Source organism: Molossus molossus, unplaced genomic scaffold, assembly GCF_014108415.1.
Source record: "Molossus molossus isolate mMolMol1 unplaced genomic scaffold, mMolMol1.p scaffold_m16_p_1, whole genome shotgun sequence".
In the NCBI taxonomy this organism is placed as follows: domain Eukaryota; kingdom Metazoa; phylum Chordata; class Mammalia; order Chiroptera; family Molossidae; genus Molossus; species Molossus molossus.
In genome coordinates this window covers 90,050,098-90,194,276 of record NW_023425344.1, presented here as the reverse complement: position 1 = coordinate 90,194,276, position 144,179 = coordinate 90,050,098, and the positions used below count along the sequence as shown (strand labels likewise).

The following is a 144,179-nucleotide window of genomic DNA, read 5'->3' as shown; positions in this document are numbered from 1 at the left end:
AAGACTCTGTTAGTTTCACATTTCTTAAAATTCTTGCCTGTTTCTGAATTCGCACTATCACGTCTGGGCTGACTGCTCTACTTCCACCTGTGGCCCTTTCGTCCTGATCTGTCTGAGGAGCCCCAGAGGTACCTGGAGGACTATGCAGATTTGTAAACAAAGAGCGAAGTTTATGAGTATTTGGAGCTGGTGTGCGAGTCCTCTTCAGGTGTGTGGCTCTGTCGCATCTGCTCTCTCCATTTCTCCTTATTCCAGTCTCGAAGCGTAGTCTCATCTTCAGTCTTGAGGGTCGCCTTCCATTGATCCTTCGGATCAGCAGAGGCAGAGATAAAACTATAAATAGACCAAAATAAAAAAGATAAAATAAGAGTTCAGTGTACTAATGAGGTAAGTGTTTCTGGATCCTGAATGAGTCAGTTGTTTACGTTTCAGTTCTGTGTTCTTTCTGTCTAGGCTAACTTCATCTCTCTTGAGGAAATTGACAAAAATCAGCCATAGCTCGCAGATGTTAAGTATGAAGAAGGAACAGAGGCTTAATCACAAGGTAGGCAACCTGCTCTGGTTGCACTGCAAACTGGGCACACTTGTGTCCTGGGTACAGGGGAATGTGCTAACTGGAGTACTTGGCAGAGGAAAGACAGAAGGTTGTCCCAAAGGAGCTAACTTTGGGGACTTTTTTAAAAACTTATTTGTTATTATTATTATTTTAATCCTCACCCGAGCATATTTTTCTGTTTATCTTCAGATAAACTGGTTGCCTCCCGCATGACCCCAACCAGGGTCGGGGATGAACTGCAACCAAGGTATGTGCCCTTCATTGGAATCGGACCCACGACTCATTGGTCCGCACGCCGACACGCTAACTGCTGAACCAAACCAGCTAGGGCTAACTTTGGGAACTTCAAATAGCGGCGTTGTTGTCTAAGGCTGCAAGAACCCTAGAAACAAATACCACGTATTTTCTTCAAGAAGTTCCCACTGACAACAGAAACAGAAAAGCATCTTCTCAGTGTGAATATGCTGAAACGCTGCAGTTTACTATAATGCTATAATTAATTGAAATGGCACTGCAGGAAGGGCAACCTAGAGTAGCTGTCACAAAAATCCAAGTAGCAATATTTTCAGCATTTGGTAAGTCACTATTCTCCAGAAATAAACACAGCCCAGGGCAGAAGACTGCTCGGTCGTTTCACTCAGAGTGGTTTCTGTGGTGCTGAATGCAATCTCCGATAAATAATAGAGACCTACATTATTCTATGAATCTTTCTACTTCTGAAGTTGACTCAGGGGGTCCACAGTTACAAATAAGTCATTGTCCCAAAGCTAATTCATGTATGACATTTAGAATAGTGTCCCCCATGGTATTTCAGTTCCCAGGAGACTCACTAAATACAACTGAGGGTGAATCCTATGTCTTTTCAAAGTATCTCTGTATGCAAAAATCACACCAAGCACCTAACATATAGAGATAATGAAGTAGGACTGGTGAATTTGATAATAATAGTGGCTTTGGGGGTGAATAAGCAAGAACTCCTATTTACTAAGTGACCTAATTCTGAGTAGTCCCATGATGTCATGATCCCCATGTCACAGATCAGTAAACTGAGGTTTGGAAAGGGTAAGCAACTCAGTCATGTTCACAGTGGAGGTAAGTAGCCAAGGCAGGACAGTGTGACTGCCAAGACAGGCCCTCCCCAGCCATCCTTGCCACTCGGCTGTACGTGATATTCCGTGAAGAGTCCCAGCCTGGCATCGGGGTCCTGTGGACAGGGCTGTACAGCTCCAGAAAGTGAAGGGGCCATGGCAGAGAATATCCTGCCCCAATCTGAGCAGAGCTGAGCTTGGTCACAGGGTCTGACCCTGCCCCTCGTCCTGTGCACATCTTTCATGGGACACATCGTGGCCACTGTGCCAAACCCCTTCCACACTGGTTGCACTTGTCCCCACCCCAGAGTGCTCCGTTTCCCTCTCAACAACCATTTCCTTCTCCCAGTAGGAGTGGTTTGAAACTTCCTAGAAGTGTGGCTGCGGGTTAACCAGGTCTCCGGACCTTTACAATTGCTGGCAGTGCACCCAGGTGAAACGGAGCAGGTGCCGGGGAGGAAGAGTTACTTTGAATTATTTTGCTTGTGTTTTCTCAGAAACTGCACGTCCTTTAAACCTTCCACACTGGTCCATGGTGGCCGGATCTGAGGCAGTACAGGCACCATTCTTTAAGTTGGCTCGCAAGCCAGGGGCTGCCCATCAATGATCATAGAAGATACTGGATCCTGCCTTGTCCAGAAGCTGGACCAACAGGCCCCCCTTGGAGGAGGCGGATTCCTTTCAGAGTCGAGTGAGATGTTTTAAATGGAGACTCCAGAATTTCTGGTTTTGTTTTTTTTTTTTTTTTGGTATGTGCCCCTAGCGGGAACCAAACCCGGGATTCTCTGGTCCACAGGCCAATGCTCCAACCGCTGAGCCAAGCCCGCCAGGGCGACACTCCAGAATTTCTAAACCAAGCTGTGAGCATCCTAATTCAAGGCAAATGGCTTTAATTCCTACTTAGAGGGTCTCAGCTCCACTTGGTGCTGGTTGTTCTTTATTATCACCTAACCTCATCTCTTTAGATGCCATTCATCTCTTAGTGGGTACATTGTGCTGTGATAGGACAACATGCTTTCATCACCATGCAAAGCTGTATTTTTTAGGCATAAGTCAGAACTTGAGGTTTAAAGCTAGGATATTCAGACCAACAAAGTAAAACTACACGTTCGCATGGGATGTTTGGGTACATAATAATTCAGAATGAATATCTGTGTGTCTCGGTACATGGCAGTTTAAACACACTGTGCTCCAGATTCTGCTGAGCGCCATATGTACACAGACGGCGTCAACGGCCGCAGCAGCAGCAGAGCCCGCGTGTTGACTCAGAAACTTTCCACCAACCCTGCCAACTCCACCTCAGCCTCGTCCACATTCCACCAGTGCCACGTATTCTCCAGGCTATTGGAGTGGGTGTCCCTGGTTATTCTGATAATAAACAAATGTCAGCATTTCTAAGATTAGAAATTTGGTGAAGATCATAGCACAGCTTTTAAAAAGGACGATGATATTTTAAAATAAAAATGAAGGTTACATTCTAATGTAGTAAATATCAGTTTTTGTCAACTTTGAAGATTTCAAAGCGTGAAGAGTTTTTCTGCTTAGGACCACTTCATAAAGGAACATCTAGTGGACATTAGTGAAACCCAGAGCTTTACCCTGCGTCTCCAGTGCTCTTTTCTCATGTCCCTAAATAATCACATCGGTTATAAAGGTTCCAAGACTCATATATTGAAAACTCCAACAGTGTTCCATTAGTCCTCACGTTTCCTTTGGCCTTCAGACAACTGACATGACATCTGCACTTGAATGTCTTGTGCTTATCTCCAACCAAACGTGTCCAAAATGGAAATCTTGGTTTCCTCCATCCCCACAGTGTCCTAGTTTCCCCCATCTGAGTAAAACCCTCTCAACACGGTTGCTCAGAAACCTGAGACTCCTGCTTGATTTCTGCCTCCGGTCCCCATACTCGCAACCGGTCAGCAAGTCCTGCTTTCCATCTTTGTGATCTGTTTGAAGCCGTCTACCACTCTGGCTCTGTGGCCGCCAGCTTGGTTCAAGTCTACCTGGCCAGCTGCCACCCTCACTAGGGTTCTCAGCAGCAGCACTGTTGACCTTTGGGGCTGGATGACACTTTGTCGTGGGGGCGGGGTGTGGGGAATGCCATCTTATGCACTGTAGGGTGTTGAGCAGCATTCCTGGCCTCCACCCATTCACAGCCTGCAGCTGCCCCTCCACCAAGGGTGGTGTCTGAAACATCCCAAGGCATTGCCAAATATGCCCTGGGGTCAAATCTTCACAAGTTGAGAACTAATGCTCTCTTCCAATCCATTTTGTGCCCAGAAGAAATATGAAACAGTGATGTTCCTAAATCCTAATTAGATAATTTCATTGTCTTGATTTAAAATCTCAGTGATTCCCTATTGCAATAAACTCAAAAATCATTACCATGAATGTTGAACTTCTTGTATGTCCACACACCTCCTACAGACCCAACCTATTCCTTCACTCACACCTTCACCTAGTGCCATGGGATGAATGTCTGTGTCCCCAAAATTGATGTGCTGAATCCTAATCCCCCAGGTGATAGTATTAGAAGGTGGGTTTTGGGGAGGTAACTAGGTCATGAGGCTAGAGCCCTCATGATAAGATTAAGATCCTTATAAAAGACTCCAGAGAGTTCCCTTGCCCCACCTGCCATGTGAGGACACAGTGAGAAGATGCCATCTGTTAACCAGGAAGTGGGTTCTCACCAGACACAAAATCTGCTATTGCCTTGACCCTGGACTTCTAGCCTCCAGACTGAGAAATGAATCTCTTGTCTAAGCCCCTCGACTGTGTATTCTGTTGGGCAGCCCAGGCTGACTGAGACCACTAGGATAGTCTTCTTTCACTCTTGGGACCCTCCGCAGCCCTTTCTTACGCAGGGCCTTTGAGGGAGGCAGGGGCAGTTCAGACTCTGCTGTGCACTAAGACTCCAAAAGCGGTGCCAGAACCAATCACTTGCCCGAACCGGACCCAGGGGCCCATGTTCCCCTGCTTCAGTGTGGAACATAAAACCCGTCTCCCTGAACTAAAATCAAAATATGACAAATAAGTGGGATTTTAAGTGTTATTTGGACAAGGCAATGACTAAAGCTCCTCATTGGCTCTGCTGTTGCCGAGTGGGGCCCCTTTGGGGTGTGGATCAAGGGAGGCCACAGTCCAAGCCCTAAGGCGGGATTCATATTGTGGCTCCATGGAAGGGCCTTTGGTCTACCTGTGTAGCCCTAAATGACAAAAATTCATGGGCATCTTTCTAGGGAAAGTGTCCACTGCTTCCCTAAGATTCTGAAAGAGGTCTGAACCCCCAGAGACATGCTGAGATCCACCAAGGCAGGCACATCCCTTAGCATGAAGTACATTACCTGCCATCTAAATGTTGATCACATGACAGGAGCATGTGGTTCCTCTGTGTGAAAGTGTATTCTTCAGGCTCACGCTCACTGACACTACAACCCAACAGAGCAAAGGAACTGCCGGTAGCATCCACGTGCCCTCCAAAGCAGTAGACCATGGAGGTTACGGTCATGGAGCCCGAGCCTCCGTGTCACAGGCTCTGGAATAACTGCGGAGTTCACACCCTGTAGTTTCTGACCGTCTGTGTGTGGACTCACCAGAAGAAACAAATCTGAGTATTTTCTTTGAAGGTAAGAAAAGAAGTTAGAGAATATGCAATTGAAGATTATCCTGGATTTTGGGCAATAGTATAGGAAGAGAGATTTTTCGAGTCAAGAAGCATAAGCAATTTTAAGAAGGGACTGACAGCCTTGGCCGGTTTGGCTCAGCAGTTAGAGTGTCGGCCAATGGACCAATGAGTCATGGGTTCAATTCCGGTCAAGGGCATGTACCTCGGTTGTGGTTCATCCCCAGCCCGGGTTGGGGTCATGTGAGAGGCAGCCAGTCGATGTGTCCCTCTTGCATCGATGTTTCTCTCTCTCTCCTTCCCTCCCACTCTATCTGAAGATAAATAGAAAAATGTCCTCGGGCCCTGACTGGTCCGGCTCAGTGGTAGAGTGTTGGCTTGCAGACCAATGAGTCCCAGGTTTGATTCCAGCCATGGGCATGTACCTCAGTTGCGATCTGTCCCTGGCCCTGGTCTGGGTCATGAGGGAGGCAACCAGTTGATGTGTCCCTCTCACTTCGATGTTTCTCTCTTTCTCTCTCCCTCTCCCTCTCTCTCTACCTGCAGATAAACAGAAAAATATCCTCGGTTGAGGAATAAAAAAAAAAAAGTTTATTGCCCCTGGTATCCAGAATAGCTAGAACACTGATGCAATCTAGTATAACAAGGGAAAAAGCTTTACTCTGGACTCCTGCAAAAAACACACACTAATAAAAACCCTGGAAATTATTCAGGCCATGTACTTGCTGTCAGATTTCCCAGTGATTTTCTAAGGAAAAACATTCTTCTTAAACTTTCCAAAATGTGGAAAGAATGATGGCACCAGCCCATTCACCTATATTGCTGGAACAATTTGACTCCCAGGAAGGAATCTTGTAATAAACAGTGGTCTTCCTAATTGAATATTCTGTTTTTATTTCTTTTCCGATCACCTTTAGAAGAGTTTGTGAAAACACTGACCACATACCAAACTTCTGACTTAAAAAGCTGGCTTCTCTTTGCAAAACTACAAGTGGAAGTTTGCCATCTTCCAAGCCAATGTGAGGAGAGGATGTCCCCTTTGCCCAAAGGAACAAAAAGAGTCCAAGATGAAATGCTACTTGTCATAAATCCTTTTCCTTCCTTACTTCAGTTTCCTTACCTATCTATATCCTTCATGTTGCTATCCAGAGAAGCAGTCCTTGAGCTATGCTCACCCGCAGCTCAAAGGCCTTCCTGAAATGACCCCTGGTCCCTCATCTCCATACACTCCGTTACCTATCCTAATACTCAACTTTCCCTAGCTGACCCTCTCTCTGCTCCACCAGTCATTGCCTGGTCCCCACCACGCACACCTGTATTTACTTGTGGGTAGATGTGTGCATTCCTCTGTCTGTAGGAGACACCTCTCTCCTTGTGCTTTTGCTCAGAGCCTCCCATCTTCCTCCTCCTCATTAGGACCATCCCTGACTTTAAGTTCAGATCACCACAATGCTGCCAAATCTTTCTAAATCTACTCTACCACAATTACTCCCTTCTTTCCTCATACCAGGAAATTCATTCAATAACTTTAGGAAATATATGAGCACTTTTTCATATGGAGACACTATGGGTGATATAAAGCATGTAAGAAATTGTTTATGCCATTTAGAGATTAAAATTTGGTAAGGAAAATCAGATATTTTTAGATAACAGCAATTCAAGGAGATAGAGCATGAGCCATATTAATGATGTTTATAGCCACTTAGAGGAATGAGGCAACTTTCACCCATCACAATCTGTATTTAGACCACAGGGGTTGCCCTGGCCAGTTTTGCTCAGTGGTTAGAGTGTTGGCCCAAGGACTGAAGGGTGTTGGGTTCAATTCCTGGTCAAGGGCATGTACCTGGTTTGGGGTTCAATCCCCAGCCCTGGTTGGGGTTGTGTGGGAGGCAACCAATTGATGTGTCTCTCTCATCTTTCTCTTTCTCTCTTTCTCTCTCCCTCCCTTCCTCCCTTCCACTCTGTCTAAATATCAATGGAAAAATATCCTTGGGTGAGGGTTAACAACAACAACAACAAAAGACCATAGGGTCATGGGCTTTGGGAAGGGAGGAGGGGGAGGAAACCAGGGTTTGAGGAGGAGGGTGCTGACCCAGAGGATTGGGCTGGCCCCACAGTCCAGTGCGCAGTAATCAGAGTTGGCCTGGGCAGAAATGCACTTCCTGGAAGAATGCAACAAGAAGATGGATCATGGAAACAAAAATAAACAGTGGACGATACTCAGAGTTGCAGGGAGGCACCATAATAGTTCCAGGAACAGAAAGAAAGAAGAGGAAGGACTAGGCGGAGAGTGAGGAAGATTGGCAAGGGGTGTCAAGAGTTTAGCCAAACAGGCTAGGTTTCTGGGAAGGACTGATTTCAGCAGGAAGCTAAGAGAGAAGCCAGCCCAAAGGCAAGCCAGCATGCATGGATAGAAGGTTGTACCCCAGAAGCTCTCACCTAGCCACCCAAAGCTGCCAGGCCTGAGCCCAGACCCTCGACATAGTGGCTTTTTCTACAACTACTTTTATTTGTGCTACTTTACTAATTGAAAAAGAATTGTAAGTTAAAGTAAGTACAAACTATTCAAAATTACATATAATTAAAACAGTTGAACATGAGTGGTGGATATATGCATGTCATTGATATGATTCTTTCAATATTTCAGTTTGTTTGAAATGTTCATATGAAGTGGTGGGGAGGCAATAATCCCCCCCCCCCTTTCTAAGCACAACTGTTCCTGCTCCCTCATTAAAATAACCCAGGGACAAAGCTGACAGAACTGAGGAGAAGGAGGTTCTAGACAGAGGGAAGAGCCAGGTTAGGAAGGTATGGGTAAAGCACTAGGTATGCCCAGGGTGTGGCAAGTAGACCAGCTGACCTAATGGTGGCCTGTGCACCTCCTACATCCATTACACTGGGTTGGGCAGTGAATAAACTCAGACAGAACTGGATCCCAGGAACCAAGAACTTATCTATTCAGAGAGTGAACATGCATGCAACACTGCAAAGAAGTGTGTAAAAAACACAGCAAGGAAGTGTGAAAAAATGCTAATGTGTACAAGGCTTCGAAAAGAGATGATATGTGAGCAATGCTATGAAAGATGTGTAAGATTTGCATAATTTGAAAGGAGAAAGTAGAGCTTTCTTTTTTATCCTCACCCGAGGACATTTTTGCATCCATCTTCAGATAGAGCGGGAGGGAAAGAGGGAGGAAGAGAGAGAGAGAGAAACATCGATGTGAGAGAGACACATTGAGTGGTTGCCACCCACACAACCTCAACTGGGCTGGGGACAAACTGCAACCAAGGTACGTGCCCTCTGCAGGAACTGAACCCTGGTCTCTCTGGTCCACGGGCTGATGCTCTAACTGCTGAGCCAAACTGGCCAGGGTGAAAGTAGAGCTTTCTGAGTGTGTATGTGAGGTCATTTTGTGAAGCATAAATAGAACTACTGGCTATTTGCCATTCTTCTTATTTATTTTTAAATAATTTTTCTTTATTGAGAGAGGACGTTGATTGGCCACCTCCTGCATGTCCCCAACTGGGGACATGCACCCTGACTGGGAATCGAACTGGCGACCTCTTGGTGCATGGGTTGATGCTCAACCACTGAGCCACAACAGCTGGGCTGCCTTTCTTCTTCTTTTTTTGTTTTTATCCTCACCCGAGGACATTTTTCCATTTTTTGTTCAGATAGAATGGGAGGGAGGGAGAGAAACATTGACGTGAAAGGGACACATTGAGTGGCTGCCACCCACACAACCCAACAGGGCCGGGGACAAACTGCAACCGAGGCACGTGCCCTTAGCAGGAACCGAACCCGGGTCTCCCTGGACCACAGGCCGACGCTCTAACTGCTGAGCCAAACCGGCCAGGGCTGCCTTTCTTCTTAATTATCTCATTATCTCTGAGCATTGGCAAGTGAGGCAGATGTCAGAGTGAAGAGAAGCTGTCTGAGGAGGAACAAATGGAAAACTTGCTGCTCTGTCCTCTTACTTCCTGCCCACCTCCAACTGCCCTCTCTGCTTATGAGACATGGTAGGATGCCATGGTTACAGGTAGAGTTAACCAAATGAAATACATCTTGGGGAGTAGACTCATGTGAACCTTTTGTCTCAAAAAAGGTGATGTGTGAACAAAACTATAAAGACCATGGTACAAACCAGTGTCTTTTAAAAAATTTTTATCCTTACCTGAGGACATTTTTACATTTATCTTCATTTAGAGAGGGAGGGAGAGAGAAAGGAAGAGAGAGAGAGAAACGTCAATGTGAGAGAGACATTGACTGGTTGCCACCCTCACAACCCCAACCGGAGCTGGGGACAAACCACAACTGAGGTACGTGCCCTTAGCAGGAACTGAACCCGGGACTCTCTGGTCCGTGGGCTGAGGTTCTAACTGCTGAGCCAAACCAGCCAGGGCCAGACAGTATCTTTAAGAGTATCTCTGTACCCTGGCTGCTTAGCTCAGTTAGTTAGAGCACTGTCCCAATATGCCACAGTTGCGGGTTAGATCCATTCAGGGCTCATACAAGAGTCAACCAATGAGTGAATAAATAAATGGAACAACAAAAAGTCAAGGTTTCTCTCTCTCGCTCGCTCTCCCTTCCTCTTTCTCTGTAAAATCAAATTTTTTTTTTATCCTCACCTGAGGACATTTTTCCATTTTTTGTTCAGATAGAATGGGAGGGAGAGAGTGGGGAAGAGAGAGAGAAGAGAGAAACATTGACGCGAAAGGGACACATTGAGTGGCTGCCACCTGCACGACCAACCAGGGCCAGGGACAAACTGCAATAGAGGCACACGCCCTCAGCGGGAACCGAACCCGGGTCTCTCTGGACCGCAGGATGATGCTCTAACTGCTGAGCCAAACTGGCCAGGGCTCTAAAATCAATTTTTTTTTTTAATCCTCACTCGAGGACATTTTTCCATTTTTTGTTCAGATAGAGTGGGAGGCAAAGAGAAAGAGAGAGAGAGAGAAAAAAACATCAATGTGAAAGTGACACATCGAGTGGCTGCCACCCTCACAGCCAACCAGGGACGGGGACAAACTGCAACTGAGGTACATTCCCTTAGCGGGAACTGAACCTGGGTCTCTCTGGACCGCAGACCGACGCTCTAACCACTGAGCCAAACTGACCAGGGCTAAAATCAATTTTTTTAAAAAAGAGTATCTCTGCTACTGAGCTTCAAAACATCCTCCAGAACTCCTTTCACAATATATATTTTAAAAAATGTTTGTTGAAGCATTGAATGACTTGAGAACACATGCTTCTGGGAAGTCACAACTAGGGAACAATTAGTTTTCACACCCACATTTTCTTATGTTCACCTGCCTCTTCTAGGATAGCTTTAAAAATTTTTTTTAACCTCTAAGCTAATATCATCTCACATTTCCCATCATGGAAAAAAAGTGAATCAGAAAATCTGAGTGACAAGCTTGTATTTTTGCTCCTTCATAGCTTATTAAGTGAATTTGGCTGAGTCATTCAACCTTTGAGCTTGTTTCTCTAACTGAAATAAAATTGAAAGATGAGACTAGTCCTGCCCCATTGATTTCACAACATTGATATGATGACCAAAGGAAATATGTATGCATAAAACCCAGCTCACTGTATGAAATACAAAAGTTAATTCAAATTTCAGTAAGTTAATATGTAACAACTTATACAATTCATTTTCTTTGACATACCATCTTTCACTGACATACCATCAAACCATATGTAGAAAGCAAGCACTTTGTACAAAATATTAAAATCTCCAGGACCAGCCCTGGCCAGTTTGGCTCAGCGGTTAGAGCACTGACCTGTGGTCCAGAGAGACCCAGGTTCGGTTCCCGCTAAGGGCACGGGCCTCAGCTGCAGTTTGTCCCCGGCCCTGGTTGGGCTGTGCGGGTGGCAGCCACTCGATGTGTCCCTTTCACGTCGATGTTTCTCTCTTCCTCTCTCTCCCTCCCACTCTATCTGAACAAAAATGGAAAAATGTCCTTGGGTGAGTATAAAAAAAAAATCTCCAGACCCAGCCCCGTTGGTGTGGCTCAATGGATTGAGCATTGTCCCATGGACTAAGAGGTCCTGGTTTGATTCCCAGTCAGGGCACATTCCTGGGTTTCCAGCTCGATCCCCAGTGGGGGGTGTACAGGAGGTAGCTGATCGATGTTTCTCTCTCACATCAATGTTTTTATCTCTTTCTCCCTTTCTTTCTGTCTAAAAGTATTAATAAAAACATATTTTAGAAATCCCCAGGCCCAGATAATTTCACTGCAGCATGCTACTAAACGTTTAAAGAATTAATTCCAATTCTCCATAATCTCTTCCAGGAAACAGAAGAGGAGAGAATAATTCTTAATTTATTTCCAAAGCTAGCATGACTCTAATACCAAAACCAGACAAAGACAGCATCAAAAAAGAAACCTATAGCCCAACATCCTTATCAATATAGATACAAAACTTTATAACAAAATAGCAAATAGAATTCAGAATATATGAAAAGAATTCTATACCATGACCAAGTTTATTCTAGGGATGGAAGTCTGGCTAAATTTTCAACCGTCAATCAGTGTAATCTACATTAACAGGTTAAAGAAGAAAAAGCACATCAATTAATGCAGAAAAAGCATTTAATTAAATCGACACACATTTATGATAAAAATAAAAAAGAATTCCCAGAAAAATAGGAATAAAGTGGATCTTCCTCAACTTAAGTAAACACATGAACCTGCAGCTAACAGTACACTTATTGGAAAAGACAGTGCTTTCCCACTTAGACCAGGATTAAGGCAGAGTTCTACTTTCACCATTCTTTTCAACATGGTGCTGGAAGTCCTAGCTAGTGCAATAAGCAAAGAAAAGGAATTAAAAGGCTTATCTATAAGAAGGAAAGAAAGAAAACTGTCATTTGCAAATGACATGATTCTCTACATAGGAAATCCTAAGGAAAGAACCTACCTCACCCCGCCTCCCCAGAATGAATTCAGTAGGATCACAGGATACGCAGTAAACATACAGAATTAACTGTATTTATATATACTAGCAATGAATAGACACCAAAATTAAAAATACGATGTAAGCCCTGGCCAGTGTGGCTCAGCGGTAAGAGCGTTGGCCTGCGGTCCAGAGAGACTGCGGTTCGGTTCCTGCTAAGGGCACATACCTCGGTTGCAGTTTGTCCCCAGCCCTGGTTGGGTTGTGCAGGTGGCAACTGCTTGATGTGTCCCTTTCACATCGATGTTTCTCTCTCTACCTTTCTCTCCCTCCCACTCTATCTGAACAAAAAATAGAAAAATGTCCTCAGGTGAGGATAAAAAAATAAATAAAAATACAACGTAATTTATAATCACTGAAAACAATGAAATACTTAGGTGTGAATCTAACAAAGCATGTATAGAATTTGTACGCTGAAAATTACAAAATTCAATGACAGAAATCAAAAGGACCTAATAAATGGAGCAACGTAGTGAGTTCATGGTTTGGAAGACTAAACATAGTAAAGATCCCAATTCTCCCCACATAGATATAATACAGATATACAGATTTAGTGTGATTCTTGTCAAAATGCCAGCAAGATATTTTGTAGATATAGACAATTTTAGAATATACAGAAAAACAAAGGAACAAAAATTCTAAACCAATTTTGAAAAAGAACAATAAAGTGATAGAATCAGTCTACCCCATTTCAAGATGGATCATAGACTTCAATGTAAAATACAAAACTATAAAACTTTTATTTATTTAAAACCTTTTTTTTTTCTTTATTGACTTTTAGAGAGAGGAAGGGAGAGGGAGAGAGAAATAGAAACATCAATGAGAGAGAACGCTGATTGGCCACCTCCTGCGTGCCCCGCACTAGGGATTGGGCCCACAACCTGGACATGTGTCCTGACTGGGAATCTAATCAGTGACCTCTTGGTGCATGGGTTGACGCTCAACCACTTAACGCTCAACCACTTAGCCACACAAGCCAGGCTAAAACTGTAAAACTTTTAGAAAAAAAAGGAAATGTTTAAGATCTATGGCTAAAAATGATTTCTTAGATTTTACACCATTAACATGATACATAAAAGAAAAAACTGATAAATTAGTTTCTGTCAAAAATAAAACTTTTTTCATGGTTTTACAAAAGACCATGTTGGGGAGACGGAAAGACAAACTACAGACTGGAAGAAAATGTTCACAGCACATTCCCAACAAAGGACTAGTATCTAACTATATAAAGAACTTTCAGAATTTCTCAACAGTAAAAAACAATCTAAGTAAAAAATGGAAAAAAAGATATAAAAAGACATTTCACTAAAGAGAATAAACAGATGGCAAATAAGTACATGAAAAGATGTTCAACATAATGATACTCAACATAATAAGCCATCAGGGAAATGCAAATTAAAAACTCTGTGAGAGAACTTATATACATGTATGCATAACCATGGGCACAGACAACAGTGCTGGGGGTGGGGGCAGGATCAGGAGGAGGGTGTCAATGGAGGAAAAAGGAGAAACATCTGTAACAAAAATAAACTAATAAAAAAAAGACATTAAAAAATAACCACTGTGAGATATTACTATACACCTATTAGTATAGCTTAAAACACACACACACACACACACACACACACACACACACACGACAACTCCCAGAGCTGGTGAGTGTAGGGAGAAACCCTATCACTGCTGGTGGGGATATAAATGGTGCAGTCATTCTGGAAAGCAGTTTGGCAGTTTTTTTAAACAAATTAAACATGCAATCCTCATATAACTCAGTAACTACAATTATTCAAAGACTTATGCTCACTCAAAAACCTGTACACCAGTACTCATAGCAGCTTTATTTGTAACAGCTCAAACTGGAAACAACCCAGATGTTTTCCACCAGTGAGTGGTTAAGCTGTGGTCCATACACACCATGGAACAACACTCTGCAATAAAAAGGAACAAATTATCGATACACATGCACAACCTGAGTGACTCTCCAGAGAATCATGCTGAAGGAAAAAATCCAAAGCCAAAAGGTTACATACTCTATGATTTATTTATAGAACGTTCATGAAATGACAAACAGAAATGGTGAATAGATTAGTGGCTGCCAGGATTAAGGCAGAAGTGGGTGCTCTGTATCTTGAGTGTGTCAGTGTCCTGGTTATGATGCTGCACTATCACTGTGCACAATGCCACCACTGTGGGAAAATGAGGAGAGGGAGCCTATGACCCTCTGTGTTATTTCTCACAAATGCATATGAGGCTATAATTATCTCAAAATTAAAAGTTTAATAAAAAATCAAGGCAGCCCTGGCCAGGTGACTCAGTTGGTTGGAGCATTGTCCCGTACACCAAAAGGTTGTGGGTTCCTTTCCCGGTCAGGGCACATACCTAGGTTGTACAAAGGGGAGGCAACCAATTGATGTTTCTCTCTCATATAGATATTCATCTCTCTCTCTAAAATCAATTTCTTAAGAAGTGGTTTGCGCCCTGGCCGGTTTGGCGCAGCGATTAGAGCGTCGGCCTGCGGTACTGAGAGACCCGGGTTCAGTTCCCGTTAAGGGCACGTACCTCGGTTGCAGTTTGACCCCGGCCCTGGTTGGTCGTGCGGGTGGCAGCCACTCGATGTGTCCCTTTCACGTCGATGTTTCTCTCTCTCTCTCTTCCTCTCTCTCCCTCCCGCTCTACCTGAACAAAAAATGGAAAAATGTCCTCGGGTGAGGATAAAAAAAAAAAAAAAAAAAGAAGTGGTTTGCCTTCGGCATTTAGAGGCGTGTTTTCCATGCTGTGTTATTGTGCACAGTATGTGTAGAGGAGAGAACTGCCTGTTAAAACCATGTGCTGGATGGCCCTTGCCCTCATGATGTCTTCTTGCCCTACTTAAGTCCACGATTATACTGCTGAAAGTTTAACCATGTCAAGTTTTAAACCACTTGGTTTGGTTTATACATTTTTTTTTAATCCTCACTGGAGGATATGTTTTTCACCAATTCCAGAGAGAGAAGAAGGGAGAGGCAGAAAGAGAAAGAGATATTAATGAGAGAAGAACAACAATGTGAGAGCAAAACATTGATTAGTTGCACCCCAAACGTGCCCCGCCCCAACCAGGAATCGAACCCACAACTTGGGTATGTGCCCTGACCAGGAATCAAACCTATGATCCTTTAGACAGTGCACAGGACGATGCTCTAACCAACTGAGACATATGGCCAGGACTGGTTTTTAATTTTTTTTTTTTAATCCTCACCTGAGGACATTTTTGCATTTATCTTCAGATAGAGCGGGAGGGTGAGAGGGAGGAAGAGAGAGAGAGAGAAACATTGATGTGAGAGAGACACATCAAGTGGCTGCCACCTACACAACCCCAACCAGGGCTGAGGATAAACTGCAACTGAGGTACGTGCCCTTAGCAGGAACTGAACCCGGTCTCTCTGGTCCACAGGCTGACACTCTAACCACTGAGAAAACCATCCAGGGCTGGTTTATTAATTTAATTTAATTTTTTTTAATCCTCACCCGAGGATATTGTTTTGCATTTATTTTCAGATAGAGAGGGAGGGAGAGAGGGAGGAAGAAAGAGAAACATCGATGTGAGAGAGACACATTGAGTGGTTGCCACCCACAGGACCCCAACTGGGGCCGGGGACAAACTGCAACCGAGGTACGTGCCCTTAGGGGGAACTGAACCTGGGTCTCTCTGGTCCGCGGGCTGACACTCTAACCGTTGAGTCAAACCGGCCAGGGCATTACTTTAAAAATCATGTAATTAACTTAATGATCTGGGGAGCAATTAAAATTTAAAGGAAAAAACAGCTATTTGTCAGTCAATCAAGAAAATCAGATTTTTTTTTTTGCTTTTTTTTAAATCCTCACCTGAGGATATTTTTCTATTTATCCTCAGATAGAGTGGGAGGGAGAGAAAGAGAGAGAGAGAGAGAAACATCGATGTGAGAGGGACACATTGACTGGTTGACTCCCACAAGGCCCTACTCTGACCAGGGCCAGAGACAAACCGCAACTGAACCACAACTGAGGTACATGCCCTTAACCCGATGAAACCCACAACTCATTGGTCCGTGGGCTGATACTCTACCGCTGAGTCAAACTGGGCATGGCAAGAAAATCAGACTTCTTAACCTCCCCTTCCAGGGCCACAGAGTATCTTCTTCTTGAGTCAAAACTTCCTTCCCTTGTTCCACTGTCACACTGTGCTCCACTGTGCTCTGACTGTGGCAGAGGGCAGAAATCCTCTCAGCTGGAATGTGTGGCTCACTTCCTGCCCAGAAAATCCACAGCACCTCTGCCATTTGTACTGCTGGACAGAACTGAGTCATATTTTTTCTATGCCTGAAAGAAGCAGAACAAGACGTTTTTTTCATTTGTTTGTTTGTCGGCAAGGTCTACCGGTTTTGTGATGAGATGCTGGCTCTTGCTTCCTTTTCACTCTGGAGTAAGTTTACTTCTGGAGCTCAATAGATAAATGAATTTGAAGACACAGCAGTAGAAACTATCAAAAATGGGGGGGGGGGGAAGACCAAAAAAGTATGAACAGTATTGCCCTGGCTGGGTTGGCTCAGCAGTTAGAGTGTTGGTCTTCGGACTGAAGGGTCTTGGGTTTGATTCCCAGTTGAGGGCACATGCCTAGGTTACAGATTCAATCCCTGGTCCTGGTCAGGGTTGTGCAGGAGGCAACCAACTGATGTCTCTCTCACATCAATGTTTCTCTCTCTCTCCCTTTCTCCTTTCCACTATCTCTCTCTCTAAAAGAAAAAAGAAAAAAAATGTCAATGGAAAAATGTCCTCGGTTAAGGATGAAAAAAAAAGTATGAACAGTATTTTGATTATTTTTGTATTTAAAAGTTCAGTGAACTTTATGACAAGGCAAAAGAAAGTATACATACTCGAGGACAAAAGCTAATAAAAGCTTTTATTAAGAAGCAAAAAAAACAAATTGAAGAAATGAGGCCCAAAGAACTTGAATAACTTGCTAAACGTTAGAGATAGACATGGGGTTCTCAGGTCCTGGACTCTTACAGTGCCTCCCATCAGCTACCACACCGAATTAGAGGGCAAATGTTAAAGAAAACGCTTATTTTCCTAACCTTTTAAGAGTGTTTTAATAACTGAAGAAAGTACCATACTAATTACCCTTAAAATGATCAGAAAAGTAACTTGCTCACCTTAGTACATCCTTTTGGACAAATGTGTATTTATTTATAAAAATAATAATTATAGTTTGGCCGGTGTGGCTCAGTGGTTGAGCGTTGACCCATGCACAGGTTGTGGGCCCGACCCCCAGTGTGGGGCATGCAGGAGGCGGCCAGTCAATGTTCTCTCTCATCAATGTCTCTATCTCTCTCTCCCTCTCTCTGCCTCTCTTTCTAAAATCAATAAAGGAAAAAAATTAAAATAACAATTGTAAAGACAGCCACACTGGGCATTAGGACTTCAATATATGAATTCAGGGTGGATACAAACATCCACTCCATTACAGATAGTATTGCTAAAATGTCTTTAAATTATATTAAAATATAATAATATAAAATAAATTATAACCATAACATATGCTTATTTGTATTTTATAATACACGAAAAATTGAAAACATTTAAAAATCCATAAGCATAAGAATCAAAATATATTTATTGAATTTTAAATTTTGTTCAATATTATCAACAATTTGCTATCCACTAATCATGCATACAACTTGGATGATTATGCACTCCCTAAGGCTTAGCGCATCAGAGAACCAACCTTCAGACACTAGCTTTTAACAAACCATTTATGGACTGATTTAATAAGGGGTCAAAGATGAGCACCAGAAACAGAAACTAGAATCGAACAAAGCACTTCAAGATGAGACACAGGAACTCAGAGTCAGGTGCAGGGTCAGCCATGCCCAGCAGGCTGACTACATGGGTCGGGCAGGGCTCAGCACTAATCCAAAGCAACAGTACTGGTAGGAAGGGAAACTCATTTTCCTCTGAATACAAATGATAGGCACTTGTGCATCAAACTGGGAGGGGGCCAGTGTGGAAGTTGGGATTAGAATCCAAATCAGTCTAAGACCCACACCCCCTCCTCACATTTTCTAAGGGTCGTAATCTCAGGATGATGATGCTGAACAAGATTTCCATGTTCTCTTTGTTGTGAAAACTAACCAACTGCCTACCAAAGGAAGTGTAATGGTTCAAACTGATATAATTGTATTAATTAGACTATTTAGATTTCCCCACTTACAATGAGGCAACTGCTGATTACTACATATGCTCATCTTTAAGTAAATTCGGAAGTTTTAATCTTTAGTGACATAGTATTAAGTGTGTAAATAATTAGGGCTTCTAATGTGCAAAAGCTCACTGAGCATTCTAAAGAAAGGCAACTGTGTTGGAGAAGTCAGACTTCAGAATTCTTGTCCTTTTGGTTCATCATTTTCTAATTTACATCCATTATATACCAGTAAGACTGATTTTTGGTCATGCTGTTAGTATTCTTCCTTGTTATCTGAGGCCTTGGAGTCAGTTGTGTGTTATGTCCTCACTCTCATCCCATATTTCCTCTCTCCTCTCTGCACCCCCCTCTCCTACTCAGGATGCTCTCCTACTTCAGCATGAATGTTGAAGAACCAACTTTTCCTAGGACCCCAGCCACACACGTCCCTCAGGGTGTGTCACACAACACCATGATACTGGGTGCCAGGCATTTGCAGATGCTAGGGATAACAGTGTCCCTGTTATCATGGGACTTACAGGCAGGCAAAAAGATCAGAAACAACTATAATTACTACTCAAATGGTGTTGCTCTCCCATTGCTTTCCTGACTTCGCAGCATCTTATGTATCAATTCTCAATGTCCATCACCTTCACTGCCCACTTCACCTGCACAATTTTGTTAGTGAAAGAAAAAAGAGACCTTATATTATAATGTCAATCTTAGCTCAACCAATCAACTCTCATTAAAAAGAAAACCTGACAGAAATCAATCCCATTCAGAATTAAGGCTAAAAATTGGCTTCTGATTCACTCTCATGTATGTTAAAATGCTCTCTTGGGAAAAGGCACCAAGGTGCGTCTCAGTTAGATGAGAGTTACAAGAGGACAGAGGATGCTGAGCCCGACTCTCAGAACGGTATATAACAAGTAAAGGTCCAGTTTAACATTTCAAAAAGGAGTCAGGAACTTGGAATGGCTCAGCTGGTTAGTTCTCACGCAGGAAATCACACAAGACTCAGAAGAAAAGCAGCTTGGGTTTTGTATGATCTCATCTGAATGCAGGGCTGGAGCTAGAGGACCCAGTTCCCAGGGGGCCTCCATGGTCTTTGGCAGGAGCCTCAGTTCCTCCCCGCAGGGACCCCTCTAGTGCTGCTGGAGTATCCTTATGACATGTCAGCTGGCTCCCTCAATGTGATAATACAAGAGAGGGGACCATGGTTCCAAAAATGTCATTAGATCATGAAATTAAAAGAACTTCCCATATTTATGATGATCTGTAGGGGTTCCCCATTCATTCAAAGCTGAATATTAATTAGTAATACTTCCACTATCAGATATGGTAATCCATTACCTTCTATACTTTGCAGAGTCTGTTCCATCTGAAAGAGAACCAACTTCCAGAACAAAGTCTCTTTTGATCTCTGGTTTGAGTGTGTGCAAATATGATGTTTGGGAAAGATCTTATTAAAATAAATTAGTTGTGAGGAATTGGGACCTAGGGAAATGTATCTGGTTCAGAGAGAAAAAAAGGGGGTAGGGTGGTACATATGGAATCTGGTCCTGGAAAAATGAGGGGGTCAGGCTCCTGGGAGGGTCTAGGAGTTTGATCTGAGAAGTCTCCTCCCCTTTATCTCCCTACTTCCTCTACTATACCCTCCTATTTTCCCATGTCCCATTCCATTTCTAAGCTGTCTCCATCAGATAATTCTCATAGTAAATCTGGATCTAAACTAGCCAAGGGAAAATAGATACGACTAAGAAACATATGTGAATGTCCTCAAACACACTAGTTAACATAAGAAATATAAATTAAGGCAAAAATAGATATCATGCAATTCTGGATTACTATAACACCAACTGGAACTGCAATCCCTTAAAAGGAATAACAAGGTCATGGGAAATTGGAACTCTCCATGTCCATCCATTTTCAGATAGGGGCAGGAGAAGGACTTTATTCAATAAGATAAGTGACAATCATAGGAGAGAAAAGCAGGCTGAGTCCCTAAAATCTGTAAAAGTGACTTAGTAGTAAAGAGGACATTTCCAACATTCATTTTCTCCCAAGCACATTCCTCACAACCACTTTTACAGATCTTGTCACTTCTCCAACCTGCTAGTCAACCTCATTTGCAGCAAATGACCTGACCCAAAAGTCTGTGGTCTGAGTTCCCTTCACCTTAAAGGAACAGGATTCTGCTTCTCAGTTACTTCTCAGCCACCACTAACCTCACCAAGTGAGCCAATGATTTTGTCCACTCAAGATCTTAAGGCCCAACTTTCTATCCAACATTCAGTACTTTCTCTGTAGTATTTAGATTGACCTCTAATTGTCACTTAAACTGAACAACTTCTAAGTGAAACTTTGAAGCTTTATCTTTTCAAAGTCTTCCAATTGCCTTCAGGATGCAGTCAAAACTCCTTGGTTTGGTGCTGACAGTCACAACCTGGGACTAGCCTGCATTTCTCATTTCTCATATTGCCTCTTCCTCTCACTGCCTCCCCATCATGCATTCTCAATAAGAGCCACATCCAGTTTTCTCACTGTTCTCCATGCTGTCTTTCCGGTCTGGAAACCATCAGTCCTTGAAGTACCAACACTGCAAGCTAAGTCCTCTCCCTACCCCTGGTGTCCATAACACTTAGTTTTTAGAATAACACACTTTGTCTTTTGATTTAGTATTTTGTTATACACTGCCTTGTTCATAAATGTCTCATATCCCCCCAAATATTGTAATATCTTTGAGAACACAACCTACATCATATGTAGCATTTCTTTTGTATACTTACAAAAAATAACATTTTGTTGTCTACTCTTTAACAAATAACATCATGCTCAAGATCAAAACAGGGGATACATAGGTGTTCAGTGTTTTTAAGGGGGCAGGGGAGCAGATCAATAAGAGCCACATCCACCTGCATTTCAGCAAACACACTAGGATATGGTGATAGGATTAAGACCTCAAGACTGAAAGAATTCTAATTTCAAGTAGACTTAAAATAACTCATATCTTCATTCACAAATGTTATGTTACCAGAGTTGGACCTGTACAACATGCTAATGTCTTCTGGGAGAATTGAAGCTATTCTTTTCTGAGCACAGATGTCACAGTCTGACTGGATTTTTCAGGGAGCAATAGATTAAGTCTGGCTAAGTCTTTATATAGAAAGCTATCTGTCTTCTACTTTGCTTTGTTAAGCAAGGTGTAGCAAAAAAAAAAAAAAAAAAATTCCACTGAATAAAATGTGAAGTTTCCACAAAGAGACTTCCATTCTGCTGACAGAACATGGAAAACATTATGGTATAGTAGAAAACACACTCAATCTGGAGTTTTAGTTTGGCTTTCTATTCACTAGCAAGGAAATCTTGGGCAGACTGTTTTATGTCTCTGAGGTTCATTTTCCTTATCTGTAAAATGGAAATGGTGATAAGTTATACTCCAGTGTCATTTACCCTTTTATTTATATTTCTTAGTATGAACTCATACACTCTTTTTTTTTTCTCAATATGTTCTAATGTATTACTGTCATTATCCATTTTGATACTTCCACCTAATTTGACTAAGCCAGTTCCTTATTGTATTTCTATTTGGGTGGCTTTTGGGGACCAGAGATCCTCCAGAGCTTAAAACTGTCTACAAGTCCTCTCTTGCCTCATCAAAAATCTTAACTGTCAAATTCAAACATTTTTTTTTTTTAATCCTCACCCGAGGACATCTTTGCATTTATTTTTAGATAGAGCGGGAGAGAGAGAGGGAGGAAGAGAGAGAGAGAAACATCGACGTAAGAGAGACACATTGAGTGGCCGCCATCCATACGACCACAACCAGGGCCGAGGACAAACTGTAACCGAAGTATGTGCCCTTAGTGGAAACTGAACCCGGGACTCTCTGGTCTGTAGGCCGACACTCTAACTGCTGAGCCAAACCGGCCAGGGCAAATTCAAACATTTAAAAAAAACTTTAAAATTTTATTTTTGATATGTTTTTATTGATTTTTTTTTTTAAGAGAGAGAGGAAGAGAGAGATATAGAAACATTGATGTGAGAGAGAAACATCAATCAGCTGCCTCCTCATGCCCCCCACTGGGGATCAGCCCACAACCCAGGCATGTGCCCTGACCAGGAATCAAACCAGGACCTCTCAGTCCATGGGATGATGCTCAATCCACTGAGCCACACTGGCAGGCAAATTCAAACATTTTAAGTGGCTTACAAGACCCTTGGGATTCTTGCCTTGCTTACCCCTCTGGGCTCCTGTGCCTACCCCCTCCTCATCAACTTGGCTTTATGCTTTGCCATATTCAAACACTTTTGTTCTCTGAGCAAAACTGGCCTCTCCTTCCCTGCTGGGAGGTTTGCTGGCAGCCCCTCCATTCCTGTCTCTCTGGCCTTGGCTTAGTTATTACTTTCTCTGATTCCTTCCCAAGCTGGCTTCAGGTCCTGCCATGTGCGTGCTACCCATGCACTCTGTGCACATTTCATAGTTATCCTTATTCCTGTTTTTGTTGTTGTTAATCCTCACTCGAGGATATTTTTCCATTGATTTTTAGAGAGAGTGGAAGGGAGGAGAGGAGGGAGGAAGGGAGAGAGAAACATCCATGTGAGAGAGACACATCGATTGGTTGCTTCCCACATGGGGCCTGGGATTGAACGTGCAACCCCTTGGTCTGAGGACTTATGCTCTAATTGCTGAGCCAAACTGTCCAGGGCCATCCTTATTCCTCTTTATCCCTCACTGTTCACCTGCCTTCTGGTCTGTGCTGTTGTGAGTCTCTCCAGCACTTAGCACCTCCCCACCCTGAGCCAGAGTAGGTACTTGCTGAATATTTAATTCATGGGTAAGTGGATAGTTCTAAATTATTAGAAATATAAGTTTGAGCACAACAAATGAGTTTGCTAACATACAGGTAAGGTAATTTCCAATAATGATGCACACCATGGAGATAAAAAAAAAAGACTATTGCCATATATCAGCTGAAATGTAGGCCTTTACTAAGAGAATAATGTCTTGCTTTTTTCAGTGGTTAATTCAATAGACATTTAAAAAAAAAATTTCGCCCTGGCCAGTTTGGCTCAGCTGTTAGAGCGTCGGCCTGCGGTCCAGAGAGACCCGGGTTTGGTTCCTGCTAAGGGCACATACCTCGGTTGCAGTTTGTCCCCAGCCCTGGTCGGTCAAGCGGGTGGCAGCCACTCGAGTGTTCCTTTCACATCGATGTTTCTCTCTCTCTCTCTCTGTTCCTTTCTCTCCCTCCCACTCTAGCTGAACAAAAAATGGAAAAATGTCCTTGGGTGAGGATAAAAAAAAACAAGAAAAAAAAATTTCTTCTTGCCTTGGCCAGTTTGGCCCAGCGGTTAGAGTATCGGCCCACAGACCAGAGAGAACTGGGTTCGGTTCCCGCTAAGGGCATGTACCTCGGTTGCAGTTTGTCCCTGGCCCTGGTTGGGTTGTGTGGATGGCAACCAGTCGATGTGTCTATGTGTCTCTCTTACATCGATGTTTCTCTGTCTCTCTTCCTCCCTCTCACCCTCCCACTCTATCTGAACATAAATGCAAAAATGTCCTCAGGTGAGGATAAAAATAAATAAATAAAATATATTTTTTCTTTATTCATTTTAGAGAGGAAAGGAGAGACAGATAGAAACATCAATGAGAGAGGACACCAATTGGCTGCCTCCTGCATGCCCCCCAGTGGGGATGTGCCCTGACCAGGAAATGAACCCTTGACCTCTTGGTGCATGGGTCGACGCTCAACCACTAAGCTACATTGGTTGGGCTCAACAAACATTTTTTTTATCCTCACCTGAGGACATTTTTCCATCTTCTGTTCAGATAGAGTGGGAGGAAGAGAGAGAGAGAGAGAGAGAGAGAGAGAGAGAGAGAGAGAGACATCGACGTGAAGGGACACATCGAGTGGCCGGCCGCCACCCGCACGACCAACCAGGGCCAGGGACAAACTGCAACTGAGGTACGCACCCTTACGGGAACCGAACCCGGGTCTCTCGGGACTACAGACCGACACTCTAATTGCTGAGCCAAACCAGCCAGGGCTCAACGAGCATTTTTAAGGAGGTCCTATGCTTCCACTCTCCACCCTCTACATGGTGTTAGATATCATTCTTATGTGCCTCCTCCCTTGTTTGGCAGACAGTCATGTAAATGTCATTATAACGGCTTTAACAGAGCTATGAAAAGACTGCTAGGAGGACCCAGAAGGGAAACAAACTATCTAAAAGGAAAGCCTTATGGTTGACATCAGAGCTATAATTTGAGAAATTAGCCAGATTTTAGCAGAAGTGAAAGCAGGGGAAGGACACTTCCAGCAGAGGGAAAAGCACAGATGAAAGGACAGTAAAGTACCACAGTGCTCAGGAAAGAAAAGATGCCCCACACTCATCTTCAGAAGCAGCAAACATCTGGGAACCCGTGCATGATTCTGTTTTGTTCTGGTCTGTAACAGGACTCCCGCCACACTACAGTGTTGTCAGTTGATTTGCCTCTCAGTAACCAGTAAGGTCCTATAGTGTAAATCTTGTGTATTATTCCCATCTGCACCCAGCAACTACTGCAGTGACTTGGAAATACTTGTTTCCTGAGTGTGATCGAAAGGTTAGGGTGTCTGACCTAGGGCTGGAAAGCTGACAGATGGGACAGACTGAGGCAGGTGAGGGCCTTCCAGTCCATGGAACACAATGTGGACTTTACCTTTTGCGGGAGACAACAGGTCTTGACTCAGGTGGATAGTGAGGAGGCTTTTTAAGGAAATGTCTGTTAGCATGATGAATGATGGGGTAAGGACACCTGGAAGCAGAGACTGGCCTCTATGCTACGAAAACAACTAGGAAAGGAACAAAACCATCCTTAGAGGGAGAAGGAAAGAGTTTTTAGGTAGCACAGGTAGGACTTGTAACTGCTTGATATGGCTTGAGAAATTAGTGTTAAAATGGTTTTTTAAAGTTGATCTTACTTTTTAAAGTAGAAATGCCATAATCATGTGTTTTATGTTATAACCTCATATCCCAAGGTGAAAAAGGATGTTTAATTTGAAACACAGGTTTAAAAAAAATCATAGGGGAACAAAAAGCCTAGTGTGGATTGTTCAGGAAGGATCACATGACATGAACAGAAAGTAAGAGATGCCATTTAAATATAACGTATTCTCCTATCATTTATGTTTTTGGTCTTCTTCTAATTGAGGAACTTGTCTGTATAGCAATAAGACAAAAGTCTAATTTACCAACTTTGGAGAATTCCTGATCTTTCACAGGTGGACCACATCACTGGGCCCAGGAATGATGTCACTGGCCAAGGGTAGAGGCCTTGGTTTCAAAGGTTACAAATGGACATAAGCATAAATGGGGCAACTGAGAAGGGTTCTCTGCAATAAATCCAACAGGTAGGTTCTCTTGGAAAGTGAGATTTCAACACTGTTTTTTTTTTTTTCTTCTTCTAAAATATATACATGATTTCAGCGTTAGGGAAAAAAAAGCTCAGTATCACGTGATTATTCTCCCTAAAGACAGTATTATGAACATCACCATTTAACTTACAAGTGTCTTAGAGATAGGATGTGAAAACATCACAAAGCAGGAAGCACCCCACACTGATGGCAATACTGTGACCTTCCCAATAGATACATGTAAGTCCGGAATGCAGAATACATCAGGAAGAACAAATAAGCACGGTGCTTCCTAAGTCTGGACAAAGTGATCCAGAAAGTCTTTATAACAGGGTTAAATCCTACAGTTTGGTCTAATTCATGTATATGTTTATACCATCAATAATCCATTAGAGCAGGTACACAGGAAATCGGGTAGCAAGTTTTAAAAAGGTGTACATGCTTTTCTTTTGTTTCTTTCTCCCCATAAAATGGGTCAGAGGTGCGTGACATATTGCAGTGTTGGGGAAGATACCCGATTCTTCAGCACTCCCCCTGAAATCTTTGAGAAATAGCTGACAGGCCGAGGAGCAAGGAGCGACTGAAGGCACCTGCGATCCGACCGCCTTTTCCTCAGCATGCTCAAGGGGCTCCGGGACCTCCACCAGGGATGCCGACCGCCGAAGGAGACGCCCGGTGACGCGGACCGAGGGCGAGGGGCCGGGGGCTGTTGTCTAAGTGACCGCACCACCTCCTCAGGTCGCGGTGGGGCGCTTGGAAGAGTGCACGGGGCGGGGCTGTGTGCGCGGGGCGGGGCCTGGCTGCGTGCGCGTCCGCACCAATCACAGGCGCCGAGGAAAAGGGGGCGCGCGCGCATAGAGGCCGGAGAAGGGGATGGGCTGGACGCCGCGCGCGGCCAATTGGGCCGCCGCGCCTTCATGACGTAAAGCTCTCCCGGGCTCCGAATGCCAGTCCGCGGGCCCGGCGGCTGAGTGCGCGGGCGCGCGGGAGAGCGGGGTGGGACTTCCGCTGAGTCCCGGAAGCGGGAGCTGTGTGTTCTCATGCGAACGGGAAGGAGCGTTGGGGCCCCGGAGTCGCGAGGTTGAGACATTTTCGGGCCCGAAACGGGAAGGAGCTGCTGCTCCCCGCCGTCAGCCCGCGCCGCGCCGTTCCCCGCCGCTCGCCCGGGCCGGCCGCGCCCCTGCTCCCGCCCCTCCCTCACGGCCCGTCCGCGTGTGGCGCGGGCACCGGGGCTGCGGCGGTCGGCGGCCGGGCGGCGGCGGCGGCGCTGACAGGTGAGCGCGGCGGGCGGGCAGGTTCCCGGCCCCCTCTTCCTCTCTCCGCTCTCCCCCCCGCGACCGGCCGCCTCCTCGGACCCTTGCCGCGCCCGCCTGTCATGGGCCGCCATCTTCCCGGCGGACGAGGCCGGCTGGGCGGCGGGCAGGACCGGGCCGGACCGAGTCAGGCGGCAGTCAGGGCGGCGGCGACTTGCAGGGCAGGGTCCAGGCTAGGGTCGGGGGTCTTCGCAGGGTCCTGGCAGGATGGGGGTCTGGGTAGGGCCAGGATCTGGGTAGGATAGGGTCGGGGTCCGGCAGGGCCTGGGGTCGGTCAGGGGCAGGGCCTGGGTCGCTGCTCGGGGTCCGGGCAGGGTCGGGGTCGCAGCCCGGGGTGAGGGCAGGGCTGGGATCCCAGCAGGAGCGTGGTCTGGAGTCTGGAGTCTGGGGAGGACGGGGCAGGGTCTGAGCCCCGCCGCTGGTCCGGCCCGCACTGCGACGGCCTCGCCCTGCCCTCCGCCCCGGAGCCCGGGGCCGCCGGCTGGCAGGGCCGGGAGGGGGCAGGGTCATTAGGACCAGGAAGTGGGGATCTTGTTGCTGTGTGTGTGTTTGGGAACCTCCTGTTCTCTCGATAGGTTTGAGCAGAGGCAGGTTCTGAAGGAATTAGAAAAAAAATCAAGTCTGAATATGCCCTGTGTTCGAAATAGGCCTAGGAGACACAGTCGAGGAAGGGATAGATCAGGAATCTCTTACCCACCTGCTTCTAGCTTCTAGGTCTTGTCCAATCACAACGTAGACTTAAGAGTTAAGACTTGAGTGTAACTTTGTATTGCAATTCTTTGTGTAGTTAATATTACTTTTGCCTTTCTTGTTTGGGGGAAGATGGTCTTTAATTTTGGTTAACATGAAACTTGAAATCATCTGTAGGGTATACCTCATGCTTTCGGGAGCCCCTATTAGCTGCAGTGTAACTTGCCCTAATCTTAAATGGAAGTTTGAAGTTTTGGATAACTGAAGGAATGGAAGGATTTTCCTGGACTGTGCAGGGAAATTCGTTTTTTAGGAGTGAGGGTTTAAAAAAAAGATAATGCCAACTTGAGGACGAATATTGTTAAGTAAGCCTGCGAATTATTTTCTCCTTTGAACTTTTCTTTCTCTTTTTATATTTACCTGGTCTCTTATTTAAAGTTGTATTAAACATTTAAAACGCACTTGAAATAGGTGCTAAGTTGTAGTTTGCAAAGATGAAGGGAGGGGGAGGTCAGGAAAGAGTGAAATTCACTTCTCTGGTGGTCAGGTAGTATGTGCAATGTGCCAATTTCAATGCTTTCCCACCTGCCCGGCTCCCTCTAATTTACAGTCCCAGTAATTTACAGAAGTTGAAATGGTTGTGGCTTTTTGACTTTTCTCTTTGTTTAATATACTGAAAGACAGTTTTATTATCAAGCTATAAGTTGCTTAACGTGAAATAATTTCTGAAAGGCATCAGTTTAGAAAGTTTATTGTTATTCAACCATAAATTTGACTTGTGTACTTCCCTTTGAAATTTGTGTTTGGTTAGAAATACTTTTCATCCTGTATTTTGAAAACTTAATATAAAATGATGTACTTATATGAAATAATGGCATGGCTTCTTACTGATTAGGAATTACTCTCTTGGTTTCACTTTTTTCATCTCTAAAAGGGGAATGGATAATAACATCAACCTTATATGCCTGTAGTAACACATTGATGTTGGCTGTTTTTACAATTTTAAAAGAACTATTGAGATTCTGATGAAAAATTTTGAAAATGTTGCTTACCATATTATTTCAGTGTTCTTTTCGTGATTGTCAATTTTAATTTATTAGCAGAGAGGTTTTTTTTGTTACTGTTTTTTGCTTGATCACATGTATCTGGGCAGAGAAATCAGGTTCTGAGGAAAGAATGTATATTGGGAGAAAGGAGTCATACTATATTTAAGTAGGAGCCAGAAAGAAAATAGATGATAATATGGGTCCAAAAGTTTCTAGCATTCATTTTAACGTGTTTTGTAGAAGAGTAGCTAAAATTAAATGACAGCACATTCTGGGAGAAATTAGATTTTATGATTTTATTTAATGTTCCTAGGGATTAAGTTTTTTTAAAAATTGAGATTTGGCGATTTTGTTGAATTTAATATGATTTCAACAAATTAGCACAGATTTTGACAAATACATAGTTAAACTCTGTGGAAACAAGTATTTTACTTAGTCATTTTTTTTTGAAGCAGTTTTCATATATCATAAAACATATTTCTAAAATATTTAAGGACAAGTTGGGAATGTTAAGTTGTTAATTGTAATAAAAAATAAACAGTGCCAGCAAGTATCCCCACTACTCTACATGGATTTGCAACAATCTACAAGATTTTGTAGTGGTAGACCTGTGGTTGCTGTTGCTAACCAAGAAGTGTGAGAAACTCCTTTCACTTATTTCAATGTCATGCTGGGGTTCATACTTTTCATATGCTAAGTAGGATTATAATCTAGGTTTAATTTTAGTAACGTGTTATCTTAAGGATGTTCCCTTGAGATTGCAAAAAGTTGTATAGGTATGTTAGTTTAAATCCATTTGCTATTGTCCTAATGTTAAAGGTACAGTTTTAAATATGCTTTCATTAACACATGCTTGTACTCTTGCAGAGTTCTCATGTTTAAGGACTTTATTTTCTGATTGGTAAATGGAAGAAAATCTCAGTATATTCTTGTAATTCTTCCTGTAAGACTATTGACTCAACCTTTTGCTACTGGAGAAAAGAAAACAAACAGTGTTGTTGTGTTTATGGAAAATACATTGTTAAAAAACAGTCACTACTACAGGGGTTTTGTGGTTTATGCTCTTTTGTAAAACTTTATTCCTGTAAAGAGTTCTTCTTTTTCTGTAAAAGCTAATTTTAGAGTATACAGTATATGAGGCACTCCCTTCTGAGAGGGTTAAACTCAACAGACCTTATGTTAGTTTAGTTTAGTTCATTTTAAACTTTTTGCTTTTAATTGTTGCACTGACTGATGTCTTTGGAACTGTTTTACTTCTGGAGTTATCATGGTTAGAAAATGAATTTCTTTATTGGCATATGGAATTGTAAGGTAGAAAGCCGTTAGGTTCTCTTATTTAGAAAAGGACCATAATTCCAACATGGACATGTGTTTTTTCCTAGTGTTTTAATGCTTTATTTTTTCTGAGTGTAAATGTCTTCCTTAGGAACTGAGAAAACTAAGTTTGTGTTTCCTTTCCTCCTCTCCCCTTCAATCCCTCATACCTTTAATCCCTTCAATGCCTTTATAAACACTGTCTTTTTACCGTTTTTGTGGAGAAGCTGTCATGGCTCCTGTTTAATCATGAAGGGTTACAGGTGAATGATGCTGCCACTTTTGTGCCTCTGTCAGGTTCCTTTAGTGTCAGCTCTTCTTCCCTGCTAGTGAGACCTGGGCCACGGAGTGCGTTGTGTAACATGGAGGACATTTGATATTTACTGGAATTTGAAAGCATGCTACTTAAGTTTTAGGGGGCGTTTGATAGTCATTAAGACAGCCTTCACTGAAAATGTTCTTGATGAAATCTGAATTATGACGGCATTTATTTGCATGATAAAGATAAAATGCTCTCTTTTATTTATACACACCCTATTAGTCACACTAGAGCCAGAGATTGCTTTAAAAGGTATATCCTGATTGTTAAACTCATTAAAAACTCATTAGTGACTGTCTCCTGCCTGAATAAGAAGTGCCCAGGCTCCTGAGCACAGCAGGCCTGGCCTCATGGGATCTTTCTTTTCTGCCTCCTTCTTGCTGGCCAAGCCATCTTTGGTCAGCCTGCATTGACCACTGCCTCCTCGATCCCAAACCCCTAAAACCATGGTGTTGCTTTTGCTCTTTATAGTTTCTTTGCTTGAAATTGAATGTCGTCCTTTAACCTATCCTTATAAAGGTATTTCAGGAGTCCTTCAGGAATCCTTGCCTTCATTTCTAAGATGGTGCTAAGTGCTTTCCTCATTTCCATAGTACCCTAGGCATGGCCCCTAATTAATTAATAGAAGCTTTTTGTGGGCCAGATCTTTTTATGTTTGTAATCTCTTTGCTTAGCCCAGGGCCAGGTACACTATAGATGTTTAGTAAACTTTGTTCAACTAGAGGGAAAAAGGCATACGTAAAAGACACCTCCCACCTCTGTTTTAGAGAAATAAACAAACATGAAGATCTTCACTAGAAAAGGGTGTAATAGTGCATAAAAATTATATTTATAAAATGTTAACTGACTTGATAGCTGTATCTAGTGCATACAGTACTGTTTCAGGTGGAGTAATTTATGTGATTTAGATGACACTTTTTTCAGTCTTTAAAAACATGCCCCTTTCTGCCCAGCCGATGTGGCCCAGTGGTTGAGCATTGACCCATGAACCAAGAGGTCGCCGGTTCAATTCCCGGTCAGAGCACATGCCCAGGTTGTGGGCCAGTGGGGGGCTTGCAGGAGGCAGCCAGTTGATGTTCTCTCTCATCAATGTTTCCGTCTCTCTTTCCGTCTCCCTTCTTCTCTCTCTAAAATCAATAAAGGAAAAAAAGTAAATAAGCATGCCCCTTTTAATAACAATAAATATTTCTTACCTTTATTTTGCTTTAAGATTAAAACACATTTTATTAACCCAAACAAAGCAATTACAATAGTGAAAATGTATTTTTAAACTTCAGTGGATCCCCACTTTGAGTATCATTGCTCCAGGGCCTGCTAGGAGGAGGGCCACTAAGAGAAAAGAAAAAGGATTCATTTCTTACTTGAGCAGATTGTTTTGATCAACCAGACACTAGCAACACAGCAATGAATGGTACCAGAACTTTTTTCTAAGGCTGTGGTCTAGAAGAAATTAGGAAAGTGAATTGTTTTATTTAAAGGAAGGTAGACTTGCATAGACTTGCATTTGAACTCTGAAAGCTTCAGTACATGAAATTTTTTGATCATTCTCAATTCCACACTTCCTTGAGTACCCCTATTATGATAGGTGCATTTATTATAGCATTTCTTGTGGCAGCCCCCCCATCTCCCTTTCCTGCTTTATTTTTCTTTGTAGCACTTGTTACATTATAACATGCCATGTAATTTCCATATTTTATGTATGATCTGACTTCTCATACTTGAATGTAAACTTTATGAGTTTCTGTCTATTTTGTTTATTGATATTTGAACCCAGATCTTGGAATGGTATACAGTATGAGCTAGATAATTTATGAATAAATTCCAGGGTTATAATAATGAACAAAAGGGGTTTATTTTCTCACCTTTTCGGAGCTTTCTGTCCACTGAGGCAGGTAGATAGTCAATCAGATGTGAGGATAGGCTGTGCTGAGATCATCCAGTAGGCCTTAAGGGTCAAGAGGTTTCCTTTCCTAAAGAAGGGGTAGGGTGGGGGAGAGAGGGCCTTCTAGGCATAGAGGGTAAGTTTGCAAACACTCTGAACTGAAGAGTAGCGGACGGATTTGGTGGAACTAATTTGAATGAGACTGAGTCAGGGTGAAAAACTGGGAGAGGTGGCAGCTACATCCTACTGGGCCTGGGAGGTCCCAGCATAGCTGAGAAATTTGATCTATATTCCAAGAACAGTTGGAGAGTTTTAAGCCAGAATTGCCTTTTTACACTGATTGTCCTGCTTTATGGAGAATGGCATGGAGGGAGAGGAACGGGCACACACAGACAGGTATTACTTGCCTCAAGGTGTAGAGCCCTCTCATTTCACCTGTGTTTATCACAGTGGAAAAGACCAAGGCCTGCTCTAATAGAAGAATAACTTGCTTAGAACGCCTTTCATTTGTATTACATATAATAATGTATGTTTAAAAAGTGCTTTTAGCCCTGGCTGGTGTGGCTCAGTGGTTGAGCAACAACCCATGCAGCAAAAAGTCGCCGGTTGAATTCCTGGTCAGGGCACATGCTCAGGTTATGGGCCAAATCCCCAGCGGGGGACATGCTGGAGGCGGCCAGTTCATGCTCTCTCTCATCGATGTTTCTATCTCTCTCATCCTCTCCCTTTCTCTCTCTCTCAAATCAGTAACTGAAAAAATTTTTTAAAAATTGCTTTTAAATTATGCCTTATATTTGCTAGTGTTTTGTTTGTCAATTTTTAATTTTAATTTTAAATTTAATTTTTAATATTTTATTTATTGATTTAGAGAGGAAGAGAGAGACAGAGACATCGATAGGTTGCCTCCTGCATGACCCTGACCAGACAGAACTGGGGATCGAACCTGCAACCCAGGTACGTGCCCTTGACTGGGAATCAAACTCTCAACTCTTTGGTCCATGGACTGATGCTTTGACCAATGAGGTAAACCGTCCAGGGCTGTTTGTCAGTTTTTTTTTTTTATCCTCACCCGAGGATATTTTTCCATTTTTTTTTTGTACAGATAGAGTGGGAGGGAGAGAGAGGAAGAGAGAGAGAGAGAGAGAGAAACATTGACGTGAAGGGACACATCGAGTGGCTGCCACCCGCACGACCAACCAGGGCCGGGGACAAACTGCAACCGAAGTACATGCCCTTAGCGGGAACCGAACCCGGATCTCTCTGTACTGCAGGCCGACGCTCTAACCGCTGAGCCAAACTGGCCAGGGCTGTTTGTCAGTTTTTAAAGTATATTTGTTGTTTAAGCTTTTATTAAGGCAGACTAATTAACAAGATTCCTTTTTTAGAAACATTTATGAAAAAGGAGAACATTCTGTTTTCAGGATTCAGAAAGCTTTGTTTTATTGCAAAGCTCAAGATTCAGGGATAAAAACACAGTGACCAATTTGATACAGATTTACAAGTAACGTCTTTCTCCCAACATGTTCAACATTCCCTCTTCAAATATTTTTTTTCTGAAAATATCAAGTCCTTTAAAATCTGTTCTTTAAAGACTATGCTTTCTAACATGATTTTTCTCTCTTTGTTGATTACATTATAGTATCTCTGTATTTTATTGTTGAGATTTTACAATCTGTATAATTTCTGTATTGCCATATACATGTGATCTTCACACAAACTGTATATAGGACTGTAATCTATTACTGTCTGGTTTATCACAACTTTGTCTAGTCAGAGAGTGCCAGGAACCTTTAAAAGTAGACTTAAAGTCCCTGTGGAAAGTTACCTTTTAAAAATCTAAACATTTGAAAGACAAAAAGCATTTTGTCTTTACTTGTGTTCTTAGCAGGTAAATAAAAACATTTGAACAATAGATAGTATATGCTGGTTGTCATTTATTTATTTATTTATTTTTTATCCTCACCCGAGGACATTTTTCCATTTTTTGTACAGATAGAGTGGAAGGGAGAGAGAGGGAAGAGAGAGAGGGAAACATCGATGTGAAAGAGACACATCGAGTGGCTGCCACCTGCACGACCAACCAGGGCCGGGGACAAACTGCAACCGAGGTACATGCCCTTAGTGGGAACCGAACCTGGGTCTCTGCGGACCGCAGGCTGACGCTCCAACCACTGAGCCAAACCGGCCAGGGCTATGCTGGTTGTCATTTAATGCGAAAGTTTAATTTGAAAACCTTTTGGATGAAAATTTCCCTGGCATTATAGTAAGGTCCATGTTCCTTTTTGATTAATATCTGAGTCTTTAGTGATACTTGTTATCAGACTAGAATGTGTTTCTGGTTTCCCTTCAGTGGGTCACTTGGAGTACAGGCCATTGTACAAATAAGTAGCTGATGAATCAGCAATATTTATTTCTTCACACCTTCGCTATCTAGGGAAGGGAAAGGCAATCTGTGAAGACCACAGGAGGCAGTGAATAAGGCAGTTGACAGAAGTTGCTCTCTGTACCTGTGTTTTTCATGGCTCCTCCCATTTCTTTTATGCTTTAGAAAGAGAAAATAACAGTCTCCAAGTAAAACTGCGGAGCATTCAGGCACATAGCATTTAAGTCTCTAGACTGGCGGAACTCCAGTCACAGAGTGAAATGCTTTCTGGCAGAGAGTACTTTGAGATCCTAAATGACCATGAGTTTTAGTATTGAAGCCAAGCCCAGAACACTCTGAGCGTACTATTTCTTTCAAGTTCAGAATATTGAGAGTGCGTTTGATTGTCATTTTTAATCTGTAACTCAGTGTAAGTTTTTATGAAATCATGATATTATAGCTCAAGATAAAAAACAGATTAGATGTTTTCCCAAAATCATTATATTGCCACAAAGTATAATACTAGATAATTTTATGAGTGGTCAAATAAAAGCTGGATTATTAACTTCCAGTTTACAATTTGTTGTGTGGAGGTGAGATTAGGGAAATTTATTGATAATCTGTAAACAATATATTTACCAAATGTCTAATAGTATAACAATACATTTAATCAGCCTTAATTCAATAGCATGGAATATATATACATACATACATATATGTACACACACACACACTTTTTTTTAATCAGTGCCATTGTCATCTGTCTGGAATTATAGGGCTGAGAGGGAAACCATTCATTCTTTTTGATTATTCATGTAGTGTTTTGTGTGAATGAAGCAACACTCTGAAGTAGGACAGTCACTTTCTGAGACTTTGAGTTTTGGCATATGTTGTTTTATTTTATTTTTTAAATTATGTTTTTGTTGATTTTTAGAGAGAGGAAGGGAGAGGGAAAGAGAGGTAGAGACAATGAGAGAAGAGAACATCTATTGGCGGCCTCCTTCATGCCCCCTATTGGGAATCCAGCCTGCAACCTGGGCATGTGTCCTTACTGGGAATCAAACCAGTGACCTCTTGGTCTAGATGCTCAACAACTGAGCGACACTGGCCGGGCGATCTCTATTATTTTATAACTGAGATTTGATAACTAGTTTCCGAAAATAATGGCCAGAAAATGGTGTAATATTGCAGTTGCAGTCTTAGGATTTTAGAGCTCTAAAGACTCAGCAACAAAGCCCACAGAGGTAAAATTAATTAGAAATACAACTAGTTATTTGGTGGCAGAGTGAAGACTATAATGTTGTTGTCTTCTCTAAGTTCAGTTTTCCATTGCACTGTAATTATGGAACTCACAAAAGATAATTGTCCAGCCCTGGCCAGTTTGGCTCAGTGGTGGAGTATCGGCCCTTACACCAATGAGTTGCAGGTTCGATTGTGTACCTCAGTTGCAGTTCTTCCCCAGCCCTGGTTGGGATCATGTGGGAGGCAACTAGACCTCTCATGTTGATGTTTCTTTCTCTCCCTCCCACTTTATCTGAAGATAAATAGAAAAAAAATATCCTCGGGTGAGGATAAAAAAAAAAAAAGATAACATTTAATTTTAAAAAAAGATAACTATCCAAGTATAGTCTTTTTTTATTCCTTATCTGATGATATTTTTCCACATATTATCAGATAGAGTGGGAGGAAGGGAGAGAGAGAGACAGAAACATTGATGTGATTGCCACATCGACTGGTTGCCTCCTGCATGACCCGACCAGGGCCGGGGTCAAACCGCAACTGAGGTGCGTGCCCTTGACCGGAATCGAATCTGTGACTCATTGGTCCAAGGGCCGACACTCTAACCGCTGAGCAAAACTGGTCAGGGCCCAAGTATAGTCTTTAAATTTTTTTTTTTTTTTTTTTTTTGGTCCTCACTGAGGATATGTTTTTACTAATTTTGGAGACAGTGGAAGGGAGAGGGAGGAAGGGAAAGAGGGAGAAAAAGAAACATCATGGCTGCTTTCCATATACATCCCAACCTGCAACCTACGTATATGTGCCCTGGCTGGGAATAGAACTGGCAACTTTTTGATGCATGGGAAGATGATCCAATCAGTTGAGCCACACCAGCTAGGGCTAGGTATAGTCTTAGCAATGCTATTTCAAAAGAAAAATTTAAATTGGTGAAAACGTTAATTTTATATGTGCTGTAGATTTTAGGTTGGCATTTTTTTTAAAAGCAAATTCTCTTTCAAATCATCATCCAAGGATATTTTTCTATTTTTTTTTTTTTTAAGATAGAGTGGGAAGGAGGAAGGGGGGGAGAGAGAGAGAGAAACATTGATATGAGAGAGACATCGATTGGTTGCCTCCCACACTTCCTTGACTGATTGAACCTGCAACCGAGGTACGTGCCTTTGACTGGGAATCAAACCCAAGACTCTTCAGTTTGCAGGCTGATGCTGTAACTGCTGAGCCAAACCTGCCAGGGCTAAAGCAAATTTTTAAAGTAGCTATTAAACTGTGCTTTTTGAAACATTGAGATAAAGAATTTATTCCAGGAAAATTAAGGGTTTTCGTTGCCATTTTATATAATTTAATCTAATTGAGGGGTTTCTTTGTCATTTTAGATAATTTTATCTATTAGCTTTTAATCTATTTAGGAAAGTGTTTAATAGGTCTTCCAGTTTGTCTTATATATTTGTACTGCAGTTTAAATGTTTTCTTTGAGACATAGTCTCAGAAATTCATATAAATTCAGTGGTTTCCTTCCCGAAGCATTCAGATAGTTGTATCCCTTCATGTCTGCGCTGCTGGCTCAGGGCTCCCTGTTCAGGCCTTGGCATTGTTAGCACCTATGTCCATATCATACCTGTCACCTTTCTGTAAAGAGAGAAGTGACTTGCTGTGAGCACTGTGCCACCTCTCTTGTTTTTAGTTTACCGTCCTCAACAAGTGTTGTTACTCAGTGCCTGCTAATTTCAAATTTAACAGCTTGCAGCTCTCCTACAGAATTGAGGAATTAATGCAGATTGCTATAGTTCCCACCTAAACAGTGTATTTGGCATATAATTCAGAGGACCAAAAGCCCTTGCTCTTTTGTTGTTCTTCAGAACACCTGTTTTGCTGTTTGGGAAACAGAGACCTGGAGATAGTTCACAAAAAGAGGGAAGAGCAGAAAATGGGATCTGTCCAGCTTTTTGCTTCCAAGTCTACTGCAGATTGCTCCATTGGAAAAGCTTAAATGTCCTGTGTAGGACCCACCTTAGGTCCAAGTAACTTGATAGATAGAGGTGAGGACTGGCCACACAGCATAGCTAAGCATCAGATATGCTTTCTTTGACTAGAAAGTTTTAATAGTTTTTTTTTTTTATCCTCACCTGAGGACATTTTTTTTGTTTTTTGTTCAGATAGAATGGGAGGGAGGGAGTGAAGGAGAGAGAGAGAGAAACATCGATGTGAAAGGGACACATCAAGTGGCTGCCACCCACACGACCCAACCAGGGCCAGGGACAAACTGCAACCGAGGTACATGCCCTTAGCGGGAACCCAACCTGGGTCTCTCTGGACCGCAGGCTGACGCTCTAACCGCTGAACCAAACCGGCCTGGGCAATAACAGTTTTTTTTTTTTAATCCTCACCCAAGGATATTTTTACATTTATCTTCAGACAGAGTGGGATGGGGAGAGAGAGAGAAAGAGAAACAAACATCGATGTGAGAGAGGTACATCGATTGGTTGCCACTCGCATGACTCCAACTGGGGCCAGGGATGAACTGCAACCAAGGTACATGCCCTTGGCTGGAAGTGAACCCGGGACTCTTTGGTCTGCAGGCCGATGCTCTAAACCAGCCAGAGCTTAATAATGGTTTTTATAGTGATGATCGTTGAGGTCGGGTATCTCACACCAAAAGGCCAAACAGTAGTTCAGCATTATTGGAGCTGATTGTGTGATGGTTTGCTTGGAACTTTTATGGTGATGTTATTAGGTCCACTGTCTGTTGAAATATAATCCTAACTGGCATAGGTATTTTGATCCAGTTATTTATAGAGATGTATTATGCTTTTGGAATATCAAACATATTTTCCAAGTTGTATATATTTTTATTACTCTAGAACTTAAATTTTTTTTTTTTAAACCTAGTATCACTTTTGTGACACTTTCATGTTAGAGGATGTTCATTGTATTTTAATATTAACTGTTTTGGACTGTCATCTTGCAAAAGTGAAAGCATGTTCAGTTGTTGCTTCTAATATTTGAGGATTGAGGTTGGATTCAGTGTTTGGACACAGTGGTTTCCTGAGTATAGTATGGTATTTCATAGGTGCCCTGGTCTGGCCTCTGGCTCTCTAGGAACAGTGATGACGGAAATGTTGTTTTTCTTTTTTTTTATTTTTTATTACTTTTAGAGAGAGAGGAAGGGAGAGGGAGAGAGAAATAGAAACATTGATGAGACAGAACATCGATTGGCTTCCTACTGTATGCCCCCCACTGGGGATTGGGCCCACAACTTGGGCATGTGCCCTGATCAGGAATCGAACTGGTGAAGACTTCTCGTTGCGTGGGTCAACACTCAGTGAGCCACACCAGCTGGGCATAGTGACTGAAATTTTTTAAAGTATGTGCTCTCTTCTATACATGCCCTACAAATGCTCATAGCAGGTAAGATGGTAGTGCCCATTTTTTCCTCAGATATTTTGTCTGTTCATAGAGGCGGGGTTGGGGGGCAGGGTGTTGTTGGATTTTTAAGTCTGTGTTTAACATTTCTTGTATGGGTCTATTTTTCTAGTGAAAGTGTTTATGGCTTTCAGCAGATTTCGAAAAGATCTTTGACCTCTCCCGTCAATACAAATAACAGTTTTAGTGTGTTTACCACTTAGGAATTTCTTCAATCATTTGTTATTTTGATAATTAAATGTAATTTTTTGCTGTATCTCTTTCTTTGTATTTAACTGTTCTGTATGTTTATATCCCAAGTGCACACTTAAACATATGCACACATATATACAAATACAAAATCTAGAGAATAGATGAAAATGAGCTCCAAGTAATTTTAATTTTATCCTAACCTAAAAATACTGCCTTCCCCCCATTGTCACATCATTTGGAATATGTAGCAACAGAAGCTTTCACTTGGATTCATCTCATTTTATGAGCCTTATATTTTAAATACTAGGAATTTCTTCCCACATGTTTATTGCACAAAAGACAAAATTACTGAACATGTATTTCCCAAGATTCTATTCTTTTAGGTACATGTCAGGAATACAGCAGTTGGGAAGATAGATATAGTCCTGCCCTTCAGTACTAAAGCAACAGGACTCAATTGACATGAGCTGTCACTGGGTATAAAGGGTTTTTGACTCAGACACTGGGGAGGATGGGGAGTAACATCTCAGCAGGCGTTGTTTGTTGAAAATGTAAGCTGAGAGGTGGGAGAGGAGTGTCCTGTTTCAGGAAGGTTTTAGGGAAGAAAGTAATTCAGAGATGATGGTTATCTGAAAAATTTCGACAATACAGATGGGGAGATACAAGTTTAATTGAGGAAGAAGTTAGAAATGTATTTGCAGGTTTTTGGTTTGGGCAACTGGGTAGACCATATGCTATCTTTCCTTGAGATTGAGGGATCAATAGTCAGTTTTTCCTTGTTTATTTGTTTTAATTGGAAGGGGGGATGGATTTGAGGAGTCCGTAGATCAAAAACACTGTTCACCCGAAATTTGCTTATTTGCACTGAAATTCAGCATGTGGTATTAACTGAAGCCATAACAAGCTAAAAGTAGAATAGCAGAGCTGAGGCACAGTGAGGAAAGTAGACTCTCTTCTGGTGAGTATATTCACCTGTGGGTGGCAAAGTGCTGGGTCTGGCGGGCCACTCTCTGCTTTCTCTCTTTTTCTCTTCCGGTGAAGTTGAGTTATGTTTACAAAAGCCAGTTCTGCTTGTTCCTAAATTTGTTCAAGGCTGTTGTACTCATAAGTGCAATTACATGATTTAACTGATATAAACTGATACAAGTAGTACAAAAACAGTTACTCATAGGAAAAGTAATGTGACAACTTTGGAGTATCTTGATAAGACAATCACTAAGAAAACTGCTATTAAATTAGGTATATGTATAAAATGACTATGAAAAGTTGGGGAATGAAGAAGGCAGAGGTGATGTGCAGGAGGAAAGATGGAAGACTATAGGGCTGCCCAAGGGACTGCTTTTGTTGTTGATGAAGTAACATTATAAAAGAGGCCACAGAAAGTGCAACCAGTAGCAATGCCTTTTCACACAGCAGAGTGAATCAGTAGTCACAGACTGTGGTCACAAATAAAGTAGAACAAACTTTAGGCCAACCCAAGATGGGAAAAACATTGAAATACACTGTGACGTGCCCGGCTGATGTTTGAGCATCGACCCATGTGCCAAGAGGTCACTGGTTTGATTCCTGGTCAGGGCACATGCCCAAGTTGTGGTCCCGATCCCCAGTGGGGGTCATGCAGGAGGCGGCCAGTTGATGTTCTGTCTCAATGATGTTTCTATCTCTCTCCCACTCCCTCTCTCTCTAAAATCAATAAAGAAAAAAATTAAAAAAAAAAAAGAACTACATTGTGACGTTCATTATTCAGCAGAAGAATGGAGTAGAATTATATCTGGCATGTTCTTGCTTCTGGGACAACTCTGCTAATGGGGAATAAGACCATGTACTACGTCAGCAGTGTCTGTGGACTGGCCATGTGACCTCCTTGTCCAGCCTATCATCTTTCTCCTTTGTCTCAACATTTCTCTTCCACCTTCTAGCCACCAGTCATGAATTTCGTGAACACCTTTCTCATTCTCTTTAACTGTGTTTTATTTGTGGTGCGCTGAAACAGAGGGGGAAAAAAATGAGTACACTGTTGTAGGAACTGCGTACCTTCAGAGGAATTGTTTATCATAGTGGTTCTCAACCTGTGGGTCATGATCCCTTTGGGGGTTGAATGAGCCTTTCACAGGGGTCGCCTAAGACATAACAGTAGCAGAATTACAGTTATGAAGTAGCAACGAAAATAATTTTATATTTGGGGGTCACCACAACATGAGGAACTGTTTTAAAGGGTCGTGGCATTAGGAAGGTTGAGAACCACTGCCAGATAGTCAGAGCCTGTATGGCCACTTGTCTTAACTCTGAATATTTCTTTTCAAAGGTGCTAAAAACTCAAGTTTGTTAGTATGAAAATTGATCTATTCTCTGAAATGATTCAAATACACTTATTTTCCATATTTTATACTTTTGTTAGAATAATAAATTATTCAGATAAAAAAGGGGAAGTAATTATTCTAGAAGCATTGTGCCATCCAGATTACTCTTTAAGTATCTAAGTTGTACTTTTTTTTTTATCCTCACCTGAGGGCTTTTTTTTTTTCATTTATCTTCAGACTCAGCGGGAGGGAAAGGGGGGGTGGAGAGAGAGAAAGAAACATCGACATGAGAGAGACACGTTGAGTGGTTGCCACCAACACAACCCCAACTGGGGCTGGGGACAAACTGCAACTGAGGTACGTGCTCTTAGCGGGAACCAAACCCGGGACTATCTGGTCCGTGGGCCAACGCTCTCACCACTGAGCCAAACCGGCCAGGGCGGTATCTAAGTTGCACTTTCAAGAACAAAATGAAAATGTTATGTGAAAAAGAGAAATGAATGTGTAATAATAGACTGACTCCATGTAAAAAAAAAGGCCCAAGTGAAGGAGCACATAAAAGTGGGTAAGAATTCGTGTGACAGTTTGTAGAATTGCCTGTTGTAATTTACTTTACACTTACTTCCAATTAGGTAGGGCAGGAGGGGAGCATCAGTGTGTTTTGTGGGGGGGGGGGGGGTGTTGAGAAAGGAGGAGGACAAAAGCAGGCAGGGAAGAGTAAGTATCACTCAAGGCCCTGACCCCAAGTTGGAGGAAGAAGATTGCATTTGCAGAGGCCCACCCACCCTTTAGACCTATCTAGCAGCAAGGAGGCCCTTGGCCACCTTTTAAGGGACTGTGCTGCCCTTGGAGAGGCTGCATCTTGCTAGGAGGCCCCCCTAGCCTCTTGGTTTTGTCTTTCTCTGTCCCTGCTTTCCACACCTCCACTGTTCCTCCCTGTGACTCTGTCTTTGGAGAAAGCAGAGGCTGGTCATGTTTAAAGAGTGACACGGAGGAAGAGGTTGACGATACCAGACAAGAAGACGGAATAGGATCCAGACTACAGATGAAGGACCAGTTATCCTTCAGTTAACAGCTGTTTTTTGTTTTTGTTTTTCTCCAAACCTTCTTTGATGTAGAACGTCCTGAGAAAAGTCATTCATTTTCATTAGTTCTTTTTAGGTTTTCTTATGTGTCTAGTCTGTATTTGGGTCTCTTGCCTTGACATCTGAGGTCTGATTTTTAAGGGCTGTATGGGATTATAATTGTTATGGAATGTTTCTCTTTCTCCAAAATGCTAAGAAATATGTATCTATCAGGAATACTAAATTAAAGAAAGGACTGATGCACATTCATGTAGATCTTGAAATGAGGCATATTTTATAACCACTTATAAAGCTGTTCATTGGCTTTGAATTAAAAAAAAAAATCCTCACCTGAAGATATATTTATTGATTTTTTTTTTAGGGGGAGAGAGAAACATTGGTTGCTTCCCATAAGCTCTCTGACCAGGGATTCAACCCACAGCCTATTGGTGTATGGGACAACACTCCATCCAACGGAGCCACCTGGTCAGGGCATTAGTAGCTTTGAATTTTTAAAAAAAAATATGTTTTTGTTTCTTTCAGAGAGAGGAGGGAGAGAGAGAGAAACATCAATGAGAAAAACATTGATTTGCTGCCTCCTGTATACCCCCTACTGGGGATCGAGTTCACAACCCAGGCATGTGATGTGCCTTGACCAGGAATCGAACAGTCCACCTCCTAGTGCATGGGACTACATTCAGCCAGCTGAGACATACCAGCCGGGGTGGCTTTGAATTTTTAAGAATGGTGGTTTGCATATTGTTTAACAAGATTTTAGGAACCCTGTGGGGCTTTAGTCAGGACAGGAGGAAGAAAAGTTGCACATTTCACAACCATCTGTTGCATCAAACAGCCATTTACACTGTTAGAACTCTGCAGACCCTTTGCAGTTTCTTCAGGACTTGCTGAATTTCATTGTCTTTCATTTGTAGAGACATTACACATTCAGGATGTTCTTGCTGTTTGATTAATATTGATCAAGTACCTTTTCCCCACAGCAAAGTTTTTTTGTTGCTGGTGTTGTTAATCCTAAACTAAGGATATTCTTCCATTGATTTTAGATAGAGTGGAAGGGAGGGAGAGAGAGAGAAACATTGATGTGAGAGACACATACAGACTGGCCGCCTCCTGCATGATCCCAACCAGGGGTGAGGATTGAACCCGCAACCCAGGTACATGTCCTTGACTGGGAATCAAACCCCCCCAATCCTCTAACTGCTGAGCCAAACTGGCCAGGGCCCCATAGCAAAGTTTTAAATTTAATATACTTGAAAACTATCTTGGATGTACTGTATTTTTTTGTTAATTCCTACTTGAGGATACTTTTCCATTGATTTCTGGACTGAGTGGAAGGGAGGGAAGAAGGGGGAGGGAGATAGCGCAAGAGAGAAACATCCAGTGTGAGAGAGACACATTGATTGGTTGCCTCCTGCATGACCCTGACTCAATCTGGGGATCAAACTTGCAACCCAGGTATGTGCCCTTGACAACGAATTGAACCTGCAATCCTACGGTCCATGGACCAACACTCTAACTGTTGAGTCAAACTGGCCAGGGCTTGGCTGTACTTTAAAAAATTGATTTGTGCCCTGGCCGGTTTGGCTCAGCGGTTAGAGCGTCGGCCTGCGGTACAGAGAGACCCGGGTTCGGTTCCCGTTAAGGGCACGTACCTCGGTTGCAGTTTGTCCCCGACCCTGGTTGGTCGTGCGGGTGGCAACCACTCGATGTGTCCCTTCACGTCGATGTTTCTCTCTCGCTCTCTTCCTCTCCCTCCCTCTCTGTCTGAACAAAAAATGCAAAAAAAAAAAAAAAATGATTTGTTATAGGATTAAGTAAAAATATTCTGTAAGTCAGGTGAGCATTTTTTTTTGTTTTGTTTTGTTTTTGTTTAACTAAATCAATTTATGTGTAGCTCTAGGACCATTTTAGCACATCTACTTCTAGTTCTTCGGTGCCTCCTAGGGATAAACATGTTCCAGTCTCAGCAGCACCAGGTTAAAGCAGCTCTAAGCTGCTTTCCAGCACTAACATTCTGTCATTCTTTCAGATGTTGAGTTCTAAGTTGGCTTATCACCACCCCATCTGACTCTTTAAGTATTATGTACTTTCAATTGAAAAAAATAGTTATGTAATAATAAATTGGAAAGTGTAGTAGAATTTGATAGGCAGTCCTTGAAGAAAACATTTTAGTGAAGAATTGAACAATGCACTATCCAGAGTTCATTTTTGAAAAGGACTTATGGGTCTTTTGAGATTTATGTGTTATTGATTCTGACTTTTCCTTGGTACAAGTGTATACTAATGCTATGTTTGGCCATTAGCATTTTTGTTTTCAAATGTAAATGAGAGAAAGTGAAGATACTGAACCAGGCAGTTCTGCTCTTTGTCCAAAAGGTGATATTACATCTGAAACATAACCAGTAAGTTGTTTTTTCCCCTATTCTAGACTCTAGATACGTTTGTTTGCCATCATGGGAGGTTAGTATGTGACTAAGAAGAGAGATGGTAAAAAGGAGAGGAGGAGAGTTCAGTGGAAAGTGCATTTGCAACAAATGAGAAGACTTGAGGTGGGACTGAGGGGATCAAAATGAGGCAAGAAGCCCTGGCCGGTTTGGCTCAGCGGTTGGAGCATCGGCCTGCGGTACAGAGAGACCCGGGTTCGGTTCCCGCTAAGGGCACGTGCCTCGGTTGCAGTTTGTCCCCGGCCCTGGTTGGTCGTGCGGGTGGCAGCCACTCGATGTCCCTTCACATCGATGTTTCTTTCTCTCTCTCTTCCTCTCTCTCCCTCCCGCTCTATCTGAACAAAAAATGTCCTCGGGTGAGGATAAAAAAAAAAAAAAAAAATGAGGCAAGAAAGTTGGGGCTCTCAGCGTGGCTTACTGCTGGGTCAGATGCTGCAAATCTGTCATGGCGGGTCATTTTCACCATGGTAATTAGTTCTCATGAACTGAATGTTGATAGACAAATGGAGGTCAGAGTGTAAAAACAGACTGGATAGAGGACAGTTAGCTTTTCAACTATGGAATGAACATTTTTATTTTCCACACCTGAGGATATTTTCCCATTTATCATCAGAGAAAATGAAAGGGAGGGAGGGAGAGACAGAGAAAAACATTGATGTGATAGAGCCACATCAACTGGTTGCCTCCTGCACGACCTGACCAGGGCTGCGGATGAACTGCACCTGAGGTATGACCGGAATTGAACTCGCAACTCATTGGTCCTCGGGCTGATGCTCTAACCAGAAAACTGGCCAGGGCTGGAATGAATGTTTTTATTAAAAATATTTCTTCTGCCCTGGCTGGTTTGGCTCAGCGGTTAGAGTGTTGGCCTGCGTTCCAGAGAGACCCGGGTTCGGTTCCCGCTAAGGGCGTGTACCTCTGTTGCAGTTTGTCCCCGGCCCTGGTTGGTCATGCGGATGGCAGCCACTCCATGTGTCCCTTTCACATTGATGTTTCTCTCTCCCTCTTCCTCTCTCTCCCTCCCACTCTGTCTGAAAAAAAAAATGGAAAAATGTCCTCGGGTGAGGATAAAAAAAAAAAAAAAATTTTCTTCTTATATTGTACTCCTTCCATTTTAGGTTAAATGAAGTAGACGTGCATTTTCCAGGTTTGGGCCAGCACTTCCTGGGAGTATTCAGGAAGGTGTGCAACTTAGCTAAACTTGCACCCTGTGAAGATCCACCTAAGGAGATCATTAGTCCTTACCCTTTCCATTTACTTTTCCCTTTGGTGGAAAAGTGTAGCTTCTTCAGGAGGTGCTCTGCTCTTGGAAAATGAATGACTCTTGATAAGAGCAAGAAATTATACTTTGAGGACAGAAAGGCTCTCTAAGAATGTGATTCCCTTCATGAACTTTGTACTCAGTTTTACAAAATAACCATTATGACGACAAGCAAAGTTAAGAGGTAGGATTTTTAACTTTTTATTGTTTCATATAACATTTTCTATTTATTTTTTCATCCTTATCCGAGGATATTTTTCTGTTTATCTTCAGATAGAACGGGAGTGAGGGAGAGAGGGAGAGAGAGAAACATCGATGTAAGAGAGACACATCAACTGGCTGCCTCCTGTATGACCCTGACCAGGGCTGAGGACTGAACTGCAACTGAGGTTTGTGCCTTTGACTGGAATTGAACTCAAGACTCATTGGTCCATGGACTGATGCTCTAACTGCTGAACCAAACAGACCAGGGCCTCATAACATCTTTAAATATGTTACTTTATTGAATTTTTAGAGAGAGAGAAAGGGAGAGATAGAAACATCTGTGTCAGAGAGAAATATCTATCGGCTTTCTCCTGCACACCCCATTACTGGGGATTGAGGCCGCAGTATGGGTATGCGCCCTGATTGGAAATCGAACCAGGACTTCTCAATTCATGGGACTGACACTCAATCCACTGAGCCACACCAGCCAAGCTAGGCTTCTTTATAATCGAGTATTGGAGTGGTTGTTTAGAATTTATCAGAGATTTAGTGGATAAAATACTTCTCTCCTAGCAGAGGGTTAGTGAGATGATCTAAATTCTTTGTTTTATTTGGTTTGGAATTTTAATAAGAATCCTAGCTAAAATGATCTTTACCTTTGTCCCCTTGAAAGCAAGATAATATGTCATAAACCAGTTTATAAGGCTTAAAACTGAAAAGGACCTTTTTCATTTTTTGTGTGGAATTACTTGATAAGTTCTGAATTAAAAACAATTAGTTGGTAATTATTTGAATGTAATTTTTTTTGGTATACTTCTTATGTAGATACTTTTCCAGTCATATTTGGCTAAAAAGTAAGTTTTTGCATCTTGTTTCTCATTTATTCCCCACCCCCTCCCAGGACCATAACCAGACCAAAGTATAAAAATAAATCCCCTTTTCCACTACTATCTTTTTTTGTTTGTTTTTTGTTAATCCTCAACAGAGCATGTTTTTCCATTGATTTTTTAGATGGAGTGGGAGGGAGGGAGGGAGAGAAAGAAACAAACATCAGAGTGAGAGAGACACATCAGTTGGTTGGTTGCCTCCTGCATGACCCCGACTGGGGTCAGGGATCGAACCTGCAACCCAGGTATGTGCCCTTGATGGGGAATCGACCCTGTGACCCTTTGGTCCAAGGGCCAACACTCTAACTAACCACTGAGCCAAATCTCCAGGGCACCACTACTATGTTGATTTTCGTTTGTTTTTTAAAATCCTTACCCGAAGATATTATTCCATTTATCTTCAGAAAGACTGGGAAACAGAGAAAGAGAGAGAAACATCAGTGAAAGAGAGAGACATCACCTGGCTGCCTTCTCATCGACCCCAACCAGGGCGGGGGACTGAACTGCAACCATGGTGTGTGCCCTTGACTGGAATCAAACCTGAGACTCTGGTCCACGGGCCGATGCTCCATCTGCTGAGCCAAACCGGCCAGGGTACCACTACTGTCTTTTTTTATAGAAGCACAGATGAATGAATATGTATAAAAGGCAATTAAAAAAATTAATCTTGAAGTTTATTGGCAGCATCTGCTTGGTAGTATTTCCATATTGGGTGCCAGTTAAACGTGTAATTACACAACTACTCTGCTGAGATTGGGTTTCTTTGATTTGTCAGTGTCTTTGAATGACACATTTACTGTTAAGACTCAGTGGAAATAATGGACTATCATAGAGATATTGTCTTAAAAAAACAACAACAGAGCTACAATAACATCTCTCCTAGAAACAGCCGTTTGTTGCTGTATAAGTATTTTCCCCTGTTCAAGCCTACAGATTAATTGAGTGTACAGCTGATGCTTGAATGACCCAGATTTGAACTGCACAGGTCCACATATGCACAGAATTTTTCAATAAATATAATCGGCTCTTTGTTTTCTGTTTTATCCTCACCCAAGGACATTTTTTTTTCATTTATCTTGAGATAGAGCTGGAAGGAGAGAGGGAAAAAGAGAGAGACATCGATGTGAGAGAGACACATCGAGTGGTTGCCACCCACATGACCTCAACTGGGGCCGGGGACAAACTGCAACCGAAGTAGGTGCCCTTAGTCCTTACAGGGAACCGAACCTGGGACTCTCTTCCGCGGGCTGATGTTGTAACCACTGAGCCAAACTGGCCAGGGCTACAGTCAACCTTTTGTATCTGTAGGTTTAAACATCCTCATATCGAAAACAGTATTTTCTTTTTTTGTTTTTTGTTTTTATCCTCACCTGAGGACATTCTTCCATTTTTTGTTCAGATAGAGTGGGAGGGAGAGAGAGAGAGAGAAACATCGATGTGAAAGGGACACATGAAGTGGCTGCTACCCACACGACCCAACCAGGGCCGAGGACAAACTGCAACCGAGGTATGTGCCCTTAGCGGGAAGCAAACCCAGGTCTCTCTGGATTGCAGGCCGATGCTCTAACCGCTGAGCCAAATCGGCCAGGGCGAAAACAGTATTTTCTTAAAAACAATTTTTTTTTCTTTATTGATTTTAAAGAGAGGGGAAGTGAGAGGGAGAGAGAGATAGAAACATTGATGAGAGAGAACATTGGTTGACTGCCTCCTGCATGCTCCCCATTGGGGATCTGCCTGCAACCCGGGCATGTGACCTGACCGAGAATTGAACCGGTGACCTCTTGGTATATGGGTCAGTGCTCAACCACTGAGCCATATTGGCCAGACAAAAACAGTACTTTGACATTCCCAACTGTAATTCCCAATTGCAGGTGTAAAGTAATGTTTTTGATTCATGGTTGAATTCACAGGTGCAAAGAGCTGACTGTAGAGTCAAGACTTACTCAGATTTGCCCTGGATGGTTTTACTCAGTGGTTAGAGTGTCAGCCTATGGACCAATGAGTCATGGGTTCCATTCCAGTCGAGGGCACGGTTCATCCCTGGCCCTGGTTGGGGTTGTGCAGGAGGCAGCCACTCAACGTGTCCTTTTTATGTTGTTGTTTCTCTCTCTGTCTCTTCCTCTCTCTCCCTCCCACTCTATCTGAACAAAGGTGTTTATCCTCGAGTGAGGATAAAAAAAAAAGTTACTCAGATCTAAGAGCAGGGGTTGGCACCCCTAACCCCAGTGTTGTTCAAGGGTTAACTGTAATGTGCAAGGTACTGTGGAAGTACGGTACCTAAGATACAAATTATTCTGTTGTAAGACATGAATATGCAATTTTATATACGCAGTATATAATATCAATATTATATACTGATGCCAGCAGCTGTGAGATACGCAGTGTAATCCAACCAATAGCATAAGACAAATGAATAAGGAACTGTAATTCCTATTAATGTATTTTATTTTCTTATACCTCTCTAGCAATGGGCATATTGAGTTCATTAAAGAAAGTTACTGTTACTTTTTAAACAAATGTCTTTCCTACCCACAGATGCTGTGATTGTGCTTAAATGATTTGATTTAGCTTCATTGATTATTTTTTGTTTATTTTCTAATGGGTTTATTTAGTTTCAAAAGTCTGGAAGGTAAACTGCCTTTCTAAAGTTATGTTTAGACATTGAAAGTAACACATATTGCCAGCCTGGTATGGTTCAGTGGTTGAGCGTTGACCCCATGAATCAAGAGGTCACCAGTTCGAATTCTGGTCAAGGTGCATGCCCAGGTTGTGGGCCCAATCCCCAGTGAGAGTTATGCAGGAGGAAGCCAAGGGATGTTCTCTCTTATTGATGTTTCTGTCTCTCTCCCTTTCCCTTCTTCTCTCTCTAAAATCAATGCAGAAAAAAAAACAAAACAAAAAACACACATTTTGACTTCTCTAATTGATTCTCAAAGGGGATCATGCAGTACCTAATTAGGGCAGGCTATAAAGTTCCTAGGCCCATTTTCCATCTTTAGTCAAATTATGTTTACTTATCTAGTTGACTGTTCATTTAACGTTTTTGTAAAATTATCCCAGTAGTTATGCTGGAGTTCTTAGTATACATGTCTGTGGAGTAATGTCTTATATTATACATCTCCTTCGCTCATTTTCTGTCTTGTAACTCCGAGATCTGATTCTGACCTCTTCTGATTCAGAGACAAATCATATTTCCACATCACCCTTTTGTACCAAGAAAAAGAATTTCATGCTCTATAGGAGAATAATATCTTTTTGTTTTAGAAATCATCAAGTTCTCAAACTATAATTCTGTCAATGTTATTTGAAAATCCACTGAAGTATATCAGGCACATGTATGAAAATAAGGCTTTTAACCTCGAATAGTTTACAGTTCTGTTTGATAGGGATGCATTATTCTGAGAAGTGTGGTATTGGGCAAATATAGAGTAGAAGGTATAGCCTACTACATATCTAGATTGTATGGCGCAGTCTGTTACTATACTGAATACTGTAGGCAATTCTAACACAGTGATAAGTATTTGTGTATCTAAACATATTTATACATAGAAAAGGTACAGTGAAAATACAGCATAAAATATAGTGTGTATGTTTGAGTTAGAAGGATAGGGCTGTGGAGGTATGCATCCTTGGAGGGAGAGTAGATAGCAGGAGGAGTGAGGGAAGGCAGAGAAGGGGAGAAAAAGGGAGCCCTGAGATCAAAGGAGACCCAGAGAGCCCTGGCCAGTTTGGCTCAGCGGTTAGAGTGTCGACCTGCGGTCCGGAGAGACCCGGGTTCGGTTCCCGCTAAGGGCACGTACTTCGGTTGCAGTTTGTCCCCAGCCCTGGTTGGTCGTGCGGGTGGCAGCCACTCGATGTGTCCCTTCACGTCGATGTTTCTCACTCTCTCTCCCTTACTCTCTCTCCCTCCCACTCTGTCTGTACAAAAAATGGAAAAATATCCTCGGGTGAGGATTAAAAAAAAAAAAAAAAGAGACCCAGAGAGATAAAGCTTGAGATGAGAAATATTATAGGGGGGGAGGGGACAGAGAGAAGGGAGGGAGACAGAGAAAGGAGAGTTGGACTGTGAGGAAAGAAATAAAGAGTAACTGAGAGAAGGGAAGTGAGTTTGTGCAGTGTGTGTTTAGGAGCCAGCTTGGGTATGCTCCTGGGTTCCTCTTCTCCCCAGCTCTCTCTCCTCGCTTCCTTGACAACTCTGGGCCCCAGCCAGCGTGTGGGCGCAGGGTGGGTGGGCAGCATGCTGAGCCTCCTTGACTATATAAACCAACCAGAGATAGCAGTGAATTCATCTTAGTCTGGTCCAGCCTTTTCTTTAAACATTGCAAAGAAACGTTTTGCTTAAAATTCAATACAATCTTATGGGACTTCTGTGGCTGATTGAAACATCTTTACGCTAGGAGGTGCATGACTGACTATTTGGGTTGTTTCCACTTTCTGGCTGTTAGGAATAATGTTGCTTTGAATATCCATGTACAAGTTTTGGTGGGGATATACCTAGGAGTCGGGTATGTGCTAGGAGTGGAATTGCTGGGTCATATGATAACTCTATGTTTAACATTTTGAAACTGTTTATCAAAATGGCTGTGCCCTTTTACATTGCCACCAGCAATATAGGAAGGTTCCAGTTTCTCCACATCCTTGCCACCACTTGTTATTATTTGTCTTTTTTATTGTAGCCATCCCAATGAGTGGGACACAGTATCTTCTGTTTTGATTTACATTTCCCTAATGATGATGGACATCTTTTCATGTGCTTATCAGCTATTTCTGTATCTTCTTTGGGGAGTTGTCAATTCAGAATATTAACATATCTCTTATATTGAGTTTTAGTAATTCTTTATTCTAGACATGTTCCTTATCAGATATGTTTTGCAGAACTTTTCTACAATTTTGTTTGTTATTTTTTCAATTTCTTGATGGTGTGCTTTGAAACACGATAGTTACTAATTTTGATGAAGACCAAATAATTTTTTCTTTCTACTTATTTTTTTATTATAAGAAGCCACCGCCTGATTCAAGCTCCAGTGTTTTCTTATGAGTTTTGTAGTTTTAGCTCTTACATGTAGGTGTTTGATCCATTTTGAGTTAATTTTTCTAGAGTGAGAGAGATAGGGGTCCAGCTTCATTCTTTTGCATGTGGATATTCAGTTGTCCTGGCACTGTTTGTTGAAAAGAGTATTCTTTCCCCATCGAATGGTGTTGGCACCCTTTTGAAAATTAATTGACCATAAAGGTAATGGTTTATTTCTGGATTCTCAATTCTATTCCATTGATCTGTGTTTATTTCATTACCACACTGTATTGATTGCTGTAGTTTTGTGGTAAGTTTTGAAATCAGGAATTGTGACTCTTTCAGCTTTGTTATTTTTGAGAATTTGACTATTCTGAGTACCTTGCATTTCGAAGGTTTTTTTTTTTTATATCAGTTTCCATCACTTTTGCAAAAAGGGCATGTGGGATTTTGCTAGGACTGCATTGACTTTGTAGATTGCTTTGGGAGTGTTGCTGTCATAAGAATAGCATGTTTTCTTCCTGTCTGTGAACATGGGATCTCTCCTATCCATGAACACCAGGTTTCTGTCCACCAGAAACACTATGTTATATTGGTGGTTCTCAAACATTTTGATCTCAGGACCTCTTATACTTCTATTTTTTTAAAATATGTTTTTATTGATTTTTTTTAGAGAGAGAGGTAGGGAGAGATAGAAACATCTATGTGAGAGAGAAACATCAATTGGATGCCTACTGCATGCCCTCTACTAGTGATTAAGCCCGCAATCCTGGCATGTGCCCCAACTAGGTATTGAACCAGGACCTCTCAGTCCATGGGATGTTGCTCAATCCACTGAACCACGCCAGCTGGGCAAGATCTCTTATGCTTTTTTTTTTTTTTTATCCTCACCTGAGGACATTTTTCCATTTTTTGTTCAGGTAGAGTGGGAGGGAGAGAGAGAGAGAGAAACATCGATGTGAAAGGAACACATCGAGTGGCTGCCACCCACACAACCGACCAGGGCCGGGGACAAACTGCAACCGAGGTACGCGCCCTTAGCAGGGACCGAACCCGGGTCTCTCAGGACCGCAGGCCGACGCTCTAACCGCTGAACCAAACCGGCCAGGGCTCTTATGCTTTTAAACAGTAAAAATCCCTGTCTCTAAAAATTAAGGTTCAGAAATTTACAAAATATCCATTTCCTTCATAATAATAACAAATCCATTACATATAAATAACATTGCTTATGGAAAGATAGCAATCCTTTCTAAAACAAAAAGTAATTTCATGGGCATATTGGCATTGTTTTATATTTTTGTCAAACTCCTTAATGTCTGATTTAATAGAATATCAGCTGTGTTCTCATCTGCTTCTGCATTTGATCTTTTATGATGTGTTATTTTGATTGAAATATGAGAAGGAAATCTTGCTTCAGACAAATGTGTAGCTGGGAAAGTGAGGAGAATTTTAAGTGTCTTTTTATATAACCTTGAATATTGTTTGATTCTACACCAAAACTCCACTGTACTTTTGTGAGGAGAGAATAAGAGTGAAATAGGCTAATGAAAATTACTTTGACTTCATGGGCCCACAGAAAGTGTCTCTGGGACTCTCGACAGAGCCCAGGCTATACTTTGAGACTCCCTGTCTTAGGGAATAAGACTGAATAGTGCAGTTTCACAAGAAATTGATGTGATTGGTGATCGAATGACAGTTTTATCTGTGTTGACAAACAGCTGGAAAGGGGCTTGGATGCTTTTTCTGCTGGGTCAGTATTTACTCTTTCTAGGAAAGACAATGTTAGACCTAACAGGTTAGAGGGCTGCTTGGTAAACATGGAATCAGCAAGCTGGATGGATTTTATTAAGTATTTGTGATTATAAAAATAATAAGTTGTTTAAAAAATTGAGACTGCAGGAATGAAACCAAGGAGAACACTTTTTGAGTTTTCAAACACATTGTTAGTAATCTGGTATATTTCCTTCCAGTTTAATTTGCTTTGTTTTTAAATATTCAGGTAGCCCTAGCTGGTTTGGCTCAGCGGTTGGAGTGTTGGCCTGCGGGTCCAGAGAGACTGGGTTTGGTTCCCACTACAGGCATATACCTCGGTTGCAGTTTGTCCCTGGCCCTGGTTGGATTGTGCGAGTGGCAACCACTCAGTGTGTCCCTTTCACGTCGATGTTTCTTTCCCTCTCTCCCTCCCACGCTATCTGAACAAAAAATGGAAAAATGTCCTCGGGTGAGGATAAAAATAAATAAATAAAAAATAAATAAAAAAATATATATAATATTTAGTTGGGTGAAATTTAATTTATTTATTTTTTGCATTTATCTTCAGATAGAGCGGGAGGGAGAGAGGAAGGAAGAGAGAGAGAGATACATAGATGTGAGAGAGACGCATCGAGTGGTCGCCACCCACACAACCCCAACTAGGGCCCTTAGTGGGAACCAAACCCAGGACTCTCTGGTCTGCGGGCCAACGCTCTAACCGACCAGGGCTATGTGAATTTTTAAAACAGTTATAATTATGTTGTCTACCATTTTATTTTTTAATTTAAAATGTTTTTAGTGATTTTGGTTTTTGTTGTTTTTTTTGATAGAGGAAGGGGGAGAGATAGAAACATCAGTGTGAGAGAAACATCAATCGGCTGCCTCCTGGTGGCACCCCCCCCCGCCCCCCCGCAACTGGGGATTGAGCCCACAACCCGGGCATGTGCTCTGACCCCAGGAATTGAACTGGGACTTCTCAGTCCATGGGGCGACACTCAATCCACTGAGCCACACGGGCTGGGCATGTTGTCTACCATTTTATATTCTGCTTTTTAAAATTTTGGTTTTTTGTGGCTGTTTTAAATAATTTAATATAATGCATTAGTTGCTTTTCTATAGTTTTTATGTGTGTGCTAGAACTGCTATCAACATTGTTCATAGTTCAGCAGGTGTGGCTCAGTAGTTGAACATTTACCCACGCACCAAGAGGTCGCCAGTTCAATTCCTGGTCAGGACACATGACCAGGTTGTGGGCCTGATCCCCAGTGGGGGGCATGCAGGAGGGGCCACTCTATGTTCTTTCTCCATGTTTCTGTCTCTCTCTTCCTCTCACTTCCCCTCCTTTGAAAATCAATAAAGGAAAAAAACAACAAACAAAAACATTGTTCATAAAATGATTTACATAGTTATGTATTATTTCATTAGTACAGATTTCAGTATGAAGTTGTAGATGTATATTGATACTGTTTCTTAGATTTTTCTTTTTAATCCTCACCCAACGATATTTTCCATTTTATCTTCAGACAGAGTGAGGGGTGGGGGCAGGGGGAGACATCGATGTGAGAGAGACACATCGATTGGTTGCTTCCCACATGACCCCAACAAGGGCCAGGGACTGAACCGCAGCCAAGGTACTTCTTGTTCCCTTGACCTGAATCGACACGTGGCTCTTTGGTTCAAGGGCCCATGCTCTAACTGTTGAGCCAAACTGGCTAGGCCAATTGTGGAAGGTTTTAATGACAAAAATAGAGAGGCTAGTACAGCGGTCCTCAGTGTACCTTCCCATGATTTAGTTTCAGCTACCATCCACTTACTCTACATTCTTGTATTTTTGTTTTTTTTTCTCTTAAACTTACCAAAAAATTATTAACATATTTTAAAGCAAATTCCAGATGTATAATTTTATCCATAGTCGTTTAGTTTATATCTCTTACAGGTAAGACCTTTTAAAATAAACAGCCACAGCACATTGATTGCACTCAACAAAATTAATAATCATACCATGATATCATTTATTACCTAGGCTACATTCAATTTTTCCAGTCAAAAATGTCATTTTAAACTTAATTTATTTGATTTTTGGATGCAGATACAGTCCTCACATAAGGTTATTTTGATTAAAGCTTTTGTATTTTGTAGCAATAGTCTCCCAATTTTTTATGTCTTTCATTTGCTATAGAAATGAGGTCATCTGTCTTGGAGCATGCCCCACATTTTGGATTTAGCTAATGTCTTTTTTTTGGTTTTGTTTAACATATGTCATCCCAGAATTTCATTTAAGTTGGGAGTCAGATCTAGAGGTTTGATTAAATAAGGCCTTTTTTTAGAAGAATACTTCATAGATGGTGCTCTTTCACAATATTAGGAAGAATATAATACTTCATTAGACATTTAGTGATAAGATAGAAAAGTAGCTTCAGTCAAAGTGCATCTGATCAACCATTATAAAGTTCCCTGTCACTTCTCACTTAATTTTAGTGGATGTCAATGATCATTGCCTTTGTTATTTCATTTGATGTTGCAGTTTTTTGTTAATCCTCACCCGAGGATATTTTTCCATTGATTTTTAGGTAGAGTATGGGGTGGGGGCATCTATGTGAGAGACACATTGATTGGTTACATCCTGCTGGATACTGACTGGGGCTAGGGATCAAACCTGCAACCCAGATACATGCCCTTGACCGGAAACGAACCCACCACCCATTGGTCCTCATACTCTAACCGCTTAGCCAAACCGGCAAGGGCAGTTGTTGCAGTGGTTTGATTTTCTAATTCTGTCAGACACTCTCCACTTATTAATTGTAGTTCCTGTATAGGAAACAACCTGCCTTGATCAGCTATTTGGTTATGCCGAAATAGGCAGGCTAACATTGTTTCCTTTTCATAATCTTCAGAAAAATGAATTGGTGTCATAACAGCCTCCAGAGGTGACCAGTTTGAGATGGTGCTTTGAACCATCATGGATTTTTATATTTGTGTCCATTGATTCTTTTCTTATCCTCACATTGTCCATCTGTTACCATAGGGAGCCTCACTGCCCCCTTCCTTTATTGTTGCTCCTGTGCCATGTCCACGGGAGTCTTTGGTAGCTTCCTTGCTTTCATGGTAAGATGTCCCATGTGTTCCAGGTGTTCATCTCAAATTGAGCAACATTCTGTAAATTAATTAGCTAGAGCTCTTGGAATAGATGTGTAGATGAGAAAAGAGGGAAACCTGAGGAGCTGTCACAATCTGGAGGAGACTGAAGAGAAGTGACAACATGCAATGTGGGAGTCTAAATTGGATCCTGGAGTACAAAGAGGACATAAGTAGTTCATAAAGTTATATATCCTGTTTTAAGAAAACATGTATTTTACTAGCTTATTTGATTTTAAGTTTGTATCTTTTTCTTTTATACTGAAAATCTGAGTACCTAAAATGAGTGTAATTTATACTTTATCCTATGATAGTGTGTGTAATATATTAAATAAAATAGTTTCAAAATAATACCAACATTTACCCCAAAGAACAAGCCACTTTAGAGCTTCTTTAAGATTTCATGGTGAATTTTTAGGCTCTTGTGTGCAGATACCATCTTTTTTCTTTCAGCTGTTTGTCTGATTTATGTTTTTATTGAGATGTATTCACATACCACTGAATTGACCCTTTAAAGTATGCAATTCAGTGGCTTTTAGTACAGTCACAAAGTTGTGCATTGATCACCTGTATATCTAAGTCCTATTTTTCTGATTTATTCTTTTAAAAAAACAGCCCTGGCTGGTTTGGCTCAGTGGTTAGAGGGTCGGCCCGCGGACCAGAGAGACCTGAGTTTGGTTGCTGCTAAGGGCACATACCTTGGTTGCAGTTTGTCCCGGCCCTGGTTGGGGTCGTGTGGGTGGCAGCCAGTCCATGTCTCTCTCACATTGATGTTTCTCTCTCTCTTCTTCCCTCTCTTCCTCCCGCTCTATCTGAAGATGGATGCAAAAATGTCCTCGGGTGACGATAAAAAAAGAAAGAAAAACAAAGACAAAAGTGTAATTTTCATTCAATATCATCTGATTCTTACTGTTTTGTTGCAGAAAGTAGAGTCTGTGATTTTAGAATGATGGTAGCAATTTATCAACCAAATAATCAGTTTTTACACAGTTTCAATAATTGCAGCAATTGCCTTGAACTGTGGAAATTCTGAAACTATGGAATTGTCATTTCAGAAGACTTGTACTTTACTTGGTCTGAATGATCTGCAGCTGTCTGAGCTCATAGCCATACCCAGTTTCCACTGAAAATGTAAAAGCTGATTGGTGACCTTGGCCTTAGCATACTGCAGCAGCTCCCTAGATGCCTCCATGGCAAGTGTCCAGGGCTCAAACCACCGACTCAGGTGGATGCTTCCTGGGCCACCCTGCACTAGCCTTATAATCACTTAGAATGACTCTGAATAGTTATACCACCAACTTGATATACAGTTGTTTGAGATTGATTTATAGTTTTAAGGATTACTTTCAGTCTTTAAAAAGACCTTAATAAATCTTTAATTATGAAACATTTCAGGTATATGTGAAAATAATTATTTAGAAACTGAGCTAAGAGAACTATACTTTTCCAAGTATGTAATAAGATTGTAAAGCTCTTTTAGTGTAGCTTTGACATTGAGATGAAAAATGAACTGCAAGGATAGAGTCCACCAAACAGGAAGAGGGCTTCATCTCTCTGCTTTTTCTTTTAAATATGTTTTTATTGATTCTTTAGAGAGAGAGGAAGGGACAGAGAGATAGAAACATCGATGTGAGAGAGGGACACATTAATTGGCTGCCTTCTTCATGCCCCCTGCTGGGGATCGAGCCCACAACCCAGGTGTGTGCCCTGACTGTCAATCGAACTGGGACCTCTCAGTCCATGGGAAGATGCTGAGCCACGCCACCCAGGCTCTGATTTTTCTTGTAAAGAGCGATAGAATCAAATCAGGGAAATGATCCTTCTTGGTCAGCTCATTAAGGCTGTGTTAAGGCTGCCTCTGAACACTCAAGTTTCCAAACTACTGGGTTTTAGGCCAGAAAGTACTTTGCTTTGATGTGGTAGGTTTTCCCTCTTGCATATCTCTCTTTACAATCTAGAGTCCTGCTTTTTGGCATGCCAGAAAGCAATAGTTTATAGTTTAAATCTCAAGATAGTTTTGGTCTCTTGAACAGGTAATGGAAAAGTTATTGTTATTTATTGGAAGGATTGTCAGTACTTGCATTGTCATCATACTTTAAATCTTATTCTAGATTCAGACATTTGATAGTAAAGTCTAATTTTTAGTTTTTATTTAATTTTTTGGTTAATCCTCACTGGAGGATATTTTTTTCCATTGATTTTTAGAGAGTGGAAGGGAGGGAGGAGAGAGAGAGAGAGAAACATTGATGTGAGAGAGACAATCATTTGGTTACTTCCTGCATGTGCCCCGACTGGGGCCAGGGATTGAACCAGCAACCCAGGTATATGTTCTTGATTGGAAATTGAACCCACGACCCTTTGGTCTGAGGGCTGATGCTCTAAATCATTGGGCAACACCAGTCAGGGCATAAAATCTAATTTTAATGCTTTATATCCTGTTGTGTTGCTTAAATGAGATGACTATTTATAAACCCTTCTGTTGGCAAACTTGGAAGTTTAGGACTTTTTTGAAAACCTATATGCGTGTCAGGTCAGTAATTAAGAACCATAGTGGTGTGATGTGAAGTTTACTTGTTTATGGATAGGACGCATTGATCAGCTCAGGACCACTGTTTCGGTTGGACTGAGATGCTATCCTGGCTCCCTTTGTAACCTTGTATTAAAGAACATTCAGCCCTGGCCGGTTTGGCTCAGCGGTTAGAGCGTCAGCCTGCGGTCCACAGAGACCCGGGTTCGGTTCCCGCTAAGGGCACGTACCTTGGCTGCAGTTTGTCCCCGGCCCTGGTTGGGTCGTGTGGGTGGCGGCCACTCGATGTGTCCCTTTCACATCGATGTTTCTCTCTCTTCCTCTCTCTCCTTCCCGCTCTATCTGAGTAAAAAATGGAAAAATGTCCTCAGGTGAGGATAAAAAAAAAGAACATTCAAATATACCAGAGTAAACAGGACCATATCATGAATTCCATACCCTTTTCCTGGAGGAGCACTGCTGAAGCCCCACATCTCTGCCTCATGTACTATTTTGAGGAGCATTCTAGACATTGTGTTATTTCCCCTGTAGATATTTCAACATGCAGCTCTAAAAGTTAGGGTCTCTTTTTATTAAACATAATCATAATATCATTATCACATCTAAGAAAGTACAGTAATTCTTTAATACCATCAAATATCTCATTATTATTACTTCCCTGATTATTGTTTTAATCAAATGAAGCCATGGTTTGACCATTGTGCGCCTTCTTTTGTGTGGAAAAAGCAAGGCTGCTACCCTGGCCAGTTTGGCTCAGTAGTTAGAGCGTCGGCCTGTGATCCAGAGGGACCCGAGTTCAGTTCCCGCTAAGGGCACGTACCTCGGTTGCAGTTTGTCCCCGGCCCTGGTTGAGTCGAGCGGGTGGCAGCCACTTGATGTGTCCTTTTCACATCGATGTTTCTCTCTCTCTCTCTTCTTCTCTCTTCCTCCTGCTCTATCTGAACAGAAAGTGAAAAAAAAATGTCCTCGGGTGAGGATTAAAAAAAAACAAAAACCAGGCTGCTTGTCCAGTAATTGCCCACTTTGCAGAACTCAGTGCTTGTGTTTGCTGTAAGTTTGTGACAAGTTCATATCCTTGTGGTGTTTGTTTTGCAAGACCACTTCCTGTTTGGTGTGTTGCTGTTTCCATTAGGAGGAGGTACATCATTTCTGCCTGTGTGAAAAAATATAAGTAGTGTATATAAATGACTCTTCTAATCTTATTTTTCCCTTTTAGCTATCGTATCTTATGTTCAACCAAATATTTTTTCCTTTGAGAATCTTAAAAGTCTAGAAGTTAATAGTAATAAAAAGCATCTACAATACCACTTACTGTGACTTGTCAGTCTGGGTAGCAATCTACATCTTGATTTTCTGGATTTGACAGTTTTGTGAGAATTGATGTCAGTTTCTATTAAAATTTAATGTATTTGTCATTTATCCTACATTTTGGAAAACACTGATCTCTTGAAACTGATTTAATTTGTTTCAAGCATTTCTTTATAAGTAGTTTACATTTCCATATCTAACTTATAGCATTTAAGGTATTTTATACCTTTGTGATTGATGATACACAGTGAAAATTGGATGAGATCGCCTTTGATCATCAGATTCTTCCATTAACAAGAGTTTTGAACATTAATCATAAACAGGTTGTTGAGAATAAGGAGCATTATCATAGAAACTAAACAGCTGCTTGATTACCCAGAGACACAAAAATAGTTAGCTTTTAAATTTCTTTATCAAGCACTCAGAAGAATCTGAAAAGATATGTGGGTTAAATCAAGGTCTTTATCTGGTGAAGCAGTGTAGCCTGAAGTCAGACCTGGGTGTTTAGGAATCCTGGTCTGACACTCATAATACAGAGTCATGAAAACAGTCATCTCTTTAGAACCAGAGTTGCTTTGTAAGACTTGGGAAAATCAGGAGGTGTTGTGTGTGAAGTTGAGCCAGTGCTTTGTATCAAAGTCCCCTTTACAGTTCTGTGGTTCAGGGGTTTCTTTCAACCAATTATTGTTTATTTCTCTTAGCAGCTTGTCCTGGAACAAAGGAAATTAATGGGGCTGGTCAAAACGATATATATAAATTGGGGAGTCATCAAATTCCAAGTTGGATTTCTATTAATTTTGTAATTTTTGTTTTAAAAACGTGAGTTCTGGCCTGGCCGGTTTGGCTCAGTGGTTGGAGCGTCGGCCTGCGGTCCGGAGAGACCCGGGTTCGGTTCCCGCTAAGGGCATGTGCCTCGGTTGCAGTTTGTCCCCGGCCCTGGTTGGTCGTGCGGGTGGCAGCCACTCGGTGTGTCCCTTTCACGTCGATGTTTCTCTCTCTCTCTCTCTTCCTCTCTCTCCCTCCCAGTCTATCTGAACAAAAAATGGAAAAAGGTCCTCGGGTGAGGATAAAAAAAAACAAAACAAAACGCGAGTTCTGCCCTGGTCGGTTTGGCTCAGTGGTTGGAGCATTAGCCCATGGACCAGAGAGTCGAAGGTTTGATTCTGGTCAAGGACATGTACCTCAGTTGTGGTTCAGTTCCTGGCCCTGGTTGAGGTCGTACAGGAGGCAACCAATCAGTGTGTCTCTCTCACATCGATGTTTCTCTCTCTTCTTCTCTCCCTCCCTCCCTCTCACTCTATCTGAAGATAAATGCAAAAATATCCTTGGGTGAGGATTAAAAAAGAAAACGTAAAAACATGAGTTCTGGGCATGAGTGGGTTTATATGTATTAGCACATAGTTTCTAAGTCTTAGAACATTACCATGGTCACCAAATTATTGTGAAGAAGAAACTTATTTAAAAAATAACAACAAGGTATTTCTTGGGTAAGTAGGGTGTAAATTATGGACAGATGTCTCTAAACTACTTAAACTCCAGAGGAATAAATGTGTCCTGGAAAACTTGAGGACTTCTTAGTAATTTCATTTTAAGAATTGTACTCTGTACTTCAAGTTACCAATTTACTGTCTGTCATTTTACAGCATCCTACAGTTAACATTAAACTTCTCCTGGTGGAGCCACAAAGTAAACAGCTCATGACTTCTGATCAGGACGCTAAGGTCGTGGCTGAACCGCAGGGCCAGCGAGTCCAGGAAGGGAAAGACAGCGATCATCTGGTGAGTGCACCACTGAGGCCAGGGTGGGCCTGTGCATCTCCCTTTCTTCTGATAACAGATTTTTACATGGAATAAATTTAAGGGTAGCTTAGTAGAGGAAACTTAAGTACTAGGAGATAGAAAAAACAAATGGCAGTTAATAGATCTAGATACTTAAAGCCTTGGATTTTAATTATTTTTCACATTTATTGATTTTTAGAAAGAGAGAAAAATTATCAACTTGTTCCACTCATTTATGCGTTCATTGGTTGATTCTTGTATGTGCCCTGACCGAGGATTGGACCTGCAACCTTGATGTTATCTGGAGGACGCTCTAACCAACTGAGCTACCTGACTGACCAGGGCCAAAGCCTTAGATTTTAAATTACCAAGAAAACACAGTGATTTATAAATACTTTTTTTTTTTTTAAATCCTCATCCAAGGACACTTTACTATTGATTTTCAGATAGAGTGGAAGTGAGGGAGAGAGAGAAAGAAACATTGATGTGAGAGAGAGACACCGATTGGTTGCCTCCCAAATAACCCCAACCAGGGCTCGGGATCAAATGGCAACCGAAGTGTGTGCCCTCAACTAGAATCGAACCCAAGACCCTTTGGTCCGCAGGTCAATGCTCTAACCGCTAAGCCAAACTGGCCAGGACTATATTTTATAACATTATAGCTATTGCAGTGGTATGTTAAAGGATTAATTAGGATTATAACATAAATTTTTTATTTTGACTGCTTTCATTAATTATAAGATTTGATCATGTCAAGCATTAATATTTAAAGTTTCTAAATGACTTTGGGAAAAGTAGATTTTCTTCATTTTTCCCATTGAAACTAGAAATTTTAGTTAGGGTGTTCAGTCAGAATTTCAACATATTTTAAATTTCAAGTTTCCTACATTGCTCTAAATATCTCACTGAATTTCCTTTGTCATATATAGATGTGCTTTTCTCAGTGGGTTTTGTTGTGTTCAGTTACTGTGGTTTGAAAATATGTTTTTTTTACATTGTAGTGATAGTGTAATGTTTTCAATTTTGCAGATGAATGGTCCCATATCTCAAACCACTTCTCAGACAAGCTCCATCCCAGCTTTGAGTCAGGTAATTTCGTCCTGAGATAAATCACAGTGGAGGCGCATAGATACTTCCTTATAACAAATATTTATTGTAAAATAATTAGAAAATGTTGATATTTCCTAAGGGGGGGTAGGGAGGACCCAACTGGGTATAATAGATGTCAATACTATATGTTCTCTTCTGGTATATATAGTTCTATAGTGCCTTGTGTATTACTTTGATGTCGTATAGTCATTATAGTGTTTTTAATGGTTCACTGATAATGTATTGTACGTATATTATTAACTTTACATATTGATATCCTGTGCTATTTATTTGTTTATATCCTCAATTGAGGGTATTTTTCCATTTTTTGTTCAGATAGAATGGGAGAGAGAGAGAGAGAAACATTGAAGTGAAAGGGACAAATCGAGTGGCTGCCTCCCGTACGGCCCTGACCCAACCGGGGCCGGGGACAAACCTCAACAGAGGTATGTGCCCTTAGTGGGAACCGAACTTGGTCTTTCTAGACCACAGGCCAACCCTCTAACTGCTGAGCCAAACCGGCCAGGGCTATCCTGTGCTTTTTCAAGTATACAAGTCACAGTAAGCTTTTACCATAAGAAAATTGGTTTAGAAAAGTACTGCTATGAGAAATGTCTGAGATTTTATTGCCTTTGTTTTTTTCTAGGATTTTTATGGTTTTGAGTCTAACATTAAGTCTTTAATCCATTTTGAGTTTATTCTTGTGTGCCATGTAAGAAGGTATGGTCTAGTTTCATTTTTTTGTACTTAATCTGTCCAATTTTCCCAATACCATTTATTGAATAGACCATCTTTAGTCCGTTGTGTGTTTTTGCCTTCTTTGTCAAATATTAATTGACTATAAAGGTGTGGATTTATTTCTGGGCTTTGTATTCTGTTCCATTGATCTATGTATTTGTTTTTATGTCAATACCATGTTTTGATTACTGTGGCCTTGTAACATAGTTTAATATCAGGTATGGTGATTTGGCTATTCAGGGTCTTTTGTGGTTCCATATAAATTTTTGAAACATTTGCTCTAGTTCTATGACTAAGTGAAATAAGCTGGTCAGAGAAAACAAGTACCATGTGATTTCACTCATATATGGAATTTAATGAACAAACAACTACCAGGCAAAATAGAGACAGACTCTTAGATAGAGAGCAGGCAGACAGCTCTGTTGGGGGTGGGGGTGGAGGGATTAAGTAAAAAAGAAAAAAACAACTCATGGATGTGGACAACAGTGTGGTGATGGCAGTGGGTGGAGGTGGAAGAGGGCATAGAGGGGATAAATGGTGATGGAAAAAATAAATTAAAAAAATTGATTCACATTTTAGCTGTGATTAATGAAAAAGTATGGGAATGGACATCTATTGGTTTTTATTTGTTATTTTATTTTTAAGTCCTCACCAGAGGATATTTTTCTTTCCTTTTTTTTTTTTTTAAATCCTCACCTGAGGACATTTTTGCATCCATCTTCAAATAGAGCGGGAGGAAGAGAGGGAAGAAGAGAGAGAGAAACATCATTGTGAGAGAGACATGGACTGGCTGCCACCCACACGATCCCAACCAGGGCCAGGGACAAACTGCAACTGAGGTACATGCCCTTAGCGGGAACCGAACCCGGGTCTCTCAGGACCGCAGGCCAACACTCTAACTGCTGAGCCAAACCGGCCAGGGCTCTGACCATTTTTCTAACTGACGTTACTATGGCACACTAAGTGTCTAGACATTTTACTTCGTGTCATGACTATGAGTGTTGGTGCTCAGTAGTCTACAGATATGATTGGCAGTGAGTATGCTTAGTAGTTTGATTTAAAAACCAGTCTCTTTAAGGTTCAGTCTTCCCTCCAGTTGGACACAGTGTGAGTTGGAGGAGAATCCTCATAATGATGGCCAAGTACATGAATAATTCAGGAGCAGATTTGCATTTATCCAGTAGTAATATCAATCACATTATATTTATTATACAGCCCTTTGCTCCATACCCCAACCCCAATTTTGAGTAGTAACTACAAGCCTAGCTAATCAGTGAGCACCAAAAAGTGATCCTAACTAGAGGAACTGAGACCTGGAGAGGATTAAATAATTTCCCCAGGATTACTCAACTAGAACATGGAAGAACCAGGGTTTGAAACCAGGTAACCTGGCTTGAGTCCAAACTCAAGATGAGATACTTCTTCTTTGACATCTGTATATCATTTAAAAGCAGAAACAAGTAGAAAATAATGCCCAAAACAAAAACTAGTTCTTGTCAGCCATTTGGCAACTATTTGCATTATCTCTGAGCAGATGAAATTAATTTGGGATAAAGCTGGAGGATTTTAGGTGGGGAATAGTATGACATTATAGGAAAATTATTCTGACCTCATTATATTAAGAGAATGGATTATAGTGACTCAAGAATAGAAGCAAAGAAACCAAATAAAAAACTATTAAGTAATCAAGGTAAGAAATGATGGTGGCTTAGACTTGGATTTCAAATTTATTTTGGAGGTAGGAAAATCCACCTGGCAGAAATTCAAGTGAGCAGTGAAGTAGGCAGAGTGGGGTTGGTTGGATCTCAACTCAGTAGAGAAGTTAGAGCTTGAGATGTAAATTTGAAATAAATAAATAGATGTTTTGCTATATTTTTATATAGAAAAGACTATTAAAACTACTATTGTGTATGTGTTTTGCTATTTTGTTTTATCTTTTCCTTCCCTCTACAAGCACACTTCAAAAAATGTTGTGTATTTACTTCTTTAGATAAAGCTTCAACATGCTGCTCTTAATGGACACCATTCTAATTTTGTGCCTAGCACTGTTATTTTTGAACACACACAGGCATTATTTCTTTCAGAAAATCAGATATAATTGTAAATACCTATACATTTTAAAGAGTAACTTTTTATTATTGTTTCCCTTTGGGGACAATACAAGCTAACTTCTTTGGTTGCCATTCCATGAAATGTAGTTCAGAGAATGCTGAAACACTATAGAAAAAGCAGAGGTCTGAAATTCCTTCTGGCTGAGATAATTTTAGTCATTTTTTTTATTGAGTTTATGAGAGTACAAAGAATAATACAAAAATTTTTTTTTGCTATGTGAGTCTTTGGGTTCTGTGTGTTGTTTGGGTTTTGGTGTGTGAAATAGGATGGTGTTAGGCAGGGGCTGTTGTAATTAGGGTTTTGGATTTGAGTGGCGGGGACATGTGACTGCTGTGCAAGGAGCTATTTTTGGTGTCTGGGTGTTGGCTTCTCGTCAGAAACCATAGAAAATTAGTGTGAGGTGCACTTAGGGAGCTTAGACAGCAACAGGCATTGTGATGTGAGTGTTTGAATATTTGAACATGGGCTGTTGCTTTAGCAAAGAATTAGGTGGTGACAATGACAATGAAAAAATTGGCCTGCTACAAAAGTCTGTGGAGGAGAAGGAACCGGAGGACAAGATAAGTAAAACTTTGTCTGTATTACTTGATAGGCTGGAAGGTGAGGAGCTGCATAATGTTGAATATGGAGCTAGCAGGGCAGCTGCTAGGACTGATATGTGGCCGAAGATGTTTGTGAGGTCTGGGCACAAATGGGCTCACAGACCGAGGCAGTCATTTAACTCTATTTCCTCTTTAATGTGTAAGTTCCTAGCTAGGTATGAAAATTTGGATGAGACTGATAAGAATTCAGATACTGCTGCTGTTGAGCAGGCCTGTGAGAGTGTCTGTGAGACTGTGTGTGTGGACATTGACAGCACACAGGGTTTCTCTGCAGGTGTTGGCTCTGAAGAGGTCGAGTGTTTTTCACATGTCCCAGGGCCTTCTGACCAGGGCATGCAGGAAGGAGCTTTTGTAAATAACCGTCTGTACTGTCACCCTGTCACTTATAAGAATTCTGTAGTAGAAAAAGAAATCGCAGTAAATGTTCCCATCAGTTGTAATGAGAATAATGCTCTAGGTGTGTTTGGTAGGGAGATGGAAGGTACAAACCTTATTTGTGTGGATTACAAACGGTGTTGGAATTCAAGAGAGAGCAAGTTTTACAGTATCTGTGTTGTAGATCCTGGTGGCCTGGATGATAACAACGAGCCGTGTGCAAGCGTGCGCAGGTGTGGAGCAGCTGCAACAGAAGAGAGCTGCTCAGCTGTCATTTCTGAGGGGGTTTGCAGAGGGGCCTGGCCACCAGACAACATCGCACAAGGTCTGGGACACTTAGAGGCACCACAGGAAGAGCTGTCCCCAAATGGCCTGCTGGGTCCAAATGAAGTGAAGGAAGTCTCTAATGAGAAAACTAAGCCTAATTTTGAAGTTTTGACTGACAGCGATCCATCTTGTAAAGGAAACACTGGTGACATGGAGGCTGTGTCTTTAAGGGCAAACAATTACACCAGATTCCCTAAAGATTACACAGAAGGTGGTATATTACATAATGTTGGTAGAATACCTGAATCAAATGCTAACGTAGACGCTAACTCATTAGAATACATATGTGCCAACTCTAACGAAGGAGAGAGCCATAGTTCAGCACTAGTAAGTCTGATGGGTGACTCACCTGTTAATCTAATAAATGATACTTCCAATATTGAACAAAATGGTGAATCTGGAGCTGTAAAAGCTAATGTAGATCAGAGTTTAAACTCTGAAAAGGAAGGCGGAAAGAACTTTATAAACTCTCTAAAAGACAATGATTGTTCCAGTTTAGATGTTAACAGATCAGACAACCCAAAAAGGTGTATCATTTCAGTGAACTTTGGAAATGAGTGTCTTCCTTTTCATGCTAATTTCCGAGAAGCAACCCCTAGCAGAAGTGATGATCCCAGACCTGAATACCTGGGGCCAGTGGTGACAGAGGGACAGTATAACGGTGATCACAGCCTGGGAACTAGGACCACCCAACTTGTGAGCAAAAGAGAATTGACTTTGCAACCTGAAAGTAGTTCATCTTATCAAGATGAAGATGAAAGGAGCATTTTCGAAGATGAGAGTCATGGTAAGAGGGCCTTTGAAAGGAGATCTTTGAGTCAGGAAGATCTGTGTGCAGATATTGAGGCCAGCATAGCCCAGGCCCAGATCTGTGATTTAACTCGTGCAGTACAGGCAGCAAACGTGGAGGTCTTATGTCAAAGAACAGACACTCTTAATGTCAGGAGTTCTCAGAAAGTGTCTCCAAATGTTGAGTTTCCTGTTGGCCTCAGGTGTGTTCAGAGTAACTTTATGTCCTCTGCATTCATTTTCGCCTGCACTGAAGAAGAGAGTGAAACAGGCCAGTGTCATAAAACAGAAGATGAACTGTGTGTGAAGAGTTCAGGGAGTGGCTCTCATAGATTAGAAAATGCTGAAGAACAATCATTAAAGGCTAATCATAGAGAGACAAGTAAAAAGGAAGTAGAAAATGTCAAGTTCGACACTAAAGCAGTCTGTCACTGGGAAACAAATACAGTAAAATGCAAGGCAGTGCCCGGTCAGGATGTACTGGCTTGTGTTAGTTCTAATATAGCAAAAACCCCTGATTTCAAAACAAATCAAATAGAAAAACATGATGAAACCTGCAGAGTGAATGACTGCAGACACGAAGATCTTCAACTTGTACCACCTGTGAGTTCAGGTGCGCAGATGGCAGAAGAAGAGGAGACCTACTCTTTCAACTGTGGTGGTGATCCAGGACTGGAGCAGGTTTCCTGCACATCTGCTGGTGCAGTGGCAGGACACAAACCAGAACTGATAGGGGAAGAGATGGAAGAGGGCCTTTACTGGGACAAAGACAACAGTGACTTTAGCAGCGGCTACTGCAGAGGTCCATGTGGGACAAGCAGACTTGCACACCACTTTACACAAAGAAATGCCACAGCCACAGTTAAAGGACTCATGTTAAACGGCAAAGAGGGTTTTGTGGGAAGTTCAGCAGTGAATTTTGGAGAAATGGAGTTAGGTCACACTCTTGCTGGGTATTCCTGCTTGGCTGGTGTGGATCCTGCTCAAGTGGACAGACATACAGCTGTTCCTCATGGTGTGCTGCAGGCAATTACTGTCATCCCAGGTGGCAGCAAAGAAATAGTAGTATCAAGTAGTGAGGAACATGTTTTATCACTCTCAGAAGACACTGTAAATATATCTGAAGACCCCTCAGAAGGGGATTTGCAGAGCTTCCCAGAGGAACTGTATTCCCCGTTTTTTAATAAACTTTCCTATTACCCAGTGGGAGGGTTGGCAAGTCAGGTGTTTTCTGAAAGCTTGACAGGTGGTTGTAGATATCCAGTGGGCTGTCTGTGGACTAACACAGTTGTGAAAGGTGCACTAGAAGATGAACAAATACTTATTGGGGACCTGCAAAGTCAGCCACAGGACTTTGAGATCTCTCCCTTTTGGATGGAAAAACTCCCTTATCAGCTACCAATGGCAGAAGATGGTATTATTTGGGGATGGCAAAATAAAGGTGCACAGTTAGTAAGTATGTTTTTATCAGTTTGTATTACTGTGGTGTGATATACTAATCTTTTGTTTTGATTGCTTTCAACTTAAAATTAACAAAGATTTATTCTAAACAATGGGCAGTTTGAATCTTTAAAGCTATGAGTTAATGTAGCATTGATTTAATCATTTCCAGATTGGAGACTATGAATTCACTTCACTGTTTGGTGTATTTTAGCTAGAGTTTGTGACAACTCTTATTAGCACTAAACCTGTACTATTCAGGTGGCCACACGCAGTTTGTGCAGATTGTCTTCTGTTTTTGGACTTTGTGTGCATGTGATCATAAAAGCTGACCTGCCCAGTCCCATCCTTGTCATCAGTAGCCCCTTGCTGGAACAGATCAAGCATTTGACCCATTGAATTTTTAAAGTTGTTTCTAAAAGGTTACACCTGCAGTGTATACATGAATTAAATCTGTGCTTTCCACTATTTTGTGTGTTAACTAAGGCAGGTAAAATTTGCTGCTTTTAACTGGCTCTGAAATCTTGCTCTGTCTTCCTTTGTCAGAATATCTGCAGAGCTTTTCAGACCATGGTGCTCAGACCCTGCTCCTTTGGAAGAACCTTCATAGATGATTCTGCATTAGGCAGCTAATTTGGGCATCTTCTTAGAAATTCTGTAATAAATGCAAACATTCCACAAACGGAAAAGTTAGTCTTGCTCTTAAAGCAGTCCTTTAGGGCATGTATGATTTAAAGGGCATACTTATAATAGTAAAATTTCATTTGTTTAAACAATAGTTTATTATTAGTGATTTTTGTTGCATTGGGCAAGAAAAATGATTGGTAATAGTAAGGAGATAGATGTAGTGTAAATGTTAATTAATGCCTATTATATGGAAATAAACAAATAAAAATTAAATCTTATAATTTAGGGAATTATCCATTAACCTTTTTTCTTTCCTTTCCATGCCCACATTTGGGAGTTTTACCAGAGTTACGTTCAGGTTAATCAGTTTTGTTTTTTAAATAATTGTAGAAGCAAACACTATAAAATTAGACCTTTTAATCATATGCATATAATCATTTATATACGTGGGCACGATTAACAATTGGCTGCTAATTTCAGTGCTTGGTACATTAATGTAGAATGCACAGGTCCTGTTGCTATCCTGCTCTTCTACATCTAAGTGAGGTATATGTGTACTGTTCTGAATTAGCTTTTTCCATTATGAGATACTCCCAAACAGCACTCTGATTTGACACACTACATTTAAGGATGGTGCTTTTCCTTTCACAACTCTAGTTTTCACAGTGTTTATACAAACATCTTTTTTATAGTATTCTTATGTACAGCAGTTGTTACTCCATTTCACAAATCAAGAATGAGAGGTATAGAGACCTCATGACTCTTAAGCCAGTGAATTGCTTTGAATTATTAAGCTTACTTAGTGACAGATCCAGGAATTTTGCGCTAATTTGAAATAAGAAATGTGTGAGTGTATTTTTCTTCCTATTATCTTACCTATTTTATGTTCTCCACCTACTTTTCCTTTCCTCTGATATTAGTTACTCTAGTTTCTACTTGGTAACTTGTCAGTGGGACCATTCTGTCTCATGTTGAGAAAACACAAATTTATGAATTGCTGTGTTATTTATTTTTAATGGAGCATTGTGTTTGGGAGGGGGTAGAAAGTTTCTTTAGAGTGTCAGAATTTGGGGTTGGTATACTCTTCAAAGAGTAATATTGATCATTTATGCAAAATCAATTCAGAATATTTTTTTTTTTTTTGTCACCTGAGGATGTGTTTATTGATTTTAGAGGGAGGGAGAGAGAGAAACATCCATGTGAGAGAGCTAAATGTCGATCCATTGCCTCCCGTATATGTCCCGACTGGGGATTGAACTGAACCGAAACCTAGGTATGTGTGCCCTGACTGGGAGTCAAACCCCAACCTTTCAGTGCACAGGATGATGCTCCAACGAACTAAGCCACCTGGCCAGGTCAAAACATGGGGTTTTTTGTTTGTTTGTTTGTTTTTAATCCTCACCTGAGGATATTTTTCTATTTATCTTTAGATAGAGGAGGAGGGAGGGCTGGGGGGAGAGAGAGATAGAGAGAGAGAGAGATAGAGAGAGAGAGAGAGAGAAAGATCAGTGTGAGAAAACCACATCCACCAGCTGCCACCCACATGACCACAACTGGGGCTGGGGACGAACCGCAACTGAGGTACATGCCCTTAGCCAGAATTGAACCCAGGAATCCTTGGTCCGTGGGCCAGTGTTCTAACTGCTGAGCCAAACCGACCAGGGCCAAAACCTGGTTTTTAAGGTTCTAATAATTGCTTAGCCATGATATTCAGTGGATAAATAAAACTTAGGTGTCCAAGCAGGTGAAACTTAAGATGTTGATAATCAGTTGGAAGGTTCATATAATTGTAAGAGAATCACCACATTTTAAAGAAATAAGTTATTTCTCATGTGAATTGCAAGAAGTTAAGGAACTCTTGATAAATGTTGTTTTGTGTGGGGTATTTTTTTCTTTCTGATATTAGAGTACTTTTTATGATTACCATTATTTTTGAGGGGCAAGTTACTTAACCTGTCTCTTTCTTGGTTTCCTTATTTGTGAAATGGAGGCATTGATTACTACTACCTGACAGTCTTGTCATTGTTAAATACAGGTAAGTACCTAGAATATTCTGGCACCTAGCAGACTCTCCAGTGTTAGTTGTCACGTCATTAGGTCTTAATTATGTCTCTCTTTTTTAATCCTTTGTCACATTTCAGAATATCTTTTGAATACTGGTTAATTGCTTTAAACTGTGAATTTCCTAATAGTTGATTTGGATTTGAGTACCTACTACTTACGAAATAGTAAATTACATAAAGGTGTATGATTCTGTTTGGTTGTGGCATAAAACCTTGCACAGGTTGTCAAATAGTGGAAAATAGAATTTTCTTTGTTATTAGTTTATTAAACATTAATTCCTTCAGTATATTTCTCAAGCACTTGTATACTGAGTTCAGAACTGCTAGGTAGTAACAATGCAGTGGTGAACCAAATGGATATCCAAGAGTTTGTGGGCTCATAGGAAAGATAGACCAGACATGTTCTAGCCGTGCGAGCACTGTGGGAGACAAGCCTGCCGCAGGCTTGAGGTTATCAGGGTGTTGTTTACCTCTAGGTTGAAGTACTAGTAAAGTACAAAATGTATATTGGTGATGTAGTACATTCAGCTGCAAAAGGTGCTAAAAATGGAAAAGATTGATATTGGTTGGTGTTGGGAGTTAAGAGAATGTATAGTTTGTACATGAGATCAGGGGAGTCAATTTCCTGGGTGGTAAAGGAGGGAAGCTTAGTGTGTGTTTTTGCCTGGTGGAAGGAGACCAGGTATAATTAGAAATAGTGGTTTACAGAAGTGTTAGGAAAGAAAGAGAATAGAGGCATGAGTTAAGGGGGATAAAAGCAGATGGTAAAGGTATGAATGCTGAGGAAGTTGGTAGTAGTGGTGGCTTAGATGTACCTTTTGCATTGCTTTTTGCTCATGAAGGTTATGTCCTGATGGCGTAGTGCTATGCCTAGCACTTACTGAGCATTTAGGGAGTATTTTGGGGGACATGGGGGGATGAGAGAGGCAAATAGAGGAATACCCTGTGCAGAAGCAAAGGCAAAAGTAAACTGAAAGTGTAGGCACCATGTAAGAAGGGGGATTGAAGACTCTGTACTTTTTTTTTTTTTATCCTCACCTGAGGATATTTTTTCTATTTATCTTCAAATAGAGTGGAGGCAGAGAGAGGGAGAGAAAGGGAGAGAGAGAGAAACATCAGCGTGAGAGGGACAGACACATCGACTGCTTGCCTCCCGCACAACCCCGACCAGGGCTGGGGACTGAACTGCAACCCAGTACATGCCCCTGGCTGGAATCAAACCTGTGACTCTTTGGTTCGTGGGCCGATGCTGTACCACTGAGCCAAACTAGCCAGGGCAAGACTCAGTACTTTTTGTGGTTGATGTTAATCTTCATCCGAGGATATTTTTTTTCTATTAATTTTTAGAGAGAATTGGAGGGGGGCGGGTGAGTGAAGGAAACATCGATGAGAGAGAAACACGTCAGTTGGTTGCCTCCTCTGCATGTCCCAACCAGGGCTGGGGTCAAACCTGCAACTCAGGTATGTATCCTTGACCGAGAATCAGATCTGCAATCCTTCAGTGTATAGGCTGACACTCTAGCCACTGACCCACACTGGCTAGGGCAAGACTTAGTACTTCTTGAGTATAGTATTCTTTTTATTTTTATTTTATTTTATTTTTTTTATCCTCACCCGAGGACATTTTTCCATTTTTTGTTCAGATAGAGCGGGAGGGAGGGAGGGAGAGAGAGAGAGAGAGAGAGAGAGAGAGAGAGAGAGAAACATCGATGTGAAGGGACACATCGAGTGGCTGCCACCCGCACGACCAACCAGGGCCAGGGACAAACTGCAACCAAGGTACGTGCCCTTAGCGGGAACCGAACCCGGGTCTCTCTGTACCGCAGGCCAACGCTCCAACCGCTGAGCCAAACCGGCCAGGGCGAGTATAGTATTCTTGAAAGAGAAGGGGAACCCTGTTCTTTGCTCATTCACCAATACATAAAAGAATAAAAAGAATTCCAGGTAGGCACTCACTGAGGCGTCTAGTTCTGTGGGCATGATGTTTATTGCCCTTGCCTCCTAAATATGAATAAAGTAGATACCATAGTTTTAACCACATCAGCCTCTACTGTCAATTTCAGAAATAGTTGTTTTTCACTTCAAACTTTAATCACCCAGCCAGAGTGAATTTATTTTGTCTTTTTTAAGATTGTTAATTTATGTGTGGTTTCTCTGATGGCTTATCCTGACACAGTTTACATTAGGAGAGTATCGGATAATATGTGCTCCTCTCTGGGGTCATGTAGTGAGGCTAAACTCAGCTCAGAGCTCCTGTCTGCCACTGCTCGAGGGCTCCAAGGACCAGGACTCTGATCCCTCCCTTTAGAAGCTCTGACTCTATACAGTGGGGTCAAGGCTCAGGTACTTTGGGAAAAGGCAAATAATTTGGCTGTGTTTGCTAAACAGTTGTGGCAGCAGAACTGGAGTTAGTTTGGGAAGAAGCCACACTTGGGACATTAACTTTTCCTTAGATTTGAGGAGCCGCTCAAGGTTTGTAAGCAGGAGAAGAAAAATTGGGGTGATTGTTGGTTTAATAAAAAATGACTTTCACCAATCCCTAAATTAGGTGAAGGTGGTAGATGTGTGAGTACTTGCTAGAGTGTTCCGGACAAACAGAGCAGAAGTGTCTGGGGTGTCTGGACAGCAAGAGGCCGGTGATCCTGGAAATGATCCCAGAGTTGCCCCATCAAGCACCCTTCTGACAGATCTGTTAGAGACCTTTGTTCTTGGAGGAACTTTCATTTTCTACGTCCTTTATTTATATGAATGTTGGAGATATTTTCAAATTTTATCCATCTGTGTTCTGTTCACATTTGCAGTTCTGTGAATTGTGTTGGGTAGTCTAGAGCAGAGATGATTAATTATATCAGTAGTTATTTATTAGCTAATGTCTCTAGAGAGCCTTGCACTCAGTAGGAACTTAGACTCTCGTGAGGAATTAACTTGAGTTCTGAATGCATCCACTTTTGTTACTGTTGCCCCTGATTTCATCCCCAAATTATGTGTAGATGTGCTCAACCTTTTTAGCATAAATTCTCTGCATTTTAACTCTGGATAAATATAATTGCATTTGATTGGAATTTGGATACAAATATATATATATATATGTATCAATTTTTTCCTTAGGTACCAACAGCCAAGGTTTCAGAGCTAAACCCCAATGCAAAAGTATGGGGGACACCTGTGTTACATTTGGAGGCAGGTAGTGCAGCAGACAGTGGTGTGAGCGCAGCCTGGGAGAACACACTCTGCCAGCGCCCTAGCTACAGCCAGGAGGGTGAGTGGTGAGCCCAATGCTGTGAGAAGCAGCTTTGCTCTTCAGGCTTGGTCTTTGATTTCCTTTAATTCATCTTTAAGAAATTGTTAATTAAAATTTGTGTCCTGGTTTGTGACAGTACTTAAGAGCCAGGTGATCTTTCACCATCAACTTAAAAAACTTGAACTAACTGCAAAATAAGCTTTTGTTTTGTTTTGTTTTGTTTTGTTTTAATAGAAAGTTACTCTCCTAACCCTACCTTCTGGGGTAAAATCTCTAATTTCAGAATTGGATGCCAATGGTGATGGTGACAAAAGTCATGAGAATGCAGCACTGTCAGAGTTACAGGAGTCGGACCAAACAGCCATGAACACTTTGGCTCTGGATCACTCCGAATATGAATCTCTGCCTGAAAACAGCGATACAGGTAAAGCTGCTTTATTAATTCATTTTCATGTAGAGTAAGGGCTTTTGTAAAAATTTAAAAAAAATTTCTTTTACTTATTAAATTAAAACAAGTTTAGCAAAAATATATTGAGAATAAAAGCCAGAAACCAGTAAAGAAAACCAAATGAGAAAAAATATACAAAATCTTTCCCCAAGTGTGGGTAAGAACCTAGTTCAAGCGAGAGACGGCCCAGGTGAGCATGAGCCCGGCGCCTGCTGGACCCCAGGAGGCAGCTCTGAGGAGGGACTCTGCCCTTTAAGGCCAACACGGCAGCAGCACTCAGTTCGAACCTACAGAGTAAAAACCACTCGGGAAGTCTTAAAACATCACTGTTAGAGTAAGGGCTTTTTTATGTTACTTTTAAAAATTCAGTTTGGTAAATCTTTCCCTGCACAACGTGTCTATAATTACTCCCTTTGATTCTACTGTAAACTCCCTTGTGGACATAGGTGAGGCATTCTGGTCTAGTAAGGCATCACGGAAAGAGTGAGACCTGAGCACTTCCTACAAAGTGAATCCCATTGAACTGAGAGAAGCAGAAGATCTATTGTGGGGCAGAGTGTGAGAGCACAGAGAACATTAATGTGAACTTGAAAATCAAGCACAGAAAAAGTTGGTTTCTTTTTTTTTTTTTTTTTTAATTAAAAAAAAAATTTTTGATTTTAGAGAGAGAGTAAGGGAGAGGACGAGAGAAACATTGATTGGCTGCATCCTCCATGCCCCCTTCTGGGGATCTAGCCCACAGCCAGCCCAGGCATACACCCTGACTGGGAATCAAACCTATGATTTTCTGGTGCACGGGACAAGGCTTAACTAACTCAGCCATATCAGCCAGGGTAAAAAGTCAGTTCTTTTTATTTTATTTATTTTTAAAATTAATTAATTTATTTTTGTTTCTTTAATTTGTTTCTCCTTTTCCCACCCACTGATTTCCCCCCTCCCCGCCCTGTCCCCAGCTTTGTTGTCCATGTCCATTGTTCATGCATACATGCATATAAGTTCAGTGGTTTATCTCTCCCCCACCACCCTCTCTTCTGGGGATTATCAGTCTGTACCCCACTTCCACATCTCCGGTACTACCCCATTCCTTGACTGTTATGTTCATTATATTCCACAAATAAGTGAGATCATATGATACTTGTCTTTCTCTGTTTGGCTTGTTTCGCTTAGGATAATACTTTCCAGGTCCCTCCATGAAGTCTCAAAGGATAAGAGATCTTTCTTACAGCTGCATAGTACTCCATTGTGTATATGTACCACAGATATTTTATCCATTCCTCTACTAATGGACATTTGGACTGTTTCCAGATCTAAGCTATTGTAAATAGTGCTGCTACAAACATGGGGGTACATATATTCTTTCTGATTGGTGTTTCAGGGTTTGTAGGGTATTATTTTTGTTTTTATCCTTCAGTACCTGAACCCATGTATTATTTCTATGTTGAAAATAGTATCATATATTGGGTGCTGGTTCAGAATACAAATACAACAAAGGCTGTAACTGTATCTTCAATAGTTCCATTCTAGCACTAAGCCAATAAAACCCTAGAATGGGTGGGGATGTGTAAATGTCTTCAGTTCTCATTAGAGGAAGGTAAGGAGGAGATATACAAAACTGATGCTATTTTAGGCTTCTTTATTTCTTTCTTTCCTCTGTTATAGACATTCTTTTTATTCAAGGTGCCTTTCCCTAGCTGGTGTGGCTCAATTGGTTGAAGAATTGTCCCATGCACCGAATGGTTGTGAGTTTGATTCCTGGTCAGGGCACATACTCAGTTTGTGAGTTTAATCCCAGGGTGTGTGCAGGAGGCAGTTAATCAATGTCTCTCTATGTCAATGTTTCTCTCTCACCTTCCTTCCTCGCTCTCTAAAAGTAAAAAAGAAAGAAAGAAAGACAAAAAAGGCCACATGTTAGACATGATAGGGCCAAGATTTGAATGAAGGGCCAAGATTTTCCAGTGTTGTCATGGAAGTCAATTCTCTACTTGTCAGTTTTATTTTATCCTTTTTCACCCACTGATTCCCCCTTCCCCATCTCTCCCTGCCCTGTCCCCAGTTTGTTGTCCATGTCCACTGTTCATGCATACATGCATATAAGTTCTGTGGTTTATCTCTTCCCCACCACCCCCTCTTCTGGGGATTGTCAGTCTGTACCCCACTTCCACGTCTCTGGGACTACCCCATTCCTCAGACTGTTTTGTTCATTATATTCCACAAATAAGTGAGATCATATGATACTTGTCTTTCTCTGTTTGGCTTGTTTCACTTAGGATGATACTTTCCAGGTCCCTCCATGTCGTCTCAAAGGATAAGAGATGTTTCTTTCTTACAGCTGCATAGTACTCCATTGTGTATATGTACCACTGCTTTTTTATCCATTCGTCTACTGATGGACACTTACTTGGGCTGTTTCCAGATCTTAGCTATTGTAAATAGTGCTGCTACAAACATGGGGGTACATATATTCTTTCTGGTTGGTGTTTTAGGCTTCTTAGGGTATATTCCTAGAAGTGGGATCACTGGGTCAAATGGAAGTTCAATTTTTAATTTTTTGAGGTAACACCATAGTGTTTTCCATAGTGGTTGCACCAGTCTCCATTCCCACCAGCAGTGTACTAGAGTCCCCTTTTCTCCACACCCTCGCCAACACTTGTTTGATGATTTGTTGATAGCGGCCATTCTGACAGGTATGAGGTGATACCTCATTGTTGTTTTAATTTGCATCTCTCTGATGATTAGTGATGTTGAGCATTTCTTCATATGTCTCTTAGCCATTTGTATGTCCTGTTTGGAGAGGTGTCTATTTAGTTCCTCTGCCCATTTTTTAATTGGGTTCTTTGTCTTCCTTTTGTGGAGTTGTATGAGCACTCTATATATATTGGAAATTAACCTCTTATCTGGTATATCATTGTCAATTATGCTCTCCCATACAGTGGGTAATCTTTTGTATTTTTGATAAAAGCTATCCTAACTGGTGTGAGGTGATACCTCCTTGGGGTGTGGATTTTCACTTCCATATAGTGGGTTGCTTTTCCATTATGATGATTGTATCTTTTGCTGTGCAGAAGCTTTTGAGTTTGATGTAGTCCCATGTGTTCATTTTCTCCTTTGTTTCTGTTGCCCTAGATGATGTATCAGTGAAAATTCTGCTGTGTATGATGTCTGAAATTTTGTTGCCTACATTTTCCTCTAGGATTTTTATGGATTCATGAGTCACATTTAAGTCTTTTATCCATTTTGAGTTTATTCTTATGTTTGGTGTAAGTTGATGGTCTAGTTTTATTTTTTTGCATGTAGCTGTCCAGTTTTTCCAACACCATTTATAAAGAGGCTATCTTTACTCCACTGTATGCTCTTGCCTCCTTTGTCAAATATTAATTGAGCATATTGCCTTGGGTCCATTTCTGAGCTCTCTCTTCTGTTCCATTGATTTATCTGGCTGTTCTTGTGCCAGTACCAGGCTGTTTTGATTACAGTGGCTTTGTAGTATAACCTGAAATTTGGTAATGTGATCCCTCCAACTTTGTTCTTCTTTTTCAAGATTGCTGTGGCTATTCAAGGTCTTTTTTGGTTCCATATGAACTTTTGAAGTATTTGTTCTAGTTCTGTGAAGTATGTTGTTGGTATTTTCATGGGGATTGCATTGAATCTATAGATTGCTTTGGGTAGTATGGACATTTTAATAATGTTAATTCTTCCAATCCATGAACAAGGTGTGTGCTTCTACTTTTTTATATCTTCTTCTATTTCTTTTTTGAATGACCTGTAGTTTTCTGCAAATAGGTCCTTTATTTCTTTGGTTAAGTTTATTATTAGGAATCTTAATTTTTTTGCCTCGATGGTAAATGAGATTTTTTTTTTTAGTTTCTCTTTCTGTGAGTTCATCATTGGTGTATAAGAATGCCGTCGATTTCTTGGTGTTAATTTTGTATCCTGCTACTTTGCCAAATTCATTTATTAAGTCTAGTGAATTTTTGATGGAGTCTTTGGGGTTTTCTACATACAGTATTATATCGTCTGTGAATAATGACAGTTTCACTTCCTGCTTTCCAATTTGGATCCCTTTTATTTTTTCTTTATGTCTGATTGCTGTGGCTAAGACTTCCAGTACTATGTTAAATAAGAGTGGCGAAAGTGGGCATCCTTGTCTTGTTCCTGTTCTTAGGGAAATGCTTTTAATTTTTGCCCATTGAGTATGATGTTGGCTGTAGGTCTTTCATATATGGCCTTTATTATATTGATAATATGATCCCGCTATTCTCAGATTGCTGAACGTTTTTATCAGAAATGGGTGCTGGATTCTGTCGAATGCTTTTTCAGCATCTATTGATATGATCTTATGATTTTTCACTTTCATTTTGCTTATGTGGTGTATTACATTTACTGATTTGCAGATATTGTACTAGCCTTGCATCACTGGGATGAATCCCACTTGATCATGGCGAATAATTTTTTTGATGTATTGCTGTATTTGATTTGCTGATATTTTGTTCAGGATTTTGGCATCTATGTTCATCAGGGATATTGGCCTGTAGTTTTCTTTCTTTGTAGTGCCTTTGTCTGGTTTTGGAATTTGAATTATGCTGGCCTCATAAAACAAGTTTGGAAGTCTTCCTTCTTGAATTTTTTGAAATAGTTTGAGGAGAATGGGTATTAGTTCTTTGGATGTTTGGTAAAATTCCCCTGTGAAGCCTTCTGGGCTTGGGCTTTTGTTTGCTGGGAGAGTCTTGATTACATCTTCACTTTCTTTTGTTGTTATTGGTTTATTCAAGATCACACAGTCTCTGCTGGGTTGCACAGGCCTCTCTGATGCCCCCACACCCTGCAGGTCTTGTGGGCAGGCAGCTGGATCGCACCAGTTCCTCTCAGGCTCTGGCTTCCCACCACTGTTGTGGGCTGCTGGGTCGCATGGGCTTCTCTGGTGTCCCAGCACCCTGCAGGACCCACCGGCAGCTGTACTGCATTAGTCCCTCTCGGGCTCTGGACTTGTGAGCTGCTGGACCGCACAGGCCCCTGTGGAGCCCCAGGTCCTGCCATGATGGCAGGGGAGTTCTGCTGCCCCGTGTGGCTCAACTCCTATAGTTTTGGGGGGTGGTCTCAGCTATTGGTCTGTGCTTCTGTTGTCTGGGGAAAGATGTCTGCTCCCCAGCCTCTGTTGCTGGGGGGTATATCGGGACTCTGATCAGGCTGCTACTGTGGGGGATGGTGCTGGGCTCCCAGCTGTCTGCAGCTTCCGCGACCGGCACTTTGGGAGCTCCACTACTGTGCACCAGTCTGTGTTGATACAGAGTGTCCACTGGTCCGATGGTGCCAGGTGGGCTCAGTTTGCTGGGCCCTAGCCGCTTCCGCAGCCTCCTCCCAGGGAAGACCTGGGATCTTCTAAAATTGTGGGACCTCCCCGCGGTGCAGGGCGAAGTGCCCTGAAGAGCCGCTTCCTGTGGTAGCTGGCCGCTCCCGTCCACAGCACAGGAACCTTCTGTTCTGTGTCTCTGTACTGCTTGGGTTTGGTCGTCCACCTTCACGTCCACTCACACTCTCTCACACCCTAGCTCACTCTCAAGTTGGTTCTTTTTAAAGGGGTATTTAAAGCTATTTTCAGAAGAAGAAAGGAAGAAGGAGAAGAGAGCAATTCTTTTGGGCGGGGCTAAATGTGGACAGATATAAAAATGCTTATAGGTTATCAGACACCGAAGCACACCACAAAGTTTGTTTCTGGCTTGATCTAAAATCCCCACAGACCTAAGAGGTAGGTTGCACTCTCACTGATGGTTGAATGGGGCAACTCAAATGGAATGACTCCCCTAAGTTGGCTAGCAGAACTGATGCAGGTGAAGCGTGCTCAGTCTCTCAGGTGATTCTGTCTAGAGATACACTTGAATTAGACAAGGTACATGAATGAGAAAGTACACCCTCCCTTTTTATGTTGTTATGTTCTCACTACCAAACATTGTTATATACTACAAAATGTTGTTACACGAGAGGTACATACTAAGCACCATGTATGTGTTTGGCATCACATATTTGGTTATTTTTCCCCTTAAAGCAGGGATGGGGAACATCTGGTCCGCAGGCTGTATAAGGCCCACAGTATCATTTGGTCTGGCCCTGCCAAGGCAACCATAGGTGGGACTCAAAAATCAATAAATTTAGGAACTATTTTTATAGCAACATAAATTTATCTTAAGTGAATCATAATTATGTAAATTTGAGGGACAAGCAAAGACCATTCATTACAGGATAGACAGGACACACAAGTACATGATGGGACAGATTTGTATGCTTCTCATTGGCTGGGAGTGTACATGTTACGAAAGTGTTAACACACTGTGGTAAAACTACGGTGATCTGGTGATGATGAGATGAGATGTGATGATTCCTCGCGATGTTGATGACCTTGCCTCTGATGATTGACAACGATGTTGTCGACTTCTTTGTCAACACAGAAGATAACGTTAATCTATCATTTATCCACATGTCCACGATCAACAATCCTCACAAAAACTGAATCTCAGATGAAGATTGAGGAAATTACAGTACACAGAAAAGACCTCAAGAGTCAATGATACAAATGTTGAATATGTTCCAAATCCAAGATGCAGGATTAGAACAATGATCAAAACAAAATAATCACGTTGCTGGCAATACATACACAGGATAGTTATTAAAACTTAAGTGGGGTGACATCCTACAAATGGCGACTACAAAGAAAAGTTGATGCAGTGTGTCAATCTTTCCAAGAGAAACAGACAAATTATTATATTTTTCTTGTTGGAGTCACAGGCAAATCTGTGTGCTTAGTTTGTGGTGATGCATTAGCAGTAATGAAAAAAGCCAATATGGAGCATCATTACAGCTCAAAGCATGCTGAACTCAATGAATTGGGAGGCCAAATGTGCCTGGATAAAATCAATGCTCTTCAGCGGAGTTTGGAATTACAGTAAGCCACTCTCATTTGGCCCTGTTGTGACAGAGACAACATTATTCAGACAAGTTATGTAGTGAACATGCTAATGGTAAAGAAACTGAGGCCTCATGTATAGGGAGAGTTTGTGAAAGAGTGTGTGGTGGCTGCTGCAGATATGTTAGCACCAAACAAAATAAAATTGTTTCAGAGTGTTAGTTTGTTTTGTAGAACCATCTCAGATTGGGTTACTGAATTACCGGAAGATGTTCAAAAAACATTGAAGGATTCTGCAGGAGATTTTCAATTTTTCTCTCTGGTTTGTGATGAGACAACAGACATAACAAATATTGCCCAATTGACTGTTTTCATTTGTGGGATTACTGCAGAGTTTGATGCATGAGAAGACCTACTGTCACTGGAAGCCATGCATAGCACTACAAGAGGACTTGTTTGAGAGACTTGTTTGATCAACAAAAAAACTTGAGCCAACATTTGAAAAGTTAAGTGACCTTACTACAGATGGAGCTCCAGCCATGGTTGACTTGCAAAAAGGGTTAATTGCATTTGTCTAGAAAGAACTGAATTGTCTCAGTCTTGATTGAAGTGATTTAATTATATGCCACTGCATCATACACCAAGAAAGTCTCTGTGCACAGTTGTTGCAGCTCAACAGTGTGATGTCAGCAGTATTGTCATACGTGGAGGGACTTGGAGAGTATTATGCTAAGCAAAATAAGCCATTCACAGAAGGACAAGTACCACATGACATCACTTATTTATGGACTATAATGAACAAAATAAGCTGACAGTGAATCCAGAGACATGGAAATAGGGAACAGACTGACAGACTTCAGAGGGAAGGGGGATGGGTGGTGGGGTGGGAACATGAATCAGAGAACTTATTTGCATATATGCATAAGCAATGGACACAATAATATGGGGGAAGGAAAGAAGGGGGTAGGAGAGGAGAGGGGTCAATGGGGGGAAAAGGGGAATATCTGTAATACTCTCAACAATAAAGAAAAAATAAATAAGAATAAGTAAGACAAAAAAACAGTAATGCCATATATAAATTCTGTCAGAAGGAGAGGGTTTAACAACCACCAGTTTAAGGAGTTATTGAATGATCTGGACTCTGAGTATGTTGATCTCATTTATCACTGTGAAGTGCGGTGGCTGAGTCATGGGAACATGCTCACGAGGTTTTATGAATTATAGGATGAAGTCAAGCAGTTAATAGAGATGAAGGGAAAACCTGTCAGGGAACTCTGTGATAGCAAGTGGCTCTGATTTAGCATTCATGGTGGACATTACCAAGTACCTCTCAGAGCTGAATGTCAAGCTGTAAGGCCCCAACCCGCTTCTCAGTTCCCTGCTTCCATACGTGAAATCTTTTGAAGCTGAAGTAAGGCTGTGTAAAGTGCAACTCTAAAAGAATAACAAGGTGTATTGCCCCACTCTGGAAGGACGAAAGACTTCTACATCAGTTGAATATGCTGGTGAATGTGCAAAACTAATTGAGGCATTTAATGAAATATTCAAGGATATGAAAAGTAAACAAATGGAATTGAACATCTTTGCTACACCATTCAATGTGGAATGTTCCTGATAACCTACAACACAAAATCATTCAGCTGCAAAGTTATGATGAGCTGAAAGCTAGGTGCAACAACCTCCCACTGCTTAAGTTCTATAAACGTTAACATGAGCCATTAATGATGAATTTCCCACTTTGAGGAGACATGCATTGAAATATACATCTGTGATGAAAAATAACCTTAGGATTCAATAGTAGATTAGAAGAAACTGAAGACTGAATCAGTGAGTTAGAAAACAATGTAGAAAAAAATGCCCAAATGGAACAGAAAATGGGGAAAAAAATTTAAAAGCAGGAAGAGAGCTTAAGGGAGCTTTGCGACAATACAAAATGTAACAACATTCGCATCATAGGGATAACAGAAGGAGAAGAATCAGAGAAACAAATAGAGAACCTGTTTGAAGAAATAATGACAAAAACTTACCTAATTTGGTGAAGGGAAAAGTCAAAGAAGTCCAGGAAACACAGAGAGTCCCAAGCAAGATGAACTCAAAAAGATTGACAGCTAGACATGTCATAATTAAAATGGCAAACATTGAAGACAAAGAAGAAATCTTCAAGGAAGCATGAGAGAGACAGAAAGTTACATACCTACAAGGGAGCTCCCATTAGATTGTCAGCTGATTTCTCAATAGTAACACTGCAGGCCAGAAGGTAGTGGCATGAAGTATACAAAGTAATGAAAGGCGAGGGTCTGAATCCAAGACTACTCTCTCCAGCAAGGGTATCATTAAAAATTGAAAGTGAAATAAAGAGCTTCACAGACAAAAAAAAGCTAAAGGAATTTACCACCACCAAACCAGCACTGCAAGAAATGCTAAAGGGACTGCTATAAGAAGAAAGAGAGAGAGAGAGAGAAAGAGGCAAAAATAAAAATAGCAACTTAAAAGGATCCATCAATAATAACCTTAAATGTAAATGGCTTAAATGCCCCAATCAAAAGACATAGGGTAAATGATTGGATAAGAAAACATGACCCATATATGTGCTGTCAACAAGAGACCCACCTCACAACAAAAAACTCATATAGGATGAAAGTAAAGGGATGGAAAAAATTTTTCCAGGCAAATGGAAATGAAAAAATAGCTGGTGCAGCAATACTCGTATCTGATAAAATAGACTTAAAAACAAGGGCCATAATAAAAGACAACGAAGATCACTACATAATATTAAAGGGATCAATCCAACAAGAGGATATAACCCTGGTAAACATATTCGCACCAAATACAGAAGCATCAAAGTGTATTACAAAACTTCTGTAGGACTTCAAGGGAAAGATCAATAGCAATACAATCATAGTGGGTGACTTTAACACCTGACTGACACCACTGGGTAGATCTTCTAGACAAAAAATGAACGAGAACACAGAGTCCTTAAATGACGAACTAGATCAGTTGGACTTAATTGATATTTGTAGAACATTTCACCCCAAAGTGGCAGAGTATCTATTCTTCTCATGTGCACATGGGGCATTGTCAAAGATAGACCACATGTTAGGACACAAAGTAAGTTTCTACAAATTCAAGAAGATTGAAATTATATTACAGATAAAACTACTATTCACATTTATAAACAAGACTTTGTATGGATCCATGTTTTTGTTTCTCTTGGGGAAATACGTAGATATGGAATAGATGATCATCTAGTAGGCATATATTTATCTGCTTAAGAAGTGGTGGCCAGCCCTGGCCGGTTTGGCTCAGCGGTTAGAGCATCGGCCTGCAGACCAGAGAGTCCCGGGTTTGGTTCCCACTAAGGGCAGTACCTAGGTTGCAGTTTGTCCCTGGCCCCGGTTGAGGTGGTGTGGGTGGCAACCACTCAATGTGTCTCTCTCACATCGATGTTTCTCTCTCTCTTCCTCTCTCCCTCCCTCCCACTCTTATCTGAAAATAAATGCAAAAATGTCCTTGGGTGAGGATCAAAAAAAAAAAGTGGTGGCCCATGTCCTGCCAGTGTGGCTCAGTGATTGAGCAACAACCCATGCACCAAGAGGTTGCCAGTTCGATTCCCAGTCAGGGCACATGCCCAGGTTGTGGGCTGATCCCCAGTGGGGGCATGCTGGAGGCAGCCGATTGATGTTCTCTCTCTTTCCCTTCCCCTTCCTCTCTCTCTAAAAAAATCAATAAAGAAAAATATTTAAAAAAACAAATTGTGGCCCGGTCAGTGTAGCTCAGTGATTGAGTATTGTCCCATGGACTGAGAGGTCCTGGTTCAATTCCTAGTCAGGGCACATGTCAGAGTTTCAGGCTAGATCCCCAGTGGGGGACATGCAGAAGGCAGCCAATCTATGTTTCTCTCTCACATCAATGTTTCTATCTTCTAAAAAAAAAATCAATAAAAACATATTTTTTAAAAATGAAAAAGAAAGAAATGGTGAAGCTGTGTCCCATAGTGGCTCCCTTTGTGTTCCCTCCAGCAGTGAATCAGAGACCCAACTGCTCCCACACCCTCACCAACACTTAATATGGTCAGTCTTGTTTTAAATTTTAGCCATTCCAAAAGGTAGGTAGTAGAGTCTTACTGTGTTGTTTTTTTTTTTTTTAATCCTCACCCGAGGACATTTTTTCATTTTTTGTTCAGATAGAGTGGGAGGGAGGGGGGGGGGAGAGACACACACACACACACACAGACAAACATTGATGTGAAAGGGACACATCGAGTGGTTGCCACCCGCACGACCAAACCAGGGCCGGGTACAAACTGCAACTGAGGTACGTGCCCTTAGCGAGAACCGAACCCGGATCTCTCTGGACCGCAGGCCAACGCTGTAACCGCTGAGCCAAACCGGCTAGGGCAGTCTTACTGTGTATTTAATTTGTATTTTCCTAATGACCAGTGGTGTCAAGCATCTTTTTATATGCATATGTCTTTTGGTGAAGGATCTCTTCAGGTCTTTTGCCCATTTTCTTATTGGTTTTGAGAGTTCCTTATGTATTTTAGACACAATTCCTTATCAGATATGTGATTTGCAAATGCATTCTCCCAGTATGTGACTTGTCTTTTTGTTCTTCTAATAGTTTTAGATTTTGAAAAGCAGTTTACAAATTCTATATAGTCCAGTTTATCAGTTCTTTAAAATATAGTTTAATTTATCTTTTTTTCTTCTTTTAAGAATCTTGGTTTTGGTGGTGTACCTAAGAAGTCTTTGCTTAATGCTGGTCACAGAGGTTTTCTTCTAGAATTTGTGTGGTTTTAACTTTTACAGTTTTTAGGCTTGTGGACAGTTTCAAGTTAATTTTTGTTGTTAAGTGTGGATCAAAATTCTTTTTTCTCCCACATGTGGAAATGTACCATTTGCTATAAAGGCTCTTCTTTCACCATTGCACTGCCTTGTTACCATTTCAGAACCATCTGTTTATGTTTGCGGGTTTATCTGTGGGCTGGCTCTCTGTTTCATTAGTCTTTTGTTGTTGTTGTTGTTTTTTTATTTGGACCATTTCTTATTTATTTTGATTTTATCTTTATTGTTGGATGTATTACAGACCCCCCCCCCCATATTCCACTAGTGATACCCCCCTGCCTAGCATGCCACCCCCAGCCCCCTGCCTTCACAGCACTATGTCTGTGTCCATGGATTATGCATATATGCATATAAATTCTTTGGTTAATCTCTCCCCCCCTACCCCACTTTCCCTCAGAGATTCATTATTCTGTTCCATGCTTCATGTCTCTGGATCTATTTTGTTCACCAGTTCATTTTGTTCATTGGATTCCACATATAAGTGAGATCATGTGATACTTGTTTTTCTCTGTTTTACTTAACAGCTTTTCTGAAGTATAAAATATTAAAAGTGTGCAATTTGATAAAGTTTGAATCTGGTATATAGCTGTGGAAAGCATCACCATAATTTTCTTTTTATTGAATTTATTGGGGTGACATTGGTTCCCAAAACTATACAGGTTTCAAGTATGCAATTCAATAAAACATCATCTGCACACTGCATTGTACACCCATCACCCCAAGCAAAGTCTCTTTCTGGCTTCATTTTCTCCCTCCTTTGCCCACCTCCACCTACCCCCCCCCCCCTTTCATCTGACTTTCACCACTCTGTTACCTGTGTCTGTATATTACATATATATGTTTTTTGGTTAATGCCTTCACCTTCTTTCATCCAGACCCCCAACCCTCCTCCTCTCTGACAGCTATCCATCTGTTCCATGTATCCTTGCCTCTGTTTTTATTTTGTTTAGCAGTTTATTTTGTTCATTAGATTCCACATGTAAGCGAGGTCGTATGATACTTGTTTTTCTCTGACTGGCTTATGTCACTTAGCATAATAATCTCCAGGTCCATCCATGCTGTCACAGAAGCTAAGATTGCTTTTTCCTCCCCCTACTGCCGAGTAGTATTCCATAGCTTTTCTATCCACTCATGTACTAATGGGCACTTGGGCTGTTTCCAGATCTTGGCTATTGTTAGTAATGCTGCAATGAACATACAGGTGCATATATTCTTTCAAATTAGTATTTTGAGTTTCTTAGGCTATATTCCCAGACATGGGATTGCTAGGTCAAAGGCAGTTCTATTTTTAATTTTCTGAGGAAACTCCATACTGTTTTTCACAGTGGCCTCACCAGTCTGTATGTCCACCAGCAGTATATGAGGGTTCCCTTTTCTCCACGACCTTACTAGCACTTGTTGTTTGTTGATTTATTGATGATAACCATTCTGATAGGTGTGAGGTAGTATCTCATTGTGGTTTTAATTTGCATCTCTGCTGATTAGTGACATTGTGCATATTTTCATATGTCTGTTGGCCATCTGTATGTCCTCTTTGGAGAAGTGTCTATTCGGGTCTTTTGCCTAGTTTTTAATTGTGTTGTCTTCCTGGTGTTGAGTTGTGTATGTTCTTTATTTGGAAATTAACCCCTTATTAGATGTATCATTGGCAGATATGTTCTCCCATACAGTGGGCATCTATTAGTCTGTTTTGACGGCATTGCCACCTGTTTTGATTCCTGTAATTTTCCCTCCTCACCCAAGGATATTTTTCCATTAAATTTTAGATAGAGTGTAAGGGAGGGAGAGGGAGAGAAAGAGAAACATCTATGTGAGAGAGACATATTGATTGGTTGCCTCCCACATGACCCTGACCAGGGTTGGGGATTGAATCTGCAACCCAGCTGCTTGTCCTTGACTGGATCAAACCTGTGACCCTTTGGTCCTTGGTCTGATGCTCTAACCACTGAGAAAACCGGCCAGGGCAGTGTAACTGATTCTTAAAAACAAGTAGTGTTAGCCTGTTCATTTTGTTCTTTTTCAGAGTTATTTTGGCTTTTCTAGTTCCTTTCCACTTTCATACAAATTAGAGTAAGTTGGTTATTGTCTATCAAATGCTGAGATTTTTATTGGAATTGCATTGAATTTAGATCAATTGGAGAAAATGGATGTCTTAAGGCAGTACTCATGAACAAGGCCTATGTCTCCACTTCTTTGGGTCTTTGATTTCTCTTGGTGTTGTTTTTTCTTTTTTTTCTTTTGGTATGTGCCCCTAGCAGATACCGAACCCAGGACTCTGGTCCGTAGGCCGACGCTCCATCCGCTGAGCCAAACCAGCTGGGGCATGTTTTTTCTTTTTTTAGTGTACTTGTTTTTCACATCTTTTGTCCAATCTTTGTTTTCCATATTTTTTGGGTGCTTTTGTAAGTGATTTTTAAAATTTTAATTTGTGATTGTTTATATGTAGATACATAATTAATTTTTATAATTTATATTATACCCTATAAACTTGCTAAACTCGTTTACTAGTTTTAGGAACTTTATTGTAGATTCCATTGGGTTTTCTACACAGACGTGAAGTTATCTGTGAATAAATTCAGTTTTATTCCCTAGCCAGTCTAGTGCCTTTTATTGCTTTATCTTGCCTGATTGCTCTGGATAGATCCTCCATTGTGAGGATGAACAGATGTGGTAAGACAAACATCTGACTGATCTTAGGGGGAAAACAGTCTTCATATTGAGTGTGATGTTAGTTGTTTTTAAATATATGACCTTTTCATGTTGATGAGGAATCTTCTGTTATGATTTGCTAGGAATTTTTATGAGGAATGGTTCTTGGAATATGTCTTGCTTTTCTTCTATTTGTGATGATAGGCATATATATTTTCTTTTTTAGTGTGTTAGAGGTGAATATATTGATCGATTTTTTTTCAAACATTTAACCAAACTTAATGACCTAAGGTAAGCCTCACTAGGTTATGATGTAATATACTTGATATATTGTTAGATTAGATTGGTCAAATTTTGCTTAGAATTTTTACATCTGTGTTCATGAGTAAAATTGGTCTGTTTTTTTTTTTTTTTCTGATGTATTCCTTCCTGTTCAGTTTTTTGGTGAGTTTATTGTTTCTTCCTTAAATTAAGAAGTGAAGCCACATGAGCCTAGAGTTTTGTTGTGGGAAGGTGTTCCCTACGGGTTTGTTTGTTTTGTTTTTATAGGGCTTCTCCGGTTATCTATTTTTTCTTGAGGGAGCTTTGGTTGCTTATATCTTCTAAAGATTTGGACCAGTTCATTTAATTGTCAAAGTTATTATATAGAGTTGCTCATATTATTCTGTTTATCCTTTTAATATGTAGAATCTGTCACATCACTCATTTCTGTTAATTGGTAATTTGTGTCTTCTCTTTTCCCACCCCAATCAAACTGATTAGAGGTCTGTCAATTTTATTGATCTTCTCAAAAAACCACTATTTGGTTTCATTGATTTTCCTCAATTGTTTTTTTTTTTCTTCTTGTTTTGTTTTTTCCCCTAGTCTTTATAATATATTTTCTTCGTTACTTAGGATTTAATTTGTTCTTTTTCTAATGTCTTATAAGACAGAAGCTGAGCTCAATGATATGGTGCCATTTCTTTTTTTCGGATATAAAAAATACAGCCATTTAGTTCTATGTATTTTCTCCTAAGTACTGCCTTAGCACAATCTCACAAATTGTGACATGTCTTTCTTTTAAAATTCAGTTCTAAATTCTTTCTAATTTTCATCCTAATTTTTTTTTTTAATCTACAGGTAATTTAGGAGTATTTTATTTAGTTTTAAATACTTGAAGATTTTCCAGGGAATTTTCTTTTATTGATTTCTAGTTTAATCTCATTATGGTCAAAGTACATACTTTGTATGACATGAATCTTTTTGAATTAATTTAGATGTACTGTGGTCCAAAATATGGGCAATCTTAGTAAATGTTCCCTTTGCACTAAAGTTGAATGTGTACTTTGCTGTTGTTATAGGGGGGTTTTGTAAATATCAGTCAGGTCTTGTTCAAGTCTACTATATTTCTGGTTTCTGCCTATTTGTTCTATCAATTATTAAGAGAGGCCAGTTTTTGGATTTGTCTATTACTTCTTTTTTAGTTCTCCCAGTTCTTGCTTCATGTATTTGGAGCTCTGTTGTAGGATTGCTATGACCTCTTGATGAATTGACATCTTTGTCATTATGAAACAACCTTCTTTATCCCTGGTAATTGTCTTTGCTTTGCATTTACTCTGTCTAATAATATAGTCCCTCAGCTTTATTTTGACTAGTGTTAGCATGGTGTATCTTCTTCCATCCTTTTACTTTTAACCTATTTTGGTATTTATATTTACTAGAGTACATTTATCATAGATAACATAACAGTTGAGTCTTGCTTTTTGTTGTTTTTTTAAACAAAAAGTCAAATCTTATATTTGCCTTTAATTCAAGTGTTTAGAACATTAACACTTACTGTGGTAATTGATATGGTTAGGTTTGAGTCTATCATTTTGCCATTTGTTTTAGAACAGTTTTAGACTTATAGAAAAATTGAGAAAAATAGGAAGAGAATTCCCATAAACCAGGCATCCAGTTCCTTTTCTCTCTCTCATTTTTTGAATCCTCACCTGCGGACATTTTTGCATTTATCTTCAGATAAAGCAGGAAGGAAGAGAGAGAGAAACATCAATGTGAGAGAGACACATCGACCAGTTGCCACCCACACAACCCCAACTGGAGCCAGGGATGAACCACAACTGAGGTATGTGCCCTTAGCAGGAACGGAACCTGGGGCTCTGATCCACAGGCCGACGCTCTAACCACTGAACCAAACTGGCCAGGGCCCTTTCTTTTTTTTTTTTTAAATCTTCACCTGAGGGCATGGTTTTATTATTTTTTTTCATTTTCGAGAGAGAGAGAAACATTGATGTGAGAGAAACATTGATTGGTTGCCTCCCATACCCTTCTTGGGAATTGAACCTGCAACGCAGGTTATGTACCCTAACTGGGAATCAAACCCAAGACCTTTATTTACAGGACAATGCTCCAACTGAGCCACACCAGCCAGAGCAGTTCTTTCTATTCTTAGCATCATACATTATTAGTATGATAATTTGCCACAATCTGTGAACTAAGTACATTTTACCAGTCTAGGAAACTGCATGACATTTAGTTGTCATGTTGTCTTAGGCTCCTCTGGGCTGTAACAGTTTCTTAGACTTTCCTTGTTTTTGATGACCTTGATAATCTGAGGAAGACTGGTCATTTATTTTGTATGGTACTCTTCTATTTCTATTGGAATTTGTTTGATGTTTTTTCATGATCATATCAGAGTTACGGGTTTAGAGGGTACAGTCGGCCCTCGTTTATCACAGTTAATCAGTTCCAGACTCTACCGTGATAAATGAATTTCCATGAAGTAGGATTTTTTATTTACTATACAGTTGTCCCTCACCACTTTGCACTTCGACTTTCGTGGCTTCACTCTATCCTAGGTTAGAATTTGAAAAAACCACGATGGAGTGAAGCCGTGTCGAAGTGCGAAGTGGCGAGGGACGACTGTAAAAAGACCACAGAGGTCAAGTGCCATTTTTAACCCATCATGTTAAGGGTACATAGTATCGGCATGATTTATCACTGTGATATTGACCATGAACACCTGGCTGGAGTAGGTTTATTAGTTCTTTCAACTGTAAAGTTTCCTTTTGAGGATCTGTTTGTTTAGTGTTCTCAGTAGCATCCCTGTGATTCCATAGTTTCTCATTTGTGACTTTGAGTATCTGGAACTTGAAAGGCTTGCTTATAAGGCTCTAGTGTAGGAATTGTGTGGTCCTTGTAGCCTCCATCCTTGATTTTTTGCCTGTATTTATCTCTCCTTATTTTGAGTCTTTCCTTTATATTTTATTATTGCTTTAGTATCTGCGTTGTTATTGTGTACCTGAAAATTTTTTTAGAATTGAGACAAAGCAGTAAATAAAATTGTGCATATTATGTGATAAAAAGTACCTGCTAAACTTTGCTAATATACTCAGATTATTTTTCGAAACTGTGTTTTGTTTGGGGGATAGGGCTTTTTGTTTGTTTGGTTTTTTTTGCTTCTGCTTTCCTTTTTAGTAGGCAGAAGAACATTTTTCTTATATTCTCTATACACTAGATGAATTAATATGTATATTGATAACATTAGAATTGCTGTACTGAATCATCTGCTTGGTAAATTTTAAGCCATTTATTCTGAGTTGATTATTACTTTTATGTAGGAGGAAATGAGTCTCAATCAGAAAGCCAGGAAGACCCCCGAGAAGTACTTAAAAAAACATTGGAATTCTGCTTATCCAGGTAAGGACAGTAGTGGTTTTTCTAGTACCTAGTATCTGTGGTGTTGTGATTGGTTATTATATACAGATGTGATGCTTTACATAGGAGTGTGTATCTGTTACTATCTATGTTTGTGTACATATATTAATAGGAAATCTACAATAGTAAGTAACCTCTGACATGCTGGAGAGCTCTAGGCCAGAGTTCCTCACAGTCCTCCACAGTACATCTTGATGATTGTTATCTGGGTCTCTTTTTTTGTTGTTGTTATTTCTCACCTGAGGATATTTTTTTCCATTGATATTTAGAAAGAGCCCAAGGAAGGTAGGGGGAGGGGAGGGTGAGAAACATGCCTCCCGCATGACCCCAACTAGGGCCGGGGATCAAACCTGCAACCCAGGTTCCTGCCCTTGGTGGAAATCAAACCTGAGACCCTTCAGTGCTGGTACCGACACTCTAACCACTGAGCCACACTGACCCGGATCAGGTTTCTTTCTTTTTTTTAAATCTTGGTTGCTAGAAAGTGCTAGGAAACCAGAGTTGGATCTGCTGCTTCTCTGGCAAGTGTATCAGACTGAACAGCAAGTCCTTTACTTACTAGCCTTTCCACATCTTTTAATATTTTTCTTGTTTTTTACTCTCTCAGCTGTATTTCCTTACTTTAAAAAAATTATGTTTATGTTTTTAATAAGCTTCTTAAAACACTCTTTAGAACTGATAAGCTATAAAACACATTTTGTAAAGATTTACTTGCTCATTAATTTTGATTGTATAAAATGCAGTATACTTTTACTTTTGCTCTCTCTGCCTCCCCACGTGTCTTTGTAAGGCAGGTAACAGGTGGAGTTGGATCTAACTAACTCTGAAGTGACATCATGCCATGCTTGTATCCTTGCAAATCTTCCTCTTACAGAAGAGTTAATTAAGCGAGATTGTCTTCTTTCTGCAGGGAGAACCTTGCTAGTGACATGTACCTTATATCGCAGATGGACAGTGATCAGTATGTGCCAATCACCACAGTGGCTAATCTGGACCACATCAAGAAGCTCAGCACCGACCTGGACTTGATTGTCGAAGTGCTGAGGTGTAAGTGAATGACAGTCTAGGCTGCATTGTAACTGGTCTTAACAGCATTTTTCTCACTGGTGTGTTCATTAGATCCATAACCATTCAGTGCTAAGACCCTTCATGGCAATTGGAATCTGCCTTGCCACCTGGGCCTTTCTGACCAACCTCTGGGTCTGGTGAAGTGCTCATGGCACTGGGCATTGATGGGCTCCATAACTGATCATCAGTCCAGGGAGTGGAAAAGGCCAGTGGAGAGATGAAAGAAGCTGTGACATGAATGGAAAAATAAATAGTGATATTTTAAGGTTAAGTAGAATATGTTTTAATTAGCATTCTGACCACCAAAGTAGTTCCTTTTAAATTTCACCTTCCTGCTGAAGTTTTGGTGAAATTGGTTTTTTTTTAAAGGAGGTTGTTTCTTAGATTTTGGCAACATCAAAGGAAGGTTTAGATGGGTCCATCAGAGGCCCATAGTGATTCAGGAAATGTGGTATTTAAAGAGTTACCTGCCATGTCACAAGTATAGTTTGTTGGTGTCCTAGTTTGTTTTGCAGATTGAGCCTTCTGCAACCTAACCATTTTATTTATTTATTTATTTATTTATAATCCTCACCTGAGGATATTTTTCCATTGATTTTTTCAGATAGAGTGGGAGGGGAAGAGGAGAGAGAGAGAGAAACATCGATGTGAGAGAGACACATTGATTGGTTGCCTCTTGCACAACCCCAACGAAGGCTGGGGACCAAACGCTCCCTTGACCAGAATCAAACCCACCACTCTTTGGTCTGTGGGCCTAACCTCCAACCTCTGAGCCAGACTAGCCAGGGCTATTTATTTATTTTTTGAGAACCACTTTACCAAGGTATAATTGACATACAGTGAACTGTGCATATTTAAAGTATGCAGTTGGATGAGTTTGGACATATGTATGCATCAGTGAAACCTTCACTGTGATTAAGATTACACATTCACCACTGCTCAAAGTATCCTTGTGCCCTTTGTAACATTTTCGTCTGTCCCCTCCTACCCAGGATGACTTCAGTGGGAATTAGTTTTATATTAAATGTATGATATGTTGGATTTTTTAAAAAATGGGATTATTTTTCATTATAAAAATTTACTTTTTATAATACGGTTTACAAGTACTGGGTGAATAATTTTTATAGTCTCCCTCCTCAGGAGTGCTCTACTGAGCAGCTCTGATGGGTGTCCTTGACAAAGAACATAGTGTGGTGTATGCCCCCCACCCCACCCAAATATTTCTAAATGATGGGACATCACCAAGTGTAAAATAAAGTCCCATTTCTGTGAGTTACTGCCGTGACTTTTCATCTGACTGTTATGCAAATTGTTTACATATTCTCCCTGGCTTATTTGTACTGTGAACAGTCAGTGAAGGTTTGTGTGTGTGTGTGTGCATTTGCTTAACAGTAGTAGGAAAAGATGAACATCTTTACAAACACATAGTTGGATTTTTTAAATTTACAAATCCTGTATTTTCTGTTCTTAGGCAAATGTCTTAAGATCATTAAATTATTGAAACAGATAATGAAGAAACTGGCAAACATAATCCATGAAGTTTGAATTCTGAAAACAATACCACTGTTTCTTGAGATAATGTTATGCTTTCCAGTGTTGGGTTTTCTTTGAAAGTTCACTTAGACCAGGAACTGATTTTATGTATCAGTTGAGTTTGGTTCTACCTGACCAACTTGTAAAGCCCAGCAGCTTTCTTAATCTAAAAACTCTTTATTTCTTGTGAAGTCAACATAAAAAGTCATAATAAGACAGAAAATTATTTTGTTTCGGCGGCTTATACAAATGAAAAGTCATTAGCCCTGAATTGTAATTGTTAGTTATTTGAGTTGTTTATAACCTTTGTTTCATAGTGTTACATTTATAATAGCTCTTACAGGTCTTTTAAAATTCTCGTGTTCTATAGTGTTGAGAAATGTAATATGCAAGATTAGTTTAAAACTTTTTGCTAGTTTGCCCTGGCCGGTTTCACTCAGCGGTTGGCCCGCAGTCCAGAGAGACCTGGTTCCCGCTACGGGCACGTACCTTAGTTGCAGTTTGTCCCCAGCCCTGGTTGGGGTCTTGTGGTTGGCAGCCAGTCGATGTGTCTCTTTCACATCGATGTTTCTCTCTTTCTCTCTCTCTCTCTTCCCTCTTCCCTCCTCTCTTTCTCCCACTTTATCTGAAGATAAATGCAAAAATGTCCTCGGGTGAGGATAAAAACAAAACAAAACAAAACAAAAAAACTTTTTGTTAGTTTGCAATTGTATACATGTTTCTTGATTGTGTTTAGTTACATCGTGTATATATATTATATCATGACAGAATGTAAATCATTGGTTTTTTAAAATATTTTGTTTTACCATTCATTTTTCTTCTCTTTATAGCTTTACCTTTAGTCCAAGTGGATGAGAAGGGAGAAAAAGTAAGGCCAAATCAGAATCGTTGCATAGTAATATTACGTGAAATCTCTGAATCCACCCCTGTAGAAGTAAGTCATTTTTCCTCAGAAGGCTACTTGGAAGTTTTTTTTGTGGGTTTTTTGTTTAATTCTGTGTTTCTCTGGAGCGTGTATTTTAGAGAATGCATACGCACAGTAATACTTTATTCCTAGGATTTATACACTGATAGTTACAATGTGATTCATATGTGAGAGTGTTTCTCATACTTTTTTGGTCTTAGAATCCACTACACACTTTACATTTTAAAATAATAGTCAATGGTGATTTCGGTATTTAGAAATTAAAAGAAAAGGTTTAAATATTTAAATATTTATTTAAAGTAATAATAATAAACCCACAAGTTAAGATAAAGAACAAAACTTTTAAAAACAAATATTTTCATGATGAGGGACATTGTGAAGAGTGTAATGAACACCAGAGTAGCATGTGCTTCATTTGAGCTGATAGGCCTGCATCAGTGCAGATGTTGTCATAGTAAAAAGTCAAAGACATCTTTTATTTATTTACTTATTTTTTGTTAATCCTTACTGGAGGATATTTTTTTCACTGATTTTTAGAGAGAGAGTGGGAGGGGGAGAGAAACATCAAAACATCGATGCGAAAGACACATATTGATTGTTTGCCTCTCAGACACTCCCTGACCAGGGCCAGGGATTGAATCTGCAACCCAGGTACGTGCCCTTGACTGGAATTGAACCTGAGACCCTCTGGTGTGTGGGCCAGTACTCTAACCACTGAACTACACCGACCAGGGCCAAAGGCATTTTTTATGTAAATGGAGTTTGGAGATCATAATTTGAGAACTTCTAACTTAGGCAGTAATTTTAGGAAGCCACAGTATTTGATAGTTTGAGTAATCAAAAGTAATCTGTTGCAGAATTGCTATAAAATCTGTGACTTGTCCAAATGTTTAAAGTGAGTTGCGCTGTATAGTCAACTGACAGTTGTGTCTTGAGAGAATGAAGAAAAGTCTTCCTGTAGAGCTTGTAATTTTTTTTTGATTGATTTGATTTTTCTCATTGTAAGTCACATTTTTCTTTCTTTCTTTTAAAAAAAATTTTTTTTTTTGCTTACCTGGTAAACTTTGAATGGATGCCAGGCATCTTGGACTGTAATATTTTGTAGTCCTTCCTCTGAATATTCTTGAGCTTTGTTTTGAGGTTCATTTGACTGACTTGGAAGCACTTTGGTCCTTAGGGGTGTTTGGTAGGTGGGAGCAAAGCTTCTTTTCCTATAGACTTGATTTCCCTATTCTGACTGAGGCAGGGCCCTCTGTGTGCCCTGAAAAGGGCCCTGGAGGGGCAGGGCTGGGTTAGGGTGTGCTGTACTTTGCTCACCCTCCTAGCACGGTGGCGTGGAAACTCCAGGTGTGAGCTGGGTTCTCCCGATCTCACCTGTGCTGAACGGCCTGAGGTCCACTGTGTGAAAACTTATTTTATGTATTTTGTCTTTTTTTTTCCTCACCCGAGGACATTTTTCCATTTTTTGTACAGATAGAGTGGGAGGGAGAGAGAGGAAGAGAGAGAGAGAGAGAGAGAGAGAGAGAGAGAGAGAGAGAGAGAAACATCGACGTGAAAGGGACACATTGAGTGGCTGCCACCCGCACGACCAACCAGGGCTGGGGACAAACTGCAACTGAGGTACACGCCCTTAGCGCGAACCGAACCTGGGTCTCTCTGGACCTCAGGCCGATGCTCTAACCACTGAGCCAAACTGGCCAGGGCTGTCTTTTGTTTTTAATTGTTTCATGTGGAAGGATAAGTCTAGCTACTCTTGGCTGAAAGCAAAAGTCCAGCTAATTTTTAAATTTCTCAAAATCAGCCCCCCACCCCACCTACTGGTAAAATGATGTAATATTTTCACATTAATTTAGCTTACTGGTATCTTGGGGATAGAGAAAGCTGTCAGTAAGTTGTGGACTTACTTTCCTGTGGCAATGGGACCCTAATCCTGGAAGCACACTGAACTCCTGAGCTGTTTTGAAGGAGCTTTACTGGATATCAGTATGTTAGACTCTAAGGATCTGTCTTGAGAGTATGCATCCTTTTTATTTGGTGCATGGTTGAAAATTAATTTCTAACCTTTCTATTTCCCATAGGAAGTAGAAGCACTATTTAAAGGAGATAATTTACCAAAATTTATAAACTGTGAATTTGCCTATAATGATAATTGGTTTATTACATTTGAAACAGAAGCTGATGCACAACAGGTAAGCTCCTTGTCCTCAAGAAGTATAGAGTTTACCAGTACTTAACAATTAGTACATAGTGGAGTTAAATTTGGGCATTGAGATTACTTATTACATTGTGGGATTAAGTTTTAATATAAAGTGCAGAGGAAATCAAGTTGTAGAAACTTAAATAGGTGTGTATTTGTGTAGACAGTTTTTGTAGCGGTATGAAAAGCATGTGACATTATAGTCTAAGGACATGTAAGACAAACAACAATTAGTTCTGTTCTAGTATCTGGGCAGTGAAAAGTTTTAATAATTGGCAAATGTTTTGGGAAATTTAAACCTGACTTTATTTTTCACTCAGCATCACGTGTGTTACAAGGTACTTGAAAGGGCACCAAGGCTCTGGGAGGCGACACAGGAGTTAAGATGGTCTCCCTGCCCTTAAAGGAAGACTTTTTTTGGGAAACAGTAGCATGCGTAAATGAAGCTTGCAGAATATTCAGTGTTAAATGGTATGAATGTAAGAGGTTCAGAGGAGAGAAATGATCATCTGAAAAATGGGCTTTAATTAGATTGGGAGGAGGACTAGGAGGATCAGGTAGCAAGTGGATCAGAGTTTTCAGTGTTATGGAGTGGGATTTGGAGAAGGAGGACTTTGGAATATTGCAATCCTAGTCTTTTCCTTTCCCAAACTGTAATCCCAGTTTCAAATTGGGGTTATTACTAGGAAATCGGCTCTTGTTGTTTCCCCTAGGTCAGGATTCTTAGCCTGTGGTATCTGTTAATATTTACAAAATGTATATAGATGGTGTCTATGAGAATTTGGGGTAGATTTCATAGATCTTATCAGGTTGTTGTTTTTTAAAGGCATCTGTGGCCCAAAGAAGGTTAAGAATCACAGTTCTAGCTCTTGTCCACTGTATTTTAACTATATAATTCCTTATTTGAGGTATTAATTGTTAGTTCATCTTATTTGTAAGATTGACACAATGGTATTTTGGATGATTTTATCCTCAGGCTTACAAATATCTGCGAGAAGAAGTAAAAACGTTTCAAGGAAAACCAATTAAGGTAAGCAAGACTACTGGTTATACTTTATTTGTAAATCAATATTCTGAAGTATTCTAATATACACTTACTATATTTTTACACAGGCACGGATTAAAGCAAAGGCAATAGCTATAAACACATTTTTGCCAAAGAATGGATTTAGGCCCCTGGATATGAGTCTTTACACGCAGCACCGTTACACAGCATCCTTTTACTTACCTCCCATCTACAGCCCCCAGCAGCAGTTCCCTCTGTATAGCCTGATTGCTCCCCAGACATGGTCAACAACACACAGCTATCTCGATCCACCCTTGGTGAGTCCTGTCTTGTCCTATTGCTTATGTAACAGAAAGTTGTATTGTGGACACTGCACTAGATGCTTTGAAGGATAAAGATCTTTGTCTGATAAGTGAACCACATACGGTTCTATAGTGGGTTTTAAATTTAATTGGGAGGTAAATAAGGAGCCACGTGCATTAAAAAACACTGTACTTCAAACATTGTACTCTCAGCCCTCCTGTCTAGCATTTCCTTTCCTAAGTGTAAGAAAATGTATCCTTAGTAAAACAAATGTGATGCAGGCTCGGGGTGGGTAGCACAGAAGCTGTAAGCATGGGTTAGGGTGGTGGGGGATGTCTTTAAGGAGAACAGTGTTCTCATAGGCTTCTAACAGGTGAGGACAAGTAGAAGACATGCCGTCTTATAAGCTTTACTTCTCACACCAGCCCTATAGTTGGTTGATGTGATTAATTTTTACATGTTTTGGCCTCCGTTAAGGCCTGTGCTTGGAATCCATAGATTTGTAATAGATCCTGACCTTTTCTCCAGCTCTGTTGGTGCAGATGTTAGAAAGATAGAGTAGGCCCTGGGCATGAGTTTGATGCAGTGGACATGTCAGGCCTAATCTACAGCAGGAAAATAAGTAGTTATTTGGCTTCTGCCTGGGAGGTGAGGTGGATTGATTGGATGGGAATTTTGCATCGGGTTGCTAGCAGATTTTGTTGGAACCATCGCAATAGAAGCAAGGTAGAGTGAGTGGAAGGTTGTGGTCAAAATCAAGTTCAAAATTTCAAGGATATGGCTGTGTACCACATCAGGTAAAGTTGAGATGATTCATCAGCTGTGTGGGTAATGAAGGATGTGAGCCAGGCCCCATCATGTGGGGACGTCACCTGAGGCTCTTGTTACCACTGATTAATGGGTATAAAGTGGGTAGTAACTGAAAAGGGTGAGCCTGAGAGAAGGAGCGTTGACTCAGATGGATGGCAGATGCCTGTAATGCACTAGAATGTAAAGATACATGTCCACAAAAGAACAGTCTGGAAAAGACCAGTATGTCAAGCAAGTGATTATTGCAAAAATTCATAGACAGAATTCTGTAAAACTTATACTTAGGGGTTTCTCAGGTATTATGTCATCATCCAAGTGGAGCGTATCAGAAGGGCTGAAAGGAAAGGAAGGTGCGTGACATGCACTGAGGTGCCTGGGGTGGTTGTGACGTGGCAGATGTTTCAGAGCTAAGGCATAGCTGAGATGGGGACTGGGTAGATGAGGTTGGTAAGCTCTATATGCACAGGTTCTTAAATGTGTCTTGAGGTGTGTGGACTGCATCTGTGGTGTGTGGGACATGAGAAGGACAGATGGGGAGAGAGACAAATTAGGAGACGTCTTCATGGGTGCAGTGCTCCTCAAGTCTAGAACCACTCAGTGAAAGATGGTAGCAGACAAGTGCTAACATGCAAAGTTGTGTCTGGCTCTTTTAAGTGAATCCTAATGGTAAGAAAAGGTACTACTTTTTTGAAGTATTTATTACATTCTGTACAAGTGTACTGATAGCCATATAGTTAATATATCATGGGAGAATTATAAAAGGAAAAAGTCTGTAAACTCTTACGTTGAATAATTTCTCCAAAAGAAGCCAATACCGTGCTTGTGCTGTTTAGTTCTTGAATTAGGTTGCTGTTTTAGTTTCTCTAGTCATGCATATCTCTGTCCAGAGTAGGGTGCTTTGGGACCCTAGGTCAGTTGTCCGGCCATTTGGGATGGTTCCTGGTCTACTATGTGAGGCTCTTTGCTTGCTGTAAAACACACTGCAGTTTTTAGAAGAAGTGAAGAGATGATGCTTATTAATTCTTAGCAAGTTATATTAAATTATTGTGTTAGCAACTAGTTTATTTTTAATCTTTTGAGCAAAATTAGTCAAATACCAGAATTCTACATGTAAAAGCGCATACATGTAATGATTCCTTTTGATGGGTCTTGTGAAAAACAATAGTTAGAATCTAGTTCTGGGGTGATTGACATATTTCTAAAGACTCTAACTCCCATATTGTGCAGTTCCTCATTAGTACATTGGGGGTTCTAACAAAATTTTAAGTCTGTTTCTCTCCCCCCGGTTTTGAGGAATTATGTTAAAGTCTTTGGGAATAAGGAGGAATTGCTGACTTCTTAATCAGTCTGGAGGTGGTGTTACAGTACATTAGGTTGAGCACTTCTTGGACTCTCTAGACAAGCATGTGAGGTCTTAGCAGGCTTCTTGTCAGTTTCTATTTCTTGTCAGTTTCCATGTGTGGGAAAACGCTTCCTTTAGGCTTGCTGGAAGGATCATCTGAAACAGCCCTAGAAAAGGTCTTAGCCCCAGCCAGACTTTTGGCCATTAACAGTAATTTTATACAATGCTCTTCCTAAACCCACGAATATTTTAAGAATAAAATGGAACATAGTCTCCTTGACACATCGAGAAATGATTTGGGTTACCATAAGAGGCAGTGTGAACTAACTTGAAATCTGGTTATGGCTTGCTGACTTGTTTGTTTTTAATGAATCTAGGTAACTCCATTTCCAAATACTGGATTTATAAATGGATTTACGTCTCCAACCTTCAAACCTGCAGCATCTCCTCTGACTTCACTCAGACAGTACCCTCCGAGAAGCAGGCAAGTTTCGTGAGTGACTAACATGCCGTTTTTCCAGTTTGTAATAAGTGGTCATTGCCATACTATATGCTTTAAAAGCAAAGCAAAACAAAATGTGTTAAACCTTGGTCGTTCTCACCATGTGCATGAGTCCTGCTTAAGTAAAAAGGCTGTTCCTAACGATCGCTAATGATATACTTGACCACTAGTAATGTTCATCTGAGATAAAACTACCTGAAGCATAGAATTACCCAAAGTGATGCTCTAGTGCCTGCATACAGGGGTTCTCTTCAGACAAAGTCTGGGGCAGCTTGCAGTTCTGTGTGCCTGCTTTTCATTTGGAAATTGACACTGTAGTCACAGGGTTGCACTCTCAGCACTATCAGACATATCATGTGATAACTATTCTTACATTTTAATATTTTTTCTAAATAACACATTTTACCTTAGACATTCCTGTGTGATCATGCTCATTTCACCATGCTGTGATCATTCATGACTGAGCCTTTGCAAATATTTTATTTGCAGGAATCCTAGTAAATCCCATCTGCGTCACGCCATTCCTAGTGCAGATAGAGGACCTGGGCTGTTAGAAAGTCCATCGATATTTAACTTCACCGCGGATCGGTTAATTAACGGTGTGCGGAGCCCACAAACAAGGCAGACAGGCCAACCTAGAACCCGCATACAGAACCCTCCAGCTTATGCCAAGAGAGATGCAGGAACCGGGCGGGTGGAGCAGAGCAGTCTCGAATCCTCTCCTGGCTTAGGTAGAGGCAGGTAAGTTACTCAGAATTGCGGTTGGATGGATACTGTATACTTATAAACTATTAATATTTTTAAATTCCATTAATTGAAATATGTTTTTTATAATCATTTTCAAATACATCACAGAAAATCAAATTGAAAGCTGTAACCATCAAAGTTTTATGTAGTTACTCAGAGGGGTTACTTTTATAGTAGAGAGTTAACTGGTCTGATCTTTGTTGTAATATGAACTATGCATGGAATAGGACCATGTTAGATTACAGTCATTATTTGTGGAGATGTTTGAGCAGGATAGATACCAGACTCCGTAATCTGTGAGTCTCTAGCCTCCTCCCATTCCCCACCTGTAGAGAGGGTCCACATCTTCTGTTTCAGCTTTGCTCCTTTTCTAGCCAGCAGGATCACACAGTAGACAGATAATGAGTTGTGTAGCCAGGCAGACAAAGAGTTTAAATTTCATTAGTAGTAAATTTATTTATAAACAAAAGTTGTTATGGTTAAGTGGCTGCCTGTTGGTCACATCACATATAGAGATTTCTCTCCCTGGGTGTTCATCTGGTAATGTTGGTCCCACAATGTCTGTGGTTATTATCTGGATCGTTACTACGTCATAACAGTGGGCTGTGTCCACTCTCTTTTCCTCTTTTCTTTGCTGCTGCTTGCTGCCTTGCCTTCTGCTATTTGTACTCCATTAGAGAGGTGAGATTAAAATGGTGGGAGTGAGTCCTAAGCATGTGTTGTGTTCAGTCACTGCCCTCCTGCCCAGGGTTGACAGATTGAAGCTGGCTTTATCCAGTTTGTTCTGTCAGTGGTTTATTCGATATGGGCTGTCAGGAAGGAAATCCCCTCTGACAGATAACTAGCTCAGCCTGCCTAAGTTTTCTTTTTAAGTACTTTTAAAATGTTAGATGATGAATGTATTTCTAAGTGTTTCATACAACATGTATAGCACAGTGTCTGACTTGCAGAGATTCCAGTAACATTGGTTCCTCTTACTGACTCAGTATGTGCTTCCAGTGTAGTTTTGGGGTGGGAGGGGCCAGAGTCAGTCCATTGTATTCATGATGATTAATCTACATGGCCAGGCCTTGGAGGGATTGTAGGATAAAGTTAGAATGGCTGAAGACAGCATGCTTCAGGAGAACTGTCATGGGACTTTATATCATCAATAAATTTGATATAAAGTTGGTTCAGTAGGTATTGGAGGGCTGAAAGGCAGAGGGGGGGTCACTGAAGAAATGCAGACTTCAGGAAGCAGCTGCTACCCATAGGGCCAGGGGGACATTGGGAGCATTTGGGTTTATCAGATTGAGAGGCTTAGAGCAGGACTTGTGGAACTGAGGCCAGACCCTAAGGAAGGGCTGTACCTGCTTTGCTGCTAGAGGAACAGTGCAGAAAAGTGCTACCAGGAAAACAGGTTCCCAGGTCCTCCTGTCACTTCTCCATCTTTCTCTAGCATTTCCTGTTGAGAAAAGCTCCTGGCAATGGAAAGACAGGGCCTGGGGAACACCTGCCCAACGTTACATGGGAGGGTAAAGGGTCCACCTGAAGCTGAGAAGCATCTGGTTGACCAGTGCTACCCAACCCTGGCCACATGGATATGTATAATCCTCCCACAGCACTTGAACTTCCAAACTACAGCAGTGATGAGTTAATGCCTTTGCCCAACAAATGGAGACTCCCACATAAATCGTCTGTACCCTGAGGACTGCGATTACCACTAGCAAGACATCAGGAGAGAAAAGAATTGAGCTGACATGAAGCAGTGTACATGATACACAAGGAAAATCCGGTCAGGAAGCCCTGGTTAATACTGATAGGTGGCTCCTTCTTTCTTCATCATATTTCCTTTGTCTCCAGACAAGGCTTTGGGAGCTCAGGGCTCTTCAGCTGGAGGGTGAACCTGCAGAATCTGAGCCACAGTGGCTATGCCCCTACCAGCACTCCTCTTTTTCTGGTTTTTATTTTGTTATTAACATAATGTGTTGGGCCTAAGGAACAGTGCGAGGCACCCCAGAGAATTTCACACATGGTTTTCCAACCCCCTTTGTAGTAGCAGCCTGCAGAGCAGCCACCCCATCAGGGTCAGTGGCAGGAAGAACCACAGCTGAGCACACACTATCTCAGTTATATTGCCTGGTGAGAGCATTCTGCTCTGGGGATCAAGACAGCCAAACCACTGGAATTCAAAGTTATAGGTACAGGAAACAGAAATTGTACTGGTAGAATATTGGGTGTGCTCTGTGATGTGCTGCCATGGCTCAAGTTCTGATCATGTACAAAACATATGCTGCATCTCCTTGCCCTACTCTGAGGGTGCTGCTGGCCCCTAGCCTTGCAGCTATCTTCACTCAGCCAGTCTATTCCCCAGAGTGGGTCGCATAGTACTTCTGTTGTTGTGAAATGGGCTTCTGGGCATGGGTACCATGGGGTGAAGGCGGTATTTCTTTAGGTCCACGGGCTGGTGCTGATGGGGCAGAAGTGCTGACCTCCTCCAGGATAGGACAGTGCCAGCACCACTAACGTGGTGATAAAACAGTTGGTCTTAGCACTGGGGGCCCAAGTGTGACTACTGTGCACCTGGGTTGACCAGGAAGAGGCTGGCTGGTCACCACCTCTTTTCTCCTGGCTGTCAGGGGTCTTTTCTAAAGTGGATGACTTCAACACAGATGCCTTCATGCTGTTCTTTCCACAAGATCCCCAAGGTCCTCTATCACCAGACTTTGAGTCTTGGTCTTTGTGGGTATGTCATCCAGCCAGATCCTTAGCTCCCCTTTTCAAGAACCAGTGTAAAAGCTGTACTTTCCTCTATTTCTTTAACTAGACACAGTGAATAATAAGTATTTTGCTTGGAGTTCTGCCCTCTGGGGTGATCTCCCTGCACCCTAGCTTTTGGAGGTGTTCCTGATTGTGGTGCAATGCTGAGGCAGTCTGACACTGCATGGCCATTGATAATCCAGGTCTGGAACTCATCCTACATTGTCTCTGTCAGACATATTATGTGTTATGTGCTGAGGGACTCCCCATGAGGCTATAGGTGTGGATTGAGAGCAAGAGGGTGATGCACAGGACTGGAGCCCTGGCTTTGATGGCTGTTTCTGTTTTTGGTGGGTGCTGATGTTTTGTTTGTGCCTGTCTCCATGGCTTAGTGTCCTGTTATGATGGGTGGCTCAAGTCTGTGGTCACTGATGTCTACAGTCAGGCATTTAGGTTCTACTAGGAGCCATTTGAAAGCCAGGAGCTATTTCTGGAATTGATTCTGAAGCAGAGTTTGTGTTTTTACCCTAGAATTGTAGAGGTTTGCACTGTGCTTCTGGAGGGGTGAACCAGAGGCACCACGCATGTCCTACTTGGCACAGTTGAGGATTCTAAGCTCATTATTCTAATTAGGCCATTCATGCAAGGCTGCTTACAGATTTTCTATATAATAAAGGAATTAGTCAAGATTATTTTTAAACTCCTTTCCAACTTATATAATACAAGGCCCCCAGGGAGCCTTCACATTTATTTATTTATTGAAATGACAAAGAGTTAAGTAAATAGAAATGAAATTATGAATTGGAATAATGTGTGAATTGTTAGGCCACAAAGCCCATCCAGGACAGTGAAAGTGTTTTAGTATTTTCAGGGCCTGCTGTGGTCACTGGTTATGCGCTGCATTGCGTGGCCCAGCTCTGCTGCCTGTGGAGTCTGGGTTTGAGTTGTAGATGTCTAGAATGCTGTACATGCTGCCAGTCTCTGGGTAGGGCCATTACTTGAGGTTTAGAAATGCTTGTGTGTTTGTTAGTGAAGGGAGGTCATTGACTTGGCATTCTAAAGGCTTGGGGGGGTGGGTTGGAGGGCAGCGAGAGCTGACCAGCTATTGGGGTTTTGTACTTTTGATTATAAATTCGTACATTTTATCACCATCCTCTAACAGTTCACCTGTGTAGGTCAGTGTCAGATTTTACACATCCTGTCATTCCAACTTGAATTGATGTTCAAATATTCATTTCATAACAAAAATTTGAAATAGCCACTAGGAATATTCTTTCAATATTTGTATTTACCTATCTAGACATCATTTTTAGTCCTTTACTATATAGTTTTTGTTTTGTGTATACTTCTTAAGGTTGACATTTAGAATCAAAAGTCATTGTAAAAGATTACAGTCATAAAGATTATGTGTGCTGTCCGGCTGGTGTGGCTCAGTGTTTGAGCGTTGACCCATACACCAAGAGGTTGCCAGTTCGATTCCCAGTCAGGGTACATGCCCAGGTTGTGGGCCCGATCCCCAGTGGGGGGCACGCAGGAGGCGGCCAGTCTCTTATCAGTGTTTCTATCTTTCTCTTCCTTTCCCCTTCTCTCTCTCTCTCAAAAAAAAAAATCAATAAAAAATATTTTTAAAAAAGATTATGTGTGATTTTACATGTGCCCAATGAAAAATGTTCCAAGTGGGAGTGTCAGAGAGATGCAAATTAAAACTACAATGAGCCCCCAGCTGGTGTGGCTCAGTTGGTTGAGTGTCATCCTGTGCACTGAAAGGTTGTCAGTTCTATTTCTGATTGAGGCACATGCCCAAGTTGTAGACTAAATCCCTGGTAGGGGGCATGCAGTGGGTAGCCCTGATAGGATGTTCTGTTCTCGCATCGATGTCTGTTTATTTCTCCCACCCCTCTCTAAAATCAATTAAAAAAAAAACTACATCAAAGTATCACCTCACACCTGCCAGAATGGCTACTGTCAATAAATCAACAAATAACAAGTGCTGGCAAGCATGTGGTAAAAAGGGAACCCTAGTGCACTGTTGGTGGGAATGCAGAATGATGCAACCACTGTGAAATTTCTTCAAAAAATAAAAAATGGAACTGCCTTCTGAACCAGTGATCCCACTTCTGGGCCTATATCCTAAGAATCCTGAAACATCAATCAGAAAGAATATATGCACCCCTATGTTCATAGCAGTGTTATTTACAATAGCCAAGAACTGGAAACAGCCCAAGTATCCATCAGTAGATGAGTGGATAAAAAAGCTGTGGTACATTTACACAGTGGAATACTATGTGGCCATAAAAAAGAAGGATCTCTTACCCTTTGTGACAGCATGGATGGACCTGGAGACTATTTTGCTAAGCAAAATAAGTCAGTCAGAGAAAGAGAAATACTATATAATCTTGCTAATATGTGGAATCTAATGAACAAAATAAACTGATGAACAAAATAGAACCAGAGGCATGGATACATGGAACAGACAGACAGTTGTCAAAAGGGAGTGGAGTGGGGGGAACTGAATAAAAGAAGGAAAATACATTAGCCAAAGAACATATATGCATAGCCCATGGACACAGAAAACAATGTGGTGAAGGCCAGCGGAGAGCTGAGTTGAGGTGGGCAAGCGGTGGAAATGGAGGGGTCCTGTGTAATAGTGTCAACAACAAAAAAGTTCCAAGTGGGAGGGAAATTAACAGACTTTTGCTTTCCTCTCCTCTAGGAAAAATTCTTTTGGTTACCGGAAGAAAAGGGAGGAGAAGTTTACAGTGAGTACATTAAGCTTGTGTCATTTTTGTAAGACATTTAAATCCAATGTATATTAAGCAAGCATGAGCTGTGTAATTATAATTAAATGAATAAAGGTTAAGTGTCATAGGAGTATTTTAAAAGAAATTTTCTTTTAATGTGATACACATTAAGTGATAGCTGATATATATATATATTTTTTTATCCTCACTTGAGGACACTTTCCCATCTTTTGTTCAGATAGAGTGGGAGGGAGAGAGGAAGAGAGAGAGAGAGAGAAGCATTGACATGAAAGTTACATATTGAGTGGCTGCCACCCGTACAATTAACCAAGGCCAGGGACAAGCCACAACCGAGGTACATGCTTGTAGCGGGAACTGAACCCGGGTCTCTCTGGACGGCAGGCCGAAGCTCTAACCGCTGAGCGCGATAGAGGATATTTTTGATGCTCTAATGGGGAGAAGGTGGTGGCTAGTTTTCTGAGGTGTATTGCATGGTGCCCATGGTGCCATGTGTGCATTAGTTGTGCAGTAGGTACAGCCAGGAACATACTATGCACATGATGTAGTTGATCTACAGGTATCTGCACGAGTCTTTGCTGTGTGGTTAACCACACAATATAATTTAAAATAACTGGGCTCATTAGGTTTGGCAAGCAGAATAAACTTTTCCCATGTGGGAAATACTTCATCAGTCTTTTTCCTTCAAAACCTCATGCCCACTATGCAGAAGGCATTGTTGCCTCAGCTGTAACTTATGGTGGTGGGTTAATGTGAGTGGTAGGCATGTTGGGGGAGGTGGGTCTTGTCTTCTTGGGTGATGACAGTTTGACTTATGCATAGTTCTTTGCTGAGCTTTGATGAGAGCTGCTGTGGTGCTTTTCCACACAAAGTGGTAGAGAACATTCTGGCAGTACTTGGGAAGACATGAAGGATGTTTCATGGACTTGCAGGTATAGAATAAATTTCATACTTGGAGAACTGGCAAAGATGAGAAAATTCTTGGTCCAGCCCCCTGAGCCATCAAGTATGTGCTTTCCCATTGCAGAAAATGTATTTTATTTGTCTGGACCTGAGAAAGTACAAATTAGTTGTAACTTCATAATTCTGTATTATTGGTTGATCTAGTCTAGTGTTTAGTGAACTCTTTGATAAGGCGGTTTATATTGGCTGATTCTAGTTGGAATGAATGATTTCTGTAATGTTTGGACTAAGAAGACTACCATCTGAATCTCTTCAGAGCCTAGTTATCTTACATGAGTTACTCCCATTGCTCACTGACTTCATCACCTAAAAGGGTGAAATTTTTTCTCATTCCCATTTCTGTTTCATTTTGTTTCGCGTTCCTGATTCATATGTTCATACTTGGGAACCACTTAGAAGTTCAGGTGTGTGACACAGTTATACTTATTGCGTACCGCATAGAAATCTCTAAGACGTACATCAGGGACTGCACGTTTTTGGGCAAGCTGCACGTTAGGTTCTGAGCTGCACTCATTTGAACCAGCAGATATCCATTCCCTAGCTACTTGAAGAATATAGAATGGTGTGCTGTTTTTCGAACTTCGACCCTCAGGGCAAAGAGTCACAAATACAATAATTGTATATTACCCTGAGTTTCAAAAACTGAAATAGCTAATGCAAGTGCAAACCCGAGTTAACTCGTGTGCAGTCCACAACGTTTGGGCAGGAAAACACGAGTTAACTCGTGAGCGGTCAAAAATGTGTTAAAGAGAGTGCACCTGTGTCCTGGCTGGTTTGGCTCAGCGGTTAGAGTGTTGACCTGTGGACTGAAGGGTCCCAGATTTGATTCCAGTCAAGGTAATGTACCTAGGTTGCAGGTTTGATCCCTGGTCTTGGTCGGGATTGTGCGAGAGGCAGCCATTCGAGGTCTCTCTCACATCGATGTTTCTCTCTCGCTTGCTCTCTCCCTCCCTCTCACTCTCTTTAAAAATCAATGGAAAAATATCCTCGGGTGAGAACAAAAAAAAAGAGAAAGTGCACCTGTTGTTGCACTGGGACATGGACATTCTGACTTCAGAAACCTTAGAGACATAACAAATGAGTGAGCATTGGCCCAACCAAGCCCATGGGACCAGGGCAACGTTCATACCTCACCTAAAGCCCATCCGATCCTAAAAAATGTTAAACACTGCCTTCAGGATCAAACCTCATCTGCAGGTTGCTATCATTTTTTAGCTCTTATATCTGGGCAGTTGTTGCTTGCCTTTTTTGTCCCTAAAAATCGAGATTTAATAAATTTTTGTGACGTCTTTCTCCTTAGAAATGCTTATCTTTTGAAAACATGAAGATGTATAAAATCAAACCTCTGAAAACTGCTTTGAGAGCATGGTGTCTATGCATAACATTCTATGTTTGCTGAGTTACAGAGATCATAATGCCTGCTGTTAGTAAGTGCAAGCTGCACTCTGAGGGCTCGTGACTGAGCAGAGTGAGACTCAACTCAGCACCTGCCCCAGAATGAAGGAAAGAGGTTGGCAGGCTGCCCAGAGGAGGCACAGGATTGATGCCACCTCAGGTCCATATCATCCTTAACCTGCTCTCATTTGAGTTCTAACAGATTTTCTCCAGATTCTACTTCTGGAGGGAATGATCTTCCTGTTGGTATAAGTTTCTGGGAAGTTTCTGCCCTTCCAAGTTAAGTGAGCCCCATGAGTGCATTGCGTCCACTCAAAGAGGCTAACATTAAACAATAATACTACCTAAGTAGAAACTTCATTTCCCCTTTCTGTTCCTTATTGCATTTAGCCAAGGACCTGAACTTCCTACAAAATGACTTCTCGCTTATTGAAATAGGTTGATTATAGTTTTTCAATAAAATTATATCACTGCCCTTTTTCTGAGATGTGGGGCTTATGATTTACACTTAGATGTTATTCTGCTGAGTTTACTTTCTTGAAGTCAGGAATGTAATAATTTCTTATCTAATACCATGTTTTTACATAGTAATTTAAATTTATGTAGTGTTTCTGTAAGTTAATTTGCAGATAGCTGAACACCCCCCCCCCCCCCCCTATTTTTTTGGTTAAACCATTTTTCCCCCAGTGGAAATATATAAAATTGCATACATAAGTTGTAGAGAGTTGGAAGAGTGACCTTCTTTGGTTTATTTTCTTTTACTGTTTTCTTTATGACTTAGATTCCACACTAGTTTAGTTTAGTTTAGTTCAGTTTATTTTGGTATGTGTCCCTAGCGGGAACCAAACCTGGGACTCTCTGGTCCGCAGGCCGACGCTCCAATCGCCGAGCCAAACTAGCCAGGGCTCCACACTATTTTATAATGACACAAAGTTTGTCTGGAAATGAATAGGTTAATGTCTAGACTTGGGCTACTCTGATTTTTGACAGTTGGATTCAGTTGTTCTATAGCGTCTTCCTTGTCCATAGCTATCACTTTGCTGCTTACTTGTGTCCAGCTAGTCTTTGTCAGCTAACCATACCAGGAGCCACAGGGCCTTGGTCATAGAGAAGCAGCTCCGCACAGCGTGTGGGATTGTGCCCAGCAGCAGCCTTGAGGGCTCAGTTGTACAGCCCTGCTCTTGATGATGGAAGTTGCCTACTAAGTGACTTTTGACCTACTAAGTGATCTTTGATTGGGTGACAAAGTGTTGTTGTGGTCAGATTGTTTGTTTTTCCAGACAGCTGTGGAAATAAAAAAATTAGAGAACAGATTATTGCCTTACTCTTCTGCTGTGTTTCTTAGTACCATACTGTCTACACTTGTGCGACTTTGTGGTATTGTTCTCTTTCAGAGGAGTCAGACCCAATCTCCAACGCCACCAAAACCCCCATCCCCGAGCTTCGAATTGGGGCTGTCTAACTTCCCCCCGCTGCCTGGGGCAGCAGGCCACTTGAAGACTGATGACTTGTTTGACAACAGGCTGTCTAGCTTGCTACTAGGATCAAAGGAAAGGGTAAGATACATGTCACAAGCCTAATGGTTGCTAACATTTACTGAGCACTGACTTCCTGCCAGGTTCTGATTTTGAGTGGTAGGATCTGAGTTGAACCCAGGACTGGAGCCTTTTAGTTCCAGTATGGCAAGGTTCAGAGGAGAAGCCTGTGACGTGGCATGTAGTACAGATGCTTTCTCTCACCCAGAGAAACTCAGATTGCATTTTTTAAAAATATGTGTTTATTGATGTTTTTTGAGAGAGAGAAAAAAACACCACTGTGAGAGAGAAATATCGATCGGCTGCCTCCTGCATGCCCCACACTGGGGATTGAGCCTGAAACCTGGGCATGTGCCCTGACCGAAATTGAACTGGGACCTCTCAGTCAGTCCATGGGACATGCTCAATCCACTGAGCCACGCCAGCTGGGCTCAGATAGCATTTTTATTGTTGCTATTCAGGACCTGCTTTTATTTTACAAGTCAGAAGAATAAAAAAGAAAAACCTGAATTATACCAGAAGTAATATAATTTTTGGTAAACTGCATGAATAACAAGAAGCTTGAAATAACTTTAATACTAGTGGCTTTTGGTGAGCTCTGTAGGCTCCAGACTAGCTACTTTCACGCCTCCGTGATTATGGTCCCAGGAATCAGCTTGAGTTACTAAAGTCCCTGGGGATTCCAGTGCTCCTCTGAGATCTGCTATAGTTAATGAGGTACAGAGAGATTGTGCGGCTACCAGAAGTAATGCCTCTGTGTCCAATGGAAATTCACTCCCTGCCACCCCCAGAAGTCAGGAATCAGAACCTCCTGGCCTCTGGATTAGGGAAGGCTGCATACAGACTGTCCATACTTAGGGCCACCATGAAGCCCCTTAGTCACCAAGCTGAGGCTTACATGGGATTTATAGCCAGTTTTCAATCCTCTTTATGCTGGTATGTGGTCACTGCTGCTGATTTTAACCTTCGAGGCAATAATAAAACAATCACATATTAAAGTTGTCATGTTTTGTGCATTATTCTAAACTTTTAAACAGTAATTTCTAAGTGCCTCATAGAACGAAGTACATTTTAATGATTGTGAGTTCTTGTTTTCACATTAACTTTACTCCCCTCAGTAGTAGGCAGAATAAGCTGGCCTATATCTACTACTACCTTTTTTTTGTTTTTAATGTTTTTATTGATTATTTAGAGAGAGAAGAAGGGAGAGAGAGATAGAAACATTGATGTGAGAAAGAAACATCCATTAGCTGCCTCCTGCATGCCCCCCTCACTGGGGATCGAGCCCACAACCTGGGCATGTGCCCTGACTGGGGATCGAACTGGGATGTCTCAGTCCATGGGACGATGCTCAGTCTACTGAGTCACACTGGTAGGGCTCTACTACCACTTCTTATATTTGAGTTTCTGTGTAAAATTTCTTTGGAAGAAAGAATTGCTACTTTTAAAAAGTCAGAGCCTGCCCTGACCAGGGTGGCTTAGCGATTAGAGCATCAGCCCGTGTACCAAAGGGCCACGGGTTTGATTCTGGGTCAAGGGCACATACCTGGGTTACAGGTTTGATCCCTGACCCCAGTCAGGGAGCGTGTGGGAAGCAACTAATCAATGTGTCTCTCACGTTGATGTTTCTCTCCCCCACCCCCTGTCCCCTCTCCTCTTCTCTTCCCCTCTCTCTACTCCCCCTCCCTTTCACTCTCTCTAAAAAAAAAATAAAAAATGGAAAAAATATCCTCAGGTGAAGATTAATCAAAAAAATGTCAAAACCTGATTTCATGGCCAGGTGAGAGCCTATGTCCCTGCTTCTTGGGTGTGCATCTACAATAGCTTTATCTGTCTCCACAGCACTTGAGTTTTGGACCTGGCAGGGAGGGGACTTAGTAGCTGTGCAGGGTCCGGAGGGAGACCTTAGAGACTTGAGGTGCTAGTCACGCCCTGACTCCTCACGTTCCAGCATGTCAGGATCAAACAGATCCTGGGTAACTGCACTTTTCCAAAAAGGAGGCATTTTCCCTTCCCACATCTTTACTAACCTTGATCACAGAGTTGTAAAAGATCAATGGTTCTTGGGGAGGCCACACATCTCTGGTCACCCCTGCAGGGGGCAGAGGGGTATAGATTGTGCTGTTCCATTCATCTCCCTCAGCACTTTTCTGTTCAGTTTACTCTGGACCTTTTGTCTGCTTTGAAAAGTAAAATTTTAAGAAATGTCTTTTTACACTTAATCTCACTTCCAGTTATTTACTCTCCTGCCTTTCTTATTAATTACATATCATAAAGAAGACGATGTGTATGAGCTGTCACTGTGCACAGGGTGTGGGTGGTGGTAATGGCTGGAGTAAGAATGTCTGGTGTCAGGTCTTTGCCTCTTGATTGTGGCTGAATAACTTAAAAGTTCTGAGTTCAGTTTCTTCCCCTGTTAAATTGGGAGAGTTAACACATCACTTCTTGGGATTGTTTGTGAATTCAGTTGGGGATAATGGTTAGCACCTGCCACTCACTTCAGACCACTCCAAATTATGTTGATATAGAGGTGTTGGCGTTTTTGGTTTTTGTTGGTTTCATTGAATTATGCCAGGAATTCCACATTTAATAGATAACTGTATGTGTTACATACCAGGATGTGCTAGGAACCAGAAATGTTGCAGATGAACAGGTGTTTTTGATATTTGTTCATTTGGGAAAACAAGCTTGCAGATAATATGGTAGAAGCACAGAAGAGATTCCAAGACTATGACTGAGTTGCTGGGAGGACAGACTTGGTCTCTGTTTCCTTTTCTGGCTGCCCACAAAACATGACAGCACCCACCTGGTGCCACAGGAGGAAGGCAGGCCGCCTTCTGAGTCATTTGGGCTGGTTCCCCAGTTAGTGTATTGTTGATTATTGTGAGACATGTGACCTATGCTTCTCTTTCTGACTGTAAACTCTGACTCCAATGGTTTTCAGAGCCTTAGCGCAGACTCGGGCGTGAGCACTCTTCCTGCAGCGACCCCCAGAGAACCCCCTGGGCCAGCTCCCTGCACCCTGTCCGTGGCCCATGAGCGCACCCCTTCCCCCGCCCACCTGCCTGAGTAAGTACCATTCTGCTGCCTCTTCCTGACCCACTGGGATTGCTGTTATGTGGGACTCACGTGTTGGGTGGCCTTTTCACAGGGACCCCAAGGTGGTGGAGAAGCCAAGGGAAGCCCCAAGTGCAGACAGACTTACTTCCACCACTGCCAGTAAATCGGTGCAGGTGAACGGCACCACAACGGTAGGTGCCAGGGGCACATGGCGGGAGGAAATCAGCTCATTGTCAGCACAGCCTGAATTTAATGGGCTTTTACTGCTGTGTGCGGTGTGCTTCCTGTGCAGATATCTTGGTTATGTGCTAATGATTTCTGCTGTTTGGTTCTTGTCCCCACTGCCTTGGCCTCTCTATTTCAGTGTCAGTTGAGCGAGGTTGTCCTTTTGAGTAGTCACAAGATGCCGGCTCCTGTTCCCAGTAGGATACATGCTTATTCTGAGCATGGCTGTTACTCATAGGTACTGAGAACATGGAGGCACCGAGCTCTGCCCACCACCCCCTGCTTGCCCCTTGTTCCCTTCCCTCAAGGTGGAGCCATCCTATTCTGTTCTGATTTATGTTTCTTCATTTTGATCTTGGTGAGCTTTTGTCATTTAGATTGAGGAGTTAAACCTTTACAGTGTACTAGTTTGACTCTTTAAAGAAAAAAATTTTAGGTTAAAATGATTTTTAACAAATGATTTATAGAGGTCAAATAGTTTTAGCTTGTTCTCTTGTCAATTAGCCTTAACACTTCCACTTACCTGAAAACCCTTCCAACTTTTTTCCAAAGTTTTTAACTGTCTTCCCTTCCTGAACCCATACCACCAGCCCTCTGTAGTTAGAATGAATGCAGAAAATTTTAAAGATGATTTTGAAGTTCATTCAAGCTGGGCTGCACTATGCTGCGTGGTGGTATGTTTGGAGGAAGCAGGGGCAGAGAAAGTTGGTGCTGCTCCTGTCTTCATGGGGCATGTGGCTCAAGAATGCTTCAAGTTGGAAGTTCAATCAGCCCTTTACACATCAGTGCCTTTCCTAGTTTTACCCATTTTTACAAGGTATTTCTAGAGTTTCTTGGAGGAACAGTTGTGCTGCTGGGGAAACTAACTATATTGTTGAAATTTATGGAGTCTTTAAAAATAAAAATAATTTTGAATGTGGGAATTTGGTTATAGTTGAAAAGGTTTTTTACTTTAAGAGAACAGTATTTTTACCTGTTACCCCTGGAGACTTCATGTTGTCCTTGTAATCCCAGAGCTGTGTCTTTTCCCAGGAACTGCGAAAACCCAGCTACGCCGAGATTTGCCAGAGGACAAGTAGAGAGCCTTCGTCCTCCCCATTGCCACCCCCAAAAGAACAAAAGCCAAATGCTGTTGGTTGTGGGAAGGAAGAAAAGAAGCTTACGGAGAGAGAGCTCCCTGCCCCCAAGTCCAACGCAGGACCACCCAGGGACCAGAGGAGGCCACCAGGCCGCCGGCCCTCACCCCCGCCTGCAGGAAAGCGATCACACAGAGAACAGAGCTCCCCTCCCAGGTCCCCTCAGTGAGCACCGAGGTCAGGGAGGGCTGTGAGGAACTGAGGTCACCACAACTAAGCACTGTCCCACTCGGTACCGAGAATGAGCCGCTGGTTAGGAGCTTGCAGTGTAGACGAGGCCCGTGAGATGCCTGCAAGTTATTTTTCTTCTGAGTCGGATGTTCCCCCCTCTTGAAAAAAAATCTATTTTTCAGGATTTAATTAATATAAACCTTATTTTAGGTTGGTGCTTAACTGGAGGTGATGCATAAGTCTGATTTTTTTTCAGGATAGAAAAAATGCATTTATCGTAACAAATTGATAATTTTTTATTAAGCCTCCATGTGGCTATGAATGCAAGCTATAAATAGTGAGTTTTTCTAAATTAAGCGGAATTGTGCTACTTTATTTTTTAAAATAACTGGTTAGCAAGTGCATATTTCTAAGGATGTTAGACTGATATAGGCAAAGCTAAGGACAGTGGGTTGAGGGCATGAGGCAATGCTGTGGGTGAAGCCTAGAGGAAAGATGGGTCAGATGGTACCACACACTGGCCTGGACTGTGTACTCATTCAGAATCCTAACAAGTGATACTAGCTTTTTGTAAAAAGTACAGTCCATTTTTTTATTTACTGGGCAGAACGAACCTGCAGAGAGCCCCTGAGAGCCTAAAACTTTGAGTTTTGATGCACTGTAAGCAAGTAACCAGCTCCTCACTCTAGTCTCAGTGGCTGTTATGTAAGATAAATTCAAAGCACATTGTGAATAGAACTTAAATGAAAACATAAACTTTGTTGCCCACTGACATGTTACCATGACATTGTACCCTAGTGTTGTTTTGTTCCCATGAGCTGGTGGGAAGGCTGGGAGCCCATGTGGCTCCGGAGTCTCCCATACGTTAGCCAGCTGGCTTCCATGGGCGGCTCCCTGTACCTCCACATCGGCACACGGACTGGACGTTACTTAATCGTGGGAGAATGTGTTTGTGGTGCCCGGTGGTGGAGGATAAGAATTCCCGCTCACTTTACCTCCAAGATGAGGGTCTCACCTGATTCCCTTCTGGAAGTGCTGCACTCTGAACCCGCATGCACTAAGCTAGCAGTTTATAATAAAGTTAAATATAAATTATTTTCTTTTAAAATGCCTAAATTTTTTCTTTAAGTATTCTAAGCAGCAGACATTAAAATAAGAGTATTTCCTGCTAACTGTAACCATACAAGTTTATTCCACAAAATATTATTTAACAAGACTGAGGGTTTTTTTAAAAAATTATTTCCATCCAATATTTAAAGACTTGAATTTTATTTAAACTTGAAAATGACTTTGCCTTAACTTTTGTATAAGACAGCGTAGAGTTCCTGGAGACCGGCCCCTGGGTTGGCGTGAGTGGATCGCAGTTACTCAGTGATGTGGGATCTACTGGCGCTAGTTTTACTGAGTAAGTGTACTGGAGTGCGAGAACTAGCCGTCATGTTTGTAATATACCTTCAAGATCTTACACAGTTGATCTTTTTCAGATTGTTGAAAATCCTGTAAATGCAAATAGTCGATACTGTATTAAATATGTGCACTTGGGAGTGTGTGCTTTGCTTGTACAGTTGTAAATAATCAGAACATATTAAAAAGGTACCCTAAAGAGAAAAATCTGATACAAATTATTGATATATTATAAATGTTGCTATTGAGCTGGATGTAGATAAACTAAATGTTGTGGTTTTGAATATTATTTTAAATTGTTGAGGTTTTTCTTCCCTCTTAAACTGGTGTGTTGAGCTGATTCTGCCTCTCTGCTACTGCAAAGGGATGTGGACAGTCTCATGAAAGCCTTTGGATGTGTCCATGCTCTTCCTAAAAGTATGTAAATATGTGCTAATCATAGCTGGTGTGAAAGGGTTTTTGAAGTGTAATGTAGAAAGCGGAAACTGGCAGTATCTTCAAGGGAAGTGAAAAATAATCTACTACTGAAAATCACAAATAGCCCAGCATGATTTACCTTGCTGGAAGATGGCACCCTCCTCAGAGCAACCAGCATCATTTATACACCTAGAAGTACACCACAGTGCTAATATTATGCAAATGCCTGTAAAAGGAACATGGAAATTGTTTCTTTGTGGTTGTCAGATAGCTGATGAAAAATAAAAATAAGTGACCTCTTAGGCCCAAACTAATGAGTCCTATAAAGAGATTTGGAAAGGCAAGCTCCAAGCTTAGGAATTCCTTAGTGTTATGGTTTTTGCTGGAGGAGGGAGCCAGGGTCATCCCTGGATCATATAATGACAGCCTTTCTTTCTCTGAGGTGGAGCCTGCTGGAGCTCTCTGCTATAGCTGGTGGGTGCAGAGCTCAGGATGAAGGTGGTCCTGACTGCAGCAGGCCAGTCACTGGGTGTGGTGAGGCGTGCACTGCAGCGACTACACCACAGCCACAGTCTGTGGTATCAAGAGTTGAAAGGTTGCTCTGACGGATTTTTATAACATCCTTTTTAATTAAGCAAAGATGATATGCCAAATAGCTGTATGTACAATGTCTAGAAACCACCTTTCTGATAGTATTCTTGAGATTTCCTACTCACAGAAAAGAATGGGAGTTTGCCACAACAGGAAGCTGTGATGCAGATGGCAGCTGTCACACAGCTAGTAGTATATGGCTTGTACATTTAAAAAAAATGTAACTCCTTGTTTTTCCCCAGCAATATTTTGAGGTGCAGAATCAGAGATACAGCGATCACAAATGACATTTTAATTTGTACAATTGTATGATGATGAATGATACTTTGGAAAAATAATAATCTGGCCCTGTTTCTCCAGATATGAATTTCAAGTATTGTAGTTGCTTCTTAAAGACTTAGTGTCATGATGTTTCTGATCAGGCCCTCCTGTAGTCTCATCACCAGCATCACTAGCTGTAGTCAGGAACACTGCAGGTTATGTTTCTCACGAGGTCAGCAGGTGAGGAGGGTGTGAGCTCTCGGTAGGGGTTACACAGAAAGCAGCAGACAATCGAAGACTGAAGGAGAGCCAACAGCTGCCAGTTCATAAAATGGGAGTGTAATGTGGAAGCTTTCTGGAGGGTTTTTGTTTTTGTTCTATTCTTTTCATTAAGACTGGAATCAAGCTTACGTGTAACTATTGGTAATTTAAGTTTCCTTTTGTGTCATTCAGTGTAAAACTGTCTAATTTGAAAAAAATGTAGGTTATGAAAAATAAAGATTTAGGCACTGTTCAGTTTTTCTTTTGATTTTTTTTTTTTAAATTAAAATATTCTTTAAGAATGTACCTTTTTAAAAATAACTTTTTGTGTATTCCCATCTGTGTACTTGAGAATGAAATACGAGTTTCCTCCAACTTGTGTTTGAATTATAAAGACTTCTTAGCACACATGTGAGTTACCTGCAACATGAAGGCTCTTCCCAGTCGGCTTAATGTTTTAAGGTATTCAGAGCGAGTATTAAAATAAAGTATTCATGAGGAAACTGTTCATTAAACCCAAAATTTACCACAAAAGCAAATAGTCCTATGCCAGGATCTTTTGTTTCTTGTGTTAAAAAGCCATGATTTCATGAAGTGTTTCTCTAAAGTAATTTAGATGTTGGGGTCATACAGTTTTCAGACCATACGTGAGCCTCAAAAACAAAGTAATTGATCTATCCTTAAACAATGGTATGCCAACACTATTAAAAAGCTGAAGGTGGATAAAACTTCTTAGTATATTATTTAGTGGACAGTCTGATTAGATGTTAATGGACCCATTTTTTTTATGAATTGCCTGTTCATATCTTTTTCCATTTTTCTACTATATTATCTTTTTCTTACTGACTTGGTATTTATCTGTTCTGGCTATTACTTCTTTGTTATATGTGTTACAAAAATTTTCTCAATCTCTACCAATTGTCTTTAACTTTATTTAGAGTATTTCTTATCTTACAGTTTTTAATTATCATGTAAAACTTATCAGTCTTCTCCTTTAGATTCTAGCGTCTTCGTGTTTTTTATGAAGTGTTTCCCTACTCCAGAGTCATAATTTCTTTGTATGTATGTATGTATGTATGTATGTATGTATGTATGTATATCTGCAGTCCATCTGGAGTTCATTGATCTGTATGTGTGTGTATGGTCTGAGGTAAAAACTCAATTTGACTTTTCCATCATATGGAAAGTTTCTTTTTCCTGTATCACTAATTAGTTCCTTATTTCTCCACTGATGTGTTAAGCAACTCTTGTTACAGAGTTCCCACATATGCATCTTTATTTGCCTCTTACTCTATGTTCTGTTTCCTTGCTGACACCATAGAATGCCATTCACCCATCATTCTGGAAATCCTAAGAATTTCCTTTGTAGAACTCATCACAACGATAACGAAATGTGCACCATGAAGGCGGGAATTAGGCCCATCTGGATCATCACTGTATCCCTTGTTCTTTGTACACTGTGACATAGTAGATGCTCAATAAATATTTGTCAAATTAATGAAATATTTATTGAGTACGTATTCTCCACGTGCAGCACAGGCCTAGGAAATTTGGGAAGAAATAGGGTGATATAATAATTGCTATTTCTGCACAGCCACCCCAAAACTCAGTGGCTTAAAATGACAGTTATACATGGGGATTTGGCTGATGTGGATTCAGGTGCAGTTGCGCACACGTGTGCATAGGCTGGTCTAGGTCTTTTGTAGGGGACTAGGGATTGGGGGGGGGGTCACACAGTTCATCACCTGTGCTTTTTATCTTTGGGCCAGCAGGTAGGCATGTCCTCTTGTCTATATCTGTACCTTCTTATAGGGCAGTTTCCTGCAGGTTCATAACTCTACACTTTATTGAAATATGGGTGATTCCATAGCACCTGAAATTCAAGCCCATCTGGGGATCAGCAACAATAAATTATGTCCCTGAAGAGGAAGCTCAGGATGTCTCCAGGAACCAGTGCCCTTTCCGTGTCTCTGTCCTCCCCTCTCAAGGTCAGCTTCATCCTCCAAACAGGATGCTACAGGAGCCATGTGAATATCTAGGGGGAGGAAAAGGAGTTTATGTGTGGCATTTAGGAATTATATCAAACTGGCAGTAAATTTCACATCTCATTGGCCAGAATGGGGGCCTGCGTCTATTCTTGAACCAGTGATTCCTTTCAGACCATTTAGGTCTGGGTTAGGGCCAGGGAGGCTCCACAGCTTGGACAGGTTGGGACTCACTCTTAGAAAAGGGGAGGTAGAGCCCTGGCCGGTTTGGCTCAGCGGTTAGAGCGTCGGCCTGCGGTCCAGAGAGACCCGGGTTTGGTTTTCGCTAAGGGCACGTACCTTGGTTGCAGTTTGTCCCCGTCTCTGGTTGGGTTGTGCGGGTGGCAACCACTCGATGTGTCCCTTTCACGTCGATGTTTTTCTCTCTCTCTCCCCCTCCCACTCGGGTGAGGATAAAAAAGAAAAGGGGAAATAGCCACCAACCTGCCCTGCCCAGCATGAATGCAGCCCCTCAGGCTCCAGGCTTGTATGTGTGACTGCCCGCATGATGTGGGCACCTGAGTTTAGTCAAGATCTCAGACTTACCACACTCGAGGAAGACCCTTTGTTTCCTGCACAAAACGCCATCTCAGCTTTTACCACTTACCTACCCAGTTACTCCACTCAAAACAGCTGAACCATCCCTGCTTCCCCATTTCTTCCTCCCCATATCTAATCCATCAACACTCCTGTTACCTCTACCTTCATAAGACACCTGAGCCTCCCATTGTCCTACTTAGCTATGGTCTCCTCTTACAAGACTGACCTCCTCCAGTCTTCTGACACCCCCAGCCCCCTTCACACCAGCTAGAGGGATCCACTAGCTGTTCCCTGGCTTAAAACCTGTGATTGATTCCACCATGCAGAATGAAGTCCAAACAGCATAGCCTCCAGGTTGCTCGCCACTGCGCTGCCCAGTTTCATGTCGGACACTAGTAGGCCCTTGACCCACGCACTTGGTCTCCAGCTGCTCCATCTCAAAGTTTCCTTACCTTGCTTGATTGCTCTTTCTACAACTCGAGTTCTAGTTCACATGTTGGTCCTTCACGGAGCCTGTCCCTGAGCCCATCCCAAGTCACCTCTATCTTATTTTCATCTTTCTTGTATTTTATCTTATTTGTTTCCTTGCTCTTGGCCCAAATTTCCTCTGTCTCCCCAAATGTCCAGAGAGTGGCTCAGCCCACTAAGGGCATCTCATAAATCCATTCAAGTGTTGATTCAGCAGCCTAGTGATGAGACCTGTGTTGTCCCAAACACTGACACCTGCAGGCTTAAGGCCACCAAAGTTTCATTTGCCCCAGACCTTTTCCTTAAACTGTCAGCTCACTGTCACTGTGTGGACGTCTAAAAGGCAACATGGCTGAATTTCTGACATTGCCTCAACAATCTGTTTCATTCAGGTGGTGATCGGTCCATGCCTCAGACCCAAACCTGGGACCTACCCTTGAGTGCTTTCTCTGCTGTCCCACATCAGGAATCTCATTACCCCAAGCTGTCACTGATGTCCTTCTCCAAAACATGAACCTGCCTGCTCCCGATCAATACAGCTTTAGGCTTTGCCCTCATGTCCTTTCTCACATGGCACCATAGTGGTCCTGTTGACCTCAGCCCTGCTCAGAACTACCTAAGGGCCCACTCCCTGGTGTGACCTCGATGACCTGACGAGTCCTCAGACTCAGTGGGCCCTGCGCCCCCTCAAACTGGCCTCTGGTCATTGGTGTGATAACAGGCTCACTTGCATCCAGCCTCTCTGACTATGCTGATTAACTTTTCTACCTGCTCATCCTTCCTGCTCTGTTTTCCTCACAGCCCAAGTCACCATCAAATAGAATGTTTCTGTGCGTCTTGTTTGCTGTTTGCTGGCCTCCCCTTGAATGCGCACTTCATTAGGCCACAGAGTGGATTTAGGGGTGGGGAGCATAGATTTTGTTTAGTGCCGTTTCTCCAGGGCCTGGAGATGTTTTTAAAAATTCCTTAAAAAACCCAGTTTTTAAAATTAATGTTAAAATATTTAAAACATACTTCTGTTTTTCATACTTATTATGTTAGTGGCTGGGATCATGAACCGAAGCTGCCGCAGCCATAGCCACCTTCCAAGGAGTCATCCGCCCCGTGTCTGCCCTGCCTGGACTGGGCTTGGCTCCTGCCTAGCCCAAGGACCACGGATGTTCCCACTTTCTCAGTAGGGTTGTGTGTGTAGCACTGGGTGTCACCGTTTGAGGTTCTACCCAGCGTTCTTCAACTTCAGCAATCACCTGGAGCTCTGTGGTAGCTCAGGTCCTGGGCCTCTCCTAGTTCTGATGCTGAGAACGTGGCTTGGGTGAAGATGTGTTCGGGTTTACTGGTTAGCACCATGCCATTAATGGCAGGTGTGACCCAACCAAATCTGTCCAAGACAGCTATTGTGCCTACACATGCTTGCACACACGTATACACACATACACGCACACCTTCACACATGCACAGGCGCACGCACACACGCACAGGATTCTTGCGCCCTCCCTCAACAGCAGCTCCATGTTGTCAGGAGCACCGGGATCACAGTGACATGGGACTACCTAGGAGCCTGGTGCACTCAGCCCAGGGCCCCTCCAATAGGCTGCTCCCCCTCTGTGTCTGCACCTCACTGACAGAGCTCAGTATGCTCACCCTGTCTTTTCCTCGGTGAAGGCCCACACATCATGTCCAGGCCTTCCCACAGCAGGTCTCCAGGCTAGCTCCCAGGGTCTTAGAGGTCCCAGACCTGATGGGTCAGACCATCAACAAGATGAACAGCTCCACATGGATTGGTGGACCCATGGCTAACGGCCTCCCTGTCAGGAACAATTCCTGTGCCTGGTCAGAAGTGTGTCTTGTGAGACCTGGAATCCTAGCTCCCAGTGCCCGCCAGAGCTGTGTCTCCTGACAGATGATGCAGACACCATTGCCAGCAGGTAAGTGGCCATCTTTGGGCAAATGATACTTATGAGGACTTGGTGAATCACACCCTGGCCAGCCCACAACAGCCATGGGGCACTCCCTGGCGGGGGTCTGGCCTAAGGGACTAGGGGTGCAGAATGTTATGATCCTGAGAGCCCTAAGGCTGAGGGCAGATGGGGGAGGTCCAGCCCAGGATCCTCAGAAGTGGGTGCAAGGCTTGGTGAGTCACCCTGGAAAGAAGAGAATTAAAGAGGAAAATGAAGGGAGTTGGCACCATTTTTGAGGTGGCTGTGTGCGACTGACTGTCTACCCCAGACGACATTTCCTAAGAGGTGGAACTAAAGAGTTTCCTTTCTTCACATCAAGAAATCATTGATATCAGCATTGATATTTGTGTATATTATGAAACAACCACCACAGTAAGTCTAAGCAATCCATCATATCATAGTTAACACATTTTTTATGATGATTAAGATTTACTCTCTTAGCAACTTTCAAATACAGCCGAACCTTAAATAATATGCGGCGTTCTTTTGTTATAACTCTGATGAGGAAAAAATTGTTTCCTGTCGGGGCCACTGTCTGTGCAGTTTGCAGATTCTCCCCATGTCTGTGTGGGTTTCTCCAGGGACCCCAGTTTTCTCCCATGTCCCAAAGATGTGCACGTGAGGTGAATGTCATGTGAACATCGTCCTCATCTGGGTGTGGGTGTGTGAGTGGTCCTGTGCAGGGTGGGTCCCTCCTTGTGCCCAGAGCTGCCAGGAGAGGCTACAGCCACCTGTGACCCTGAACTGGGATAAACAGCCTGGAAAATCATTATCTTACTTGTTTTTATTAATCTTTCTTAAATGAATATGTAGCTCACATTTATTTCAATATTTAATATTAGAAGTGTTTTGGATCTTTAGAAGTTGAGTGATGTTTCTGTGACCAGAAGTATGCCGTAGGAACTTCACTCTGGTTTATATCAAGTCTCCTAGGGCAGCAATTTTCAACAGGTGTGTGGTGCAAATTTGAAGATAAAAGCATGCTGTACCTGACTCGTTAGTCAGGGCACTGACCTCTTTTCCTTTAGATTGTCAAATACAAAAATGACAACAGCCAACACAATAGCCATCCGGTGTGAATGAATCAAAATATATCTTTATTTTTGGCAGACCAGCAAAATATAATATTTTTTGGTGTGCCAAAGAATTTTAGTAATTAGTTTACGTGTGCCATGAGATGACAAAGGTTGAAAATCATTGTCCTAGGGCAGTGGTTCTCAACCTTCCTAATGCCACGACCCTTTAATACAGTTCCTCATGTTGTGGTGACCCCCAACTATAAAATTATTTTTGTTGCTACTACATAACTGTAATTTTGCTACTGTTATGAATCGCCATCGAAAGTATGTGTTTTCTGATCGTCTTAGGAAAATCCCTAAGGGGTCGCAACCCACAAGTTGAGAACTGCTGTCCAAGGGTAAAACTGGTTTCTTCATAAGTCATTGCACTTAAAGTCACAGCTTCCAAGAACCTGACATTAATGACAATAATGTCATCCTTGGAAGGATGACATTAAGTGAGCACTTACTGTATACAATACAATAGCCCCACTTAGGGGAGGTTTCAACTTCTTTGGTTTCAGTTACCATGGTCAGCTGTAGTCAAAAAATATTAAATGGCCCTGGTCAGTTTTGCTCAGTTGTTAGAGCGTCAGCCCACAGACCGGAGAGTTCCAGGTTTGGTTCCCACTAAGGGCACATACCTCGGTTGCAGTTTGTCCCTGGTCCCGATTGGGGTTGCGTAGGTGGCAACCAGTTTATGTATCTCTCTCATGTTGATATTTCTCTCTCTCTCTTCCCCCCTCTCTTCCTCCCACTCTATTTGAAGATAAATGCAAAAAAATGACCTTGAGTGAGGATTAAAAAAAATAGATTAAGTGGGAAATTCTAGAAATAACCAATTCATAAGTTTTAAATTGTGTATCATTCTGAATAGCGTGATGAATTCTTGCACCTTGCTGCTCCACCTCTGATAGGATGTGAATCATCTCTGTGTCCAGCGTATACACATTGTATATGTTCCCTGCCCCTTAGTCACTTAGTAGCCATCTCAGTCATGAAATCAACTGTCACGGTGTCACAGTGCTTGTGTTCAAGTAACCCTGATTTCACTTGGTAATGGCCCCAAAGCACAGGAGTGGTGATGCTGGCAATTCGGATATGCCACAGAGAGGCCAATTAAGTGTATGCATGTATGGGGGAAAAAACAGTATATTTGGAGTTCAGTACTATTGTGGTTTCAGGTATCCACTAGGGGTCTTAGAATGTGGATAAAGGAGGATGACTGTATAATATTGTTAACTATAGTCACCATGTTGGACACTACATCTTCAGGACTTATTTTATTTTTATCACATTCACCCATTTTGCCCACTCCCTATCCCTGCCTCTGGCAACCACCAATCTGTTCTCTGTATCTATGAGTTTAATTTTTTTTTTTTTTTTAGAGTCCCCATATAAGTGAGATCACACCGTATCTGTCTTTCTCTGCCTGAGTTATTTAACTTAGCATAATGCCCTCCAGCTCCGTTCATACTGTCACAAGTGGCAAGTTGTCTTTCTTTTTATGGCTGAATAATATTCCATTATGTTTATGTATCACAAACTCTTTATCCATTCATCCATTGATAGCTAGGTTACTTCCATATTTTGCCTATTGTAAATAATGCTGCAATGAACACAGAGATATATCTCTTTTTGAATTAATTTTTTGGATTTCTTCAGATAAATACCCAGAAGGGGATTGCTGGGTCATGTGGTAATCCAATTTAACCATTTGATTAACCTCCGTACTATTTTTCATAGTGGCTGAACCATTTTGCAAGTCCATGAACAGTGCACAACGGTTCCATTTTCTCCACATCCTCACCAACATTTGTTATTTCTTATCTTTTTTTATAATAGCCATTCTGACAGATGTGTGGTGATAGCTCATTGTGGTGTGAATTTGCATTTCCCTGATGATTAGTGATATTGAGCATCTTTCATGTACCTGTTGGCCATTTTTCCTCTTTGGAAAAAATGTCTATTCAGTTTCTCTGCCTATTCTTAATAATTATTTTCTTACTATTGAGTTGTATGAGTTCTCTCTTTATTTTGTACAGTAAGCCCTCATCAGATATATATATAATGTGTAAATAATTTCTCCTATTCTACAGATTGCCTTTAAAAAATTATTTTTCTTTATTGATTTTTTTAGAGAAAGAGGAAGGGGGAAGTAGGGAGAGATGGAAACGTCAATCAGAAAGAACATCAATTGGCCGCCTCCTGCATACCCCCACTGGGGTTTGGCCCATAACCTGGGCATGTGCCCTGACCAGGAATTGAACCAGCGACATCTTGGTGCATGGGTCAATGCTCAACCACGGAGCCACACTGGCTGGGCTTTTTTTTTTTTTTTTTTTTTTTTTTAATACTTACCCAAGGATGTTTTTGCAGTGAGAGACATCAATTGTTTGCCTCCCACATGACCCCAACCAGGCCAAATTGTAACTGAGGTTCGTGCCCATTACCAGAATTGAACCCCTGACTCTTTGGTCCACAGGCTGACACTCTAACCTCTGAGCCAAACTGGCCAGGGCCGTAGGTTGCCTTTTCATTTCATTGATGGTTTCCTTTTCTGTGTAGAAGTTTTTTAGTTTTCTGTAGTCCCACTTGTTTATTCTTGGTTTTGTTGCCTTTGCTGTTGGTGTTTAAATCCAAAAAATCATTGCCAAGACCAATGTCAGTGAGCTTACTGTTTATGTTTTCTTCTAGGAGTTTTATGGTTTCAGACCTTATTTTCAAGTCCTAGATCCATTTTGAGTTACTTTTTGTGTATGGTGTCAGGGGTATAGTTTCATTCTTGTACATTTGACTCTCCAGTTTCCCAATACCATTTATTGAAATGTTTTTTCCCTATTGTATATTCTTGGCTCTGGGCTCTTCTGTTCTGTTTCATTGATCTGTATGTCTGTTTTATGTCAATACCTTACTGTTTTGATTACTATAGTTTTGTAATAAAGTTTAAAATCAGGGAGTATGATACCTACAGCTTATTTCTTCTTTTTCAACATTGTTTTTGCAATTTGGGGTCTTTGTGGTACCATACAAATTTTAGGATTGTTTGTTCTATTTCTGTGAAAAATTACATTGGAATTTTTATAGGGATTGTATTGAATCTGTAGATTGCTTTGGGGATTACGGACATTTAAACAATATTAATTATTCCAGTCAATGGACACAAAATGTCTTTTCACTTATTTGTATCTTTAATTTCCTATATCAATGTCATATAACTTTAAGTGTATATAGGTGCTTCATCTCCTTGGTTAAATTTATTCCTAGGTATTTTATTCTTTTTGATGCATTTATAAATGAGATTATTTTAGGAAAAAAAAAAAAGAGAAAGAAAGAGAACTCATGGACATGGACAACAGTGTGGTGATTGCAGGGAAGGGAGGGGTAGAGGTGAAAGAGGCCATAGAGGGGCTATATGGTGAAGGAAAAAATAAAATAAATAGATAAAAATAGATTCTTTTCTTAAATCCTCTTTATGATAGTTTTTGTTGGTGTATAGAAACAAAACTGATATTTCTATATTGATTTTGTGCCCTGCAACTGTACTGAATCTATTTATTAATTCTAATAGTTTTTTGGTGGAACGTTTAAGATTTTCTATATATAGTATGTATCATGTTATCTGTAAATAAAAACAGTTGTACTTCTTTTCCAACTGGATGCCTTTTTATTTTTTCTTCTCTGATTGCTGTGGCTAGGACTTCCAGTACTATGTTTGCATAAAAATAGTAAAAGTGTACATTCTTGTTTTTTTCCTGATTTTAGAGGAAAAGCTTTCAGTTTTTCATCATTGAGTATGATGTTAGCTGTGGGCTTGTCATACATGGCCTTTATTATGTTGAGGTACATTTTTCTGTACAAACTTTGTTGAGGGTTTTTTTGTTGTTGTTAATCCTCACCTGAGGATATTTTTCCATTGATTTTCAGAGAGAGGCAAAGGGAGGGAGGAAGGAACAGAGAGAGAGAGAAAGAGAGAGAGAGAGAGAAACATCTATGTGAGAAAGATACATCTATTGGTTTCCTCCTGTGCAACCCCCGCTGGGACCAGGGATTAAACCTGAAACTTAGGTATGTGCCCTTGACTGGAATTGAACCTGTGACCCTTTGGTTCATGGGCCAACGCTCTAACCACTGAGCAAAACCAACCAGGGCGAGAGTTTTTATCATGAATGGATGCTGGATTCTGTCAAATGCTCTGCATCTGTTGAGATGACCATATGACTTTTGCCCTCCTTCTGTTAATGCAGTGTATCACATTTATTGATTTGCGTATGTTGAAACATTTGTGCATACCAAAAAGAAATCCCACTTGATCGTGGTGTATATCTTTTTAGTGTATTGCTGAATTCAGTTTGCTAATATTTTGTTGAGGATCTTTACATAGATAATCATTAGGGGAGCTTATACTATCTTTGTAGTGTTCCTGTCTGATCTGGATATCAGGGTAATGCTGGCCTTGTCACATGAGTTTTTAAGCGCTCTCTCCTATTCTATCTTTGGGGGAGTTTGAGAAGAATTGATGTTATTTCTTTTTAAAATGTTGTTTATTCTTTATGAAAGTATAGTTGTCCTATAATGTTCTTTAAATGTTTGGTAGAATTTACCAGTGAAGCCATCTGGTCCTGGATTATTGTTAGGAGGATTTTTTTTTTTTTAAGTCCTCACCCAAAGATATGTTTATTGATTTTTAGAGAGTGAGAAAGAGAGAGTGAGATTGATATGAGAGAGAAACATTGATTGGTTGCCTCCTGTATGCACCATGACTAGTGGTCGAACCCACAACCTAAGTATGTACCCTTTCAGGGAATCAAACCCGCAGCCTTTCACTGTATAGCATGATGCTCTAACCAACTGAGCCACTGGCCAGGACTGTTGGGAGGATTTTGATTTAGTCTCCTTACTACTAATTGGTCTGTTCAGATTTTCTGTTCATTCATGTTTAAGTCTTCTAAATGATTTTTAAGGTACACACACATACTGACGGTCTAAGATTATGTGGAGTCTTCAAAGCCAGTGGCTCTAACTGCTCCAAGGACTCTGAGTCAGGTCCTTCTAGCTGTTGGGTCTGTGACTGTTAGAAGGAGGTTTGTAGGCTGGTGCAATGACCTTTTGAGGACTGAGCGGTGTGCTGGGAGAGGGATCTGAGAGAGATGCCAGGTAGGTAGTCAGCCCTAATTTAGTTACTGCAAAGGGAAGAGGAACATCAGATGGAAGAGAAGTCCCATAAATGGAGGTCCAGCAGGACTCACCACTTTAGAGATAATTTACCTGCTTGGGTGCCCCCTGGACCTAAACAGTCTATAACTTCAGACTCAAGTTGACATTCATCCCCAGCACATGGACTAATCGATATTTGCTCCCATTAATTAATGAATGGGTCACCAATGAAATCAAGGAGGAAATAAAAAAAATTTCCTGGAAAAAAAATGAAAATGAACACACAACAACCCAAAATTTATGGGACACAGTGAAAGCAGTCTGAGATGGAAGTTCATAGCACTACAGGCCTATCTCAAGGAACAAGAAAAATCTCAAATGAACCATCTAACCCTACATCTAAGAGAACAACAAGAAAAGCCCAGAGTAAGTACAAAAAAGGAAATAAAAAAGATCACAGTGGAAATAAATGACAGACTAAAAAGAAAAAAACAAAACAAAACAAATGATCAATGAAACCAAGAGCTAGTTCTTTGAAAAGATAAACAATTGATGAACCTTTAGCCAGACTTATCAAGAAACAGAGAGAAAGGACCCAAATAAATAAAATTAGAAATGAAAGAGAAGTAACAGCTTACAAAAAAAAATACAAAGGATTAAAAGAAAATACTATGAATAACTATATGACAACAAATTGGACAACCCGGGTGAAATGGGCAAATTCCTAAAAACAAACATACAATCTTCCAAACTCAGGGAGAATCAGAAAACCTGAAAAGAATGATAAGAACTCAGTAGAGTGATAATGAAATTGAAGCAGTAATCAAAGAACTCCCAGCAAACAGAAATCCTGGACTGGATGGCTTCATAGGCAAGTTTTACTAAACATTCAGAGAGCTAACACTTATCCTCCTTAAACTATTCCAAAAAACTCAAGAGGAAGGAAGACTTCCAAGCTTTTTTTATGAGGCCATTGTCCTAATTCCAAAACCAGATAAAGATGCTACGAAGAAAGAAAATACTGACCAACATTCCTGATTAACAAAGATGCTAAAATCCTTAACAAAATATTAGCAAGTTGGATCCCTCAAAATATTAAAAAAGATCATACACCATGACCAAGTGGGATTCATCCCAGGGATGCAAGGCTGGTACAATGCTCACAAATCAATAAATGTGAAACACCACGTAAACAAAATGAAAGATAAAAATTGTATGATCATATCAATAGATGTTGAAAAAGCATTCGACAAAATCCAGCACCCATTTTTAATAAAACTCTCAGAAAAGAGGGAACAGAAAGATCACACGTCAACATAAAGGTCATATATAACAAACCTTTAGCCAATATCATACTTGATGGGCAAAAACTAAAAGCGTTTCCCTTAAGAATAGAAAAAAGTCAGGGATGTCTGCTTTCATCACTCTTATTCAACATAGTACTGACAGTCTTAGTACAGCAATCAGACAAGAAGAAAAAATTTAAGTCATTCAAATTGGAAAGGAGGAAGTGAAACTGTCATTATTCACAGATGACATGATATTGTACATAAAATCCCTAAAGACTCCACCAAAAAAGCAATGTGATTTAATAAATGAATTTGGCAAAGTATCAGGATACAAAATTAACATCCAGAAATCAGTGGCATTTTTATACACCACTAATGAACTATCTGAAAGAAACAACAACAAAATCCCATTTACCATTTGCAACACGAACAGAAAAATAAGATACCTAGGAATAAAGTTAACCAAGGAGGTAACAGACCTGAACTTGGAAAACTATTGGACATTGGAAAAAGAAATAGAGGAAGATACAAACAAGTAAAAGCACATACCATATTCATGGATTGGAAGAATTAACATCATTAAACATCCGTACTACTAAAAGCAATCTATAGATTCAGTGCAATCCCTACTAAAATACCAATGGCATATTTCACAGATCTAGAACAAATATTCTAAAAATGTATATGGAACCAAAAAAGACCCCAAATAGCCGCAGCAATCTTGAGAAAGAAGAACAAAATGGGAAGGACTACAATACTGGATATCAGGTTATACTACAAAGCCACGGTAATCAAAACAGTACTGGCACAAGAATAGGCATATAGATCAACGGAACAGAACAGAGAACACAGAAACCTACCCACACCATTATAGTCAATTAATATTTGACAAAGGAGGCAAGAGCATATAATGGAGTAAAGACAGTCTCATCAATAAATGGTGTTGAGGAAATTGGACAGGTACATGCAAAAAAAAAAGAAAAAGAAGAAGAAACTAGACCACAAGAATAAATTCAAAATCATAAAAGACTTAAATATAAGCCATGAAACCATAAAAATTCTAGAAAAAAACACAGGCAATAAAATCTTAGATATCTCACGTAGCAGAATTTTTGCTGATATATATCCTAGAGCAAGAGAAACAGGAAAAATAAACAAATGGGACTACATCAAACTAAAAGCTTCTGCACAGCAAAGGAAACCATCATTGAAATGAAAAGGGAGCCCTGGTTGATGTGTTCAGTGGTTACAGAGTCGACCTGGGCATGGAAGAGTTGCTGGTTTGATTCCCAGTCAAGGGCATGTACCTGGGTTGCAGGTTGGATTCCTGGCCCTGGTTGGGGCATATACAGGAGGTAACCAATTGATGTCTTTCTCATATCTATGTTTCTCTCTCTCTCCCCTTCTCCCTCTCTTTCACTCTCTAAAAATCAATGGAAAAAATATCCTCTGGTGAGGACTAACAAAAAGAAAAGGGAACCCACTTTATGGGAGAACATATTTGGCAATGATAAATCAGATAGGGGTTAACCTCCAAAATATATAAAGAACTCATACAACTCAACAAAAGGAAGACAAAATCCAATTAAAAATGGGCAAAGGTCCTGAATAGACACTTCTCCAAAGAGGACATACAGATAACCAATAGACATATGAAAAAATGCTCAGCATCACTAATCATTAGAAAGATCCAAATTAAAATGACAATGAATTACCACCTTACACCTGCCAGAATGGCTGCCATCAATAAATCAACAAACAATGCTGGTAAGGATCTGGAGAAAAGGGAACCCTAGTACACTACCAGTGGGAATACAGATTGGTGCAGCCACTATGGAAAACAGTGTGGAGTTTCCTCAGAAAAATAAGAATGGAACTGCCTTTTTACCCAGAGATCTCACTTCTGGGAATATATCCTAAGAATCCCAAAACACCAATCAGAAAGAATATATGCACCCTTATGTTCATAGCAGTGTTATTTACAATAGCTAGATCTGGAAACAGCCCAAGTGCTGTGTCATCAGTAGATACATAGATAAAAACGCTGTGGTACTTTTGCACAATGGAATACCATGCAGCTGTAAAAAAAAAAAAGGATCTCTTGCCCACCAGTGTGGTTCAGTGGTTGAACATTGACCCATGCACCAAGAAGTTGCTGGTTTGATTCCCAGTCAGGGCACATGCCCAAATTGTGGGCCCAGTTCCCATTGGGGGGCATGCGGGAGGCAGCCAATCGATGTTCTCCCTTGTCGATGTTTCTATCTATCTCTCCCTCTCCCTTCATCTCTCTCTAAAATCAATAAAGAAAAAAAATTTGTAAAAAAGGATCGCTTTCTTTTTGCAACAGCGTAGTTGGACCTAGAGAGTATTGTGCTAAAAGAAATAAACCAATCAGAGAAAGACATATCAGATCATCTTGCTTGTATGTGGAATATAATGAATAAAGTGAACTGCAAAACAGAAGAGTCAGAGGTATGGACACATGAAACAGACTGACAGATCACAGAGGGGAGGAGGGGTGGGGGGATGAGAACAGATTAAATAAAGAATGTATAGGCATATATGCATAGCCCATGGACACAGACAATAGTGTGGAGAAGGCCTGGGGTGGGGTGGGGGCTGGGTGGAAGGGGGCAAAAAGGGAGAAAATTGGGGAAATCTGTAATACTCTCAACAATAAAAAAAAAAATTGATTTGCTCCCATGCTGACCTGAATGTAGGAGAGTGCCCACACTTCTTCCAGGCTCAGTTCATTGTGCTTTTACCCCTTTGATAGAAGCACCTGCTAGAGTCAACCAAGCCCATCAGTCTTAACACTGTAAAAATGAGTGTTTGCCCCCAGGCCTCACCCTAGTTCTGTCACCAGAGGGCAGCAGAGAGACTCCAAAAGATGCTGCAGACGTTCCCAAGGAGACAGAATCAAGTCTCAGCTTTGTCCTTAAGGGACCCAGGGGTGGGGGTGGGGGGTGGGGAGGGCTGTCTGTAAGTGCTCAGGTCGCTGTTTGGAAGGCCCCTCAGTGCTTCTGTGCCCTGGCTCAAGCTGGTTGGACAGCTCCCTGTCTTGTTTCGAGACCAACTTCTGGGGTGTATGTGGTTTCTAACCAGGACTGGTCAGGCTACCCTGGGTCCTGAGGTGGCCCCAAAGGAGCAGCTGTGGTCAGCACTGGGTCTGGGGGTATCTTAGAGGGTCTGGCTTTTAGTCATTCAGACTCTTCCTGTCCCCTTAGCTCATCAAACCTGCAGAATTTGCCTGGAAATGTCAGCGATGAGTTTTTGTTTAAATCTTTCCCCTACATTTTGTACTCCTAAAATAAATGCTGCTTTTTTTTTTTTTTTTTTTTTTATGACCAACAGGGGCTTGACCAGCCCAGACTCCAGCCGGCTTCCTCATTCTGTTGTTCCCCTCAAAGCAGACTTGGGGTCTTCCTCCTGAGGCCCCATGGCTCAGTCTGTGGGTCCTCAACCCTCAGGCACAGTGGGAAAAAGAAGCTGTGTGCTGGTTCTGCGCCGCAGTGGAGAAGGTGGGCGGAGCCATGCTTGGGAATGGATGCAGCCTTGGCAAGGATGGGCAGGGGCACAAGGAGACTGCCCAGAAGAGCAGGATATGCCAGCCAGGTCTACAGAACTACCTCTCTCCCTCACCTCCTCACCTCTCCCTGGCACCCGCTGTCCGGAAACCCAGGTCAGCACCCACGGTTCGCACAGCACACACCCACAGGCCAGCCGCCAAGATGCTGATGCTGGGCTGCCTACTGCTCTCTGCCGTCTATGTTTTGTTCTCCATTTGTTAAGATTTCAGAGCCCACGTACAAATTTAAATGTGTGGGTCAGGGAAGGAAGGCAGTGGAGGCAGGGCAAGGGGATTGGGCGTCTTTATCAGCTGGGTCACCTGCTCTGGCGTTGTGGTTCCAGCCTCAGGACAGAGCAGGACAAAGGGTTCAGGCTCGTTTTATGTGGGAAGGAAGGAGGGAAGGTTCGGTATCACCAGGCGTACCCTGACAACACACGGTGACTTTTGTATCTGAGGTGTCTCAGAGCCCTGGACACCCTGGCTTCCTTTAACTAGAGAGCTCCCTCAGAATGATGCGCATGGTGGGGAAGGAGGGAGGGGCGGGCCTCTCAATATGGAACATGCTGTGGCTGGGCTGGGGTTGGCCCCGGGGTTGGGGCTATGCAAGCTGCTGTAAGTTTTGCTCTTGAGCCTACAAACATTTCTTCAGATGAGCTCCAATGGACGTTTTTTATGGCAAAAATGATGGCCCAGACAAGACAGGTGCTACAGTGATGAGAGCAAATGCATGCCTCGCTCTGCAGCAGCTTCCTCGTGGATTTCTATAATTGGAAGAAAGCAGAAGCTGATAGGAAACACACTGCCGTTAGAATGACAGGTGTGCACATTCCATCCGGTTTCTTCAGGCGCACTGTGTGCTCCGAGCATCGGGTGCGTTTCCTGGAGGAATGCTTTCAAGCTCGAACAGTACCTTCTTCCTATTTACTGGGCTATGAATTCCTCTAATGTTTTACCAGTTACTGTTCAGGGGCTAATTAAAGCTAATAAGCTAAGTAAATAATATACAACCAGGACAAAAGGGATCAGCAACGAAATACTAAAAAATAAAACTGCTTTGGTGCCCTGTTATAATCAGGTTCTTCACTCTTCACACATGAACTCTGGAGGAAGAAAACACCGTCATTCTGTAAGTCAAACCATTGCAATTGAAAAGATTCAGGATTGATTTCCAAAAGATTAAAAGAAACACACTGTATACTATGTTGTGCGGTGAGCGGAGAAGTTGCAGCCAGGGCCCAAATGCCTGTGATTTCGTTCCGGCCTTGCAGCAGTAACTGGCAAATGAGACTCAGAAATGCACTCCTGTGATTCCAGAAGCCCGCTCGGTCACGAACACAGTGCACAGGAGGGAGGCAGAGTGCGGGGCTCACATGGGGCTGGATTCTCCATCCTTGCTGGAGCTGTGGACGGCAGGTGCAGGTGCTTCTGACACTGTGGCTACTTCTGGCTTCCCTGTGCTCCAGCCCTTTCTCTGCAAAGTGGGCCATGGGGATGAGTGACTTATGGGGGCGTCACTGAACCATGGAAGTCAGCAGGGAGCTGGGATGATTCAGCTCCTTCCATTAGGCATCCGGCCCAGGAGGCAGTTTGCTGTCGATCGCAGCATCCTCCGTGTGACGCACACCTGTGCGCACAGGGCTCTGCTCTAGTTCCTGGTGATGGAGGAGGCATCATGGGCTGGCTCTCAGGGGTGGTGAGGGCAGTAGCGGCTGCCTTCTCGTTTGCTCTGGGGCACCTTCACCAGCCTGACAGTGCTTCTGCATAAAGGGGGATGGGACCCACTGGCCTGGCTCCAGCATCAACAGTACTGTGTGTCTAGTCTGAACCAGGGATGGGCTAACCTAGTGTGGGGTCTGCTGCCTTCACCATGGAGAATATTAAGGGCAGTGGACTGATGCCCACTGTGGATTTGTACACAGGACAGAAAGGGAGGGCCAGACAGTTCCCCGCCCCAGCATGATTCCTGCACAAAAGTCTTGCCAATGTTGCCTTCTTGTCAGCACTCAGGCTGTGTGGAGAGAAGTGGATGTTACTTCCCTAAAGTCTAGATCAGCACTGTCCAGTGGAAATGTAAGGCGAGGCACTGATAAAATTTCAAAATTTCTCCTAGCCACATTTTTTAAAAAGTAAAACAGGCTACACTAATTTTTTTAACATTAAAAAATTTTTTTCTATATTGATTTTAGAGAGGAAGTGAGAGGGAGAGAGAGAGAGAGAAACATCAATGAGAGAGAACATCGATTGGCCGCCTCCTGCATGCCCACTGGCGATTTGGCCCACAACCTGGGCATGCGCCTTGACCGGGAATCGAATCGGCGACCTCTTGGTGCATGAGTCGACGCTCAACCACTGGGCCACACCGGTTGGGCCAGGCTACACTAATTTTAACATACAGTGATACCTCGGTTCTCGAACATAATTCGTTCCAGGAGGACGGTCGAGAACCGAATTGTTCGAGAACCGAAGCAATGAAACCCAATAGGAAAGCGGACTCCACAAAGCGTGACTCTCTCTCTGCACTCACACTGATGACGCAAGCAAGGCGCGCTGGGCCGAATGAACGCCATTCGGCTCAACTCGGAAGTTCGAGTTCCAAATATTTGTTCGGATTCCGAGACAAAAGTTTCTCGAATCCTGATTTGGTCGAAAACCGAGGCGTTCGAGAACCGAGGTATCACTGTATTTTATTTACCCAATACTGCTACTGCAATAGGTAATGAATATAAAAATTACCAATGCAATCTGTTAGGTTCTTTTTATCACGTTCACCTTAGAGAGCCAGTGTGCTTCACGCCTACAGCGCTTCTCATTTTCTCAAGGGCCTGCAGCCCAGGGCCAGGGGCCACCGCCTCCCAGTACAGTGCAGGTCTTGGCGGGGCCCGTGTTGTCCCAGTTGCACTCAGTGTTCCTAAGGTTGTCTAAAACCACAGGCCTCACCAAACTAAGTGTGGCTCCACTGCGAGCGGAGCTGAGGCAGCGTGGAGCCGCAGGCAGGGCCAGACTGCAGAGATACCAAGTAGGAAATTAAGAACAACCGTGTGCGGGCGAGGTGGTTTATGGGCAGAAATAGCTCTCTCTGTAGGGAAAGCAGGATGCCTACATGTGTGTGCATATACATGTGTGCATATTTGTGTGTGTGTTTTATCCTCACCCGAGGACATTTTTTGTTCCGATAGAGTGCGAGGGAGAGAGAGGAAGAGAGAGAGAGAGAAACATCGACATGAAAGGGACACATCGAGTGGCTGCCACCCGCATGACCGACCAGGGCCGGGGACAAACTGCAACCGAGGTACGTGCCCTTAGCGGGAACCAAACCCAGGTCTCTCTGGACCACAGGCCAGTGCTCTAACCGCTGAGCCAAACCAGCCAGGGCTGCCTGTGTGTCATCTATGTGTGTATGTGTATGCGTGCATGTATGGGTGGGTGTGTGAGAGAGAGATGAAATGTGAAGGGAATCCACAGTTATAGTACTTTATTTCGCCAACAAAACATTTTTGGGAAAAGGCATTGCACTAAGTGAGACTACTTTGCGGGAGAGCATCCTGGAGTGACTACCAACGCCCAGGGCACCTGTGCACTTCACGCCTGAGGATCCTCGGTGCTCCTTCTGGGCAGGGAGACCCCTTTGTTCTCTTCAGTTTAACGTCAGACTACTCCGATGCACAGGCCCGGGCTTGAGGCTTGGGAAGAGAGGGGCAGCTTTTTGCAGGACAGCCTGAAGCTCTGAAGCAGGAGCTGCTTCCTTCTGCCGAGGTAGGGAATGATGCTCTCAGACTCCCGGTGGAGCAGCTCCGTCCTGCTTCATGAAGGGGAAGAGCCTTGGACAATGGCCTGGTGTTGGGGAGCAGGTGTCCTGTCCGGGCTTTCGGCTGGGCTGAGGCGGCCAAGGGGATGCACTGGGGGTCTGAGTTCTGCTCTGCCATTTAATAGCTGTGTGACCTTGGGCATGTCACCTGACCTCTCTGAGCCTTAGTTTAATCAGATGACTACTTTGGGAAATTTATCTGTCAGGTCTTTGGAAAGGACTGAAACTGTGCGTGAAGATGCAGAGACCGGGACCTAGGGGAGTCGATCCATTTGCCCCCTGTCCAGCGTGTGGATGTGGAGATAAGAAGGCCCCCTTGACTCAGTACAGGGAGCTCAGTGCCACAACAGGCTTACCTTCCCCCAGGACCACCCAGGCCAGGCTTGGCCACCCCTCCCGCCTCAGCCCTATCCCAAGAGTGTCAGCCCACCCAACCCACACAGGAAGGGATTCTCTGAAGGGAAGACACTGTTGGTCCACCAAACACACCCTCCTCTTAGCATTGCCCCCCCCCCTTCCCCACCTCTCAGGCTGCTCTAAAGTGGCCATGTTTGATTACGTGTCACCTGAGGCAGAGACAGGGAGAGACAGAGAGGTCGTGTGGACTGTTGCCGTAGACCAGGGCCTGCCCTGCGCAGCCCTCGGGGTCAATTGCCGGCCACCGGGTCTGGCCCACTCTGGGAGGGGAGGGCCACGGGCCTGTGAGGAAGCCTCGTCCCCTCGTGCGGGCTCCTTCCTCTCCTCCCTGCCTCCTGGGGTAGAGCCTCTGCAGATTTCTTTCAGTAGCAGAATTCTGATTCACTGGCACTGAGCCCTCAGCGAAGCTCTAAAAATGGCATTTCTGGGCAGTGACTCAGTCGTTAGGAGCATTCGGTAGGTTCGTTCCTGCTGTGGAGGAAGGAATGACTCATCCTCCTGGGGATTGGAAAGGTCCTTTGAACTCCTTGGAGTCTGATGCCACATCTGGGCTGCTCCTGGGAGGCGAAGTCCCGCCGCAGACCCACCCAGAGTAAGAGAGTGTCCTGCCTCCCCGGAGAGAGGCGTTTGCTCACCTGTCGCCAGGCAGGAGGGGACCGCTGCCGTAAACCAGGTGTGTGAAGCCCGCCTGCCCCTGCCTGCCCTGCGCTGGGGGCAGCCTCTCCACCGTGCTGCAGAGAGGGTGCCCTGCCTTCAGCCAGAGGGTCAGGGCAAGGACTGGGCTCTGGAGATAACTCATATTGGGAGCCCATGGAAGGCATGGTGTGGGCTGGGGCTTCCCCTCCGAGAAGAGCTGAGGTTGGCGTTGAGTGCAAGTGGCTGATTTGGGAGGTGGACCTGGAACAGCCAAAGAGGGGATGGGAGGGACGCAACAGACCTTAGGAGCTTTGTCTAGTTCTGGACAGTGCAGGCAGGTGCAGGGGTTCCCTGGGAGAGGAATCTGGGGTAGACTACTTCTGTAGGCCCAGGCCTGATCTCGGGTGACCGGAGGGAGATGCCTGGGCACAACCCAGGTGGCCACAGGCGTCCAGTCTGTGCCATTCAGTCAGCTTAACAGTCTCAGGTCAGACCAGCATCCTCGTCCCATCTGGGCCACCAGGAGGGGGTGTGCACTGTGACGGTCTGCTGAACACACAGAGGCTGTGATGCTGGGGGTGCCAGGGCGGTCACTGCGAGAGTGAGTGAGAGAGCTCCCTGTCGAGGGACCGTGACCGGCAGGAGTGTGCGATTGGAACTGTCCTCGAGCCACAGGTCTG

The 144,179-nt window shown here is 41.7% G+C and overlaps 2 protein-coding genes and 1 pseudogene across 2 annotated transcripts; 2 read left to right on the top strand and 1 right to left on the bottom strand.

Annotated features, from left to right (window-relative positions):
- Positions 1 to 58,532: 58,532 nt before the first annotated feature.
- LOC118623913 (la-related protein 4B-like) lies at positions 58,533 to 122,819 on the top strand. The gene is made up of 18 exons (XM_036251735.1): positions 58,533 to 58,556; positions 63,157 to 63,291; positions 64,321 to 64,380; positions 76,562 to 76,712; positions 76,978 to 77,118; positions 95,130 to 95,208; positions 96,137 to 96,273; positions 98,658 to 98,761; positions 100,831 to 100,941; positions 101,926 to 101,979; positions 102,063 to 102,272; positions 104,788 to 104,894; positions 105,402 to 105,653; positions 111,112 to 111,157; positions 114,910 to 115,071; positions 117,995 to 118,119; positions 118,202 to 118,301; positions 119,368 to 122,819. The coding sequence occupies exons 2-18, from the start codon at positions 63,211 to 63,213 to the stop codon at positions 119,638 to 119,640; spliced, it is 2,193 nt and encodes a 730-aa protein (XP_036107628.1). The 5' UTR covers positions 58,533 to 58,556; positions 63,157 to 63,210; the 3' UTR covers positions 119,641 to 122,819.
- Positions 58,661 to 58,870, bottom strand: LOC118623919 (annotated as a pseudogene).
- LOC118623906 lies at positions 67,386 to 71,215 on the top strand. The gene has a single exon (XM_036251722.1). It carries the CDS (start codon positions 67,692 to 67,694, stop codon positions 70,812 to 70,814), a length of 3,123 nt encoding a protein of 1,040 aa, XP_036107615.1. The 5' UTR covers positions 67,386 to 67,691; the 3' UTR covers positions 70,815 to 71,215.
- Positions 122,820 to 144,179: the final 21,360 nt, after the last annotated feature.

Bases quoted from the DNA above. Each gene is read 5' to 3' on its own strand.
- LOC118623906 (XM_036251722.1), top strand. From the start codon at position 67,692: ATGGGCTGTTGCTTTAGCAAAGAATTAGGTGGTGACAATGACAATGAA.
- LOC118623913 (XM_036251735.1), top strand. From the start codon at position 63,211: ATGACTTCTGATCAGGACGCTAAGGTCGTGGCTGAACCGCAGGGCCAG. The intron at 76,713-76,977 runs GTGAGTGGTGAG...CTCTAATTTCAG, and splicing joins CCCTAGCTACAGCCAGGAGG to AATTGGATGCCAATGGTGAT. The intron at 102,273-104,787 runs GTGAGTCCTGTC...TAATGAATCTAG, and splicing joins GCTATCTCGATCCACCCTTG to GTAACTCCATTTCCAAATAC.